This window comes from Tachysurus vachellii, chromosome 21 (assembly GCF_030014155.1).
Source record: "Tachysurus vachellii isolate PV-2020 chromosome 21, HZAU_Pvac_v1, whole genome shotgun sequence".
NCBI lineage: Eukaryota > Metazoa > Chordata > Actinopteri > Siluriformes > Bagridae > Tachysurus > Tachysurus vachellii.
In genome coordinates, this window is record NC_083480.1 from 6755015 (window position 1) to 6899193 (window position 144179).

General features: G+C 39.7%; 1 protein-coding gene across 6 annotated transcripts; it reads left to right on the plus strand.

Annotated features, from left to right (window-relative positions):
• Positions 1–13630: 13630 nt before the first annotated feature.
• On the plus strand, positions 13631–115852 carry trps1 (trichorhinophalangeal syndrome I). 6 transcript variants are annotated; one of them, XM_060897552.1, is made up of 8 exons: positions 13963–14248; positions 15392–15669; positions 18731–19043; positions 39590–40422; positions 43599–44662; positions 56520–57120; positions 107369–107491; positions 112638–115852. In XM_060897552.1, exons 3-8 carry the CDS (start codon positions 19031–19033, stop codon positions 113688–113690), a joined length of 3687 nt encoding a protein of 1228 aa, XP_060753535.1. In that variant the 5' UTR covers positions 13963–14248; positions 15392–15669; positions 18731–19030; the 3' UTR covers positions 113691–115852. The 6 variants fall into 6 exon arrangements, with proteins under 6 accessions (XP_060753534.1, XP_060753535.1, XP_060753533.1 ...); XM_060897551.1 differs by lacking the exons at positions 13963–14248; positions 15392–15669 and adding an exon at positions 13631–13927; XM_060897550.1 differs by lacking the exon at positions 15392–15669 and having other exon boundaries at positions 18727–19043.
• The last annotated feature ends 28327 nt before the right edge of the window (positions 115853–144179 follow it).

The following is a 144179-nucleotide window of genomic DNA, read 5'->3' on the forward strand; positions in this document are numbered from 1 at the left end:
ACAGGTATAAATATCTCTCCTGTTTACTCTTCTAGAGCCCATTCTCACAGAAATGAAAGGCTGGAAATATAATCAGTGAAAGATAATGACAAGAAAGAAATGATAGAGTTCCTCAAGGTAAATGTAATCTGTGTGCATGTTGACAATCCTGGAACCTTTTCAGTTGTCAGGTTAAACACTTTAATGGCTCATACTTTTGTCAATGTTGCATTGGAGAGAGCTCATACATAGTCAGGGTCATAAAATAAGTTGAAACACATGACTATAGTTAGGATGTGGATGCAGTATTGGTTCAAACAGACCATGGACTTTATTCTAGAGCAGACAAAACTCATTCTTCTCTCTTTGCATGCTGTATTAACTTTTTTACCAGAGGCCAAAAAACTGAATTTGCACTTGTTTTGTTGTGTCCATGTTCCACAGTGGTGGTTAATATGAAGCTCATATGAAAGTAGACACTTGGGGCTTTAAAAATTTGTAGCTATTTCTAAGTATTTCTGTTTATGCCTAGCCAAGTGGAGGTTTTTTTTTCTTCCACACAAATGTTTATATTTTAAAGAATTTTAAAGAAATGCCATTTCTGCTCCATCAGATGCCCCAAGCACTTGTTAATAAAGATCTAAAATCTGCGTCATCTTCAACCACTAAAATTCTGTGTAAGGTTATCCAACAGAGGGAAAAACACACGTCTCACACTGAAAGATATAAATGAATTTGTTTGTACTAATTGAAAAAGTCAGATAAGTCGATTTTTATTCCAGCTACACAATGAACACCAGCGTACTGATAAATAAGGTTAAGCACCCTCAGACATTTTGTGTTATTTGAGAGGATTCTGATTTAATTGGCACAAGCTGAATTGAGCAGTTTCGCAACAAATGAAATGTCAAAGTAACATATAAACAAGTTATTATATCAAATTCACCAAAATATTAAGAGGAAGAAAGCTGGTGTTTGTTACAGGTGGAGCTTTTATGAATGGAAACAAGAAACTTGAAGATAATAAAATATGGCAGCTGTTGATGATTCTGAAAAGTATTGTTCTGCTTGTTATGGCTGCAGGATGTACAGATGTGGCCATACAGTATGTTACTATAACCACATTGTTGGATTATGTGACAAATTCACACATACTGAATATATTTTAAAATGACCTTTAAGTACCGGATTATAGCAGCCATTGATTTAACTTTTGTGTGATGCTTTATGTTGTAGAAAGGCTTTATGTGAGTCTCTCTCTCTCTCTCTCTCTCTCTCTCTCTCTCTCTCTCTCTCTCTCTCTATTTCTTTCTGTCGCTCTCTCTCTCTTTCTGTCTCTCTCTGTCTCTCTCTCTATTTCTTTCTGTCGCTCTCTCTCTTTCTGTCTCTGTCTCTCTCGCTCTCTCTCTCTATTTCTTTCTCTCTCTCTCTCTCTCTCTCTCTCTCTCTCTCTCTCTCTCCCTCTCTCTGTTTCACGGTTGTTATGTGTCAGTTCAGCAATGGCAGACCATTTATGTGTGATAATAGCACATTCGAAATCTGACCCCTCCATCTGGTATCTTTAACACTCTCGAAGAGCTTCAGTCAACAACCATGAAAAAAAAAACCTTTATCTTATTGTACAAAGATTTTGAAAATGTATTTTTCATCTTAAATATTTTCCAAGTGGATTCTGTAGATACCCTTAATGCAATTGCTGTTGTTGAATCTGACTTAAAATTTGTTATATTAAAATGTAATCAATCTGTTACTTCAGGATCAGCTAATAAAAACTCCACCGCCTCAGATCTCAAGACCCAGTGGTGCCTCTGCAGTTGTTATCTGCAGCCAGCTCACTTCAAAACACTAAAATTCTCTAATGATGTGAAAACGACTCTTCAAGCAGCAAAGAATATGCTTATGTAACACACTCCAGAGAGGTGAGTGTGAAATCAGGTATTATGCAGTCTTTCACAGACGCAATCTTCAATTATCCACTCCCACAAGTCACAAAATAGTGCATGCTCCATGTCTCATAGAGCCCAGATCCTTCTCAGAAATGTGGGCTGCCAACAAAGCATCAAATATATGATGCAGAAATACAGCAAAATAAAAAGAAAGTCATAAAGTATCCTTCCATGGGAATGACGTACACACCTTTAAAGGTAAGTATTCAGGAGAGAGAAAGAGAGAAATACATGCAAAGAGTATTGAGTAACCGCTGAAGGCTGAGTTAAATCTCTGTACCGGTCCAGTAGCAGAAAATCAAACGCCTGGCAAAGCAAATTGTTACATTTATTATTCATTATCGTCTACAGTAACCACTTTTTCTTGGCTAGTATTTCATTATTAAAGTGTTATTAGTCATGATCACAACCAATCACAATGTAGTTCCAGTCTGTCAGATAACTTCTGCTGGACTGATACATGGACGATGATCAGAGACATTTTTCACTTCATATAGTACATTGTTCAACACACAGACACACACACACACACACACACACACACACACACACACACAGACCTGAACCAGTCAAATGAATGAAAGACATTCGAGTGATTTAGCCTGAAGTTTACCTTGATACCTGATATCAGTATGTACACACAATAAACTAATATTTTGTCTTCTGTGAATCCCGTATATATTTTATGTGCTTCTAAAGTGCAGGAATTAATAATGAAAACAATTCTAATTTACTGTCACACACAGTATGACATGCAGTGAAATGCTTTTTTTCCCTGACTGTCCATATCATGAAAATATGATGAAATAGAATAACAATAGGATTACAATAAAAATAGAATTGAACAATATATTGAAAATATATGAATATAGTCTATGGATTCAGATGTCAGTATATGTGTATGACTGATATGATATGAATATGATGATTTACATTTACAACCACCATCCCATTCAAAAGTTTATACGTTAATGTTTGCACCTTTTGTAATGGTGTAATAGTGCATTAGTTCCTCACATGGCCTCGGGGTGAAAAGATGCATTGCAAGAATGTGCAGGACCTAGAAAAGGGTTTTTCTAAAGAACAGTGGGCAGTTTAAGTGCTCAGGGCAAACAATGAACTCAGGAACAACTTAACATAAAAATAGTTGTTGATCATCCAACACTCAGTAACAACACTCAGTATTAAGAATTATTCCTGTATAAACTTTTGAACCGGTTCATTTGTAGCAATTCAGTTATTATTGTGTTTTGTGGACTATATGTATACATCTGTTATGTAAAATACATTATTCAGGGCAAAGCGAAATAAAAACAAACTGCAATTTTCAGCATCTCAAAGCATCATTAACATTTTTCAGATTCTTTATGTGAACATATGACCTCAGCTGTACAAAACATATCCACTGAGCATCAGTTCTACAGGCTGAACTACCGTGTCAATGAGAGCAATCACACAATTACTCTGCACAGCTGTGGTGAGCAAGAAGACATCTCAGAACATAACCTGAATAACCTTGATGTGGTTGGACAACGACAACCTTCAATGTGCAATATCCAGATTTGGTAAAGCTGTACCTATCAGGGTAAATCGAACAGTTCAGTGTTATTTAGCTAGTTATTTCAATCACTGCCTAATTACTAAGAAATATCATAATTGCATTTTTAACTCTAAATAAATTTAATATAAATCGTTCTTTCTTCTTTTACTGGTTAATTCCGGTCGTGATGTCAGTGTTTTTGTATTCTATCTTGTAGCTACAAAATGTTCCAATAAAGTCCAATTAATCCTAAGTCTAATATATCTAAACTTTATCATTTATGTGTTTAGATTAATATTTTATACTTTTATACGTTTATGATTTTTTTTCATCGAGAAATATAATCATTACAATACTTATGTATTACTTATGTAATAATCGTACTTTTGCATTCTTGTGAATCCGTTTAACACTTAAAAATTTAGTGCACTACAACCTTCACATGTGTAAAACACATGGAACATTCCATAATTCAACAGGAAGTTACATCATCTGATTTTCCTGTGGGTCATTCAAAAAAGAAATTTCTTTCAAATCTTTCCTTTCCTTTTTTTTTTTTGTCACAGGGTCTTTAAAAGTACTACCGTTTAAAAGTTACCCAGATTATAGGCTGAACGTATTTTGTTTTAATGTCCTCGTGCCATTTAGCAGGAACGCTTGTTAAGCACATTTTATAAATGTACACTAAATAAACTCCTGTTCATTTCAATCCTCATACACAGAGCAATATGCCAAGCAAAGAAACCTGAAAACAGAGATATTGTTATGGATTAACACACTTTTGAATGGTTAAAGGCCTGTATTTTATATTCAATGTTGAAAATTGATTTAAAACATTTTTATCTGTAAGACGTCACAGAAATTGTAGAATAGCCCTTTTGATCTAAGGGAACGTTCTCTCTCCCTCTTCCTCTTTTTCTCTTTCTCTCTGCCTGTGATGTAGAGCATTCAGTACGAGAAGACGCCCATAACGGATAGAACTATCAGGGGGCATATCAGTTGTCCTGGAACCCCTCCATAATTCTGTTACTGTCTGCTTTGCCTGGAGAGTTGGCCTGGCAGTTACTTAAGCTTCTCCCTGTCCCTGCTGTGCTGCAGGCAGCTCTGAGCATATTTTCTGCATTAGCACGAACGTGTGCCTCCGCCACCGGTTAGATTCTCCTGCCTGATGCACTATAATGACCTACACCAGAAAGTATTCAGCGCACATGGGATGTTGATACTAATGGCAATGGCCTTTTTTGAGCATGTGAGAGACTCTCCATTGAATTCTCTTCTGATGTGGCGGTACTTAAGAACACACTCCGTTTCTCTGTCTGTCTCTCCGTATGTCCACCTGACCTGTTTTCCATTCTCTGGTTTCTATTTGTGTCACAATCAATCACAGACACACCAACACAAGTGGAAAAAAGTCTAGAATAATAGATTGAAGTATGTGAGTCAGACCTTAAGTCGATTGTTAAAAATCAGGATTCAGGAATGCACTGTAATGCCAACATGCTAGATGCTGTTATGTTGTTTGCTTTTGTAATAACGCATAATAACATAATGTATTCTGGCTGTTTTTTCCATGTGACAATCATGACTATGATCAGATTTCAGACGTGATACCAATTCGCCTTCGCATTTGGTGCCTGCTTACGCCTGATAACATTTAGTCTCAGTGATTGAAAATGGATGCATAGAAAGAAATATATGTGTATTCCACATGTCAAAAATTTTAATAGGATGCTATTTATTGTGGTGCTTTGCCCCATATGTTAGAGCTGCAGTCAAGCGTAGTGATTTAATAGTGCAACAAATACAACTGTGCTGCTTTATTGTACTTGGGAACTAGCCAAATGCTAAGCAACCATGACTGTCCTTGACTGAACCACTCTGTATAGTACCTCGGCTCTCATGATCAATGCTCTTTCTTTCTTTCTTTCTTTCTTTCTTTCTTTCTTTCTTTCTGGTTGATTTCAAAAGTACAATATAGTGCTATATAAAGAAACAGAAACAAACAGATCCCTTGACTAAACCATCTGCCATTATATCACCATAGCAATATTTCATAATATATTGTGCACTTCTTGCATAAATATAATAAACATAGGTGTGGGGTGTGAGATTCATGAACGTGAGTTTCTGTGTGTGTCCATATTTTATCTCAGCATGCCTCCATCATTGCCATGTTAAAAGATAAAAGATTCGTTGATCTGCTTTCATTTTTAAGCACACAAAATAACGTCGCATGATATTTATAATCCTAACCGTATGGCAGCTTCTCACTGGAGGAATATCAAGACATACTGGACACATAAACTTATACTTCACCTTCATTTCTTCTGAAGTATTCGCTACAATGTGTATAAATGGACTCTATATAATAAACATATACAATATAAGTCGAAATTTGAGTAATCTGGAGTGGGGTGTTGGGGATGATGTGAATAATGTGGTCTGTGAAAAAAAATACAGCATATCATAGTGATGAAACCTCAGGTCTGATATTCCCTGTCTGATCGATATCTGAAAGCAAGTAAAGAGCAGAAAGCGGCGATGTAAATCTGTGTGGGAATCACACCTCTGGCAGCTCTTATGAGATATTTTAGATACATACTGTATGGTACTTCACTGGTTGTGCATCAATCACATGTCATAGCTCAGGAGTATGTAGAATTGTGCAGTTTATATCTCCTATTCATTGTGGTCTGTTTATCTGAGCATCCAGAATATTTCTGGTAAAGGAATAGTGTATATATAGGGATTACTTGAAGAAATACTACATAAATAGATAAAATATATGCATTTTAAGTCACATAATGAGATAACGTGTGCAGGTTTTAATAATTAAACACACCTGCTAGTCACAGAAGCACGCTAGGCTGATTGATTACATTTATTACTTTGCTCTTCATCAACATAAACCCCTCCAAAAACAGCACTAAACCGTTCTGAAGATTTAGCTTAATGCTATTCTTATTTCCTGACCTACAAGACTAGCAAAAGCACTTCTGCAAGTGGCTCTGGATAAAAAAAAAGTTTGCTAAAGGCTGTAAATGAAACAAAAATCCAGTCATGCATATGATAACACGAGGATAACAGCCTCGAATTGGATCGATCTGGGAAAAAAATTCAGTTGGTGTTTGCTTTATTTTGCTACATGTTGGATGGACCTTCTTCTTCAAGGAGCGTTATACTGTATGCAAATCAAGATCTGCTTTGATATTGTGCACATCCCATGTGTCGGCGGTGATTTCTGATTTTGCTGATGAATTTCCACCACAGTAGGCAATAAGAGATGGTCATAGCAAGGTTTCAGGTTTTAACATCAGCTTGGGGGAAGACGATCGAATAGTAAAAAATATATGAATATTTTATTACCAGACTGTACTCTGCAAAATGTGTGTGTGTGTGTGTGTGTGTGTGTGTGTGTGTGTGTGTGTGTGTGTTGTATAGTACTATATTCTACATCAAATCAATCTCCGCCCATAAACAGGACGACTAAATACCAGCACTGAATATGTATTTGACATATTTTTGGAAGTCTTCAGGAACATATTCTATATCAAGTGCGTTTAGTAGTAGAGAGAAAAATAAAGGTAGAGTTTCTTCACACAAAATGTCTGACTTAAAACTTTTTATTGCACCACCGGTAAAAAAAAAAATTAACTATCAGAAAGGATAAGATGAGATGATTCTCTGTAATGGGCATCGCACAAGAGCACAAGTAGACATAGAGACTAGACCCGAGTGCTCCCAGAATTGGGACCAGGTCTTTGTGGAATGTGATACCACAGGATTCTGGCAGGACTGGGGAATTTCTAAAGACAGAGATGGGCAAAAAAAAGGGCAGATGGTGAGACACAAGAATTTGATTTTTTTTAAATGTATCCAGGCAGAAATATCCAAAGCAGATGCTTTGTACTGGTGATATTCTAAACTTTTGTTGTTGCTTGCCCAAATTTAGACACTTGTTAAAGTCATACCATCTCACGCTTCTGGCTTTAAAAGCATCTTCAGGATAGGAAACCTAGCTTTATCATTCAAATATGGAAAGAGATGTCCTTTGGTTCTGTCTGGCTCTCTTCGCGAGCTGTTCCAAAGATGTCTGGTTAAATGATATAATGTATATGGAATTTCTTGACCCTTTGCATGGTGTCTGTGTATATTTCAGAGAGACAGAATGAAGGAAAGAGCAACACATCCAAGAGTTCCTTCATGCTATGATTAAGTGCTGTGGAGAGCTTTTTAAGTGCCCATCCCTCAGTTACAGTCACCTGGTGTTATATGAGGACAACATTTAGAGAAGGCGGACTAGCAGAATAATACAAAATACACCAAGTGAGTAGAGCTGTTTTAGATTTAGATCCACAATCTCATTAAGAAAATAATAAAGAGAACGTACAGAAGTACATGCAGAAATCATATGCACAAATCATCATTTGTAGATGTCTCTTATTTCTGATTTTAACTGATGTTTTTTTTGTTTTGCTTTTTCAAACAAGGAGATAAATGCTTTAGGGTGTTGACAAGACCGTGGAGTCTTGGCAGTACCTAATGTTCAGCACCCTACAGTGTAAATTGCTCTTGGATCAATTTGAATAATTCAAAGTGTGTTTTTGACCTTTTCCAGAGGTTTCTGTCCTTTTCAGTAGGCCTGCTGAAATCATATTAGAATGTTCTGGATTTCTGTCCTTGAATGCACAAGACATTAAATCAGTTGGTTAAAATTCCACACAGGTTGATCATTACTACAAACACCTTAAATTGTTTGACTTGCAGTCCTGTACAACTGACCAGGATCTAAAAATGTATTGAAAAAAAAATCCTAATCTTTTACTTTTTGTTTATCTTTGAAAAGTAAACAAATGAGAAGTTAATGGAACTCCAAGTCTCAAAAATCTCTCTATTCCGCATTTCGTTCTCCTTTACTCGTTTACTTCATGCTGATTATTGCCTACTTTTTTCTGTGCCTCTGTTTTTTTGTCCTCGAAAGCATTATCTATAGCACAGTTTAAGAAGGAAAAAGCTGACGTGTTGTCCTGAAAAAAAAACATGAGTTTCCACTTGACCCATAGAGCAGTGAAGCCCAATCATTTATGTAATATCATTTGTTTATTTTCCAATTTAAAAACTAATTTACCTTGTCTAGAAGAAATGTACCTGAATAACATGATATACAAATGACTAGCATTGCCTTTGTATACTAATTCACTTACCTTGCTTCACAGAGTTTCATAGTTGTTCCATTCTTTTTTTTTTTCTGTAAATTCCATTTAAACCACATGGATGAATGGTTGATGCAGACATTAAAAGCTGCTCATTTATGGATTTATGAATCAATTTGTTCTGAATATCCAATTTCACAAAATGGCGATATATTAATCCAAGAGAGAAAGTGTTTTTTTTACATAACTCTCTCTCTCTCTCTCTCTCTCTCTCTCTCTCTCTCTCTCTCTCTCTCTCTCTCTCTCTCTCTTACCTGTAGGCTATTTCTCTCTGTTTCTGCTTGTCAGAATTAGGTTTGCTTTTGTTTAGACATACTTAAGGAAATTTATAAAAGATCCCAGATTTCCTCGTTATGATCACTGGTTAAGCATCAGGCTGGGAGCCTTTTATCAAGCTTCTCTAAATTCCAAGCTCAAATGAAGACTCTTCACGGACCCGAGTTCAATTTGTACAGGGCTTTAATCAAATTCTTTTTTTTTTTTTGCACAGTTCATCATTTTCTCTACTCTATTTTCCACTGATTTTATCAATGTTGAAATGACTAGCCTAAAGCTTTTTTTTTTTTTTAAAAAAAAAGACCACTTCAGTCCTTTATTTCTCCATAAAAACAGCACTCATTATGCAGCCAAGCAGGAAAGATGGGGTGCGTGGTCTGGTGGGTAACAGATTTAGAGGTCTGGCTGATGCCCAAATCTTAAAGAAAAAAAAACAGGACTGCTGAATTTCACATTCAATACTACTACTAAGGCCTGTTCTGCAGTTTCTTTGATTTCACTTGCACATGAAGAGCAAGTGCATGTATACTGTATATATATTATATTATATTATATTATATTATATTATATTATATTATATTATATTATATTATATTATATTATATTATATCAATCCTTCCTTCAAAGGTTCTTTATATGGAAATATGTGGCATTTCAATGTAAAAGCCTTCAGGAACGCTTTTCCTTTTATTTCACTGTAGTGTTTTGTACTGTAGAGAATAATTAATTAATGATTTAATAATAAATAAACCAAAATCTATCTATCTATCTATCTATCTATCTATCTATCTATCTATCTATCTATCTATCTATCTATCTATCCAGCTATCTATCTATCTATCTATCTATCTATCTATCTATCTATCTATCTATCTATCTAGTTTGTTTAAAATAAAATGGTACTACAAAAAATATCATGATAGTGTTTGAATTCAGATGTATGCTATTACTTATTAAGTGTTTAATTAATACTTGATCTAGGAGCTATGATGGCTTTATGTCTGATTAGAGTAAGTGTTCAGTGTGAAGGAATGAAAAGCTCAATCGAGAGCAGTCACCTTCCCAGAGGGAGTTCTAAATATGACCACATGATGTGTCTGGCCGTTAACACAGATAGACGAAAGGCAATACTGAAACAGTACCGAGCTCAGATAGGTGACGGTGGTAAAACCAGCACTCACAGCTTGCTATGTGTCTTGCAGGGTATTGCTACCCAAACTAAAAATATTTCAGTGACGGCCACCCTATGGCATGATATCTCTAAGCGAGATAAACAGCTTTGATTTCACTCCTAGGGTTTCTGTCTAGCCTGCCTCATAGTACTTAGAGATTATCTGGGGAAAAAGCAGAAGCTTTAAAAAAACTTCAGGAATATATATATATATATACACGTATCTCCAGTGTTCCTTCAAAATTTATTCATGAAAACTTTCTCTGCAAAATAGTCAAACAGGTGCTGTTTTTCAGTGGGGTTCAAAATGCCAGTCAGTAGGTAGAAATATCTGGGTGAAATATCAGGGTCTGTACAAACATTCTGTGCGCTTAAACATCATTAGGAAATCAGCCGACAGGGGAATGGATTCTCTTTACTGACCAGAAAGAACAAACACATGCTATATATATATATATATATATATATATATATATATATATATATATATATATATATATATATATATATATATATATGTATACACACACACGTGCCTAATATATATATATATATATATGTATACACACACACAGCAGAAGCCTAAAAGCACGATTTCTCATTAAAAACAATACAATCAGCAACAACGTGAATGAAATATAGAATCTATTTTTACTATTTATATGAAGTTTAGAATTTCTTAGTATATTCTATGTTTCCTTCTTTTGCTTTAATGACTTGAGAGCTGACAGAGACTCAACAGTTTTGTACAAAATCTGATGCTCCATGTTTTATCAGAGTATCTTCTGAACACGTGTGTCATTAGATGGATAAGTCTCCAAGAAAATCAGACTTTTTGGACAACAGACATGACATGATTAATATCACAAATTAGATTAAATTGAAAGTGATAATTAAATACAAATAGCTAGTAAACTAACAATATTTCAGTGACCGAAACCCTATGGCATTATATCTCTAAGTGAGGTAAACAGCTTTGATGTCACTCTTAAGGTTTCTCTCTAACTTGCCTCATAGTACTTGAATATTTTTGGGAGAAAAGCATAATGTTTAAAAAAATAATAATAATAAAACACCACCACCACCACCACCACCACCAACAACAACAACAACAACAACAACAATAATAATAATAATAATAATAATAATAATAATATATATATATATATATATATATATATATATATATATATATATATATATATATCCATTGTATATTTTATGTGCAACATCAATTACAAGAGGCTGCACCTTTCATTTTAAAAAAGGTTTGCACATTTCTAAAACTTTTTTATTTCTAGGCTAAAATTAATAAATAAAAAAACAGATTTTCAGTGAAGTCTCAGACTTCTGGATACCGTAAAAAAGTGTATATTCTCACTGGAACAGTTGAAAAAAAACATTCTCAATACGCACCATTTATTATCTTTTTTCCAATCACAGAGAATTATTTTGAAGTACCCAAGTACACAGAATGAGTCATTTGTGGAGAGTGAAAAAGCAGATGTATTTTCAGAATTTTCAGAAGTGTTACATCTCAGTGTGGGTATTTATTCAAAGAAAATATAGAAAGGGCCTTATGTCTTCATATGTATTATTAAAACCCACTGTTATTCTGATCCCAAATCTGATAATACTGTAGGTTTCATGCCATAATAAATTATTTCTATATATTATTTTGCTTCTGCATGTTCGTTGTGGGAAGTTTTGTGTGTAGAAAATACATTATGAGAAAAAGTAAATAGGATTCATGTTGTACTATTTAGCCATCTTAATGTTTACAGTTTTTAGATTTTACAATTTTAAACATTTGTATGTTAATTCAGTCTGTATTAATGGTTGTTTTGGTAAAGATCTTTTTCATGTACTAATAAAAGAGCAGAATATGTCGTGTGTATGTCCACTGTAAAAATATGGTACGAAGTCCGGTAGGTATTACTGAGGTCCGGTCCTGTCTAAAAACTGCATCTGTGGTTGTGGGTTTTCATTCCAACCCAGCAGGAGCTGCACCTGATCCCAATTGTGTAATGAATTGCTGTCTGTCCACAAATAGCTAATGAGTTGTATCAGGTGTTCTTGTGCATAGTTGGAATGATTTTAGTTGGATTGATGTTGGGGTCTGGTCAACAATTTAAAGTACGTATTAATAGTAGACTTGCATGAACTTTTAACTAGCAAATTTTAATGTAAAGTTTCTGACAGCATTTTATATTTGGGCAATGTTTATAATTGATAATTGGATTTATAGATTACATTGGTTTAATCTATCTTTTTTAAACGGTTTAATTATGTTGTATAATTATGATTTAGCAGCAGTCTGATGCAGAGAGCACATTATAGAGAGTAAATGTGAAGGAGTGGGGGTCAGATTTTACTAAAATCACACCTAAATAGGTTTTGCTCTGGTATGTATGATTTTTACATCAAGCTGGATGCGTATGTAATTAGTTAAATTTGAAGCAATGTTGCACTATGAGAAATTGTACCACATGTTGCAAGAGTGTTTACAACTTGAAATGTCGTCCTAGAATGTCTAGGGAATTGTAATAATAAACTGTAAATAAATAATAAATAATAATAAACTGTGAATATACACACACACACACACACACACTCTCTCTCTCTTTATGTCTGTCTCTCTCTCTCTCTCTCTCTCTCTCTCTCTCTATCTATCTCTCTTTCTTCCCCTCTCTCTGTATCTCTCTCTCTCTTTCTCTCTCTCTGTCTTTCTCGCTCTCTCTTTCTGTCTTTCTCCCTCTCTCTGTCTTTCTCCCTTTCTCTCTCTCTCTCTCTCTCTCTCTCTCTCTCTCTCTCTCTCTCTCTCTCTCTCTCTCTCTCTCTCTCTAAAGATGGGGTTGTCAAACTTTCTTCCCCCACAAGAAATAAATAAGAAAAAAGTTATCTAAAAACTTGAAATAAATAAATAAATAAATAAAATAAAATAACAAAAATCATAAGGATTCCCTTTGGTTACTGAGGTTATGGTAATCCATTGCATTATTTCATAAATCAATAGAAGACCAACGTTTCTCTCTCTCTCTCTCTCTCTCTCTCTCTCTCTCTCTCTCTCTCTCTCTCTCTCTCTCTCTCTGTGTGTGTGTGTGTGTGTGTTAATAATTGTTGATTGTGGTTTAAACCCAGAGACAGGACCCTACTATCTACTAGATCAACAAAATAACAAAGCAAGTCTGCTGGAGCTGCTATCTTCCTTTCATATTCACATGCTATATCAAAAACATCAAAATAATTCATAATTCATAGATTAAGTAGATTTAATCACATAAAAAAAGGAAAGTTACGCATTTAGATGTTTAACTGTATATATAGATTTTTTTTTGCTTGTACTCATCATGAATGAAGCACTGCACAGTGCTGGAGGTGAAACGGTGTGTCTGGCCCTTTAAGAGCGCGCGCTCTGGGGTGGCGCTTCCCTTCGCCACTGCTTCTTGATATTAATAGTGTTTGGTGTCTTGAAAGTGACGTAATGCTCGGAGTCTGAGGTCCTGACATGCGATAACGTTTCTGATAAAGAACCGAGATCACTGCAATCAGACCAGCGTTATTTTTTTTAAAAGCCAGACGTTTTAAAGACTAATAATATTAATAATAAACACATTCACACTGATTTTCAGTTGCACAGGATCAAGTCTTTATCTTTATATCCCTACAAACAGAAAAAAAACAAAGACATATTCCCCGAGATCAACAAACAAACACAAAAGGGCGGTTCACGGTTTACGCCAGAAAGGGCCACCGTCTTTTCAGAGCACAAAAAAAGGCAAATGCATTTTTAAATCAACAGGTAAGGATGATGTTTATAAGAGAATCAATGAGCGTCTCGCGCACAGCACCGAAGCCGCGGCACGCGCGCTCGCAGTCGCTCCTTTTCATCGCGAATGTTATGTAATGGTCAGAAGGAGGACTAATGGGATTTCGGTGGCGTGTTACTTTGCAGCGACACGCAGGAAAGAGGCAGATTCGGGTTGTTTTCTGGGGGGCTGTTGTTTTATCGGGTCTAAACGCGTGAGATATTGCAGCACGAGCGGCTCCGGCAGCAGCAGCAGCAGCACGAGCAGCAGCAGGGTCACGTTCAGGCACGAGGACGAAAACAGCACGAGCTCCAGTAGGTTTGACTCCTTCTTTCCTTCTCGTTATTTTTCTTTACGCACCAAAATGAGTCCGTTTGACGTCTTTCCGGCGTTTGTTTAACACGTAACACGAGGGTTAACAACACGCGGAGGTATTTAATCGGTGTCGCGTTGCTTTGTTATAAGTATTTTGTGCTTTATTTGTGAACATTTCCCTGAGTGTGATGTGCTAGTTTGTGCACCGCAGCATGGACGCCTCTGGGCTGCTTATTGTGTCGAAGGGAAACGGACAGGATACTTGTAAGATGCTTATTAAGTCGGTAAAGTCGGCTTTGGGGATGTTTTTGGTGTGTAAACGATGCGTTTAACGCTCTTTAACGCTTAGCGCCCAACTTGAGAAACTTTCCGTAACTGATGTAAGATAAGAAAGCGCGTAGGCATGGCAACGTGCGCGAGCTTCGAGGCTCGAGACCATTTACCCTGCTGTGAAGAGACAGCTTTGTTTTTTTGTTTTGTTTATTACTAAACTACTTTTAAAATGAAATACTTTTAAACTTTATTAGTATTATTATTTTACTGAGGTTTTTCTGTTTTTTTTGTTTGGGTTACCGTTAGTGACTAAAGTTTTCTTGTAATTCACTGTTGTAGGATTCTTTCAGCTTGAGATGGAGAAGTTTCTAGAAGTTTGAAAATAAAACTGTACAAATGTCACACTTGTAAATACACGATTTGAGTTTTATGTCGGTTGTGGTTTTTTTTTTTTATAAAGCTTCCCTTATACTTTGGGGCACTGTTGTGCTGTTCACAAACTGGGACCATCAGGATTTGATCCTAAAGTAACTTCAAGTGTTTTAGAAAAGAGAGAGCTTCAGAGCTAAAAGCTAATTTGTTGACACCTTCAGGATTTTTCACATCTACTATATTTTCACCTAATTTATAGTAACTACATATGTAACTACACACAGGAGACAAAGTTACATTTGCTTTTGCTGTAACTTTTCTTGAAGTGGTCTTTCATTGTTTTCTTTTTTTTTTTTTTTTTACTGCCTTTAAATACACACCATCATTATTGGTAAAGTGTGTAAGGGAAATCTAGTGTTTTACTTTAAACTGGAATAAAAAATCACACGCCTTTTTTTTTTTTTTTTTTTTTTTTTTTTATTTTTACTTTAAATCAGAACCCACATCTGATTGTCATGACACAAAATTCCCAGGCTGCTTCCAGTAGACGTCTCGGGCTGTTTCCTGTAAGCCGAGACAGCAGCCACTCTGAGGCGGTCTGGAAATGATGCGCCTTCGGCCTGCTGCGAGGCTGCTTTCTTGTCAGTGAAAGTTTCTTAATGACAAAGGCCTGTGAAAAGCAACGACGCTCATCATTCAGAGAGGAGCAGAGAGACTCACAACTGTAAACAAAAGTTTCAGATAGCGTCAGAGAGGATCCTCTGCTGTGTCATCGGTATTGTTCTGTAGTCACAGCTGTGCCAGCTTCACATAACCTGTGTGTGTGTTGTGAATCTTACACTAATTCTTTTTCTTTTATACTTTTTTGCTAGTTCAGCTGGTGAAGTGTTATTGCCCTGAGACTACTTTTCATTCTCTTAGTTCTATTGTTTATTTATTTATATATGTGTGTATATATATATATATATATATATATATATATATATATATATATATATATATATATATATATATATATAATGTGTATATATATATATATATATATATATATATATATATATATATATATATATATATATATATATATATATATTCCTCTTAAAGTTTGTCTTTTCGAATAACCTATTGTTGATATTTTGTCCTTAATGATTGGCTGCCTGCGCTGAGATCTGTTCATCGTGCTGACTTGCCTTTTGAAAGAAGAGAAGAAAAAGATTTGTGTGAGTTGTCTGATAAGAAGTGTTTGAAGTGATTGAAACGGTCGAGGTAGATTTCAAATGTAAATGGGTGCGCATCTGTGAGCCCTTTGGGCGGGATGCAATAGATCAGCGCTGTATAGCGAGAACTTTACGGCTGACAGATGAATTTGGGCCTCGGCGTTTGGAGAAAGCACCAGCGGGGGGGCTTGCATTTGTTCTACACGGCTTTTGAGTTTGCACAACTTCTTTTTTGGACTGGATTCTTATCACAGCAAGATGAGCCTCACACTCTTGTCTGTTCCCTGCAGATTCATGTGTGTGTGCTGCTGAATGAGAAGCCTGTTGAGAGAAAGAAGCGTTCAAGGTTTTTTTTTTTTTTTTTTTTTTTTTTGAGAAATAGGTACAATTGGCCTATTAAGTTTTGGTCTTGACAGTGATAGAGAAAACACAGATTAATCTCATTAATCCAGTGTTTTCTTGTCTCTGCATGAATGGATTTGTAAGTGGTTGTTATGTATTATGCCTTTTAATAATTAACATAATTTTCGTTTGTGTATTTGTGTTTCTAATCTGCAATTAAAAAGATTTACACACAAAGAAACTACAGATGCTGATAAAGTACTAAACAAGCACCAATATTTCAACTTGCATGATTAAAATGCGGTCTTGATAGGAAATAAATATATATTTCTCAATCCTTCCTAAATATTGTGTGTAAATATACTTCAGGGTTTTAAATGCACTGTTTCTCAGCGGTCGGCAAACAGAAACAACTACAATAAGTTATTTCTAAAAATTAGTGGTGTAACTTCCGAATGAATCATTGATGCTTTTTTTTAGCACATCTTTTTTTCTCTCTCTCTCTGTGATTGTTTAAACCCCTGTGTGCTGTGGTTAGGATACTCAGATAGCAGATAACGGAAACTTGATTTTCGGTAAATGTCTTTTACACTGAGGTTTACGGAGAAATACCAGAGCTCTGTGGTTAAAACTTTTAAAAATGACACAATTGAGTCATCTCTTTTGGTTCTTTAACAGCATGAGTCATAGTTTAAGCTAGTTTTATTTTTCATTAATCTTGATTTTCTGTTTCTTAATAGCATTTGATGTTTTTGCGACACGTTGTCGCCTGCGTTCGCTGCCGTAACAGTTTGTTGTGTAGTGAGATTTTGCTGAAGGGAAATGCGGCTTAAATTCAAAGATCTCGTTTTTTGACCTGAGCTGACGTTGAGAGCAGCTTTGGGGGATCTTCATATTCATCTCTGGAGGTAATTCAGAAGGTGACTCTGATACAGAATCTGATTGATTTAGAGCAGTTTGAACTTCTTTAATAAATTTATTTGCTCCATTTTTTTTTTGTCACTCAGTTGCTGATTTGGACCTTTTTCTTGGTGCTGTATTATTTTCACTGCTCCATTACGTTTGTGTGTGTTTTTAATGCGTTTTCAGTCTCCAGTGGCTTGATTTCCTAGAGTGTACATTTCTGTGTAAATATATAGATGTGTTTAGGCTTTACTTTCGGGGAGCTAAGTGTCTCGCCTTGTAAACAACGCCTTCAACAGCTTTATTGTTATTTGTTATAAAGACTAGAGTCCCTACATATTCACTACATATGAAAAAAAGTAGTGAGTATAGTGATGAGTTTTTATTTTTTTTTTGGTCAGAATTTTGCACTGTAGAAAACCCAGCATGAAGGTTGTGCATGTATTTAATGGACGAAAGTCTTAAATCGGACAGCAGCAGTGTTGTGAGTACAATGGGTCTGTATGTTGGGTAGATTTTAATGGACTCGTTTTCAATACCATTTTTCTTTGAGAGCCGATTTGAGAGGCGCCCCGCATTAATCGCCTCCGCACTGCGCTCTCGCCGAGCGTTTGGGAAACTTTAGTAAACTTCTGGAAGTACCTGCTCCTATCTGTTTGACCTCGCTGTAGCAAAATCCGTGCCATCACGTCGCACGGCCTCGACTCCTCCGGAACAGTGATGAGTCAGTTTAGCCTTCTCCGCTCAGCGATGGTGTGTGTTCTCTTACCGCACATTTTCAGTTTTCCTTTTCTCTCTCTTTCTCTTACACCCCCCTCCCCTCCTCTTGTCTTTGTGGTCGAGTGTTCCTTTTCCATCTGTGTGGTCTGGAGGCTTGTGTTGTGGCTATAGCATAGGCTTCTACATTGTTCAAGACAGGTCGGACAGAATGAGTCGGAGCGAAGGAGGAGTTGGAGGGAGGACTGGAGGAGTTTTCCTTGAGAATGTTTGTTTTCCTGTTTCCAATTTGGTCGGCCAGAGGGCCTGTTCTGTCAGAGCTCCCATTCACGGAACCTGCTGCGAGGATGCCTGACTACGCCATACACAACCGCCTGCGCTCTCTGGATGTTTATTGCGGTCTCTGTGTTGCATTTATCACAGTGATGCTCTTTGAGATTATCCAAAGTTGTTGTTCTCCGTTTGCCCGTCATATGGTAATCCTTACGGTAGGCCGCACAGATTTCCTTTCCGTGGTGTGTGTGTAGGAGTATGTGTGAGCAGGCATGTGTGCACGTATTGTATATTGTGCACTTAAATCAGTGTATTTTGTGTGATTGTGTGTGTTATGTAGTTTATCATCTAATTTGTGTTTTGTGTCTGTGTGTTTGGAGTCAGGCTTTGCAGTAATTGAGAAGAGATAGCAGTGTGATGTGGCCCCAGACTCTCACCCAGGATCATCTGTGAGAACTTCTAAAGAGGACACTAGAGAAGGACACCGGGTTTTGTGAGAATCGAATGTGGAGACAGGACGCCAGAAGTGAACTCTGCTCACATTAACGGAAACAATGGAATAAATCGGAAAGCAGCATGGACGTGGAATAAGGGATATCTCAGAGGCAGGGCAAGGGCTTTGGATGTTCTGCCAACTCTGAAATCTGCCTCCTGTGGACGTGGTGCTGATAATGCTCTAACCCAATGCTCAGCAGAGGTATGTACATGCATCATTACATGCTAGGAAATTAGAGGAATGTTACTCGGCATGTCTCGTTCTGTAAAAAGACCAGCGACTGCTGGCTTTCTCTCGCGTGCACGCGACTTACGGCAAGAACCAACCCACCAACCAAAAAAAAAAATCTTTTATTTCACTATACGTGATTATCATGGCAGGCTGAACTGTCTTCGAGTAACACGAGCCTCTCCTGGCTGTGCGAAATTTCTCACGCTCACTTCTATCCAGCCATCATGTTTATAACTCCACCACCTTTCATCCTAAATAGATTATTTTCACTTTCCGTCATGTTTTGCTTTTAAGTCAGATGTAATAAGATGTAATTATATAGGTCACCTTATATAGCTTTAGTATTTTCCAGTCTAAACTGCGAACACGTTATTTCCATAAGTGGAAAAAACATAGCATGGTATTTAACATGACCCGTGCATTTAGCATGACAAATATACGTGACATCTTGATTACACGAGTTTGTCTGTGTTGTGAACCGTTTCCCAACACGAACTGGCGTCTCGCTGTCATTACGTTTGGTGATATGATGCATATTTAACACCTGACTTTTTTTCCCCTCTTCATTTGGAAGTCTATTGTGCTTGCATGCCATTTTTTTTAATCTATTTTATTAAAAATGAAATGTCATAAATCTTAAGCACAGTTGCGAACCTTTTCCTTCATACGTGTAAAAGTCATTCAGAGATTTGGACATTCTGTCAATTTCAAGTTTTGCAGTTTAACCTGTTGGCTTTTGTATGCATGTGTTTCTGTGCAAATGCAACCAGTGTAGAAACCCAGTCATCTTATATTAGCTTCTGCAAACCTACTATACAGTCTCGAATTTTCACCCGGAGCCGATTCTAAATAAAGCAATATGAAAAAAGTTCACAGTCGACTGCTTTCCTCCGGTGCGGACGTGCATATTAAACGTCCCGTAATGAGCTGCAATTACCAGATCCTCACTTTGTTAACGCTGCAGAAATAGAGGCTTCACTCATGTGCCATGCGATTTCAGCAGATTAGTCTAATGTTAAACATATGCCTTTTTTTTTTTTCAGACCGGCGTTCAAATTTTTTGACATTTTTTTTTAACGCTCGGAATTACTTCTCATGGTCCTGACTGAGAAACAGGCTTTAGCAGATGCTTTTGTTAAGCCTTGTGAGTTGTGCAGGGATACTGAGAAGGAATATCAAGATTAACCCTCCACAGAGTTCTCGCTCACGCAGCCTCACGCAGCCCCACAAAGGCTCAAAGGTCAAAGGTGACCTGACATCTTTAACTACTAAGATGAAGGCTTAGAGGCCCCCGGTATCTCCTGTTGAATGGCATTGTGCTTTTTTTTCAATTGTCAAGCAGTAAATCTTTGATATTTTTCCTGTCAATCACTGTCTTGTTTTTGTTCCGACGCGAACACTCTTTCACAAGCTGCGAGAAGTAATTCAGCTTTAAGGCGGCATGAAATTTCCATTTTCCTCCGAGACTTAGCTTTCAGTTTTACTTTTTTGAAGGTGAGAGAGATTTTACTTCGTCAAAATTAATGTCGGCTTACGTAACAAACTTATTCTAGAGTTTTTTTTTATGGTAGAAAGTAAAAAAGTATTGTACTGAATGTACTGAAGTGAAAAGAGCAGGCACTTTTGATAAGCCTTTGTTTTCTTACATGCTTGTGAAAGTCTTAAACTTTACAAAAATAAAGCAACCAAGCAAAAAGATTTGGGCAGCTGTTTAGCCTGCTATGTTTCTGTCGGGGTCTAGACTCACTTCTAGGTCTGAGATTGTGAGTCATTTTTATAATTTCTAGCCATGATTCGAGTACTTGACTGAGGATTTGTTTTGTATGCTTAAGACTGCACTGGATTTGTGCCTTCTTTATCCTTTGCTGTGTATTTCGTGGCCAGATGTGTTTTGTTCTTTTCTCTATAAAAATTTTGCTCCTCTGTGAGTCAGTATGTGTGACATATTGTCTGTAACCTTGAGCTGTAAAAAGTGCTCCACATGCCTTGCTGTGACAGAATTGAGGGTCAGCGCGAAGTTCCGTAAAATTCACTTTTACCATCTGAAAAATTCATTTACAAATCTTTACAAATCTTCGTTTGGCTTGTCGATGAGGTTTTCAGCTATTTCCGGGTGAGATTTCTGGACAATCTGTTTGTGTGTGTGTGTGTGTGTGCGTGTGTGTGTTGCAATGCCATGGTAGTAGGCGAATGGCAGAATATAATAATGTAGTGAGCTGTCAAGTCTTCACTTCATTGTAGTTTGGATATGAAAGTCTGTTTCATCCGTATTTCAGGTTGGAACACCGGGCTTTTAGTTAACCAGTTAAGCCGTCAGGACGCAGAGTCGTCACTCGTCAGCGCGAATCTTAATGAGCCGGCGACTATTCTGTAGTTTACCTCTTCTGCTAACAACCCGGGACTGGAGGAAGTGAAATAAACATGAAGTTTATGACAGTAGTGAGGGCTGGTTGGCTATGTAGATATTGTGAACAGAGTGAACCTGCTGAAGAGGAAAGAGGAGAAAGCTGCATCTGCCAGCCAATTATGCCCACGTTCTCCCTCCTCGCAAGCCACCTTCTCCCCCTAATCCCAAACCCAGCGTCCAAATAACATAATTAGATAGAGAAAATAAAAATGATCTCGGGCCGCTGATAGAACGCGAGATAAAGGAGCAATTCATTGCGTCGCAATGGTTGACTGCAGCCCTGTTGTTTTTAGTGGATTGTTTCCGTGAGGCCTGTAGCATATGGTGGTGGAAAAAGGGCCATGAAAAGGGGCTATAGAAGAGGGGGCTGGACGCAGCGGAGCTGCAAAAACAAAACGCTGTGAATCGACCCTGGCTAAATGGAGGGGTAATGGCGAACACCACATACTCAGGAGTTGTTTATTTAAAAAGCCAAGCTGCATTAATCAACGTCTTCATCACTGGCTCTGGCAGAGTGAATAATGTGCTTTTTTTTTTTCCACACCCTGGCTTTTTTTTGTTTTATTTTATTTTCTAATGCAAAATGTAATATTAACACTACTCAAAACCACATTTTTTCACACTTTGACTGATGGCTGTGCAGCGTCTACCATGGAGCCCACACTGTGCCGCTGCACTGCAGAACTGTTAATTTGGTGTAAACTTTCTGGTTTTCAAAAAAAAAAGATGCAGCTTGATTTGCCTGTCGCAAAGGCGTCCGTTTCAGCGCTGTCGTGACTGAGCAATCAACTGGCTTGCACAGGATGATCACTGGTTGGGATATTTGCCTTCCCTCTTTTCTACCCTGCTTAGTAACCTGTTGTTGAAAGCCCTGGTGTGTGAACTTACGTTCTTTTTGAATGGTAAACTGAGGAGAGTGTCATGTATCCTGGCCGTGGCTTTGGCAAACGGAAACAAGGACCTTTAAAGATCTCCCCATTTGTTTAGCTGAATCCCCAGAGACTTCCAATCCCCGACCCCCTTCTCCTGAGGCTATCAGATGTTTCCCTTCTACAAGGAGGGCAATTCACAAATCTAGGTGTTGTTACAACATGGACGAGGCAACAGGCATCGTGTCAGACAACGGTGCGGCTTGCTGTAAAGACCGCATTGCTCGGCTGATTAAGGGGATCAGATAAAGGTTTAACAGGAGAGGAGCCCTTCTTTCTAACATAACAGGCCACTGTTCCTTTTATAAATGTGACTGTGGTTACAAGCAGCTTGAAGTGTTCTTTGATTGGACCTCAACCAGAATGAGGAGTTTCTGTTTGTTTCAGTGCAAAGGTACAAAAGTACCTTTCTGAAAAAAATGATTGGACTTATTCTTCTTAAGCTCTCGCAGACCTCCAGCTAGCCAACTATGGTCTTCCTTCCATCTTCTCATAGCCATCAGATAGGCATCAGCCTGGAGGAGAAGAAGGTTATGGATACTCTACTTTGTAAAACACAACAGCAGAGTGTCAAACCGGCCTATCCCCGTCTCCTGGTCTGAACCCTGCAGGCTGCACTTTGTCTCTGTCAGGGTGGGGGGGAGACGGAGAACGAGGAGCTCGGCAGACCTCCCTCCTCTCCTCTCGCAGCTGAAGAGTTATAGGCCACGGAGCAGAGCCCAGAGCCAGTCCCCCGGCCATGGCGCTCGCCACAATCAGCACCTATTATGGTCAACGGGCCCAGGGGCCTGTCAGGTCCCGCTGCCTTTTTGATTCACCGCTCGCCTCAGATTCCGCCCGCAGTCCCCGGCCTTTTCTTCACTGTGTCCTCAACTTCCAGATAGCAGATAAAATATCCATAAACAGCACTTGAAAGAGAATGTAAATGTTTATAGGCTTCCTGCAAGACTTATCTGATATTGTTCTTATTTATACGTCAGGGCTTGTACATTTCGAGGCGGACGGGACCGGCCCGAATCGGAGCCAAATGACTTTAAGTGCTGCCTCGGTGCAGCTATTGCCAGCGGGGGAGGTTTTTAAGTGGACAGTTGGACGATGGAGGAGCTAGCCGGTGACACCAGGATGGAAAGAATGCATAGACAATACAACACTGATTCCTTTCAGCTCCCCGTCACAGCTGCCAAGCGATCGGCAACATTTCACCTTGCGAGGCACGCTAACTGCAGCTTAGTGTGTGTGCACGAGTTTTCCCCAGTCACACAAGCAGAAAAGTCATTTTCTGGCCTTTTTTATTTCAGTCTAGTTATTATACATGTTGGTCACATCAGGCTAAAATGTATGCTACTTCAAGCTCAAGCTCAAATCCACACCAATTTCTCAGAGAGTTGAGCCGTGCAGTAAATCAGCGCCGCGTACCCGGAGTGCTCCTGCTAACTGCAGCATGCAGATTGCCTGGGTGGGAGACAGTGCTGTCGAGAGCAGGGTGTTGACGTAGGCGGAAGGATCACACTATAATGTTGCCATTAATCTCAGATCGATGAGTCGGTACATGTCCTGAGCCTGGAGAGCTCCACTCACACTAAGAGGCACGGTACAAACCCAAATGGATTTCTCTCACACACACACACACACACACACACACACACACACACACACACACACACACACATTTGCAAACACACACATACGCAAACACGTTTCTCATTACTTCCGGAATAATTTAATTTGAACCAGGGCTTCCTCTCATGCATAGTTGATGGCATGTATTTACTTGTAAACAGTAATTATAGTGTCTGAGATATGAATCATCAATACAAGACAAATATAACAAAGAAACACCCTAAAAAAACACGAAATGTGCTGGTTACATAACATTGCATATCCCTGTGTGTGTGTGTGTTCATGCCTATATATATATGTGTGTGTGTGTGTGTGTGTGTGTGTGTGTGTGTGTGTGTGATTGTCTATACATGTTTGAGTGAATGTGTGAGTGAATGTTTTGTACATACATGCGTGTGTGTGTTTGTTTATAGATGCGTGTGTGTGTTTGTCTATAGATGCGTGTGTGTGTTTGTCTATAGATGCATGTGTGTGTTTGTCTATAGATGCGTGTGTGTGTTTGTCTATAGATGCGTGTGTGTGTATGTCTATAGATGCGTGTGTGTGTATGTCTATAGATGCGTGTGTGTGTATGTCTATAGATGCGTGTGTGTTTGTCTATAGATGCGTGTGTGTTAGTCTATAGATGCGTGTGTATGTATGGATGTTTGTGCGGTGTGTGTTTATGTCTATAGATGTGTGTGTGTGTTTATGTCTATAGATGTGTGTGTGTGTGTTTATGTCTATAGATGCGTGTGTGTGTGTTTGTCTATAGGTGTGTGTGTTTAGGTCTATAGGTGTGTGTTTAGGTCTATAGATATGTGTGTGTGTTTAGGTCTATAGATATGTGTGTGTGTTTAGGTCTATAGGTGTGTGTTTAGGTCTATAGATATGTGTGTGTGTTTAGGTCTATAGATGTGTGTGTGTTTATGTCTATAGATGTGTGTGTGTGTTTATGTCTATAGATGTGTGTGTGTGTTTATGTCTATAGATGTGTGTGTGTGTTTATGTCTATAGATGCGTGTGTGTGTTTGTCTATAGATGCGTGTGTGTTTGTCTATAGATGCGTGTGTGTGTTTGTCTATAGATGCGTGTGTGTGTTTGTCTATAGATGCGTGTGTGTTAGTCTATAGATGCGTGTGTGTATGGATGTTTGTGCGGTGTGTGTTTATGTCTATAGATGTGTGTGTGTTTATGTCTATAGATGTGTGTGTGTTTATGTCTATAGATGTGTGTGTGTTTATGTCTATAGATGTGTGTGTGTTTATGTCTATAGATGTGTGTGTGTGTTTATGTCTATAGATGTGTGTGTGTGTTTATGTCTATAGATGTGTGTGTGTTTATGTCTATAGATGTGTGTGTGTTTATGTCTATAGATGCGTGTGTGTGTGTTTGTCTATAGGTGTGTGTGTTTGTCTATAGGTGTGTGTGTTTAGGTCTATAGGTGTGTGTGTTTAGGTCTATAGATGTGTGTGTGTGTTTAGGTCTATAGATGTGTGTGTGTGTTTATGTCTATAGATGTGTGTGTGTGTTTATGTCTATAGATGTGTGTGTGTGTGTTTATGTCTATAGATGTGTGTGTGTGTTTATGTCTATAGATGCGTGTGTGTGTTTATGTCTATAGATGTGTGTGTGGGTGTGTGTTTGTCTATAGGTGTGTGTGTTTTAGGTCTATAGGTGTGTGTGTTTTAGGTCTATAGATGTGTGTGTTTAGGTCTATAGATATGTGTGTGTGTTTAGGTCTATAGATATGTGTGTGTGTTTAGGTCTATAGATGTGTGTGTTTAGGTCTATAGATATGTGTGTGTGTTTAGGTCTATAGATGTGTGTGTGTTTAGGTCTATAGATGTGTGTGTGTTTAGGTCTATAGATGTGTGTGTGTGTGTTTAGGTCTATAGATGTGTGTGTGTTTAGGTCTATAGATGTGTGTGTGTGTGTTTAGGTCTATAGATGTGTGTGTGTGTTTAGGTCTATAGATGTGTGTGTGTGTGTGTTTAGGTCTATAGATGTGTGTGTGTGTGTGTGTGTGTTTAGGTCTATAGATGTGTGTGTGTGTGTTTAGGTCTTTAGATGTGTGTGTGTGTTTAGGTCTATAGATGTGTGTGTGTGTGTGTTTAGGTCTATAGATGTGTGTGTGTGTGTGTTTAGGTCTATAGAAGTGTGTGTGTGTTTAGGTCTATAGATATGTGTGTGTGTGTTTAGGTCTATAGAAGTGTGTGTGTGTTTAGGTCTATAGAAGTGTGTGTGTGTTTAGGTCTATAGAAGTGTGTGTGTGTTTAGGTCTTTAGAAGTGTGTGTGTGTTTAGGTCTATAGATGTGTGTGTGTGTTTAGGTCTATAGATGCGTGTGTGTGTGTTTAGGTCTATAGATGTGTGTGTGTGTTTAGGTCTATAGATGTGTGTGTGTGTTTAGGTCTATAGGTGTGTGTGTGTGTGTTTAGGTCTATAGATGTGTGTGTGTGTGTTTAGGTCTATAGATGTGTGTGTGTGTGTGTGTTTAGGTCTATAGATGTGTGTGTGTGTGTGTTTAGGTCTATAGATGTGTGTGTGTGTGTGTGTTTAGGTCTATAGATGTGTGTGTGTGTGTGTGTGTTTAGGTCTATAGATGTGTGTGTGTGTGTGTGTGTTTAGGTCTATAGATGTGTGTGTGTGTGTTTAGGTCTATAGATGTGTGTGTGTGTGTTTAGGTCTATAGATGTGTGTGTGTGTGTGTTTAGGTCTATAGATGTGTGTGTGTGTGTGTTTAGGTCTATAGATGTGTGTGTGTGTGTTTAGGTCTATAGATGTGTGTGTGTGTGTGTGTTTAGGTCTATAGATGTGTGTGTGTGTGTGTGTTTAGGTCTATAGATATGTGTGTGTGTGTTTAGGTCTATAGATATGTGTGTGTGTGTTTAGGTCTATAGATATGTGTGTGTGTGTGTGTGTGTGTGTGTTTAGGTCTATAGATGTGTGTGACTGGAGGGTGGGGAATGAGAAATCTGTTGTTGGAAGGCCTTTATGTCTGTGTCCATCTGCTAGACAGATATTGTGGTGATGTTAGCTGTGACCCAGTGTGTTTTTTCTGTTCCTCATTAACTATAAAATTCTAAAGGCGTAATTAAGAGTCTTTATTTGTGTGAATGCTAAAAGGAAGCTGTTTAATTTCTCTCTGTCCCAGTCTGCAAGTAGAACATTTCAGCATCACACTCTGGCGCCTTTGCAGTTAAGAACGGAGGAAAGTCAGGATATGGCAAAAAGAAATGTGCTGAAAAACAGAACCAGCATGCGAGTGAGCCGTCGAGCTTAAGCGAGATGGGCGTATGACTCAGGACGTTCCCATGATAAGCAAGACACTCATGCGTGCTTTGTTGTTTCAGCTATTATAGGTGGTATAGCTCAGGGTGTGGTCGCTTTATCAAACATGCTAGGATGACTAATCAGTCCTAGGGCTACATGGCATATGAAAGGAGAATCTTTGTACAAAGCAAATAGTGGAATCTTGTAAAACCAGTGGGAAGCCCTTTTTACGCTGCGAAAACGCAAAACAGTTTCTTCCAATTGCTCGACTTTAATTCTTGACTTTAATGGTGCATTTGGCATTTGCTTTTTTTTTTTTCCCCTGATGAAAACGTGTTTGAGGGGCAGCGGTGTTCATGTGGTGTAAAGGTGTTAGAGAGGTGCAGAGGGGAGAAAAAAGCAAGCTCTTACACACAGAAGAAGAGATAGTGGCCGGGTGGACTGGATGCTTATCACCCCATATCCGATAACAAGGCAAGTGTCTTCTCTTTAGAGTATTTCTCTTGACTTCTCTGTCTCGAAAAATCTGCCAGTGGATCTGTGCAGAGCGTTCGCTAAAAAGCAAAGTGTTTGAAGTAAGTCGAGTAAACTTGACACGTGTGTGTGTGTGTGTGTGTATTTGTGTGGGCTGGGGGTGGGGGGTATTGGTGGTGGTGGTGGTTGTTGGGGGGAATCAGGTGAACCTGACATCAATCTATATAGTAAGTCTTGAGTGGAAATTTGAAACGTTAAAAAAAAAATCTGTAAATTTATTTTGCAAATTCAGCAAGAAAACTCCAAGGCATGTCGAGATGCAGGTGTAACATCCAAACATCCAGCTCTAGGATACTATGCAAATATTTTGCCTAAGGTGCCGTTTGGGAAGTCGACTAATTCTCCTGACTACCATGCCGCTGCATCTAAGATCTTATCACAGCGGAGAAAGCTTGAGAACACAGAGCAAATTAGTGCACACTGACACCAGTCCTTATCACTGCTCACTCACTCTCTCTCTCTCACACATACACACACACACACACACACAGCACATTCAGCTGTGTCTCTTGTGAATTCTGCTGCTCTTAAATGGAGTTAAATGGTGAAGAACCTAGCTTTTAAAACACATTACTACTTCTGCTGAGGCTCAGAAGCTCGCGCGTCCGTGTTTTTCTTCTTCTTTTTTTTCTGCACTGCGAGCTATCAGATTTCTTGTACGTAAACCACCAAGGGCTGCTAGAAATAGTTGCACTATTTGAATAGTACTTGACAAGAACAAATGATCTTGGAGCAATGCTTAGCTGGCTGTATACACAACATCAGAAGAAATGGTGTCATATCGGTGTGTGTATATATAAAAATGTCTAAAAATAATTTAGAATAGAATCATTTGAAAATGATCTGATATTTGTATGTTTCATTTTTAATGGAGATTGTTAGATTTATGCTCTTTCAGCAGGATTAGTGTCACATTGTCGCATTAGGAATGTAGTACAGATTCAAGGACAGCGTTATGTGGTGCTCTCTGTAGCAGGAACATGCAGCTAGTAGAAGAGAATGTCACACGATTAACAGTTTACAGTTTAGCTACATAATAAAGAGACATTTCAGTGAGCGAATGGCATCATTTAAGGTGCACCAACGCACAGCGTAGAGGCCGATATCGCCCCGGATTCGCTTCTAAGCCGATCCATCGGCATATTTGCTTTTATTCAAACGACACGACGTTGATCTCGGACACGAACACAGGATACGACTTGTCTTAAATCACTCCGCAATTAAGCCCTTGACACGGTGAATTTCTTGGCAACAGAAGCTCGTAGAGAATCGGCTCGGCTACAAAGAGGGATGTTTGTATCACATCAGGATCAGTGCTTTGATTCCGGTACGTATTGAAAACTAGGAACGGAAATCCGAATAAGGAATCAGTGTTTATGAAAGAAAGTTTTTCATGTAGTCTTGATACGAACTCACAGTGCAGCACTGCTGCTCATTTATCTACATGTGCATGTGAATAGTGAGGATTGGTGATAGTTGAGTTTTGAGGAGGTATTTTATCTGGCATGAATATTTAAAATAAGATTTAGAGAAGTGCAGCCTTCTGCGAGTTTATCACAAAAGTCTTCTAGCTTTTACTGACATGAACTCAATACTGTGATTAACCGAATACGTGTTTGTTTGTGTGTGTAAGCGTACTAAAGAACTCGTCTCCAGACGTCAGGATCGCTCTCCTTTTCCGTAAACAGCTTCTGCCCTTTTGTCTGCTTATTGTCTTTGTTTTGTTGAAAACTCCTGAGAGCGAGGTGACAGAGTCTCCTTCAGAGAAACTCTAGCTGTGTCGCAACACTGTGTGACTTTTACTCATAGGGGAAATGCAGCAGAGTCTGTGGTTAGCTGTCGGTTTCACACTGTAGCTGCAGCGCTTCGCTATGAATTGTAGGAAAATCTTTGCACCACTGGCAGGAGAGCGAATGTGATTTCGAGCTTTTGTTTTTAATAACCGTCACAATTCGAGCGCTCAAATGTTTCACGTTTCCCCTCGTCATCTCGGAAAGCTGAAAATCTCAGCACGCCGGCATGTTAGCTGGTTCTTCCTGGCCATGAACGGGAAAAGAAAAAAGGTGACGAAAAGGAAAATAAAAGCCTTGTAACTGTTTCAAGGAGGAACTTAAATCTGTTGGTCATCTTAAGTGCATAAAGATCCTTCACAGAACAGTTCACAGCCCTCATCCCCGAATCTCCAGCCAGGATCAGAGGCTAAGTGAGAGAATGGAAGTGTCCAAGCAGAAGTGCTTGAACAGTAACAGCACAGGGCAGCATATTGAGCAAGCTGCCTTCACATCAGGCTTTTTCCTGTTGCTAAATGCTGGTATTTTTAGGTAGGGAGAGCAGCTCTGTTTTCAAGATGGTTTCACATATGTAATGGAATTACCCCCTGAGTAATGGAATTTATTTATACAAAAATTGGTGAGGGGGAAAAAAAACAACTTAAATAATCTTTCTACTGACACAAGCTCTTTTGAAGGTTCTATTTTTATTTTTTTTTTATTTTTTTTTTTTTAAAGAAATTATATTTTATGCCTGAGGTTTAACCTGGTGTCAGTTTGTGTGTTTGAATCTGGACAAAACATTTGATGTCATTACTCTCTCTCTCTCTCTCTTACTCTCTCTCTCTCTCTCTCTCTCTCTCTCTCTCTCTCTCTCACTTATACACACACACACACACACACACTGGATAGTGTGCTTTAAACTGAGAAACTGAGGCTAATATTAGCGCCCTCCTGTTGAGCTCGTGTACACAGAAACTCATTGGAATGGAGACAATCTAGAGGTGTTTTTCAATTGCAAACCCAGGTTTATGAAAACATCAAATTCTGAAAAGTATTGCTATTAACTTGCTTGTTCTAGACAGCGATGCGACTAGTAGTGTTGGGTTAAGTGTACATCATATTTATTATTATGTAATAAAGTTTTATTAAATCTGTGCTATAGCTGAAATCAAGTTGTCTCTTTGAAACCCCCCCCCCCCCCTTTTTTTTTTTTTTTTTTAAAAACCACTTTATTTCTCCCCTTTTCTTACACCCTCCACGGCATTGGCGGAAGTCTGTTATCTGCTGCTCTCTCTGCTACGCGTGATCCCTGGCCCTGGCTGGCAGCTCCAGTCCTGTGATCACAGGAAGTGTAAGGGAAGCAGTTGTTCTGTGTTGTCTCCGGTTGCAGGGTGCGCTGATTGAGTGCACAGAGGCCAGGTCATTGAGACGAGGCCCCTCAAAGCAACCCCTCCCTTCCCCCCCTTTCCTCCAACTCCACTAACCTCGCTGTTCCCCAACCGGAGGGCAGTTAGTAGGCTAGCGGGACAGGGGGAAGGACACATGGCAGGGGGGTGGTTAGAATAGAAGCCTGTAGAAAACTGTCTTTAATTACCGCTATGCTTTGAACTCCGAGAATTAGGCAGGTAGTTGTGAAGGAGAGCGAGAACGAGGTGACTAGTCCAGCTGACGTCACGTGGCAAATGAAAGGACGGCATTGTCGGTGGTGGGTGCAAACTGCCGAGGAAACTTTCTCCCTTGAATGCAAAGCGATTTCGACGCAGGGATTTTGCGAGGCTTTTTAGACTCGCCTGTGAATCCAGACAATAGCTAAAGAAGGAAATCACACCGATATGCTGAAACTGTGCACGTAGCTGTTTTTTTTTTTTAACAACATACAGTGTTGTGGTAATCACATTCACATGCGGGACTTGCCAAGCTTGTTGCAATAATCATTTCTGCTCCAAGCCGTGACATGTGGCCTGAGACCTCACACATCTGAGAGAAAGATCTATGTGATCATGTGATTGTAGAGATAAACGAGTGATTTCACCCCATATTTCAAACCATCCTTCTAAACCAAATCATGCTCGTTTCATTGATTGGATCGATTTTAATTGATTCTCTTTCTCTCGCTGTATAACAAGATCATCAGTAATCTATAGAACAAAGTGATAGTTTGTTAGAAAGTGAGTGCCGCTGTATACATGCCCGTGTTTTTTCACGCCCGCGTTCACAGCATCTTTTGACACGTTTTATCCGTTAAATTCGCACGTCAGCTCGGTGAATACATTTTTATGAAAATGGTGTGAGGGAATCTGGCTGCTTTCTTTTCTGAGTTTGTATCAAGGTGAAGTGTCACTTTAAGTGAAACACTAAATATCATGTTTTATCAGGGCACTGAGCTTTGTCGAGCTCATTCCACTTTGGCAACGTTCTTAGCATTGACTCTTTGATCTGAATGTGTGCTCATGAATAAACATGACTTGCCTTGCTTGTGTGATGTGTGTGTGTGTGTGTGTGTGTGAGAGAGGGAGAGAGGGAGAGGGAGAGAGAGGGAGATGTTTTTTGCATCGGGCTTGATGGCATGCCGCATAAAAAGACACAGAAAGGCAGTTTGTCACAGCCTGTTCTTATTGAGCCTGGCATCTTTTCACACTCATGCAAGGATAAAGGGAAAAACAGTGGTATGTAGAATTATGGGAAAAGCTCTTTTATTTTTTGACATGCCGTTCCCTCCTCCCTCCCTGATCCGTAAGCTCTCACTCTCTTAATCTCTCCCTCACTCGCTTTCCCCCCCCTCCTCTGTTCTCTCCCCCTCCTTGTGCATGCTCTCGTCTCAGCGCATACAGTTGAATTCGACGGGGCTCGTATCGTCACTGACTTGATTTTTAAACAGCGTGGGCTTATCATCCACTTCTACACGACCTCATTGCATTAGTGTGTGCGCATGTGTGAGAGAGACAGACATTCAATGCCGGACCTTTCCAGTATACACACACACACACACACAAAACCAACAGAAATGAAATCCCAATCATGCCCTGCAGGCCTTTCGCTCTCTCAACTTCAAAGGCTGTGTGAGGTTTAAAAAAAGGAAAAAAAAAGACGACAGGGAAGGAAGGAGCATGTAGGCAGGTAGTCAATGTGTCAAAGCTAACAGATATTGCCTCGTGCAGACTTTATTGAAAGTTTGACCCGAGCCATCAGACTTTTATTTCACGCCTCAGTCAGGGCCGTGTGAAGTACACATCACCTCTGGCTTGCTTATTCCCCATGGCACGTGTTCAAGCTCTTCTGCATGTATAGCTTCACTTCTGGTTTGTGGCTCTATGATGATAAATCCAATCTATACTGGATGCACGCGTTCAGCAACAAACTTAGCATTGTCTTTTCTCGACGTCCTCGTCAGTGTGTATTTTTCCTTCTTGGAGGGATTTCTGAATGCGTGGAACATTGGGTGTTGTGCAGATTGGTGAGTCAGAACGCCTGTGCGGAGACAGATTTTGGCAGTCCGAGCCTCCTTCAAAGGCCTCAGTGTTGCACTGGCAGGGTTGGATTTATTCTTCCATGCTCTCTGCATGAATGGGGAGGGGATTTGCATAGCCTCTCTGACACGTCCAGGGCTCTCGGCGTCGATCCTTGCCTGTCTTTCACTCCGTCTCCCCACAGGCCTGTCAAGTAGAAGTCCTGGGATTATTTAGGTCTCCAAAGAGGCTGTAAAGTGAAAATGTATCTTCTCAGCGCTTGTTTACATTATACACATAGTTCTCCTTTGCTTATTAGATTTCCAGATCTCTAGTGCAGATTGCAGAAGCTGCCACGGTGCTGAAACACGGGCTGTTGTATAAGCAGCGTGAGAGAGAGAGAGAGAGAGAGCGAGAGAGACACACAGACAGAGACAGAGACACAGACAGAGACAGAGAAAGGTACTGCTGAGAATGAAATGTGCATGTGGAAATTCACATGTTAAATAAGGCTGCTGTGTTAAACTTCATAAGCTACCTGGATTTTCATTGTTGTTGTACTTGGCATAATACCTGTCATAACAAACGCTTTTGTTCGAAGCTCTTTCACGTTCTCATTCACTCATACACGTTTATATTCACTGCTCCCTGATGCTGACATTCACTCGATTTGCTTGCTTTGGTGATTGTGTGTAGATGCAGGACAGCCCACTTGTATATACATCCAGAGATTTCTAAGTATAGCACACTTTAATGCAAGTTCTTATTGTGGCTGTTAATAACTGTAACACGCTAGACTAGTGGTTCACTGGGGCTGGAATCACGCTGCCCCGCGCTCACTGTAAGAACAGTGGAGGAGGAGTAGCAGCAGACAGGAAGTGAACAACAGGGTTGGTGATGTCGCAACTTTTACCCCAAGATCTTGTTTTGTCAAATAATCAGATATAAATATCTTCAAATTTCAAGTTCAAATGTAATCACCACACACACCACCATACGCAGTATGACCTGAAGCCAAACGCTTTTTGACTGTCCGTAAATAGAAAGTAATAAACCACATGGTTGGAGGTTACAATAATGGAAATCATAAAGAAATATGTTTGAAGAAGTCTTGAAGGTGGCTGATGTGTGATGTGAGGCTAGGCGTCAGATTACCCCAGGATCCGCAGTGTAACTAGGAGAATCTGCCCTTTTTCCCTATGTGCACGGTTTGTATGTTTGTTTGAAGTCATGTGTAAATTGCATGTCAGTGTTCTGTACGTATTTGTGTGGATCCGTGTTTTTTTTTTTTTTTGCTTTTAAAATCTAACCTAGCCACTTCATCAGCATGATTAATAAAGTGTGTAAGTGGAGAGGAAAAAGGTCTTACGGGACTGAGCAATCATCTGTAATGCTCGAAGACAAAGCGAGCGCTTGCGGTGTACAGACGCAGTGTTAAGGCATAGTGATTATCCTGTTTTATGCGTAGGGAGGGGGAGACTGAGTCATCGCCAGATCCGTCCTCTTGACATTTGGCTTAATGATAATGAATTGCAGCCCGTTTATCTAGGATTGGGCCTATGTGTTTTCCATAGACCCTACACATGCTCGTAGCATTACTACCGAGACACTAATGTGATTTATTCCTAATGTTCCAAATGAGATTAAACACCAGAGGGAGACAGATTGGGGGCGCTCGGGTCCCGTCCTACCGCAGACTCGCTCCGTGGCAGTGACATCATGAAAGATGGGTGGAATAACAAGAGAGATGGTTCAAGGTAGCGTTTGGGGAAGGTTTTTACGACGGCGCGCTCTTAGACGTGACCGCACTCACATGGTATGCTAGACTAACTAGCGAGGGGGACCCTGGCCGCGTGTGCCGTGCAGCGCGCCGTAGTTTTAAGGGAGAAAGCAGGTCTGTGAAGGTCACAGCGAAACTTCTGAATATCGGGTCATGTAACACTCAGGTTCACTGAATAACACAGCGAGCTAACATCTTTGAGTCATCAGTTTTAACTCCTCTGTTTCCCTCAACTGGAGCTCAGGACCGTTCCGTACTTACAGCATGGGCCACGCGGAAAGGGTGAGGAAAGTGCACTTTATGACCTCAAATATGAGACTATGATTAAGCAAACTGATTTTAGTTGCGTTTTAGCTTTCAAGGCTGCTTCTGTTAGCTGTGAGACTTATTTATAAAGCAGTCAGGTGCAGAAGGCAAACATGGGTTTGTCTTTTAGCACTTAGTACAAAGTGAGTCTTATCATCTGACACATCTGGGAGCTTAATTCTCTGCCTGACTGATCATGACAGCAAAGTGTGTGTGTACGTGTGTGTGTACGTGTGTGTGTACGTGGGGGGGTGTGTGTGTGGAGGTGTGGGGGTGTACGTGTGTGTACGTGTGTGTGTACGTGGGGGTGTGCGTGTGTGTGTACGTGTGTGGAGGTGTGGGGGTGTACGTGTGTGTGTGTGGGGGGTGTACGTGTGTGTACGTGTGTGTGTACGTGGGGGTGTGCGTGTGTACGTGTGCGTGTGTACGTGTACGTACATGGGCCTGTTTTTATATTTTGATCGATCCAGTCCCCACATAGATAGAAATATCTGTCAGGTCTGACCTTATGGGGACATTTCTTTAAGAATAAATAAATAAAAATCCAAAATGTTTGCTTTTGGTCACTGAAGTTAATGTTAATTAGCTGAATAATAATAATAATAATTATTATTATTATTATAGTGAGGTGATTGTGTGTGAATGTGTCTGTGTGTGTTGTTAAAGAGAACTTTATTGCTGTCCCGTCCCTCCTGTTCATTCAAAGACTTAAGTAACCAGGATGAATTATGAGGACATGCTTGTGTTAATACATTTTTTGAACGAATCTGCTTGAGAGATTCTGCTTGAGACTTTCCCGTGTCTCCAGGTCAGTATTGGTTCAGTATTCACAAAGACAACAAAATGAACAAATAACCGAGATATTGTTATTAGAATGAAATCTGGCTCCTGCAGATCTTACACACTAGTATGACACGTTTTATCATGAATGTACCAGTGTTAAAGACTCTCTGATTAAAACATATACATGCCGCCTATTTATAGCCCTGTTATTTTAATCATCAGAGCAGTAAAAATGCTCGATCGTGGAAGAATGCCGGAACGTTGCGAGTGTTTATGTACACAGGCGTTCATGCACGTCGTTGTGTTTACAACCAAGTCGCCTCGCGGTGCTTCTACAGGCTCGCACGTACGGGCTCACAGAAAGAACGCAGATGATTTCAGCCGGGTCTGGATGATTTTAACAAGATTTATTGCCAGCGTGTCAGGATTCTGGCCGTGGCACTCGGGGAAGATGTCAGCTCCTGTGAGATGTCAGTGTAGAGTAGAGCATGTACATGTGAGTTATAGTCCAGAATCTGTGCAGCCGTCGCTAAGACACGTACATTTACTCTCATATGTTGTTCATTTGTGTCTGAATTCAAAAGTAATCGACAGAGCAGGACCGTGGCGGAGTCTGCTATACTTCTGTAGAGTAACACACACGGACGTCTATAGTGGATACTGTACATAATTAAAAGACAAAGCTCTCCTTGTTGATATAGTGAAGCTTCCTGTAACTAGATTTATCATCAGTTATAGAAGGAGACTCCAGCGTCGGTGCTTTTAAAGTTTTAAGGAGGGACTTGCGGGAAGTGACGAGGAAGTGAAGATCTCGCTGCTAAAAAGTGAATAATAACAGGAAGTCGTCACGCCAGATATTTAACAACATTAAAAGTAACCATAAATGGAAAAAAAAGTATGATGCGTGGTTATTTAACAAATAAGGAATTGTAACTTTTGTCAGTTTGCCGTGGTGTAAGAGAAATAAAGCACCTTGGAATTTGCTATCGCGGGTAAATAATCAAGGAATGAGCCACTTGGATGACACTTTATGGGTGATTATTTTTCAAGAACAGCAAGTCCCAAAGTGTTTTAGTACTAATTGTTGCTTACTCGCTTTTTACGTTCCAAAAGAAATTTGTTTTTGGTTGCTTAGTAAGGCAAAATACCCACAACGGAACATCCTGTTTTATTCTTTATGCAGGAACCCTCAGGAAATTTTAGCTAGTTCCATACAAATATAGCATGGCATACATATGTTTTAACATCATCTTAAAGCTTCTTTCTAAATAACCGAGCCATTTCACTAAGAAAAAGAGAGAACGCTTTGTGATATTAAAGGGAAAATATCGCACGTCTGGTTGTCTTTTGTTCGTCTGACACAAGCACCAAAATATAGATCAGAGTTAGAAAAACTCTGAGCTTGTTGATCTTGACTTCCGAGCTTTTGACAGCGTATGAGCATCGACTCGTTTCATTGTGAGCTCAGATGGGTGGACACGCCTTTTGTACGCAAAAGTAATCCAGAAAGAGCCTCTCTCTTCACCCTGTCACTATAGCTCTGATGAAAAGCCTGTCACTGGGCGGGTCTCACTCCTGGTAAAGAGGTGTCGTCTAACAGCACACAGGTTAGCATGCCGATGTCCTCTTTCAGCTTATCCACCTTTCTGCTTTGCCCGCGCTTCATCTCGCACTTGCTTTTTGCCTCTCAGGCCTTCGATTGAGTCGTGACCCGTCACCCGACCGAGTCAGCCGACTTCTAAATAAACTCGCTGCTGATTCACTCCCTCTTTTTTAATTAAGAAAATTGACTGATCCTTTTGTCATTAGGCAAATTAATAAAAAAATAACAAAAGGAATAGTCACAGATAACAGAGGAGCAGAATAATGTAAGAAGGAGTGACTCGAAAGCGAGTCAGTGATCCTGTATTTTGATGGGGGGATTGGAACGGCATTGTCTTAGATTCCCCCCTGGAGTTTTAATGGAATTACTTCGTGCATATCAAAAATGACTACATTTTTTAAAACGTTATTCTTTTTTTATTATTATTATTATTTTCAAGTGAAGACATTTTTATGCTAAATCACCTGCTCTGGTGAGCCCATGCACTGCCTATAATTTATTTGTAAAATGAATAAAATTGTGTGTGTGTGTGTGTGTGTGTGTGTGTGAGTGAGAGCGGGTAATGAGAAAGAAAGCACTTTTGATTCAGGTAATAAACAACGGTTTAAACGAGAGCTCAGTCTTATATTTGATTAAAGTCAGCGTATAAATTTTGCATGGGGTTACACACTGATCAAGAGTTTATTGAAATATAAAAACAAAAAAAAAAATGCGGAGGCATGCATTTGTAGGCTGAGCCGGAACGAAGGTTGTGTTTATACACGACGCTTCTCAGCACTGCCGCTCACTTTAGATCAGTCATCGTGTCACTAATGTGGGTTTATCTTGCCCCGCAGACACTCTAATATGATGCTTTGTGCCATGCCACTAATAATGTGCAGTTTGGAAGCTTTAGGAATGCAATCTTGTAACTACAGAAAAACAGCAAGAAGAAGAGAAAGCTTCAAACTTCAGCCTGATTTCTCTCATAAATCAGTTTTAATAAAAGCACCACTGATATCAAATACTTTGAACTCAGAAAGCTGGAGCGTAGAGAGGTCCAAGCAGTGTGTGTGTATGTGTGTGTATGTGTGTGTATGTGTGTGTATGTGTGTATGTGTGTGTATGTGTGTGTGTGTGTGTGTGTGTGTGTGTATGTGTGTGTATGTGTGTGTGTGTGTGTGTGTGTGTGTGTGTGTGTGTGTGTGTGTTTCGACTTTATCATATCCCATGTGAATGGATTGTGAAAGAATTGGCGATGGAATGATAGATGCGGGTGTGGTGAAATTTATGAGCTGTTGGTTCAGATTAGATTTTCCCGAGGCTTTTCTGAACACAGCCCTGGTTAAGGCGTCGTCCCTCCAGCAAACACAAATTGCTTTATTTAATGCCCATTTGCCTAAATAAGGAAATTGCTCTGTATCGTTTTCTGAAGAAATGAGCATGGCCCCAAATCAGTTAAATCATGAGAACGATCACGAGAACGAGCGAAACTAGGCAACACACTCAAACACTCGTATATAACAAGAGCTAAATGCTACATGGTGTTCATTTGCATCCATAGTAAATCTGTTTGACAACGTGTTACAGTGTAGTTTATGTCAAAGGAAAGTCTTTTTAATGAGAATTCCGAGTTTAACCTTCATGGTCTTCTGCGAGCAAACATGCCTCGATGACCTCAGTGAATGCTGATGGTAATTACCTTTCACAAGTTAGGTTATAAATTCTACTTTGTTTTTTCTACATCTCATCTGGGTGACTTGGTACACTGGGTAAAACGGGTGCCCTCGTGCCAAACGTATGACACAAAGGAACAGTGTTATATTATCAATAACAAAGCCTGGCTAAAGTCTGATATTAGGTGTTTATGTTATGGGTTGAGACGGAAGACGTATTAGAACGCTCGTTGTGAGCAGATCACTTCTTTGAAGAATTTAGTTTGGGGTGAATGAAAGAACAATGAAAATTGATATTTATATCGAGAACGGTGAACGTGGACAATGGTCGGTGTATGGTATATCGTATCGATACCTTACGATATACGACTTACGACTTGCCTTAAAAGTCACTAAACATTGCCGCTTGTCTCTCGCTGCCTTTCAGATATGGTGCGGAAAAAGAATCCTCCTTTGAGAAGCTTCGGTGGAGAAGAAGACGAAGGCGAAGCGGCGACGATAGCGGAGGCTGCGGGTCCGGAGAGTGGCGAGGCGGCTGGCAGCGAGGCCTCGGTTCCCGAGGAGCGGTCCGAGCCAGGCTCCCCCGGCTCCGTGAAACCAGACACTCCTGGCGTTCATTACCAGCAGACAGAAAACGATGATGCCTCGCCGACACGATCAGACCGCGGCCAAAGTCCCGACGGAGAGGGTGAAGCCGTTAAGGGTGGAGTGGAGACTCGGAGACATTCGTCACTGCGCAGGGGGCCAGAAGCACGCGTCATTGTACAGACCTGTGCCAGCAACGGCGAGGAAAGGGAGTCTACCCACAGTCCTCTAGTGCCGCCCGGTACTGAAAGCCTTCACATAGAGGGCGAGGACGGATCCGAGCTCCCTCGGCTCTCCCTCCACCCACTTCAGCCACACAGGCCTAGCGACGAGGCGTCTAGCCCTCCGAGAGCCGAGAGCGGGGCTCCCCCTCCGTCTTCTTCCTCCTCATCCTCATCCTCTCCCAAGCTACAGGATTTTAAGTGCAACATTTGTGGGTACGGCTACTACGGCAACGACCCGGCCGACCTCATCAAGCACTTCCGCAAGTACCACCTGGGCTTGCACAACCGCACACGGCACGACGCCGAGCTCGACAGCAGGATCCTCGCTTTGCACAACATGCCGCAGTTTCAAAGTCAAAGCCACGGCAAAGACGGCAGCAGGAACCCAGGTGTCACCGCTGACCCAGGCTCGCCCAGAGCCTCGCTCCTCAACGGCACCTATGATGTTCAGGTAATCACTGCTTAACACACCATATTCACTTAAAGCATCACACACACACACACACACACACATACACACACATACACACATACACACACACACACGTGCTGATCATGTTACAGCACCCTTTTTTTTTACCTACAGCAAAATCCTTTTCAGCAGAATCCATCAAAAAACAACAGCAAAATAAAATCTCCACCATTTAACAATAAACAGTTCAAGAACAGCTCACTGCTGTTGAACATTTTTGCGTGATTTATTTTATGAGAGGATGGTAATTATGGCCGTATCTGAGCGAGGCTAGTTAAAATTACAAGCAGAAGCTGTCAAAGCTAATTTCATTTTCATAAATACTCCCAAAAAGCAGAAAAGTCCTGCTTTATTCCTCAAATGCCTCTGTCTTCTTTTTTTTTTTTTAATTTAACTTCCAGGTTCACAAATTGTCATTATACTGTGTAAACCTTTAAAAAGGGAATAATAAATCTTTATTCAGTATTCATTCCGAGTGGAATTTTCCATGCTGTAATACGAACGACTGCGATTTCTCATTTAGCCAATGAAAAGGGGGGAAAAAGAGCGTAGGGAAGTCGGGCGAGGCGAGCCAGTAAAAACAGGAGAGTCAATTTATTTTAAACGATGGGTAATGAACAGATGTCATAGCTATTTATCTGCCCAGCTTTCACTGCGGTTTTGCTCTCCACTTCACCAATGTCGTGTTTACAGTTTGACTGGCATATTTAACTCCACTGTTCCTACAGAATGAGCTGAAGGATGGCGCTTGGCCTTCGCCACGCTTCGCCACGCCGGGTCCCGTCTGGCAGCGGCTACGGACCGACAGGCCGTAATGACTTTAATGTAGCTCCGCTTCTGAAGCAGGCCAAACTTTCCCCCCCACATTTCTTTCTTTTCTTTTTGATTACCAGAAATGATCTAAAAGTTTAAACATCCCTTTTTTTTGTTTTTTTTTTTAAAACCGTAGATTTGAGGAAATAAAAGCCTCTTTTTCCTTCAGTTTTTTTTTTGTATAAATTGAGATTTTGAGCTGTCTGGGAATTTTAGTACTCTGGAAGGAATCTCTACATTTTTACTTTTTACTGTAAGTAAAAGTAGGGGCAGAAAGATTCAGCATCAGTACGGCTTCAGTTGAAACTTGCATAAATAGTATTTGTAATAAAAAGCATTCAAAAATCTCTATATCTATTAAAACAGATTAATACCTGTTGATTTACCATGGCTGTTGGCATCATATTATGTGCCTGCTGGGAGCGGCGTGAATTTTCCGTGGAATATTAGGTCATGACCTGTTCGATAAATACCTCCCTGAAACATACAGTATGAATGCTTCTGGGACACATTGTGCTTTTCTTAATGCATCTCTTTTCACGTGCGGCTTTCCGTCCACAAAACCCGCTGCTTGTCCTCTCTCAGCCTGTTTGCAGTATGTTCTGTATATGATTCGTGCTGCAATTTCCTTCCATTTTACTGGGAAGGTCTCGTCCTTTTGCAGTCAGGCAGAGTCAAGGCTAATACATGCTGAAGCGAGCCGTTGCTAACAGGTGCATGCCTGGAGGAGAGTGCTAACTCTTTCATTCTGATTGGGCGAACACACGTCCTGGATTAACTAGTGGTACAGTAGCGATCAGGGAGAGAACATCCTGCAGGGCTGAGTGTGCTCTTTGTCTTTCTCAGGAACCTCCATTCAAGTCACTCTTTGTATTGTATTGTTTCCATTGTTACCATTTCTATTTTTGGTATTTGCTGCGATCACCCTAACTTTGAGCGAACAAGACAAAAAGCAAACAATCGCAGTGTAAAGCCTTTGCACGCACCTGAGGAGAGCTGCCTTTTTTTCCTCTGCTTGAACAAACTCATTTTCACACCATAGAGGGCCACACATCACCTGCTTTAAAATGAATCCATTAATAATGCAGTGGATGTGCTCGTGGCCTGAATCCAGACATCAGATGGAGTCTGTAGCTCTCACACGGCTGTGATTTATGTGGATGTTTGGAGCACGAGTCTGTTGGGAAGTACAGGTGCAGTGATTTGTTTAATCATCTCCTAAACACCAGCTCGAACATCGGCTGCTAGTAAGAACAAGACTTCACAGCGATATGCCAGGATTATTTAGTCTTCATCCTGAAGGTGAGTGATTACAGGGCATGTGAGGATATAGGTCCATCATCATCAGGTCTCTGAAAGCTGACAAACATGCTAGAGTTGTTGTTTATTATTATTATTATTATTGTTATCATTGTTATCATTGTTTTTATTTTTAATATAATTTATTCATTGTCTATTTAATTTTTATATATCTAACATAATATCTAATTATTCGAAAGTAACTTTTATTAATGTTGACTTTTTTGCCAAGCATCCATATCATTCGTTATTTTATTTAGTTATTATTTATTCTTCTTCTTGTTATTATTATATTATTTATTTATTCTTGACTGTCCCGCTGAATTGAATTATGTAAGAGTATTAATATTATTTATTATTATTATTATTATTATTAAGAGGAGGAGGAGTTATATACACTTCATGCTTGTTGGGCTTTAGATATGCATTTGTTTTATTTTTTGTCATTTGTTTAGATTGAAGGTTTAAGGTTGTTATAAACCCCATAATACATAATACATGTTAGATGTGTGTTTCTTCTAACATTTCTTAAAATAACTGGTGTACTGTTTTTTAAAATCTATTTTTTATGCTTTCTATCACATTACCAAATGAGCTCTTTTTAATTGTTCCCTCATGTAAAAGCATCTCATCAGTGATTTCATGCCTCTCTTTATTCATTTCAGTAGCGGTGTGTGGTAAAACTTAACACTACCATTTTGCATTTTCATGCACTGTTGCTTCATGCCTAAGAAAGTGTCACAAGCTTCAAATTGTTCCATCTTGCAGACTGAATGGTTATCAAATTCCCACTGAAAAGTGATAAAAACCCTTAAACCGGCATGATTTTGCATTTGCGCACAGAAAACTGCTGCTTCTTCTGTCAGATTGGAAACATTACTGAAAACGATCCATCTGTTGTCTGAAGCATAATGTGCCAGTATAATTCTGAAACTGTGGATCTGTAATTTTTTTAATTTTTTTTCCCTCTGTCTCATATTCTCTCTTACTCTCTCCCTTCATCCCCCCCCCTCTCCTTCTCCACCTCTTTCTCCTGCTACTAGGTGACATTAGCGGGCACCTTCATAGGCATTGGAAGGAAGACACCAGACTGTCAGGGTAACACCAAGTATTTTCGCTGCAAATTCTGCAACTTCACGTACATGGGTAGTTCGTCAGTGGAGCTTGAGCAGCACTTCCTGGCTGCCCACCCGAACAAGATGAAGAACCCTCCGCTGGGTATCAATAGCCCTGAAGATAAGGCCATGGAGGCAAAGGGAAACTGCACTCCATGGTCAGGATTGGAGGAGCCAGGCACGTGGGCGGAGCGGGTGGCGGTTCGAGCGGAGGACGACTCGGTGGCTGGGTACTCGGTGCCGATCCGGCCTTCCGGTACTGATGTACCTGCGGCATATTACTGGTGCAAGTACTGCAGCTTCAGCTGTGAGGCGTCCAGCTCCTCAAGACTGCTGGAACACTATGACAAGCGCCACTGCCAGGCTGCAGGGCTAGACAGCAGTCCAGGGGAGAAAGAGAGAAAAGCCAAAGAGGGAGATCTAAATGCGAAGAGGAAGGAAAACCAGAGTGGCAAGGCAGCGGCAGGCGCTGACTCAGAGACAGTGGTGACCAGCTACAACTGCCAGTTCTGTGACTTCCGCTACTCCATGAACCACGGGCCTGAGGTGATTGTGGTGGCTCCGCTGCTGCGCCACTACCAGAGGGTGCACAGCATCCATAAGTGCGCAATCAAGCATTGCCCGCTGTGCCCACGTGGCCTTTGCAGCCCCGACAAGCACCTGGGCGATGTCTCGTACCCGTTTGCTTGTCGCAGGAGCTCGTGCCCTCACTGCGCCATGCTCCTGCTGCAGCTCACACCCATTGGTGGTACCACACCACCTCCCCGGGCCACAGTCACCCACCTGTGTGATCAGTGCACCTTCTCTTCCACTGACGTGGACCTGCTGCTGCTGCACTACGACAGCGCCCACGCTCCCCGCTCCTTGCTGGATGCCAAGCCTGAAGACGAGGTGACAGGTGAGGCAGGAGGCCGGGGTCAGCACGGAGAGTACGCCTGCACCAGATGCAACTTCTACACCGAGGTGGAGGAGGAAATTTTCCGTCACTACAGGTAATAGCACACTGTCAACAGTCAGCAGGTTAAAAGGAGTTGTCTTTATCTTAATAAGCAGAATTCAGTCGACTTTTAAGAGATTTAACATTTTTTGTTTCTTTTTTTTTTATTTTGAAAGCTGCTGTGAATTAAGACAATGATCTCTCAGTACCACAATGAGAGCACATTCACCTCCTGGCTCAGTTTTCTTCTCTTTAGGCCCCAGCAGTCTTCACTCAGAGGCTGGGATGCTGAAGCCATCGTTAAGATTACAGATAATCAAATCACGCATGATGTGATTAGACTATCTGTTGTTGTGATGCACCAATATTGCTTTTTTTACTAATAAGCAACAGATTTCCCCTCACTGTTGCTCCATGCCTTAAGTTAAAGCAAGGCTCGCAGAATAAATCCGCAACGTTAAACATCAGGTAATTCGATCTGCTTTTAAAACCGTTCCCTTCATTGGTTTTCATTTAACTTGCCTTTGAGCCAAATATCTGTGTGTGAGAAGGAGAATTTTCTGTATGAAATCCCTTAAGCCATTATAGAGAAATGCTTTCCCTTATAATAGCTTTATGGGGAATGTTTTGCTCAAGGACGGGCATCGTAGAGCTCTACCTCAACATAAGATCTCAATTATTTGGGTATTTTCTGCCATACTTTACAGGCATGTCGTGGTTTGATTTATAGATAAAACGACTTCACGTGCACCGCAATTTATATTTAACTGTTTGACTCCAGAAATTCACGTTGTTAATTCCACGCTGTGTGTGCGCAGCTTAATCCCCGTGTTTGACATTAGAACACCATTCTTACACAGTGTTTGTCATTTTGTGTTTATATCCAATATGTTATTACATTAGCTCCCTATGATCCATTTACGTTTTCTTTACTTTACAACTTTAGGAGATTTTAATAAACTTTTTTCAGTTCACAAACACTTACCTGACTATCCAGAGATGTGGAGATTGAAATTTACCCAGACATTTTTAATAATTTGTGCTTTTCCATGTTCCATATCTAATTTCTATTTGTATTGTTTTTTTAACCAACTAGCAGCACACTGACGTAAAGGAGCGCTTTGGTCTTAACGGTTTAAATAAGTGCAGCGTTTTAGAGACTAGCAGATTGTTAAAGGCTGCTGCTGTTTTTCCCTTCCTCGGTGTAGGTTATGTTGTGTTACAGCAGTAATCACGGTAGTGGTTTAAAGCCTTTGGCCGTGGTGTGTGAACTGCTTTATGTTCAGCCACCACATGCTAAAACAGAGGGAAATGAGGGAAGAAGGCTGTGGCTATGGGTTCAGATCCTCACACAGCTGCTTAGGAAAAAGGTGCATCCTTGTTTTTGTTTTTTTTTTTTTTTTGACAATGTGTAAAGTTCACCAAATTAGACTGTGGTGTAACGTCTCTTTTTTGTTCTCTGGTATGTTACATTGATGCTTAAATGACTGGACAAAACATGTCTGTGTGTGACAAGGTTGTAAATGGCTTCTTTCTAAAAATTGCTGCTTCTTCTTTTTTCATGAATATTACATTACAAGTATAATACTATTTAAATACCTTATATTTTAAATGATTATATTATCATTATTATTTTTCATAATTATATAATTTTTTTTAATGACGATTTCTTGCGTCTATATTTATTTATTTTTTTTTCCCCAGATTTTTTCCAAATCTTTTTCATTGGCCTAAATTTTGAAATCGTCATAGCGATCATGGTTATATTATGCAAGACCCATTCTGCCAATGTTGCACCACTTTAAATAGCATTTTAAAAAATGTTAATTTGCCCATTTATGATGAAACAATAATTAGCGCTGCTGCCTCTACCATGGAAACACCACTCATGGAACAATGATTTATCGCTGTAATTCGTTTTTCAGGCAATTCCTGTAGGACTGTGTGCCATGAGCGACGTTCGAGTTCTTGTGCATAATTAAATACAGGGTCTGCCACTTTCAACTTGCCTGAAAAATTCTCTACTGTTGTATATAGCAGATGGATTCACTTTGGAGTTTGGAGCGTGTTTCCTTAAAGACCCTTTAGATGCACTTGTTATTTGCTCACTCGGATGTGACGGATCTCGCCCGTTCCTCCCATCCTTCATCCACACGTGCACACACACACACACACTTGCACACAGACCCAAACACGCGTCTCGGAGCATGTGTATGACCCGCCACGGTGTGTGTAGCCCAGGGCCGGTTGTTTCAGCTGGCTGCAGAGTAATGCTGGTCTAAGTAAAGTGGCTGTTTGTCGGCGGTGTGTGGAGACATGCTGAATAAGGTCTTGTTTGTATTCCAAGCTTCTTGCGAGGACGGAGAAATGAGACCTGTGCAGCTTCCCTGGAGATTCCTAACTCCTCACCTCACACCCTGCACCGTGTGAGCGTAGTCTTCATGTTCATGTTGCTCTGCCCATGCTGATGAGTCTTAGTGCTTTATAACTGTTCAGGATGTGATCTGTTTGTTAGGTCTTTGTACAGTCTGGGAGTGTATGGGTGAGACCTTCTTGAGTGTCGTGCTCTGTAGAATTTCATACACGAGCGCCCCGGTCGGCGTCCGTCACCCATCGCAACTATGGGGCCGATAGTGATGTAGCCTTCCACTATCAACTCGCACACGTGATATATTTCACACGAGACTCAGGAGAGAGACGAACACCAGGATGAATGCTAATGCTTAATGCACATGATGTATTGTACAGCACAGGGCTGGCGAATGCTCGATTCTGGTTGGTCAGGAGATGTCGAGTAAATAATGAATAACACACGACATTGCGGTGATGTGAAAATAATCCACTCGGGGCGGTGTGGGTGTACACGTGCATGTGTATGTGTGTGATACAGATTAACACAGACGGACCACCCTTACCGCTCCGAAGTGCATTATTCTCTAACCACATGGTCTGGAGTGTGTTACTCCGCTTACACCACGGCGATTTGCAAGTGTTTCCGATGACAAATTTATTAATGAATAATACGTCACACATTTTTACATATTTATTGCTCAGGAATGTCAGATAGACGAGTTAGTTTCTCTTCTCATCATAGCTGTAGTCATGATAAATGTTATTCCATCACCAGCTCCAACTTACTTATTTACTTACTCATCCCTCTTTCTCTGTCTGTCTGTCTGTCTCTCTCTCTCTCTCTCTCTCTCTCTCTCTCTCTCTCTCTATAAACATCACCACGTATTACTTTATTAAACAGCAGCACATTTTTAAAAATTCCGTTTATTATTAATCTCAGATTATGCGTCTGTCTGCCAGCCGAGTCCCAGTGACTGAGCTGTTACTATAGAAACGATAACATATTAGAGCAGGCGTGTGAATCATCATTTATCGTTCATGTTACAGACGGAACTACTTTCCGTGACGTGCTGTAAGACCTTCTCTTTGTGTCACACGATCTCTTGAATCAGAAGCTTCATCTACCGTCTCTGACTGTAATTCATCCAGCAACATCGCCGACGTGTTTCTCATCACAGCTCATTCACGTGGACTCGTATGAAGGACGATTTAATCTAATGATTGTTGAAGTTATTTAACAAAGAAAGTTGTTTACTTGCTGTTAAGATGTTTAGGTATTGTTTATGGAAGAAGTTTTGAGTCCTGAGTCTTCAGGACAGAGAAGAAGTGCTTTCCGGGTTGTATGAACAAGACGAGTTGCTTTTTTTTCCTCATCTTTGAAAGGAAAAAAAATGAGGTTGGTGAAGGAACATCTATTTATAGCTGCGATAACATGAGCGATAACCGGAACTGACTTGTTTTGTGGAAGTTCTTAAGATTACTAGTGAAATAGCATGAAGGCTTTGTTTATTAGGACGTTAAATCCTGCATAAATCCTTTGGCAAATTGTCTTGGTGTGGTGTGAGAGGAATAAAGCACCTCAGGACCTGCTGTTATCCGACAGAAGTTTGCAGGTTTCTACGTATTAATGAACTCCTTCTCATATGCTATCATTTCTGTGTGGAACTCAATCCTCAAAGCTGATTCTTTTCCAATTACTGCATGATTTATTCCTCTTGTTCCGCAGCACTTTGCCAACGAGTACAGTTTTGCTCAGTTTCCACCTTGAGATTCTGACACTAGTTGAGCAGTTCCACAGCTTTCTTTTTCCGCTAATGCTTTTCCAAACACATTGAAAACGTCGCCTTTGTTCAAAGACGGCACAACTTTAAAGAAGCCACCTGTCACCTTTTCTAGTTCTCTCTCTGTCCTTTCCTTTAAGGAGGACAGGCAGGCGGGCGACTCGTGCTGTGCCCAACTTTCCATTTCCTGTGTGATGTCATGTGGATAGGGCAAGTCACACTGGTGTGATTCAGCGGGCTGTACACTGCCCACTCCACCCCTGTCCCGTAAAATGCCAGTATTCAATGAGTGCACTAGAGCGTAGCTAAAGGGGTTTTCATTTTCAAAAGCTCTAATTACTGCCACTCAGTACCAGTATTGGCGTGGATATTGCTTTAGAGACTTTTCTGTTTTTTTTTTTTCCTGCCAATTAGATCAGAGTTTTGATTCAGCACTTGTTTTTTTTCTCTGTTCATGGAGTGCCTTCGATCACATGCACCGAGAAATGATAGTGTTGAGAACTAGTGCACAACCACCCACACTGTGTTTGGAAACAGCTGGCTGCAGCTGTTGCCCAGGTGCTTCAGGCGGTTAGGGTGCAGAGCGTTTGGCTGGGTTTGTGCAGTCACACTGTTTGTGCCTCAGCTCGTGCCCTCAGAAACATTAAGGTCTGACGGAAACACTGAAGAGCCAAGATGAAGAAGGATGGCTGGCAGAGTGTGAGGAGAAAGTGTGACTGACATTAAAGGACATTAAGAATAGCTGACATTAAAAAAAAAGAGCCAAAAGGTTAGAGGAACAGCATGGCATTCATTAGCTGCATTAAGGATTGTAGCAGTGGAAGGATAGTAAAACAAATGCGAATGTGTGTGTTTGTGTGTCTGCATGTGCATGTGTGTGTGCTCGTGTGCATGTGTGTGTGTGCGCTCGTGTATGCATGTGTGTGCTCGTGTGTGTGTGTGTGTGTGTGTGTGCATGTGTCTCACATCCACTGTTGCTGATTATATGAATTATTGCTTTTTTCTTTACCTTTACCACAAAAAAACACCAAGCAAACCAAAAAACACGTGTTACACTGTATGGATGAGAACGAAGACACACACACACACACACACACACACAGAGTTTTCAATGCATAATAATAAAATATGTACAATTTTGTAACTTGGAGCCGTATTCAATTAGTTCTAAAATTGAATCAAAGAAACATCGGCTTATTAAAGAAACATTTTGAAATCTGAATAATCAGCAACACATTTCTGTATGTCTTGTTTTGTATTTATTATTTATTTTCTTCTGTTTATATAATCTGTCACTGGATCCTGAGGTATTAAATATACCTTTAGTCCCAAGTGTCTAAACATTTGCTCTCTGGGAGCGTACATGCTTTTACTCTCGTTTGTTTTGTCAAGTCGTTTTTATCTCATTTGGTTTATGAAGTTAGGAATTACACCGCACATAAACTCCAGTTGGAGTCGAGGATTACCGAGCATCTGAGCTAATTAAATTGTAGCCTAAATTGCAATTTTCATGCTGGAAAAACTCTGTTAAACAAGCAGTGCAAATAAACAGAAGAAACAAGATGAAGCAAATGTACATTAGACAAACTAATTACATATAATATGAGTCATGTTCTGAATTCATTTCTTGTTTCCTTTTTTTTGTTTTTTTTTCTTTAATTCCGTGAACGTCTGTGTGCCTGGTGTTTCAGAGCAGAAAGGCAGATTCTGTATTTGTCTGCACCAACTAAAGCGTCTTTAATGTCTTTAATCAGTATGGACTGAAACAGGACTCCATGGCAGCTAGCTGTCCTGTCAGCTAACAGGCAGACACACACACACACACACACACACACACACACACGCGCACACACACTCGCACATGCGCACGCGCACATGCACATACACACACATGCACATACACACACTCGCACATACACACACTCGCACACGCACATACAGACACATGCACATACACACACATACACACACTCGCACACATGCACATACACACACAGACACATGCACACATGCACATACACACACATGCACATACACACACTCGCACACATGCACATACACACAGACACATGCACATACACACACATGCACATACACACACTCGCACACATGCACAGACACATGCACACACGCACATACACACACATGCACACACACACACTCGCACACATGCACATACACACAGACACATGCACACACGCACATACACACACATGCACATACACACACTCGCACACATACACACACACACACAGGCACATACACACACATGCACACATTCGCACATGCACACACATGCACATACATACACTCACACATGCATGCACATGCACACACTCGCACACATGCACATACACATACACACACTCTCTCTTGCTCTCTCTCTCTCTTCAGCCCAGTAAGTGATCAATTCTGAGTTTTGGGGTCAGGAAAAATATTTGTGTTTCTTGTCATTGGGGTTACAGTAAGTGAGGAGGCTGAGTTATGTTGGAAGCAGGCTGGGCTTTGTGCAAAAACACACATTTTTACAGAATAATGAAAAGGGCGTGCATGTAAAACCAGCAGCACACTCTGTCCTAGGATCTACATTCAGAGCTTAATGCAGTAAATGTCCTCGGGTGAGTGTTTGTTCTGATGGCAACTAGGTAGGAAAAAAAACATGAATATGAACAATGAGTAACTTTTACTTAAATGGTGTCACTTAAAGACAAGTGATGTGCTGATTTACAACATGTACATATAAACATCTGTCTGTTGTCTTTCATTTATTCGCATGTAAACGTGGTGTTATGTGTTTTGTGCATGATGTCTGTTTTACATTGTGAACAGTGTGCTGGAGAATTACAGCCTGTGTGTGTGTGTGTACACCTTGCTGTTGAACCTTGAAAGCTGTGAGCTGAAGCGTTTGATGTGCCACCATCACTGAGTGTCTTAGCAGAAGCAATTTTCTCGGTGCATGCTGGGAAGGGTGGGCAGCAGCACTGATGAAAAGCAGTTTTCCTACCGGCCCCTCAATTAGTACCGAGCTGAGATGACGTACCGGGGCTGTTCCGCTCCCTCTCTTCCCTCCCAGACCTTCTTACTCTCTCTGTGACACATATTCAAATTCTAATTTATTTGTATAACGCTTTTAACAATGGACAATGTCTCAAAGCAGCTTTAGAGAACATAACATATCAGTTGTCCAGTTAAGCTCAATCACATCACTCGTGTCTGCATTATAAGGAACACGCTCTCTCTCTCTCTTTCTCTCTTTCTCTGTCACCCTGAATGAGGCAGCTTTCAGGCCTGATGCTGACATGCCAGCACTAGAAGTCTAGACTTGGACTGCTTCTCTCTATATTGACTACCCAAGGAGCTTTTAGCTGGATTGCTATACTCACCATCTCTTTATCTGTCTTTTTTGCTCTCTCGTAGCAGACAGGTTTTCAGTTCTGCTTTCCAAAGAGCCTTTGTGTTTCTGTCTGTGCTGCATCCTTTTAGCCAGATGAAATCAACAATAAGTGCATACAGTATTTAATACTAATACTAATCTCTACATTTTCTTTGCTATCTGTTTTTTTTTTTTTTTTTTTTTTTTTTGGAAAAGTTTGAGTATTGAACTAGATTTGTAAAGTTCGTCGAGACAAACTTTGATGTTGGCTTTGACGGTGCAAGTATTCGCAAAGGCCGGTGCTTTTTGGAGGCGAGTGGACATAAGGGTTAGTGTTACTTTTGGAGGCAAGTGGACAGAAAGATTGTGAAAGCTACTGGACCGCTAGGGTGCCAATACTTTTGGAGGCGAGCAGACATGAGCATGTGACATGATCCGAATACCCATGAGGCAGTTCCCCTCATTGTGCTGAGTGTTTTGATATGTCACATGTCCATGTTGTGCAAATTTTTTATTTTCACGTGATGACACGTGACGACACGTGACGTGACGTGACCATAACACACGTGAGGCACTTCCCCTCATTGGGCTGAGTGTTTTGATATGTCACATGTCCGTGTTGTGCAAATTTTTTATTTTCACGTGATGACACGTGACGACACGTGACGTGATGTGACCATAACACACGTGAGGCACTTCCCTTCATTGGGCTGAGTGTTTTGATATATGACATGTCCATGTTGTGCTAATTTTTGATTTCGCTTATTTTGGGGGCGGGGCTACACGTGACGTCACGTGACGTGACCAAAATACACGTGGGGCAGTTCCCCTCATTGTGCTGAGTGTTTTGATATGTCACATGTCCATGTTGTGCAAATTTTTGATTTCGCTTATTTTGGGGGCGGGGCTACACGTGACGTGACGTGACCATAACACACGTGAGGCACTTCCCCTCATTGGGCTGAGTGTTTTGATATGTCACATGTCCATGTTGTGCAAATTTTTGATTTCGCTTATTTTGGGGGCGGGGCTATACACGTGACATCACGTGACGTGACCAAAATACACGTGGGGCAGTTCCCCTCATTGGGCTGAGTGTTTTGATATATGACATGTCCATATTGTGCTCATTTTTGATTTCGCTTATTCTGGGGCGGGGCTACACGTGACGTCACCAGTATACCCGGTGGGGTGCCAATACTTTTGGCAAAAAGTGGCTACTGAGGGTTTGGACATTTCATGTCAATACTGCAGTCATTATGGGATTCTACTTATTATTATACTGCATAGAACACAGGAGAGAAGCCGTGCCTGAGCTCTGCGCACGCTGCGTGTGTGAAAGCTTAGAGGAATTTTAGGAATTCCCCATTCAAGTCTATGGGACGTTCCATCGTCGACTACGGGAAAACCGAAAGTTCCGTCGGAACGCCGAGTCCGGAACTTTGTCCGGAGTAACGTCCTAAAGCCGAGTTATAAACCTCCAAAATTTATAATGGAAGTGGATACGAAAAAAGGCCACTTTGAGCTTCCGTACCGGGAATGCCGGAATTCCGATCGCTTAGAAAAGTAGTAGCAACAAACTTCAGACCAGGGTCTACGACATATCCGAATTTGGTGCATGTGGCTCGAAAGCCCTAGGACGAGTTACTCTTGATAAATTTGTGGCTAAGAAGAATAATAATAACTAGATTTGTAAAGTTCGTCGCGACAAACTTTGATGTTGGCTTTGACGGATGGTGCTTTTTGGAGGCAAGTGGACATAAGGGTTAGTGTTGCTTTTGGAGGCAAGTGGACATAAGGGTTAGTGTTGCTTTTGGAGGCAAGTGGACATAAGGGTTAGTGTTGCTTTTGGAGGCAAGTGGACATAAGGGTTAGTGTTGCTTTTGGAGGCAAGTGGACATAAGGGTTAGTGTTGCTTTTGGAGGCAAGTGGACATAAGGGTTAGTGTTGCTTTTGGAGGCAAGTGGACATAAGGGTTAGTGTTGCTTTTGGAGGCAAGTGGACATAAGGGTTAGTGTTGCTTTTGGAGGCAAGTGGACATAAGGGTTAGTGTTGCTTTTGGAGGCAAGTGGACATAAGGGTTAGTGTTGCTTTTGGAGGCAAGTGGACAGAAAGCTAGGTTGCCAAAACATTTGGAGGTAAGCAGAGACAAGCATGTGACATCATCCAAATACTCCTGAGGAAGTTCCCCACATTGGGCTGATTGTTTTGATATGTCACTTATCCATGTTTTGCTAATTTTTGATTTTCATATGACATCATGTGACGTCACGTGACGTCATCAGAATACACGAGAGGAAGTTCCCCTTATTGTTCTGAGTGTTTTGATACGTCACATGTCCATGTTGTAAAAAGATTTTTGATTTTGCATATTTTGGGGGCGGGGCTGCGGCACAACCGGAAGGCCAGTCGGTACACCTATTTAAACCTTTGTTCAGAGTATCACCCTAAAGGAGCTGGCTGAGTTTGGTGTAGATAGTTCGAAAGCTTGCTTGGTTATAAACCTCCAAATTTATAATGGGAGTCTATGGGAAAAAAGGCCATTTTGAGACCCGGTACCGGAAGTACCGGTACTCAGATCGCTTAGAAAAGTAATAGCAACAAACTTCAGACCAGCATCTACAACATAGCCGAATCTGGTGCATGTGGCTCGAAAGGTCTAGGCCGCATTAAATTTTATACATTTTTGTCTAAGCTTAAATAGGAAAACAGAATGTTGGCTTCTACAAAGCCAACATAATAATAATAATAATAATAATAATAATAATAATAATAATAATAATAATAATAATAATAATAATAAGCAACTTATAACGGAAATCAGAATGTTGGCTTCTACACAGCCAACATAATAATAATAATAATAATAATAATAATAATAATAATAATAATAATAATAATAATAATAATAATAATAAGCTTATAAAGGAAATCAGAATGTTGGCTTCTACAAAGCCAACATAATTATGTATTGAAATGTGGCGTCTTAATAAACAGGAAACTTTAAGCAAAACTAAGCTGGGACACGTTTGCTGAAGGAAAGTTTCCGAGCCCTAGTGCCTGGGGGGGAAAACATCCCTTTGTAATAATCGATAATAATAATAATTTTGAAATGGGTTAATATCACAGCGCATGATGCTTATCTCCAAATTCTATATAGTTATATTTAAGGTGACTAAATAATCTCACTCCAAATATACATCATTGCTCAGTAACCCACTCAAGATCCAGTGGACTTTGGTAAACCTTTTTAAATCAATAGAGACGTCGAACACGTCTAACGGGAACCACTAAGCAAGTCTCTATTAGGAAATGAAACCTAATATTTCAAAGGTTTGTTTTAGGATGAAAGGAAATGCATTGAGGATGACTTAAAAAAAGGATGTCTTAAAAAACAGACAAACAACAAAAAAAAAATCACTCTAGGCTGTTGTTTTTACTTTAAACTTTTAATAGAACTCATACCAGCCTCTTCTGCTGTGCTTTTACATTCAGAACATATCATACAAGATATTGATCAGTGGCTAAATTCCAACCATAGCAATGAACGATTGTAAAATAAACAGAAGTTTTCAAAGTCAGGTTTGATTTTCATCTTAATGTGTTTGCTGAATTTAGACGGGAATTCGGTTGCATTGGCTCGTAATGGATGGCAGGACATGGGACGGCCGAGCACAAAGGAAATCGTTTTGAAATCCAGGAGTAATATCACATAGTCATTTAGTTAAAGTTCAGACTATTTATTTGCCACACGTTTGCAAATAGCTTGGAACTCTTTCACCGTCCTATTGCTTTGTATTTATTAAAAGGGAAAAAGCAGACCACTAATACAGCATTAAAGTAATCCAGACCTCAGGCAGAGAGGCAGGAGTCAAAGCACCAGATATATGAGTGATGTTTACGTACATGCCCATTGTGTAGTATGTGGGAAATAGTCAAGAGTGTACATTTAGTATATTAGGGACATTTGCACATTCAAGGCAGTTATCCAGTCAGCCAATAATGCAGAAACAGCCCATGAGTGACAGTTAACACTCACAACAGCCTACACAAAATGTTGCTAAAATCAAACAAACAAATAAAGCAGTAACCCGGCTGCTCTTCTGCGAAAAAAAAAAAGGTTGTTAATGAGAGAGGTCTGAAGAGAGTGGTTCAAATGGACATCAGGGCTAAGGAAACATTGATAACCACTTTTTACATCTGTAGTAAGCAGAAAAGCATCACAAAATATACAGCATCAACATGCGAAGGAAGGTTTTACTATTGATCGAAAACCTGTGCACACTATAACCTCTTTTTCTCAGGTGTTTTGTATTAGGGTCTGTTTTTGTGTTAAACATACCTCTGCTTATGTCTCTCACGACCTTTCTCTTTATTTTTTTCTCTTTTGTTCTCTCCATGTCCAGGAGGGTTCACGGCTGCTGCCGATGCCGCCACTGCAGCTTCACGGCGGCCGACACCACCTCCCTGCTTGATCACTTCAACTCGGTCCATTGCCAAGACACCGGTGAGCCAGGCTCCGCCCCTGCCAATGGCTGCTCCGCCCCCTCCACTCTCCGCATTAAAGAGGAGAGTAAAAGCGACCTAAAGCTCTATAGCTTGGTGCCCCCAGAGGCCAGACCGGCCGAGGCCGTCAAAACCGAAGCCCTTGACGAGAAAGAGAAGGAGAGGTCCTGGCCTGAGACCCGAGGAGGGACAGAGCAGCAAATCCAGGGAATGCTCTGGGTGCCCAAGGAGCGAGTGGGAGAGGTGCTGCGGGGAAGTCCTGCACCGTTCCCTCACGTTACACTAGGGTTGCTAAACTCCACCTCGGTCCCACAGGAGCAGCAACAGAAAGGTGCGGCTGTACTCAGAGACTCGCCGGGCTTGGTGTTCAGTCTCAGTGCAGATGCCAAGGGCTACCTGCAGGGTACGCCATCAGGCACAGCAGCTGAGAAGTCAGGGCAGCAGTACCCCAGTTCGACAGAGGGCAAGAGTGCCAAGGAAGAGTCACAATCACTCCTGCGGGTAAGGTCCTCGACACTCTCCATCTGTCCAGCTCCTCCATTTGATCCAAATTCTTTCCCTAAATAACTGTAGAATTATCCATCTTCTCTAAACATTTGATTGCTTTATCCCCGCTGACAGTGTGTGCATGGTATTGTGTACACAATGCCTGACTGTTCTGGTACAATGAAGGGACACAGTCCAGAACAACAGCAATCAGTTAATTCTTTCCAGCACTCACCTGAAGCTGGGTATTTTATTTATCCCAAGCCTAGATGTTTTATTTTTTCTCTTTCATTCGCTTTTTCTTACTCTCTGTGTGTGTGTGTGTGTGTGTGTGTGTGTGTGTGTGTGTCACTGTGTGAACATATATGTGAATGTTGGTTCTTGTTTGTATTTTTAGTGAGGTCAGTTGTTTGTGCAGGCTCTTGACTGCTCTCTGATGCCTTAACATAGGGTCCATCTATTTGAGAGAGCTCTCCACAGCACAGAGCTATAAACATGCTGATAAAGACTCAGCACAGCACACAAGGAGAGGATAACATGAAATACATCCTTCATTTGGCCTTTACCAAAGAACACATGACAAACAAAAAAGCAGTCTACATAGCACATGATGCACTCAGTTTATGTCTCAACCACAGGGAAGAGCTCATGTTTTGATTGTCTGCTTCCTGTAGCTATCTGTATGCTGCTGTTCTTCTTGAATTTCTGTACTCTCACCATTAAGTAAACAGTTTCATCATAAGTTGTCACCTCAAGTCTCATACAGAAATTGCTATACCAGGATTTCATTTCCAGATATCACACGACCAACCATATACACACATGCAACGGAACACATTCTGACTTAATTAAACAGGATACCAAGAACACACATTGCCAAAGAAAACAAAACATTGCAACAGCTCAGCTTCCCAATTAGCAAATAGATCACACAGTGACGTTAGCTAGAAGTCTAGCAGAACTACCGTACGTCTGAATCAAACCAGATCTAGCTGTAAAGTAATATATGTGTACGTCTGCCTTCGTCATCCTTCAATCCAACATGTTTTACACGTGTAGTTACGCAAATCATACTGAATGAATGATGCTATTGTTCTGTCATAGTGGCTTGGTTAGTTTAGCAAATACTTCTGGTGCATTGTGTTTTAGATAAATAGTATCAGAGCTAGATGATGTTGAAGATGATCCCTGAGGTTGACGGCAGACACAAACTTAAGGTAATGGTTAGTGAAGTCGAGTTTCAAAAATCCTTCAACGCAAATGACCCATGGTCTACTTTTCAACTGAAAAACACATAGCGTGTATGACTAATTGCATGAGCTACATGTTCCTCACAATTTGCCTTGGTCAAGGAGTTTGCATCACTTCCCCTGTCCAGTCCCAGAGCTTAGCCATGTTTTAGTCAGTCTCTCTAACACCGAGCCTTTAGTAATGGCTTCCCACTTTCTCCACTTTAGAATCCATTGTCCGCTGACAAAATGGCTTGGCTCAAAACGAAGGGCAATTTGTTAAGAAACGGCAGGCAACCAGGCAGAATAGGATGATCAATCACTTTTTAATGCACTTCTTGAGTAACCTTTTTAGTGTACCGTCTGTCTAAAAGGCAATTGAATCTAGTAGTATAAAAATATTTTTCCGGTGCTAAAATTCTTTTTTTTTTTTTATAAGACAAAATTCTTGATTTTGCACCTGTAACCACAATTTTTGTGTCATTAAACATGTTGTAAAGACGTGTGGCCAAGTCATAAGCTAGGATATACAGTATCTATTGCTTAATTAAACCCTTAAATCCCACTGACATTTCTCACTCTTGTAACTGCATAGCTTTCCATTGTAGATACTAAATCACTTAATAATATACTTTACAACAAATAATTTCTAGAGAGTAAGCTGAGGGTTTAATTGCTTCAGATGGATACTAAGAATGCCTGGTTGCAATTATGTATAAAAATGGCTTGCCTAATTAAGTGGTACATTTCATGGGCTAGTTCTGGTGAATATCATTGTGTACACACATTGTGGTGGTGCACGCGAACAATTCGAGCAAACTTCCGTTTGCAGACTTGTCTGTGGTTAAACTGTGCTGTACCTGTGTACAAATAGGTAAACACTTTAAACAGTGAAATGAAAGAAGAAAACAACAAAAAAACTAACCACAATTAGTCAATTCTGTGACTCTGAATTACCCTACTGCTGCATGTCTGCCCAGATGGCTCCGGAAGAGCAAGGCTCGGGTGTGGTGCTTTCTGTGGTTCAGTCATTAGCTGAGGCGTGTCGCTGACTGTATGAAGCATTTGAGCGCGGGTGGAGGCTGTGCTCCAGTTTTCAGGAAACGTTGAATCACATTTTTTAAATTCCTTTTTTTTGTGCCAGTATGGGTTTAATGGGACTCAGAAGAGCTTTAAGGTCCATCACAATATTTTTTAAGTTACCATGACTTGTCGTGTGAGTCACCATCACACTTTATAAAACCAGGCTAATAAGGGAGGGGCACAGCACAGAAGAACCGGAAGAACCCGGTCTTTAGCCAGAACTCGGAGAAGCTTAACAGGCGTGAGCTGAGAATGTCTGTGTTGAACACATCAACGGATTAAAATGAAACGAGCAGACAGATAAGAGATACCATGATGAGCCTTGGCTCTGTTTGCATTCAGGGAAAATAGTGACGTTTTTTGAAAAAGATTTGGAAACACTTCTGGAACTTTTGGATAAAAAAAAAAAATGGTGTCATTCAGAAATAAGATAATGTGAAGACATCTGGTGGGCCGTTTGCATTTTTCCATGCAGACACCCTCAAGATCTAAGTTTCCACATTAAACAGTTTTTCTGTATTTATTCATGGGCTTTTTGAAACTAATTTCTCCCAAACTCACAAGTTCATCCTGGATAGCAGCCCAGTCTAGGGCACAATGATTAACCGAAACCACCATGCAGCTTCTGGTTTAGAGGACCAAACACAAGACAGAGGGACTAATTTATTTATTCATCCCTGAAGGACTCTTCATTAGAAAACAGCCTGTTGGCTTTTAATTATATTTTGTAATGCCAGTGTTCGTGCTCATTACTGTTTTCTTGTTCAGCTTCTTGCTCTTGATCTCAGTAGTCATGCAGGCTCTAATCAAACGATTCATTTGTTTCTGCATGATAAAAAAAAAAGTTATTGTTTCCATATTACACATCATTGTTACTCCTCCCTTCTCTCTTGTTTTTTCCCCGAATTTCTCTGCGGAAAGTGATGTAAAGTGATGGTTAATATTCTACTCTAGCTCTTTTGCTTTCATATAGGACATATATGCACTTATGATTGCTTCAACACCATCTCAAAACACCCAATAAGTTTCATATTCCTTAATTCACTGCCTTTTCATATTGCAAAAGAGGTTTATGAAAACACTTCTCACATTACGGGGCATCACCATGTGGCAATATCGGAACTTCCCCTAGAAAGTACTGCAATCACGTATTTCGATTCCTAGGTAGGTGTTTCCTTCAAATGATGATTCAGTGAGGAGGTTGTCATGGCAACCGTGGCAGCCTGCCTAACTACTTGTGCACTCTAAGCTGCTGGTGACTTCGGAATTGATCATTTCCACAACTGCAGTGTACATGATGGAATACTTCATCAACGCCTGATGTTCATAGACCCATTTTTCCTCCACAACAGCAACCCACCAAAACAGCATAGTTCCAAATTCCACAGGATGTCCACAGCCCGCTCTCGGTAACCCAGTTGTTTTACTCTAGTTCACTGCACAGCGTCTCGTTGTGTCTTGTGCAGATCGCACATTTGGACGGATAGCTGCGTGTCGCCAGGTTCATTGTTCACTAAAACAAAGAAAAATATTCACCATAAAGTGCTTTTCTGCCCTTAGCAACCTGCATAAAAAAATATTCACTTTTCGGCTTTACCTGTAGACCGTCAGAGAGAAGATCTGATCCTTTATGATTTTATTTTTATTTGGAGGGGATTTGACACCCCGGCTCTGTGTATGTGACCATCCAGTGTTCACATTTCTCCTTCTTTTATTTGACTAAAGTTCCGCTTTGTCCTCCAAAAACTGTTTGAATAAAGGTTCATGTAACCAGTACTTTCTTTGTCCTGTCAATAGTGTGAAAAAGGCAAAAGAAAAAGCCCTAAAGGCAGCACTGTACTGAGGAAATGCTTAAGTTTAGTTTTTGAATTACAAAACCTTTTCCCCTCAAAAACACTACTGTAAGTCAGTCAGATACAGGGGTTACATATGCTGCAGTTAATGTGATTTCCCATCAGCAACAATTTACATCAAACTATCAAATGACAAAAGATTTTCTGTCTCATAGACCTTTCAGTTAAAAAAAAAAAAAGTCATGAATTTTCCATTCTCTGGATCCTGGGCTGAAAGAGTTCCCCAGTGAGGCGTCAGAAGCTGGCCTTCGGCCTTAAAGACTTCAGCACGGCCCGATTACAATCTGTTTGAGTCATATTGACCAAAAGTGAGTGTGCAGACGTGTATGAGGTGTAGAGCTGGCTGAGAGCTGACTCTGGGGTCCATCCCCGCTCTCATATTAAGATGACTCGTCTTCATGTGTGGTGACCTCCAACTGTGCTTTTCTGCTCTGCATTTCTCTGCTCGGCCTCCAGGTCAGGCCTGCCCACATGACTGAGACTGATTAGTCCAGATATCCCGATGAATACAATAAGTCACTTGTGCAGTGTTGGATTCCACAATTCTTCTCCCCTTTTCTCTTACTTTTCCTATCTGCATTTCACAGGTTGTTCAGGTGACTTTAGCCCAGGTTTTAGTTCATGCTTAGTATGCTGCTGAGATAGACAGGAGGAGCAAGAAGGAGGGATGGTGGGAGTGAGACGAACCCTGACGTGCAGCCTAATGAAGAAGTGGCTTGCTTATTAGTGTAGAGAATAGGAGAGTGACAAGTGGCGGGGCCTGAGGATTTGTGCGACCGCACAAACAAACGCATGAGAGAGGGAAGAGCCGAGTGCCTCCTCCGGCTGAAAGAGCTTTCTGAGTGCTGTAATGAAAGCCACTGTTTGGGGAGGCAGGGATTCAGCGGTGAAAGCGGAGGGTGTAAGGCGTCAAGCTTATTCTCTGGTGTCGGCGAGGAGGAAGAGGAGGGGCAGAGGCCTCTAAACAAACACAAAAACAGCAGCAGCTGTTGCTAGCAGCAGGCGAAAGCTTGATTACCTAGCGGACTGCAGCTCAAACAGCACTGCACCGAGCTCTTGGGACATAAACAGTAGGTATTCAAGACACTCCAGCTGCACCAGGGCTGGTCTCGCTCACCCACTTTGGTAATCGGTCGACTTTGGATTCTACAGGGTGACAAACTCTCTGATTGGCTACTGTTGTGCTGGGCCTGTGTGCTGAGCTATCAGAACCCATAAGGACCTCCAGACTAGTGTGTAGGTGATCTCAGGTGGTTGAGTGAATGACATAGATGCTTCATAGTGCTCTGTGAGTAAAGTGGCCCAGGTCGGAGTTTCCAGCTATGCTGTAGACAGATGGTGGTTTCCTGGAGGGTCTGTGCCCTGGCAACCCATCACTTCCCACCTCTTTCACCTTATTCTTTTGTTTTGCAAACTCAGGATTTGATGCTGCTGCCAGCTCCCATGCCCTGCCAGGAGGAAGGTGGGATGTTCTGCCCACTGCAGGCCTCAGGCACAAAACATATCACCCCAGACTTGAGAGCCTGTGCTCCTGCTCCTCTGCAGGTGAGAGGGAATTACTTGCCTGGTGTCATCTTCTACTACTGATCCCCACAACACCAATTAATCTCCCTCTGTCTGTACTCCAGCACCTGTGCTTCTTCCTAGAGACGAGCAGCAACTATAAACTTTTGCACAGGAAATCAGCAGTTTTGACAGTTTTAAAAAGGGCCATAGGCATTGGCATCGTAAAAACGCAAGAAATAAGGATGACTAGCAGGAACAACACGCTGCTAAATGTGGGATGTGGTAGCCTAGTGGTTATAGTGTTGGACTCATGATCGGAAGGTCGTGAGTTTGAATTCCAGGTCCACCAAGGTTCCACTGCTGGGCCCCTGAGCAAGGCCCTTAACCCTCAATTGCTCATTTGTACAAATTGAAATAAAAAATTAAGACACTCTGGATAAGGGCGTCTACAGAAATGTAAATGTAAAAATGGTAATAATAACTGTGACATTTGAGTGAATATTTGTTCGAATGCTTGTTTGGGTTTATAGATGTAAGTTTAGAGCTGTAGGTGACATTATTGCAATGTGCAGACTCACAGCTCCATTGTGCTCATATCGAGTCAGGGCTGCTTGTTCTCTCAGTATTTGGAGGGTTTTTTTTCCATGTTCCCTGGTTTCCTCCCAGGCTTCAAAAAACATGGCGGTAGTTTGATTGGTTACATTTAAATTTTCTCTAGTTGTGTGTGAATGTGTGTTCATGGTTCCCTCCGAACTGGTGTTCTATCCAAGGTACATTCCCGTGTTGTATCTAGAGTTTAAAACGAGTTTTTATGTGAGCCAGCAATAACAATTTGTAGATGGCCTGCTCACACTGTCTCTGTTCTATTCCCTATTTTTCTTTACATTACAACTCTGTATGCTTAGGTGATCTGAACAATTTTCTACAGACCTCAAAGAGCTGTATTATATTTACCTATTATACTCCTAATGTATTTAAGCTCTCTAACTGCGAGACTCATTGCATTCAGAAAGATTCTGATCTCAAAGGTGAATATAAAAAGCAGTAATCGAGGGGAAATTCTCTCTAGCCTGGCCTCAAATCAAATCCATTATCTTTGCCATCGTTGTTTTGTCCAGGCGCTGCATCAAATTATATTTTGTGACAACTGCTTTGATAGAGTACAATGCATGTTTTTGTAGCTGTAATGTATTCAGTTATCTGTACAATATTTTATTTCTCTATGAATGAGTTATTCTCTTTAGAGAAGTCTTCTGTGCTTGTCTGCACCTCTGCCCTCTCTCTCTCTCTCTCTCTCTCTCTTTTTCTCACTACCCCTGTTTTTGCCTGAGGAGGAATTTGGTGCAAATGGATTTCCACCCTATTAAAGACAGGGGCCATTTGTGCCAAGTTTAAATATAGCATTTTGCTGATCGTCGTTTTGTCTGTTCACAAACGCTTTGGAACTTTGGATCCATCTGTTCAGTTTAGAGCATTTTACCTGCCTCTCTTACACATTTTCCTGATTGGCTCATGAACAGTCCAACTCCAGAGCAGGAAGTCAGAGCAGATGTTTGCAAGCTTTGTTCAAGGTCTGTCCATTTAAAGCACAAGCCACAGGATACAGGGTGGATCTCTTGGCCTGACTTGGCACACAGCGTTTTGTAACACTAGTGTTTTATAATACTTTATTGTGGTCCACTGACCAGGGAGACATGAAATAGAAGGTTTTGATGAATTGAATTGCCTCAGCGGTTATACTGTTTTGTTGCACTTGGCACGTATGTTGGTCAGCTGGCCTTTGATTGAGTGTACTACACTGATGGAAAAAAAAACTTGGATAACAATTTTAGGTGAAAACAATTGAGGGCTTCTATAAATGAGTTAGCAGTAATTGCCTATCTTAACATGGAACTCATTACTTTGACTTATTTGTAGCTGGATCAGCAGCGAGGGGGCACTTAGGTGCTGATGTGCTCTGTGGTCTTAACCAGGGACTTTGAGATTGGAGAGTTCAAAGCAAGGAGTCTGAGAGCACCTTTTAGTCTAGAACATCAGATCCTCCAGGGCCCTAAGTCCCTCTCTTTGTTCTTCTTCTTCAGCTCACAGGTATTCAATCATGTTTAGGCCACAGAACAGGGATGACCACATTATACGTTCGATTCTTTTAGTCACTAAAGCATTTCTGTATGGATTTAGATACATGGCTCATCGTCCTGTTGGAAGAGCCGACCCTGATCAAGTTTTCCTCTGGTGCTTCCTTGAGTTCTTGGTGCCATGTGTCCTAACAAAGATCCCATGGGATTTAAAGAAAAAAAAAAAAAACTGGAAAAACTAAACTGTATAACCTTTCTTCTTTTCATGACAAACCCACCTTAAGTGTTTGTTCCCAAAAGCTCTATTTCTGTCTCATCTGACCAACAAACCTTGTCCAGTCAAAGTTTCAGCGGTGTTCAGCGAACTCTTAGTGCTTACATTTGTGGTTAAATGAAAGTAAAGGCTTTCTTCTGGCACACCTTCCAAATAGATCGTTGGCACGGAAGTGACGTCTAATTGTAGATACGGAGGCACATACAATTTGCTGCAACTTTCCGTCCCCGGTGAAATTTTTGCCACACTTGCACCTTCTTCCAGGCAGGTTTGCTACAGAACCAATTGTTTTTAAACGTTTTAATTGCCCCCATAGTGTATACAGGCATTTTGAAGTCATTTTTATGACCTCCTTTATAAAGACCAACACATTTTTCATCTCAGTTCATTTGTCTATTACCTGTTACTCCTAATTGTGATGATGAAATGTATATAAACAGAGACATGCTTTACTTATAGTTTGTTCATAAAAAAATACTGGGGTGCCAGTAATTCTATATATAAAGTAAAGGCTGGATTTCTCTAGAAGCTAAGACATTCATGAGACATTTCTCTGAGTAATCCTGGAGCTGACTGTAGCTGTTTTTTTTTTTAAATATCCAAATCAGTATCGAAACAGTTTACAGTACACACTAGTTGAGACAGACAGCAGCGCTACTCATTTAGAAGTACTCAGTTCTGAACAAATATACCAGTGTTCCCCTCGATTTCCAGGCAACAGTATGGTTTGAATGTTGTGGACCACCAACCTAGAACAAGCCCTGCCATTTTCTGGACCAGAAATCACACACAATATTTTCTTCTAGTGTGTGAATTTATTATAAGACCAGAGCTGACAGCTTGCAATGAGTCAGATGTTCTTCTGTCATACAGCATCCATGCTAACAATCAAATGTACTTCATTTGCACTATATCTAGATGATTGTTGGAATCGCAACCGGTCTGCTGTCAACGTTCTGATGTAACTCAATTACACTGGCTATGTGATGGCCCTGATGAAGCACAGATGAAGCCATAATACACTCCTTCTAACACATAGAAGCTTTATCATTCTACTGATATTCCACTGTACTGCACTGTACACATCAATCTGCCACATCATCTAACAGCATGCCACGCTAGCTCTCTGTGGGTGTGTGCTCCTGTGTTTTGTTAGCACCCTTAACTGTCAGTGTAAACAGTCTTTAACCTTTGGCAGTATTATTTTATTTTTCCCCAGGCCTAGAACACATGCTCAGTGCTTTATTATTTTTTTATCCGCATGTGTCTGTTTGCTTTTTCTCTCTCTCTTTTTTTTTTGCACTGTGTGTTTACGTTTCCGCCAACCATGTATCCCAGTTCGTTTGTGTACTCAAGCTCACTCGGTAGTGCATTTGCTCCTTATTCAGTCAGGAAGTGGCAAAGCTTCCAGCGTCACTCGCAGCCAAATTCTGGAACACAGTGTCACATTTAACAGACAGAGAAAAAAGGAGAAAGGGGAGCAAAAGTAAGGGAGAGAGAAGAAAGAGAGCGATTCGAGTACCTGCCTCAGATTGTGGGCCAAGAGGTAGGGCTGTGGATGACCTCACCGTCTGAGGGGGTGAATTACAGTGAGCCGTTTCAACCACCTTCCAGGACGCCCTTGTTTATTTTTGTCTATGGGATGATGGGAAATTTGACTGCTGCAGAAACAAACTGACACCCGGGTGCAGCCTGCCTGCCAGGCCAGACCAGCTTGGGCGGGGGTGAGTGGGGTGTGTGTGTGTGTGTGTGTGTCAGAGAGAGCGAGAGAGAGAGGCTGTGTGTATGTTCAGTTTCTGGGGTTTGGCTGTTCTGTGCTGGAAGTATAATGGAAAAGATGGTGAGGCCATGTGCAAAGTTTGTTGTTCCATGGGCCATAATGGTCAAACTGTGTTTAAAGTTAAAGCAGAGTAATTGGAGGTAATTTGACTGTTTGTGCGTGTGTGTGTGGGCGTGCGTGGGCATGCGTGTGTGTGTCTGACATAGGCTCTCTTCTAACACCCCTTTCCAGCGTTTGTGTAGAATTAGCAGTTTATCAGAGCAGCTTTTCCTTACACTTTTTGAACTTTCACAGCTGCTGATTATTTAATTGCACACTTAATTTTAATTCGTGAAATAAAGCGCTGCGTCATTTTCCATCTCATTATGATTCTCATCAGGAACAGCTCAAGTGGCAGGAAGGAACAATATGTTCAGTTTGTTCCTTATATTAAATCTACGGTTGTTATTATTAACTCTTACAAGCAAACTGCAAGCGCATGCCAAAAATGCGACAAGGATCCCACTTAACCTCCTGCTCTGATAGCAAATCAGTGTAAACAGCTCACAAATCAACTTTCTTTGCATTGCTCTTTAAGTATGCCACTCTGTAAAAGATGCATGTGCGGACTGGCATACAAACATTATTACCTTATAGTATACCACCCACGACTGCTTTAGTATAGAATAACAAAAAATGTAATAAAAAAAACTTATTATTATTTGTAATTATTATACAGCAGTAATAACAATAATTCATGACTATCAAGGCCCACTTGCTGATTTGTACAAATTTGAGTGTCAAGCTGAATATTACATGTACTGTAACTGAATAATAGGCTTGGCTGATATACTGGAAGTACTGAATGCTAGGGTGGTAACAGTATATTACTGTCTGCACTGACAAAAGCTGGCTGAATTCACTTCACTGAAATGATTACATGCTTCAATTGAGTAAAATTGCCACATTTTACTTTTTGTGCATCAAGGATACATCAAGCATCAAACAAAGCAGTGTTTTTGTGAAGGTCACAGTCTACCGTACATGTTTTAGTCACCTAAATATAATACTGTAGTTATTGTTAGTTAGTGTTTTCCATCAGCTCCAACGTCCTCATGAGATTTCACAACATAACTGGTTTGTCAAAACTACATAAAATGCTCTCAATCACTCCACATCAGTCAGTTTTATTTAAAGTTTATTGTAAGTCATGTTTTGCTGAGAAGCATACCTTCTTTAAACTATACTTTTTTTTTGTTAAAGAGAAGAAAATAAGACTCCAATTGAACTCTAGTTCAAAATCTACACACACCTTAGTATAGAATAGAATAAACCAATTCGGTCAGAATTTCCATTCAAACAAATCAAGTAGTTGATCTATAAACTAATCTGTATAAATGAAATAAAAAATCATAGTATCAAAGAATCATTTGTACAAAGAATCATTTGCATGTTCTTATCAAAACACACTGATCCTGTTGGCTGGACAATAAAGCCAGGCATTTATTTTACATGTTGTATAATTTTTTTTTTACAGACGATTTAAAATCAAAAGTGAGACACTTTTCACTGTTATTGTAAGATTTGGCTCATCATATTCCATCTACTGTTATAATGTTAATTTTTAACCCAATGGCCAGTCGCCAGTTTAGGATATGCATAAACATTTCCTTTGGAACCAGCAACTGGAATCATCTTGTTTGGATTGATAAATCTTTGCCTGGTGAAACCTATCCTAGTAAAATCTATCCTAGTAGGTAATTGTTGGCGTATACCTGATACATCTAACCTCCAACCTCAGCTTGTCTTACTGTAGCTCATTCAAATGCACACAACGTGTCTGAAGTAGCTTGCATTCGAAATCACGTTGCACAATGTGTGTGTATGTTAGTGAAGTAATCTAGCAGTTTAAGTGCAGTATCACATTACTTCTGATAATTGCATCCAGTTGATCCCATCCCACACATTCTCTCTCAATCAGTCTCTGTGCTCAGGAAAGACGGAGAAGAAATTTGAAGTTTTTCCAGATTTACAGTATTCAACAGTGTTACTACTTTTCCCTCGATAATAACCGTAAAACCTGGGCATTTTTTATTAGCTCTTTAGTGTGTTATATACAAATGCACAATAAAACAGCCCCAATGCATGTCTACCAATGAAATTTCTCCATGCTAAGTGTGAGTGAGTAACTAAATTCAAGAGTTTGTTTAGTTGGTGATGACCAGTAAGATCACTGTAGCTCAGTAAGATCAACTGAACAACACCGAGGTGTATTGTTCTCGCGCACACACAAGGCTTCAGCTTGAAGAGTGTTTTATCATACATTACCTTCACAATGGTTCTGTTTAGCTTAGGGTCAAACTGATCTAAGGAAATCTTTATTTAGAATTACACAGAGAGAGTCAGGACTATATTTGGACTGACAGAACGTCATTAAAGACCATGCCTTAGGGTAATGAGAAAACCATTGCCTATGCAGTCTGTCACTCAGAATGGAGTCCCACCTCTCTGGTCTTGCCGGAATCATCCAGGTGGCCCTAATAATCCAAGCAAGGTCTGAAACCAAAACCCGAACCAAGTTATTTATGTCCTGGAAACCTTAAAAAATGGGAAAGGACTCTACTTAAGAAGCAACTATAATTGGAAAGTTTACATGAATTACAAATTTGATTTGGTGTGCCTTTGTTTGAAGTGCCTTGGCTTGCTTGCTTGCTTGAAGAGACCGAGTGGTGTCTATAAATGTCACCGACATTTCATCTTCCTCTCTTATCTTTTTCTTCCTCACGCATACAGAATTTTTAGGTCCGTCGTGTCAGACAGTGTCTCCAAAATCGAAGGAGAATGCCTTTGCGTGTAGATGAATCGTTGCGCTCTGTGCCCGGCTGCAAATGAACATCTGGCTGGCATATTGGTTCCATGTGTGAAAATGAGATCAGCTCAAATAATGACCAGGCTCTAGAGAAAGGCAAATGCACACTGGCTCTGATTTGTTCGACAGCCTAAGTTGGCGGCACCTTGCATAATTAGGGAGCAATTGGCTGAGATTAGACGGGCTTCAGACCCTGACCAATCATTAATATGAAGCCCCGTCTCTAGGCTCCTCCCTCTTTCTTATACCCTGACGGACCCCCTCCAGTGTTTGCTAAAGCGCTATCAGCTGGTAGCTATTTGTCAGAACTCTACCTCTTACCAACTCACCCACCTACCTCTGGATGGGCCTTAATTGTTTTAGACAAACAAGCAAGCTTGTAGCTTAGTTTTTTTTTTTTTACCTAGGAAGACTTGACTACTTTGATCCACACAACATTTCTTTGCAGGGCCTCAAAACTATTTACTAAAGACATTTAATCACAGCCAGTGCAGAGACTCAAAATGGACACTTACACTGGGGTGAAGGAAAACACGGTAAGCTTTAGCGGTGGAATGATGGTTAACAGTGAGTGAGGCATCACAAGGCTCTCATTGATATTCATTGTGTGTGTTTCTGTTTTGTTTACATTAAAAGTATTTTGGAAAAGCCTATTTTAGACACTGTCCTTTTTCATATTCAGCTCTGTCTGTGTTTTGAGTTGTGCGTGGCATAATATCAAAACGAACGCTGACGCCAGCTGCTATGCTTCATTAGGTGTCATAACTGCCCCTTTTAGCGAAGGGGGAAAATTTTACCTTCCCACTATTAAGAAGCAGAATCCAAGTAGTGATCTGAAGCGACAATGATGGCAGTTTGCCTGGTTCACTATCTGGCAGCATACCCTGATGTATAAGCAGTCAAGACGTGGGGATTATGGTTGATGGGAACAAGGCAATTTTCAGGAAGTGATAAAGTGGAATACATCTGATTGTTTGCAGCACTCGGTTTGGAAAAGCGATGGTGTGAATTAACAGGCAAGAATAGATTACATTTCGCTTCTGCTCACCACATGGAGCCCGAGCTCAACCGAGATAAAGTGGGGAAGTCCGTGTGTGTGATTGTACATGTGTGTAAACAGCTTGCAGGCAGTCACCGTTGCAATTACCGACATGAGTACGAGTGTAATCACAACAAGATGGACCCACAGCAGACAGTCTCTGACGACGCAGAGGTCCAGGTTACCACCTCTCACAGCATGTCAGCACATGTGGGAGCTCAATCAGTGATGCTAATTTGTATTCGATGAATCTTGACATTCATGAAGCGCAGAGGTTAAGAATGCTCAAGGAGTTCACGGTGTAAAACACACAACCTGGTGCGTGTTTGTGTGTGTATACGTACATTGCAATACCGTATCCTCCTTCACCAGTCTGTCTGCTTCTCTCTGCCTTCTCTCACTAATCATTTAATCCTGCATAGCCTCTGGGCCAGAGGGCCACACCTTTAACTGTGCTTTTGTGATCAGAGTAATATTTAGGTAATAGCATGCTCATACATGCTTCTTTATGCTGTTTTCTCTGGTTTTCCATGTGCTTCTTCTTTTGTCTCTTCAAAACAACAGGAAAAGCCCTTAATCAAAGTTTTGTCCCATGGTGTCCATTCCCTATTGTCTCTCAGTCCCTCCTATCGTTCTCCTCGGCTTTGTTTACAGAAGGGCACAGTTTAAAGAAGTCTCATGAAGACTGGTCGAGAGAGAGGGTGGAAAAAAGACAGGGAGCACTCTGAGGAAAGGGTGTATTAGCTGTAGATCGTTTCCTATAAGCAGCATATCTCCCAAAGGGCCTGGCTTAGGTGACAGAGGGGTAAGAGAGGAACTTGTAGAGACCTCTTGCAGAACTTCAGAAAATTCACCAATGCACCCATAGACACATTGATATCAGTAATGCTGCCAGCATGAATTCTGACGTAGCACTGATTTTGTCGTACAAAGCAGTGTGAAAAGGAAAGAAATGGGCTGTTGTCTTGGTTTTCATCTTCACCAACTCTCTACTTTACTTCTTTTTTTTCTAGCTGTTATATATTTTGTTCCATTCTTGTTTATTATGCTTTAATCAATTGAAATAAATTACATGAGGCATTCCATAGGCCTTTCCTGTGTGGCAGTCTAATCTCTTTGGCTTGTTCAACTGCCATTTGGATAAATGGTTTCGTTTCTTTTATGGACCTGGAAAAGCCAGAATGAATCAACACAGCGAGATGAAATCACTCTTATGCACCTGTGGCACACCCTGTAAGTAGCCTCATTGAGACACAAGGTGAACCGTAAACAGAAAAAGAAATGCAGTGCCAATTTCAAGAGTAAATGACAGTCTATTTGGGATTACTGAAATCATACAACAGCCTCTCTGTTTTAAATGAAATTACATCCCAGAAAGATGCTCATGGATTTTCTAGTAAACTAGTGTGTGGCATTCATAACATGATCAATGCATGTTTTCACATGGTTCTGTCTCGTACATTTAGGGCATTTGGCAGACACCCTTAGCCAGAGCGACTTATATTTATCTCCTTATATTTAGCTGAGCAGTTGAGGTTTAAGGGCCTTGCTCATGGTCACCTTTCTGGTCTTGGGATTCAAACTCATGACCTTCCGATCAGTAGTCCGACACCTTAACCACTGAGCTACCACTTCCCCCACTTCCTGTCTCTGCCCAGTTCTCCTGCCCAGTTCTCCCAATGCAAGGCATGAAATTTGGTGCTTTAACTTTGGGATTTGTCTTGAAAATGGTTTCCTAGTGCCGAGATTATATATATCTCCTGGCCTCTTTATTACACAAACACCTTCCTACTGAGCTATGTAGAACTAAATCTCCAGATGTTCAGGAATGATATTTTTGGTATGAAATCCAGCTTTTTGGGCCAGTGGCAGTTTTTTGAATGTTATGGCAGGCACAAAGGTAGCAGGTTTAAACTTTTGTCTTTTCACCAGAATTTAAGGTTTAGCTTTTTTTTTCACCTTTATCCACTGAGCTGAACAAAAAAGGAGATCCTAGGGTTGTAGGTTATTCTGATCGATCTCTGACCCCAACCCTGACTGATGGGTAGAAAGTAAAATTTTTGATTTCCAAATGAAAGGGAATATTATAAGCAAGATCTAGAAAATGGTTACAACAGAGACGAAATAGCTTTTCGTAGGAAATGCTTTTCGTTTTTTCTCTCTGCTGCTATATTAGCAGGTCTGGAGAGCCAGACTAAACTCTTTCAGCAAGCCAGACTTCTGACCGTCCAACAGAAGTTTTTGAGAAACTTGTAAAATTCATTTGAGAACAAATGTGCCTACAATACTTTGGCATTCCTTCCTGCTCGAGCATGTCAGCTTTAGAACGAACAAAGGTCTGAAAACATGGTGTTCATTTTCACTTTTATAGGGGGCCTCATTAGGGACTTGTGTGTTTTTACAAACAGGTTGTTCATGGCTACAGATGTTGAGCTTCCTCCATGTTAACTAAGCTTGGCCCATGGGCTTGGACTACCACAGACTGTAGCCACATTTTCACTAGGCATCATTTCCTGCCTGCCTAACAAATCACTGTTGCAGGTTTTTTCCCTAGTATTTGTGTGCGTAGAGTGTAAGAATACATATTCTGAAGAGACTTTGTTTGATCTGAAACCGTTGAAAGTCTCCTTGTAGTACTGTATTCTTCAGATGACTGTTCCGTTTGGGTGTAGTCTACTGCTGTAGCGCTAAAGGATTCTAGACACAGCTGTGTGTGTCGTGAGGTCGAGATGAACTCTGAATTCGTATTAATGGGAACCCTGGAAATTCTAACAGGAAAAAATAGCTTCAGCTGCTCAACGCCTTTCTTGAACTGTAACTCTTATTTTTAACCTCATTGTTGTGGAGCGAGGGACGAGTCCTGGCTGCCATCCTGTGAGCCACACTTCAATGCAAAAATCTTTCAGGGGAAAGAGACCTCCACCAGTACAGCGAAGCATGACCTTTCCTTATGTATTTAGCAGATCTTGCCGCTCTTTGAAACCCCCGAAAGCTTTTGAGGTGATCGGACGTGACTAATTTGATCCTCTTCACTTGTCTTCATTTCAGTTTTGAAGTCATTTTCTCAAAGTAAGCTGCTCACACGATGAAGGCACTTGGCTTGCTTTAGATTTTCTCCTCAAGGCAAACTCATCACAGATGTCCCGCTTGTGTCTTGGTTATGACTGTGAAAATGAGCATAATTAATTCTGGCAAAACACTCTACTGTGCAGGGACATCTTTATTCTCATCTTTTTTTTGTTGTTGAGCTGAACTCAGGTCACATCAACTCTTACTGCAGTTGAGGTCAGGTAAGTTTTAGAAACATAATATTTTAATTTGTTGTTGTTGTTTTTTTTTTTAAAGATCACTTGCATTACTGTAGGTACACTAGAATGCCTCACCTGACAATCTTATTCAAGTCTTCCAGACTGTGAAAATGAGCACTGTTAGCACTGGCAGGACATGATTACACAGCTAGTAGGAGCACTGATTGATTCTAATCTCTCATCTCCAATTTATCCAAGTGCCTGGGTCTATTCTCTCAGGTGACTGAAGCCCTATATGAATATGGATGTCCATGTGTCCTTTCCCAGCTGACAGCAGGCTACTCATTTCTCACATTTCCAAAAATGGCAGACTCCTCCACCTTGGCCTGTTCTCCAAGAGCCACTAATGGTCTCCTCTTTTCTGAGCTGTGTGCTGAGATAGCTGTCTGGCTGAGACTGAGCAGGGTTTGTAGCTCCAGGCCAGCTCAGGCTCAGTGAAGCAAAAGGGGAGAGAGAGAGAGAGAGAGAGAGAGAGAGAGAGAGAGCGCGGGGGCAAGGAGGTGGAGAAAGAGAGGGGTCTGGATTAAGCTCAATTGAAAGGATGAAAGCCTCCTGGATTTCTAATGAGGTGTTTGCCAGGAATCTCAGAGTCACCGAGTCATTTTGTGCGAGTGTGGCCATGCAGGTTTGAGAAGCCAACCAACATGGTTGTTTTCCGGGACCGAATATGACGAGTCACCTTTGGTGTTGCGGGAAAGGCCTTGCCTGGTCCGTGTCAGGCCCTCTTCCCTGTCTTCAAGCGCCACATTGTGGATGTGCGTGTGTATCCTTTTGAAAGCTATAACAAGTCCAAACCTGTGAATGAGTTAATCTGGTCTAACAGATGCTCTTAAAAAGCCTGACACTTTCCTACACAGATTCATCCCTTATTCGCTCCTGCTCCTGCTCCTGCTCCTGCTCCTGCTCCTGCTCCTGCTCGTGCTGTGTTCCTCCGTCCCTGTGACCAGAGACATTTACGGGTAGCACAAAATTCACTTACAGTCAGGTCCTCAAACAATGTCACCTAGTGTCACAGACGGACTGACTTTTTCCTCATGCTGTTCTCCATCTCTAGAGTTTGAACTCATTATAATAAGCATGTATATGTGTGCTAGAAAGTAAATTCTTCACACAACACTTAAGGCCAGCGGCATGGCAACAGGGCAGCTTACCAGGCTGGCATTTTGGAATAGAAAATCTTGGTCACAGAAATTCTCTCTCTCTCTCTCTCTCTCTCTCTCTCTCTCTCTCTCTCTCTCTCTCTCTCGCTTTCTCAATATTTTCTTATACTGTGCTATGGAGCATACTCAATACCCTACACTACCTGCATCCAATTATCTTTTTGTTTAGGTTATACTTTTATCCACTATTTTTTCCTTCCTTCCAATTTTCCCCCATTTCGTCGTCTCTCTTTCTCTCTGTCTGGTTCTCTTTCTTATATTTTCTGTTTATTTTTTTTCTTCCTCTTTTCAAACTCTAACCATGACTGTCACACATACCATTAACTCGCAGCCATATTTTATCAGTACAGGAAAAAAAAACGCCCTGTGGTAGTGAAACTAAAGCTGATTCATACCAGACAAGTCCTGCTGTTGAAAGCAGTGTTTACATTCTCCTAAAAATCAAATGAGAGGCTGATTTCTCCCAGCACTGTGGCCTGGTGGGCTCCAAGGATGCTTGAGAAGTTGGCATCTGCAGTCTTTAGAAAATTCATACAAGTTTGTATTTGATTTCTAAGAGCTACTTTTCTTTTTCTCAGATCTCAGTCGATTGTGTGTTGCTCTGTGTGTGCGTGTGTGTATGTGTGTGTGTGTATATGTATGTGTATATATATATATATATATATACATATATATATATATATATATACATGTATGTATGTATGTATGTGTGTGTGTATATATATATATATATATATATATATATATATATATGTATGTATGTATGTATGTATGTATGTATGTATGTATGTATGTATGTATGTATGTATGTATATATATATATATATATATATATATATATATATATATATATATATATATATATATATATATATATAATATGTCATGATGTATCGATATATTTTATTTGCTATTTTATTCCTGTGTCATTAGCCGATTTTCCTCACACTTTGCATGCAGAAAAAGACATTATGGCAACTTTATCAACAGATTATTTACACCGTGCTTCATGCAGAAACAGATTTAAATAAATGGAGGCTTTTAACTTTCTGCTTATCTAGTAGCAATTATATACTTTTACTGAATCAAGGCATTGCTTAATATTACTTACTGCCCCCTGATTTATACCCTTTGATAGCTTTGAGTGTATTTATGCTTAAAATGAGGTGGAACTCTTAAGATCTGTGCTTTAGGAACACACAGCCTTCATGATTACTGTAAATGACCCATGAGTCTGCACTGCTGCTCTGGTCTCAGGCTCGAATGTTTCAAAGTTTACATTGGACCGTCACCTTGGCTAAACTTAGTAAGTTCGATTTAATTTCATTCAGGGCCCACCTATTTACAGAAATGGGTAGGCCCAAGGTAATCAAACAGCCTATTCAAAATGTGCTCATTTTCCATCTGGTCCAGTCAGCAACAATGAGCTAGCTTCTAACTTCCCTTAAATTATAACCAGGCCTGGAGTATCAGTGTCTGTCACGGTTAGCTGACTAATTATGATCAGTTCTGTTAATTAGACCACATCACAGCTGAAGTGCATAGTTACAGTATACACGGACCCAAGCATGTTTAAAGATAGACCGGACGAACGATCGGTGAAAGCAGAAATGACTGCTCTTTTCTCTAGCGCTTGCTTTAAGATGCTCAGCTGCTCTAGAACGCAGTCCGTATGCAACGGTGCGGCATAAAGTATGCCAAATCTTTATCAAGGGCTTTATTGACCGTGACGAGTAAGAAGCAGGGACGTATACAGCAGAATAACTTCAAGCAGTACAGCCGTTTCTAACTTTATTATCATCTGCCTTGTAGCTAGTATATTATAATTGTTATATCTACAGTAAGCATTTCAGTACTCACAGAGCGTCTCGGCGACATTTATCACACAGCCGTGCAGATGGTATTATCAAATAAAACTTAAATAATTGTTATGAAAAGCGCTCATGACAACAGCTGCACATGTGTTTACCATCTGTGCATGTTATAGTTACTCAGGTGTTTCCTTACACTGTACACATATAAATGCAAGGAGCTGAATCATTTCTAGTGGTCACATTGCACTGCTTTCTTCATTGTGCAGCTAATTTTTTCTTTCGTTTTTTTTTTTGGTTCAGTTACAGAAACGTTTTCTGCCAAAAACTAAAGAAAATCTTATTTGAAATAAAACATTCTGTTTGTGAAATCTGGCCCAGATATACACCGATCCAAGGTTAAATGCTATGCACGATCCTGTTTGGTGTACACATGAATAGTGCATACTGTACCAATTTGACCAATTTATTAGGAATACCAGTGCACTTGCACTTTAATGCAAATATCCAGTCAGTATCCAGTCTAATCAAACAGATCATGCAGATTAGGATCCGAGCTTCAGTTCACATTTCAGCATTTCACAGGATCTAGTCAGAGGCAGTTTCTGTCTACTGCTGGCAAATCCAGGTCGAGAATTTCCAGACTGGCTCGAGCTGATATTTCAGTCAAATAATCACTCTTTATGTCCATGATGGACAGAAAAGCATCGCAGATTGCACAACACATCAAAGGATGAGGTGGATGGGATGCAGCAGTACAAGACCGTATCGGGTTCTGCTCATGTCAGCCAAGAAAAGCTGAGGCTACATTGGGCACAAGCTCACCAGTCTGGAGAGGTGAAGAGTGGAGAAAGACCAGGTGACATTTTCCAGGAGGAAAAAACTATCCATGAAAAAAAAATCTGCTTCAGTCCTTCAGAAACCTTTTGATTACATAGCTGATAAGGGCATCTCTCCATCTCTCTCTCTCTCTCTCTATCTCTATCTGTCTGTCTGTCTGTCTGTCTTTATGCTCACAGTAAAGAACTCTGCGCGCGCACACACACGCGTGCGCACACTCACACTCTCTCACACACACAGGCGCACACACTCACTCACACACACACATGCGCACGCACACACGCGCACACACTCACACTCTCTCACACTCTCTCTCACTCATTCTCTCTCTCTCACACACACACACACACACAAAGCCTCTGCCATGCTGGAAATGAATCAGCTAGTGTCTCTAGATTGATGGAGCGATAAAGCAGCATTTTTTTTTTTAAGTGAGAGTGAACATGTGTTTTAAATAAAAGCTTCAAGGCAAACCCCCAAAAACCAGTTTTACATTACAAGAAGGAGAAGATTAAAACACGGAGGGGAAAAAAAAACACGCTTCGACTTTTTTTTTTTAATTTTTATTGTTTCTTATCACGTTCCAGCTGGAGGTCTGCTACATTTAAACTCTTCGCTGTGAACTCATCCTTCTTCTTTAATCAGCACAGAAATGATACGTGTGTACGCACTCCGACTCGAACTCCACCAAGCTCTGGCTGAATGGAAAGACTATACACTCAATCCTCCTTTTTCTGCCTCCCTTCATAGCTTTTAAGCTCCTGTGTGTGGTTACTGGGTCTGTAGATGGGGAGGAAACTAATAGGTTTATCCATGACATTATTATTTTTTGTCCTCTCCTTTTTCTTTATTTCCCTTTTTTTCCCCTTTTGTTCCTTTGTCAAAATAGAGGTTGGGAGGTACACTATCCCTTTTCACAGCGGAGATGCTACAAGGAAGCGTTCAAAACAATGCTTATTCTCTTTGTGAAGGGACGAAAGCAGACTCTTTTCAGTCACTCTTATGTAACTCACTCACTGACTCACAGTCCTTTTGATTTTTCATCCATTCACATGGTCACATAAAATTTGTTTAATTTATTCCTTCCGTACTTTTCATAATGGTGCAGTCTGTGTCGAGCGTGCTTTGTGCTGGCGAGTAACATCTCGCAGGGTCACACGGGTCTTTCTACGTGGGGATGGGGAACGTTTAGATTCAGGTTTGGATGTTGTTTCTCTAATCCTTACTACTTTTAGTCTAGCCATCAAAAAGGCCAGGTAGAATTACATAACATCACATAGCGCCGTAGCTTATATTGTGGGGTAAATCTACTACATACTATGTGTGTGAGGTAAATATCCTGTGTTGCGTGTATATGGTTTGAGTTTTCTAGAGTAGATTTTCTCATCATCATTTCTCAGAATAGAACCCGAGGGCCTATAGGGGTCAGTGATGTACAGCCAAAGTTTTTTTTTTTTTTTTTTTTTTGTGACATTATTTATGCTTTTAAGGCATAATTATTACTCTAGTATCATTGCATTTTTATCCTTTTGCTATTATTAAGGATATCAAACCACACCATTATTTTTTTCCTTCAAATACAATACTGATACCAGAGGACTGGGTGTTGGTTGCTACTTGATACTGATCTGATCCTGACATCGTGACGTTAACGAGGCCAGCTCTCTGCAAGCTCCTCGCTGCCAAGTTCTACAAAACACCGTGATAGCAGCGTGCTTACATACTGTTTGCATTCCCAGTCCAAAATATGCGTCGTGTCATTCAGCATAACACTTCCTCAAATATGTTAGTTTTACTAATATGCTACTCACATGAAAGTTCTTTTAGGAGGTTGTTTATTTCCTAATGAAAGGCAAAATAACACACATACACACAGTAGCTCATGATGTTGAAATTGGAAGGTAGAGTCGGGTGCATAAATATACACCCTCATTTCTGTGTAGCACCTTCATTAATTCTGGTATGTTTCAAACCAGTTGCTATCAGAATTAGTTGACTAGAGTTCATCTCAGTGGAGTTGACGGGTTAAGGGAAATGCCAGCATCATGAACAGAAGCATTCTGGGACAGAAAAAGTCCATTATCAATTAAGGTTTAATTAGTAAAACATATTCCAACATTTTAACATCCTTTATTTAAGACAATCTCTTTACATTGGTTTAGTAATAAAGGAATTAGTCACTGAAGCAGTTTGAGTAGTTGGATGATTCTCAGCTTTGATCATATGGATTTCATAGTTTTTTTTGCACCTTACTTTAAACGTTCGAGAACTGCTGAAAGGTGAAGATTAGCGTTATATTTAGTTATCTTTAGCGTCCCAGTTACTCGCTCTGATGGTGGATCATTTTAGCAAGCCACGCATGAGATTGACAGCGCCGCATCAGATGATTACAGAGTCTTATGAATCTGATCCGCCTCTGTTAAGCAGTGTATTCCCCAGCAATTCACAGCAAATCAGCGTGACTCATCTCTCAGCTCTTGTCCGCATCAAAATGACACTTTCATTTGTCCTGCTTCTGCTGTACAGAAAATGGAGCTGACTGTAAGCAGAGTGCAGTTTGAAGTGGATTTTATTTATGTTTTAGGCAGTGGTGTATGGCAGTGGTGTCTGCTCTCTCTCTCTCTCTCTCTCTCTCTCTCTCTCTCTCTCTGCATTTCTGCTGTTTTGGACTCCTGTATAGAACTTCATTGACCCCACTTTAGGTTTTGGCTGAGTCTCCTCTCACTAACTCAGGAAGGCTGTCTGCATTGTGTTGTCTCTTAATAAAACACTTGTTCTCTGTGTGCAACAAACTGCATCCAACCGCTGCATTGCCAGTGGCAGCCATCTTTGAACATGACTTATGCTTAACTTATTAACTGACATTTGTTGCTACATGGCTAGAAGCCTTTTTGCTTTTGTGGAAGTGGATGAGGGCGAACCTCTGTCGAGCAGCTGTTACCTTCGTCAGCTCACTCACTTTACTCTCACTCGTGTCACATGGCTGGAAGCACGAGGTCGGTATTCCCTGGGATCCCTTTCTCGTTTGTATCCTAAACACGTCCCTACAGCGACTGAACTACACGTTAGTGACGGAGGAGTGAGCACACCCCTGTCATTAGCCTCTTGTCAGCCTAATCCACCCTTGTTGACGTTTCAAGCGGAGGAGGCCTGATCTATATTACACTGGTAGCACAGTAATATCTCACTAGCATGAAACCAGTGCATGGAGATTGTACATGGCTAGATTTCCTCCTTCATTTTGTTCTCACCTGGGAATTTATAGCACTATTTATTTCTAAACTAATGAATCGCATTCTACATATGTCTACATAGACAGATTTGACTCTAATCCCCAATATATGCTAGCGTCGGCTTTATTTAATGATTAAAAAATAAAAGCAAAGGAGGAGAATAACGGCAGGGGTGAGTTTGTTGCGATTAGACTGGAACTCAAAGCAAACCTAATGCAGCATGGGACGCTCCATAGCGCTTTTCAGAAAACGGGTTCCTTAAACAGCCTCAGCATGTCAGCCATGATTAGACATGCTTTGCTAATAAAAGCTCATTATCACAGCGCTACAACGAGCAAGAGGCTTTTTATTTATTTATTTATTTTTTTTCTTCTTTTAGTTTGTTTTGCTTTCTTTCGTCCAGAAACGCACTGCAAAAATCCCAGCTGGAAACATACCTCCATGCCTCGCAGTCCATTTAGTATAATTAACTTTCTGTTTCCAAAAAGGTGCAGAAAGTTGGAGGGCTGCATCGTTCAGATGAGATGTAAATAAACTGTCAGCCAGAACGTAACACCTGCAAAAGCTCACTTCTATCCCACACGTGTTTTATTGTATTGTAGTGAGGCAGGGATTAAAGAGGAGGTTATAATGCGCCTGAAGTATCACTGCAACCCCAGAATCCATTTGGAGTTTAACCAAACGGTCAAATGAAAGAGCACAGATGTGCACAGCAGGAAGTGTGTAGCGCTACACAACCAAATAGTTCCCACGACAGTAAATTCAAATATTCACCCGCTGTTATAGCCTTTTATTTTATAATTGATATATGTTAGCCAACATCCTACAACGTCATTCATAGATGTTCTGTAATTGTTTTTTTTTTTTTTATTCTGTTTTGTTCTCATTTGGTACTTTGGCAATCATCTAAACTCATCTGCTATTTGAAGCTCTGACTTAGTGGGAATTTGAACAGGATTCAGATGAGTTCTCTCACAGGATTCCCAAAGCTGATTGGTGGAAATGTACTAAACGGTTCACAGGGACTTGCATGGTGGAAACAAAATCTAATGTTGATTATAAATGCTTTCTGTAAGCCTACATTTATTAAGACTTAAATATTTTTTTCCTGGAACATGGAAAGTTGCTGTTTTTTTTTTTCTTTGTTTGTTTTAAATATATATATAGCTTATATATATCATTAGCTTACAAAATAAGTGATAAACAGGAAATAACTTGTATCACAGACAATCCATAACAATAAATGCAACTATTTTAAAATGTGCGTCATCTATTACTATAAAAAAGATTTAATTGTTAAATTGTTATTTATAATGATTATTTAATCATTCTGACAAATGAATTACATAAGTGTTATCTAAATTATTAAATCATTATTTAAACATATTATTAGCATTTTTTTTTTTAAATAATTAAGTTAAAAATTGCTAAGGAATGAAATACTTCTCAACACAGAATTTTTTTTATTTTTTTTTATTAAGCATCTGATACCTTTAGATTTTGCAGTCAGATCGATTTAGTAAGTTTTAAGTTTTCACGCAACTCAGAATTTCTCCTCTCATTGACACAAACAACCCAGAACAGAGTAACACAGATAAGGCTGCAGTGTTTGTGTTTATGTTTTTGTGATTGTGTTTATGTAACTGTAGTTAAAAGATAGCTTTCCAGCTTAGACACATGATAAGTATTTACATTTCACAGAACTTCAAGACTGAATCAGCTTTATACAAACTTTTTTTTTTTTTTTTACACTGTATTCATTTCCAGCTCTATTTCAGTGGCTGCTATATTGCCCTGCAGACCATATCTCCATATCCATCCCGTTGCTAATTTCACAGGCGGTTGAGTGTCTCTCAGGCATGGTAGCACGTCACTGTGCTCTACATAGCCTTTGCTTGTTGCGCTGCAACCCCATAGCAGATTCATCTTCCAGCAAGGAAGTCCACCTCCCCTCAGGACCCCGGTGCAGATTACTTCACGCTAAATCAATTACGGCTACTATTATTCATTGTTGTGTCATTTCTCCCACTTTAGTCTCTTACGTTTCGGGGAGAAAATCACCTCCAATTTTTACTACTTGAAAAATGAACACGTTGCCTCCTGTTTATTTATGTTGCACAGTTTTTTTTTTTTTGGTTTTTTTTTTGGAGATGGGGTGGTGCAAAAACACCAAGAAAAAATGAACTATTGGCAAAGTGATAACATCTGTTTGGAGTCAGGAGTGAAAATGGTTTCCTTTCGTCTGGGCCAGCTAGTGTCTGATGATGTGCAGATGTGCAGTTGGGCCCCGACTGTAAAAGTTATAAGTATTGTCATAACATTGTTCGACTTCTCCAGTATTTCCTGTCTTCTCCTTAGCACGTTATTACTGATTCTGGACAGCCTCCAGCTCAGGAACGCTCTGAGAGGACAGGAGAGGAGAGGAGTGAGCGAGAGTGAAGTTTCAGACTGTGTTTTTTTTTCTCTCTCTCTCTCTCTCTCTCTCTCTAAGTTTAGCTGTGCTAGTGTTCAGACTTCTTTTCTTTTGATAACACACAACGTGTTGGCTAAACAGTGCTGAAGTGGTGCAGAGAAAAAGGAAGAGAGAAAATGAGGGAGAATGGAAGTTAAGAAATGGAGGAGGAGTTAATGGACAGGTCTGTAGAAAATTATCAGGTGAAGAGAAAGATAGGAATACCATTCTCTCTCTCTCTCTCTCCCTCTCTCTCTCTGTATATGTGTCTGTGTGTGGGAACAGAGAAGCAGAGAGCGGGCGTGATCTCCAGCTGATTCAGTCAGGGCTTTTGTTCATTTCCTGTGCAAGATGCTGTCTGCAGACAAGAAGAGAAAAGGGCTTTTCTTTCTCTCTAGACTCATACTGAACTCTTTTGCACTGTGTCCGTTCTCTCTCACTCTCTCTTTCTCTTTATCAGAACACACACACACACACACACAGAGCCTATCCTCTGTTTCACTTTAATATACATCCGCCATGTTGAACACTTGTCCACAATCTCAGACACACTACATGCATATTTCTCTCTTCCTGCAGAGGAAAAAAAAAGATTCCCTCTTCCTTTTCACTCCCTCCTGGACTTCATCCACTGATAAAGAAAAGATACTCTTTCACTAACATGCATGTCTACAATCCCTGGTCGTTACACATCCCGCCTCCAACACCGCCTGCAGCTTTATGGACAACATACAGGAGGGTTTTTCCCCCCCCTCTTGAGTCTTCCAGGTACCCAGATCAGCCTCATTCCTCAACATCTGTTCCAGATGCTCGGAGTGATGAGCCATGGTAATCCCCACGTTTCAGGTTCAAACTGTTGATCATTTCAGACATTTTTTTTTTTCCCACAGGCATAGTGGAGCTCTGCCTCTAAGGCTGTCAGTCAAAACCTCCTGCCAGCAAATATGATTCGTAACACTTTGAGATAGGAAGAGGATGTCAGCTTGGGCATGGCCTGGAACCAATCTCCATGAAAATCCAAACTCGAAGAAAACACGACTGTGTGTGTCAACTGCCTCAGCTGAGGAGATGATTCAATCAGTGATGAAAAGGGATTTAGTGATGGCTGAGATGACTTTTTGAGCAGATTTGTTTGTGTGCTGCACATATTCAGAAGTGATTAACGGCCATAAAAAGCAACCAGGTGCATTTTAGCAGCGTTCTTATAATCGGCGTGAGGCGGAGAGTAAAAGCGCTCAGATGTTCAGACGTATAGGCAAAATCCATTCGCTTGTGTTTCTATCAGATATAGTAACACATTTTTATTCACTAATGCGTGTAATTGCACCGACTACAAGTGGCTACGTAACAGTATCCTATTTAATATGTAAAAGGTTTGCAGTGTTCACCGACAAAATCAAGAGTGTTTGTTTATTATAGAAAATATCACACAACTTATTGAATTCAACACAGTTGTATTTGTATAGCCCTTTTATCAATATCATCACAAAGCAGCTTTACACGAGTGTTTAAAAATATAGCAGTTCACATTACTAATCGATCCCTTATGAGCAAGACAGAGGTGAAGTCACCAAGGGAAAACTCCCTGAGACGATATGAGGATAAAAACCTTGAGTTTGACTCCAAAGGGATCCATCCTCATCTTGGTGACACCAAAGAGTGTGTTTAGAAATCTTTTCATCAGCTGATTGTGTAATGTCTGGTCAAAAAGGTTCTCACCGGTTCTTATAGCAGTTTCTAAGTGTTGTCATCTGCAGCAGTCTCATGTATCTCCAGGCTGTGAGTTCATCCTCAACAGCAGCGAGTGCATTCACAGTGATGAGACTCCAACCAAATCGGGAAAGCTGAGGAGGTTTTAGCATGTAGCAGTAGTAACTTAAATCCTTTCACTTACTTTTCACCTAAACTGTTAGTAAGCAATCTTAAATCACAGCTCATGTAGCGCACCACAACTCGGAGATGAATAAATCCTCTATTGCAGTCAAAAAATAAAACTGTTGTTTATATAACTGCAATATTTCTTACATATCGTTATCCTAGCCGCTGCATGGAGGCAAAACCACCTCATTTGCTGGTAAATTAGCATGAAATACTGTTTCCACAGAGGTCGGGACAATAATGATATGTTTAATTTGTAAGTAAAGCAATGCACCGTTTAAATCTCAGTATATAATCTGTCAGCTTTTTTATTTATTTTATTTTATTTTTGAATAAACACCATAACTAGATTAGCCTTGTGCATGATGAAGCTTCCTGATTAGCAACTAAAAATATTACTACTTTGTAGCATAGCAAGTCACTTGTGGTAGAAATACTTCAATACTATGGTAAAATAAATGATTATTTGATATTAAACATTGAAGCAGTTTTTAATTTCTTTTTCTTTTTTCTTCATTGTTGTATAAGAGTAATAGAAAACTCCTGGTCATGTGACAACACAAGGGATGATGGTGACGTTTTTGCTAACACACTCCCTCTTGTGTTCTGTTGCATGTAGTAACATGTAGAGATGTGCAACATGGGCAGGTGTGTAGACTGTGTCCGCTGATCATGAACTGATGACTGTGTATGTGTGTGAGAGAGAGAGAGAGAGAGAGAGAGAGAGAGAGAGAGAGTGTGAATGTTTTGTGATTTCTGCTGCAGTATTTCCCCACTCCACTGCAGGACACTTGTAAAATGAACATTAATATTGGTGGAGCTTATTGTGTCTGACAATGCTAAGCTCCCCTCTGGCAGTGACGCAATACCTTCTAAATAATCTTCTAGATAACTTCCCACTTTAATCTTTCCCTCTTTTGTCTCTCGATCCTCATATAAGATCTCTTTCTCACATGATGAATGTATTTGCAGGGGATAAAATAATGAAATTGGCACTTAGCCAACAGAACTCCTCATCCAAACCACTCCCAGATCTTCTCTTAAGCCTCCTCTAACTCTATCTCCCTATAATTTGAAGTATCAGGTTCCTTTTGTGCCTTAGAGTCCTTGTTTTGCCGCGTATTCCTCTCCTGGCTCTCAAAGAACACGTCACTGTTACTGGCTTCTTTTTTTTTTTTACTTTTGCTCTATAAAATAGGCGCATCATTGACGCTTCCGTGCTAATAACCTCCTTGCCAGTCACAAAGAAATTAAACGTGTTCTTGTGTCTCATCCAGACCGTGGTGAGATCTTTCATGAAGAACGTCATCACAGCATCGTGACTGTGAACGAGAAATAAAATTAAATACAACATCCCTTAGCTAACACAGCTTTCAGGATGGAATGTTTTTATTTTTATTTTTTAATCATCTAATCACACATTTCTGCTTCCTGGTTTGGCCAAGCATTTCACATAAATAGATTCGTTTTTTTTTTTGTTTTTTTTTTTTTAAACAAATGTTCAGGCATCGTATTAGCAAATCCCACGTCCTCTCAGTGGGTGGTTACAGCTGCCTGATTAAAGTGTAAAGAGAAAAGGAGGCTATTAGAGCGGCTTAACATTTTTAATTTGGCTCCCAGTGTAATAGCCTTAATGAGGAGTGTTATAACTAGCATTTCAGTGTACAGCTATGGATTAGCCATCATCAAGGAGCAGCTGATCATATATGATCCTGGAGAAAGGGAAAGTTACCTGGGAAAGGGAAAAGTGTGACACTATTTGGGTTCCTCCTTCGGAGAAATACAGTTCGGAAGGTTTGGTGGATCTGGCTAGTAAGTTTAAGCGAAGTCGTTCCCTCTAGTCCGAGCTCTCTCTGTATATCTGCTACTTCCGAGATGCTGTTTCTTGTGATGCGTCTATATTTGCATTCATAAACCGATACACTAAATAAACATGCAAAATATCACTCTGATAATAATCTACTGCCTTCCCTTCCTGTCAAGACACTTCTAGTGCTGAAGAAGGATGCAATCATATGCCATTAGTGACATTTGCCGATTCGAGGCTGTTTACACTTGGCCGGTAATCAAATTAGTAGTATTAGTGCACATATTCCGTGTCTGTTCCAGCAAATGTATCACACAGCAATTACACGCAAGAACAGTTCACTCTGAAGTGGAAGTTTGCATTAGCACCACTTCAACTCAGTTTAACAACTCCGAGAGAAATGATTTCATACCCGTAAAACCCAGTGCTCATCAGTGACTTAGTTCATTAGTGACAGTTCAGAATAGTTCTCAAAATACATTTACATTTACATTTACAGCATTTGGCAGACGCCCTTATCCAGAGCGACGTACATAAGTGCTTAAATCTCTAACATTGAATACATTAATGCTGGATCACTAAGTTACATACTTAAGATACCATGAGTTTAAAACATTTGTTCAAAGTTACAATGAAAGTGTCAAAGGTGTGTTTTTTTTTTTTTTTTTTTTTTTTTTTTTTAAAATGCAAAAGATAATGAAAGAAGTGCTAGTTGAAGTGTTTCCTGAATAAGTAGGTCTTCAACCGCCGCTTGAAAATAGCCAGTGACTCAGCTGTCCGGACCTCTAGGGGAAGTTCGTTCCACCACCTTGGTGCCAGTACAGAGAAGAGTCTTGTAGTATACTTGCCTCTTACCCTGAGAGATGGTGGAACCAGTCTAGCAGTGCTGGTAGATCGGAGGGTGCGGGGTGCAGTGCGAGGAGTGATGAGGGCTTTGAGGTAAGAGGGAGCTGGTCCATTTTTGGCTTTGTAGGCCAGCATCAGTGTTTTGAATCTGATGCGTGCAGCTACCGGAAGCCAGTGGAGGGATCGCAGCAGCGGGGTGGTATGAGAGAACTTTGGCAGGTTGAAAACAAGCCGGGCAGCTGCATTTTGGATCATTTGCAGAGGACGGATTGCGTTCATAGGTAGACCTGCCAGCAGTGCATTGCAGTAATCCAGTCTAGAAATGACAAGAGACTGAACAAGTACCTGAGCAGCCTGTGTGGACAGAAATGGTCGAATCCTTCTAATGTTGTAGAGAAGAAACCGACATGAGCGAGTCACATTAGCAACATGAGAGGAAAAGGACAGTTGATTGTCCATGGTTACCCCAAGGTTGCGAGCTGTGGCTGAAGGGGAGATCAGATCGTTGTGCAAGGATATAGCAAGATCATGACCTGGGGATGAATCACCTGGGATGAAGAGCAGCTCAGTTTTGCTAGGATTAAGCTTTAACTGATGAGCAGTCATCCATGATGAAATTTCTGCCAGACATGCAGAGATCCGGTCAGAAGCTGTGGCATCTGCGGGTGGGAAAGAGAAGATAAGTTGTGTATCATCAGCATAGCAGTGGTAAGAGAACCCATGTGAGGAAATAACTTCACCAAGAGAGTGAGTATACAGGGAGAAAAGAAGAGGACCAAGTACTGAGCCTTGTGGGACGCCAGTGGAGAGTCTGCGTGGAGCAGATGTCACTCCCCTCCATGTTACCTGATATGAGCGTCCTTCCAGGTAGGAAGCGAACCATTCCCAAGCTGATCCGCATATCCCAAGACTCCTGAGGGTGGCTAAGAGAGTCTTATGGTTGACCGTATCAAACGCTGCTGAAAGGTCAAGGAGGATAAGGACAGATGAGAGATTGGCTGATCTAGCAGCATGTAGTTTCTCAGAGACATCTAAAAGGGCTGTCTCTGTGGAATGAGCTGCTTTAAAGCCAGACTGGTTGGGGTCTTGGAGGTTGTTCTGTGAGAGATAGACAGACAGTTGATTAAAGACAATGCGTTCAAGAATTTTTGAAAGAAACGAGAGAAGTGATACCGGTCTGTAGTTACTGATGTCTGATGGATCCAGAGCAGGTTTCTTCAGGATGGGAATAACCCTTGCTCTCTTGAAGGTAGTTGGTACCTGACCAGATGCTATGGATCTATTGGTGATAGTTGTAATGAAGGGCAGAAGGTCTTGCGAGATGGTCTGCAGCAAAGTGGAAGGGAGTGGATCCAATGGGCAGGTGGTAGGATTGCAAGACTGGATGAGTTTTAGAATCTCTTCTGCTGTTACAGTTGAGAAATGTGACAACAAAGGTGTAGGGGAGTCCATACTCTGAGATGTAAGTGCAGTCGGGGCTGAAGTGAAGGTCCGGCAGATTTCCTCAATCTTCTCCTGGTAGAAAGAAGCAAAGTCTTCTGCAGTCAGGGAGGATGAAGAAGGTGGAGCCGGGGGGTTGAGCAGAGAAGAGATGATGTTGTGGAATTTCCGAGGGTCATGTGAGGAAGCTTCAAGCTTTTCCTTGTAGAAGGAAGTCTTGGCAGAAGTCACATCTGAGGAGAACTTGGCCATGAGTGTTCGGTAAGAATCAAGATCTGCATCAAGTTGTGATTTCTTCCACTTTCTCTCTGATGATCTTAGCTCGCTTCGATTGTTGCGCAGCACATCTGAAAGCCAAGGAGCAGAACAAGAAGTTTTCTTGGGTTTAGTGGACATAGGGCAGAGGAAGTCCATAGTTGAGGAAAGAGATGAGAGGAAAGTATCTGTGGCCGAGTCCAAGGGCAGTGAGGAAAAAGACTCAGGATCAGGAAGGGAAGAAAGAGTGCCAGAAGCTACAGAAGAAGGGGAGACAGAGTAAAGGTTGCGGCGGGTTAGAGCGAGGGGGTGAGAGGTAGTTTTAGGTAGGGTAGGGAGAGTGATGGTAAAGGATACCAGGTGATGATCAGAGACGTGTAGTGGGGTAGCAGTCACGTCTGTAGCTGGAGAAGGACGGGTGAAAACCAGGTCCAGCACATTGCCTCCTTTGTGTGTGGGGATGTAGCTGTTGAGTGTGAGTGTGAATGAGTCAAGAAGAGACAGGAGGGAAGAAGAATGTAGCTTGTCAGAGGGGAGGTTGAAGTCACCAAGCACTGTCAGGGGGGAGCTATCAGAAGGGAAAGCACTAAGCAGTGTGTCCATTTCTTCCAAGAAGTCACCTAGGGGACCAGGAGGGCGGTAAACAACAATGATAACAAGGTTAATTGGAGAGGTAACTGAAATGGCATGGAATTCAAAAGAGGAGATGGTTAAATGAGACAAGAGGAGAGGTGTAAAGCACCATTTCTTTGACAGCAATAAACCTGTACCACCACCCCTGCCTGTTTCTCGTGGTGAGTGAGAGAAAGCATAGGCAGAGGATAAAGCAGCTGGTGTAGCAGTGTTCTGTGGGGATATCCAGGTCTCTGTTAGTGCAAGAAAATCAAAGGAGTAATGGGAAGTTAAAGCAGAGATAAAATCAGCTTTTTTCACAGCAGACTGGCAATTCCAGAGCCCACCTACCACCACTGTTTGAGACTTACACAACAGAGGAGGGTAGATGAGGTTACTGGGATTGTGACCTCTGCTCTGTGGACGAGAGTGTCTGCGAGTGTAGGAATTGAGTACAGAGATGGGTTTAAGGCACATATTTGCAGTCAAGAGTGAGAATTAAGGTATGGTAGAATATAGCAAAACAGTATTAGACACAAAGTTTACAATGAGAGAGAGAGAGAGAGAGAGAGAGAGATAGATATACTTGCAGACGCTAGCGTCTGTAGCGGAGAACCTTCAATTTAAATAGGTAAGCCCTGCCCCCAATTCACACCTTAAGGTAGACTGAAACTACTCCTGATTAATCAGCTGAGAGAACAACAAGGACCAACACTATAAAAATCAACAATGGTATAGAATATAACAATTCAAATCACACTACTCTAGAACAAAGTGAGTTAAGCAGATAGTATACAAAAGTCAGGAACCTACTTTACCAGAAGACAATATATTCAAATGAAGAGAGTTAAAGCAAAAATACACATCAGTGTTTTATTACATTACAACCATTTACAAACTCAGACAGGTAGCTAAATGAGTTAAAACATAAAAGCTCTGTTGAACTAAAACTATTTGGTTTTCATTCGTTTGTTAATTCGTTTGTTTGTTTGTTTGTTTATTCATCCAAGCTCTTTAGCATGGTCAGGATTGTGGTGGTCTGGAGTCTATTCCAGGAATATTGGCAGAGATCTGGGAGTCTGGAAGGGTCCCCAGTCCATCACTAGGCATCACACACTCAAGCGCACACACATTCACACCTAGAGGCAGTTTAGAGTCAACCTGTTCACCTAGGAAGGTGCGATCATGCAAAATTCCACATAATCAGCAAGAGGATCAATGTACCGCTTTTGTACAACATAAAGTGATATAAGTTCATCTAATCAGTTGTTGGGAATTTTAAAAATTCATATTTTCTGCATCATTTTTTTTGTATTCATATATTATAGTGGTGTTACTCATTATACAAAAAATAATATCTCTAGTATCTAGTAATGATATTGGCAAGAATTAATGAATTCTAGTAAAGGATTCTTGGCGGAATTCAGCATTATAAATTTATTCGTTCACAAAGTCGATCCTTATCGTTACAGATTATCGGTTCGTAGATCTCATGGCTTTATGTATCTCAGTGCTGCTGATGAAGCATGGCTGTGGCTCTTCCAACTTTAAATACGCATTCAGATTCCTTCTGCTCTCAGGCTTCTTAATGAAGTATTGAATCTTACTCACAGGAGCAATAGTGACCTTTTTCCTGCTTATTGATCCTGTTTGACATTTTGTCAGGCTTTCACTGCCAAAGGTGCTTCAGACCCCTCGGGCCCTGTGATGTCATTGAGTGCCTAAGTGACGCCGATGGCATCAACGTCCGAAAATTGACCCGTGCTAGACCCGTGCACACGTCGGGTTGCTGAATCGAATCATTTACACCGAGCATGGAGAACAAACAGCTTTACAAGATGCTGGTGCAGTGCCAGATAAAGGAAGCAATATTATTAGTAGTATGTGTACTGATTTCAGAGAGAGCACTCCTGTGCATTTACAATGTCTACTCCACTATATATATATACACACACACACACTTTTCAGCAGAAGGTTTCCTCCACACAAATGAGCTTCCACACAGAGCCGTGGACTCACAAACGATGAGGGAAGAGAACCGATGAGAGCTTTGTGAGTTTTATTCATCTTTCTTGAAATTCCTCTGCTGTCTTTCAGTAGAAGCAATCTATAGTCAGGGACCTCTGTGTTTAAAGCAATTTGGAGTGCATCCTTTAGAAAGGAACAAAGAAAAAAGGAAAAATAAAATAAAAAAGCTTTTGACTCAAAGTAGCTATGAAAAGTATCTCTTTTTATGGGAAGTTCTCAAGTTGCAACAAGATACATGAAGCAAGGTCAGAAATTGTGTATTGTCTGTGAAGCTGGTGCTTTAAAGGGGACACACACACACACACACACGCACCCATTGGCAATCACAACTCATTATTATTGTTCTCATTAATACAAGTTATTCTAACATCTATCCCATATCTTTCCCCTCCAAATGTCGCCCTGTGAGAAGTTGTACAATTTGTAAGATATGTGATGTTTTTTTCCTTGGAGAGATATTTTGTGTACAGTATGAACTTGCCTTGTTTTGTCTCACTCACCTCACCTCACCTCACCTCACCTCACCTCGTCTTGCCCTCTTAGTTTGATCTGACCTTTGCTATTTTCAACCATGACTTGCATCATGCCCATGTGTTTGTTTTGGATTTCGATTGTTCAAGTTACTGTTGTTTTGCTAACGAACTGGACTGCTTTGGCTTTGAGCATTGTCTCCTCTTTCATATGGATCCGTGCTGCGTCTCCGTGAGCCGTCCGTTACACTTATTATGTTTATTATTGAATTCTAGTTTTGGCAAAAGCAAATAGTCCTATAAGTAAATTCAACTTCGACATATTTTCTTCTGTCAGTGGATCTTTGGACCAAGGAGTATTGTGCAGATTTAAATAATGTATCTGATATTTGATGGGATTATGTTTTCAAATCTTGCTCAACTCCCTTTCTGCAAAAAGTTGCATGACTAATTGTTCTGAATACATGAAGTTCTGACCTTATGGTACGTGACTAGAAGTCGCTTGTGATTAGAAATTGTTGCGACCAGAGATTGTTTGTGCAAAATTTTAGAGGGTCAGAATGAGCTGGAGACAAGATGGCGTGACCCGAGGCTAAGAATCAGTTTAGGCGGACCGAGGTAAGGTTATTGTGATGTAGCCAATGATTGACAATGTTTTCTTTTCTTCTCTTTGGTGTTTAATCATGATTATAAATACTTAATATAACGGATGATCGGGGCCCTTCTTCTGTCGTGTTTCACAAGGAGTGTTGCAGCAGCATAAATAAATCGTGAACCTTTTTACTCTTCCTTTTGCCTACCAATGTGCTGTTTTCTCAAAACTTCCACAACACTGCAACAACAGCAGTATTTTGTGGTATGTAATTAATTTTAGAAACTCTTTACCTGCCATTGTTAGTTATGCTAGAATTACAAGCTTGATTATAAACTGTAAGGACCAGATATACGCCCATCTGAATAACCAGTATGTGGCAGTTTCAGATTTGACCTGCTTTAGGATTCGTATAATTAGGACACTGAACAAATCTTTTCTGATCCATCATGAATTCCGCTCACGTCTTTCGATCGAATCTTGTGCCGAACGCACATCAATGTCTTCCTCTTCCTGTCTGCCTAGAGCATTCAAGCCTGCTTTTGTCTTCGGGCCAAATAAGACCGTTTCTCAATTTTTCTCAATTTCTGTGCGACGAGCTCCATGGACCTGGACCATGAGGGAAAATAGCCGTGCATTTTTTCGTCATTTTGTGCAACTGCTTTTTGTTTCCTAGCTCTGAGAGCAGACTGCAGTTACAGTTTGCTCGTACAGCTCATATGAGCACACAGGGGCTCGTGACATGGGCTCGTGGCACACCATAGCGGTACTCTGTCTGCATAAATAAGAAATAAGAGCCCGAGGCAGAATTTATCTCCGTTGTAAGATTCACTGGCGCTCTTATTCTCTGCACTACTGAGACCACCTTGTCAAGACCTCACCATTAAAACTTGGTAACATCAGCAATTCACCTTTATCTTGAACTTAAACTTTTATGATGATCATTTATTTTTATTAGTTACAAGCTGAATGTGGTGTCTTTTTTTTATTTTTATATCTAGTGTCTGCTGTCCTGACAATCATACATGAATCTTTGTAGTTTTTCTGAACTGATCTCAATGCAGAGGATTTCATTTACATCTGCATTTATTCCCAGTTGTATGTTTTATTTATTTATTAAAAGTACAGTATTGGCAACCTTTAGGAAAACTAGCGAAGAATAATGACGTTAAATGAATAGACAGATTGTAGACAGGTTTTGTTCACTCTTCCATTTTAAACTCCTTTATAATCTATTGTTCGATTCGAATCTGAAGACTGAGACTTCTGTGTTGATCTGGAAGACTTTTTGGGTCATCATCTTGTCTATTCCTGGCCAAGTGTGAACCAGGTTTTAGGTTCAAATCTCTATACTGTATATGCTGGAACATTCACAATGCTATTCATAAGGTTTGATGTACAGTACAGACCACAAAACCTGTGAATCCGACCGCAACACACGATGCCAATTCCAGATTTTCCTGCTTCAGGCTTTGTATAATTATAACACTTCAGAGACCTTTTCCTTATTTATTTTTTTTTTTTCTGAATTTTAAGCACATTTTGATTGAGTGTCTTCCTCTTCCTGTGTACCTGAAGCTTTCATACATGCTTCTGTCTTCGGTCCAAAAAACCCATCTCTCCTTTTCTATGTGATGAGCGCACACTCTCCATAGACCTGAACTGTGAGAGAAAATAGAAAAATAAATTGTTTATTCTATTTTGTTGCAGCTTCTTGCATTATTTTTTTTTCCAGTTTGTGAGCAGACTGCGGCTACAGTTTCTCACACAGCACATATGGTGACACACCAAAGCAGTTCTCTGTCTGCATCCAAGATTCACTGGCTCTTTTAAGCTCTTGACTAGTGAAGCATATGTGGATTGTTAGATGGTTATTTTGGCATTTGTTCTTTCTTTCGTTCTTTCTTTCTTTCTTCATTTCTTTCTTTCTTTCGTTCTTTCTTTCTTTCCTCATTTCTTTCTTTCTTTCGTTCTTTCTTTCTTTCCTCATTTCTTTCGTTCGTTCTTTCTTTCTTTCCTCATTTCTTTCGTTCGTTCTTTCTTTCTTTCCTCATTTCTTTCGTTCTTTCTTTCTTTCCTCATTTCTTTCTTTCTTTCCTCATTTCTTTCATTCTTTCTTTCTTTCCTCATTTTGTTCTTTCTTCGTTATTTCTTTCTTTCTTTCTTTCCTCATTTCTTTCTTTCTTTCATTCTTTCTTTCTTTCCTCATTTCTTTCTTTCGTTCTTTCTTTCTTTCCTCATTTCTTTCTTTCTTTCGTTCTTTCTTTCTTTCCTCATTTCTTTCGTTCGTTCTTTCTTTCTTTCCTCATTTCTTTCGTTCTTTCTTTCCTCATTTCTTTCGTTCTTTCTTTCTTTCCTCATTTCTTTCTTTCTTTCTTTCTTTCCTCATTTCTTTCATTCTTTCTTTCTTTCCTCATTTTGTTCTTTCTTCGTTATTTCTTTCTTTCTTTCTTTCTTTCTTTCCTCATTTCTTTCTTTCTTTCATTCTTTCTTTCTTTCCTCATTTCTTTCTTTCTTTCTTTCTTTCTTTCTTTCTTTCTTTCTTTCCACATTTCTTTCTTTCCACATTTCTTTCTTTCCACATTTCTTTCTTTCTTTCTTTCTTTCTTTCCACATTTCTTTCTTTCTTTCGTTCTTTCTTTCTTTCCACATTTCTTTCTTTCTTTCGTTCTTTCTTTCTTTCCTCATTTCTTTCTTTCTTTCTTTCTTTCCTCATTTCTTTCTTTCTTTTTCTTTCTTTCTTTCTTTCTTTCGTTCTTTCTTTCTTCCCTCATTTCTTTCTTTCTTTTCCTATTTACTATAATAATTGGTTAAAAAAACATGGTCGCTTAATATCTAGTTTCCTACTTTAGTGGCCCGATATCCATCTTTTTTTTTTCACCAGCACCAATTATTTGAAAGGAAAATGCAAGTCACCAGACAGTACCTTAAACCTCACTTCCCTCTTTACTAGCTGCCCCTTCAGATGAGATTTACAAGAGCAGCCTTTACAAAACGACCTATGCTACCATATCTACAGGGCTATAGGTGTAATTACTATCGCCCTGTTCCTGTGCTAGCCAGTGTCAGGGGTCAGAAAAGACAAAGTGATTTGGGGTAGAATGGTATGGGAGGTAAAAAAAAAACAGTGAAAATGTTGTTCTGCCTTTAAAGGGGTCAAGACTGAAACTGCACTAAGCATGATGGAGAATGGATGTGTGAATCGTTAGAACCTGGAGTTAGTGAAAATTGGAAACAGGCTAGTCATTCAATTTGCTGGAGGGCAGAAGGTGGACCTGCAGTTCAGCACTCTACCAGATAGAAATAGCAATCAGCTTTAGCACTGTTTGGACACATTGATGCACTGTATGTTTGCTGCTGCCAACTAGCATACATACTACGTTTCTTATGGATGTGTAAGGAAAGCGAAGCGGTTAAATGAACTGAATAGTGCATTGGCTGCTTTATTTTATTTGTCCATCTGATGCATTTGGAATGTGGCAAAATGATGACTAAGTTGAGTCCAGTGTTTACCTGTCCAGTGTTACATCAGAATTATATCTGCTGACTGGTGGGTGTTTAAAGGTGGCATGGACCTCCATTCTCCTCTTACTTCTATGTGCTTTGCGTCATCCAGCAGTCTTTATTACAACATGATGGTTTTCCATGAAGCCTTTACTTTCCTGTGTGCTGAGATTCTCTAATAAAGTTGGCAGCCAGGACACAAACTTCTTCCAAGCCAGAACTATTCAGACTTAACATTCACCTACTAAATGAAGTCAGTGCACTTTATTAAAACTTATTAGGTTCATCACTCTACAGACTGATTGAGGTGTTTGCCCTCTTTGACAGAGATGTACGTTCCACTTTTCCATATTCCAGTGATTCAAGCCAGGAGTTAATACAGTAAAGTGCCTTCATTACTCCTCTTGCTGAAACCTCCCATAATTATCTGAATGAAGCAAAGCTCATGTTGATCAAGCCCTTGACTTCCTTAGTCATTAACGTGGAGGGTTTGTTTGTCCAAGGTTGTCGGACAGTTAGGAATTAAGCACCAGGTCTGATTGCTGGGCAGTTATATATACAGTAGAGCTATGCATAGACCATTTTAATATCTTGGATTTCCTGAGTTTCTAATATGTTGCGTCACTTATACTGTGCATTTTGTTAACCTGCATTGGATGGATGGTGTCTAATACACACACACACACACACACACACACACACACACAATTAAAGGGAATAGCCTCTTCGTAACATATGATATAACAAGACAAAACATGATGTAAATTGTCATCATCCTGCAAGTTAAACTTACAGGCTGCTCATTATCAACCTCTTTCTGTCAGCTTTGAGTCCATAGACAGTTGGATCTAGAATGTATTAGACACAAAAAACAAATTTTATATATATATATATATATATATATATATATATATATATATATATATATATATATATATATATACATACATATACATACAGTATATATACCCGGGTTTCCTGGTCAAAGCTGTGGTTTTGTGCACATAGTAGAGTATTGCAGATGATGACTTGTGGAGTGTTTCATGGAGTTGCGCATCATTATGTACAGAACAGCTCTGTACAGTTTTTTAGGTGTTAAAGTTTAATGCTGTATGTAGAGAGCATGTAATCTGTGCTGTGTTTGATGGTGGCTTGTCAGGCCAAATTAACCCCTGACCCCTGCAGCACCTTTTTAGCACAGGGATCTGCACATCCAGCACTACACTTCTGAACTGCTTGCTCAGAAGGTTTAATGGCATCTCAGCGCTGCTGCTTGGTTATCTGAGCCTTGGGCTCTGAGCTCCATGGAGGCATTATTAGTGGCAGCCGTTCATTTTCCATCTCCTTCTTTGCACCAACGAGGATTAAATGATTGTGGCCATCTCTTTAGACATGTAGAGGCCATCTCTCTAGCTGCTGGAATCACCAGTAGGAGTTGGAGCTTAAAAAGAGGAATGTGACGAGTCAGAATGTCTTTTTTTTTCCTCTGTTGACAGTCAAACCACAAAGAAGCAGAGTAGAGTTAAAATAGGTGGAAAGTGTGCAATGTTGTTTATCCATTTTCTACTTCATTGTTTTTTTGTTTCTTTTCTCTGTTTAAGTAGAATTATCAGTGGATTTTAATAAAAGAACTGAATTACTGAATATAAGAGGAAAAAAGTGTGGCTTATAAATATTTCGTCCTAAAAATTGTGATCAATTGCACAGGTACTAATTTGCTTAAGAGTAAGAATTCTTTTCCTACAGTCAGTTTTTTTGATGGTTAATACGTTTAATCAGGAGATTGGAACTGGATAGCTGGATGGGGAATAAAAAAGTGGTCCCACTGTACCCTCAGGTTCCTGTTCCTGGCTGACAGGAGAGGAACACAATGTTGACTTTGATGCTGTTCTGCTCTCCACAGTTGTAAGGAGTGGTCACTAGAGTTATCGTAGCCTTCCAGTAAGCTCGAACCGTTCCTTAAACCAAACCTTTCATCAGCAAAGTTTTTTCGATTTCTTGGATTCTGTATAAACTCTAGAGAAGAAGCAGCAGCCTTTATTTTGTCACATGAAATTCTTTCCCCATATACCAGCTTAGAAGGTTGGGATCAGAGCACAGGGTCAGGCATGATTCAGCCTTGCACAAGGACCCAACAGTGGCAGCTTGGCAGTTCTGGTACTTGAACCCCTGACCTTCTGAAACGCAGTTCAGGGCCTGAACTGTTGGTTAGGCTGTAGAAATTAAGTGATCATGAAATTTCTCAAATACTCAGTCCATCTGATACCAGTAACCGTCACTGGTAACACCGGTAACAGTCACAGAGATCACTTTTTTTATTCCTGCCAAAAGATGTGAACCATAACGGAACCTCTTCACTTGTATTTTTATGATTGTATGCATTGCATTGCTGCCACATGATTCCATGATTGAGCAAGTCAGGTGTTCATTATATTGTGGTCGGTTAGTGTATGCATTTTACGTGTGTATTATGTGAGTAGGAAAATCAAATCTGCCTTCTCAGCTTGATCAATCAGAATGCACAGTGTGTTTGGATGCATTTGCTCCAGCACTTGTAGCGCAACATCTGATCTTATTAATTAGGTTTGCTTCTTTGTTAAGTTGTTGTTGAGCTCATTAGTGGAGTCAGGCTTTGTGGTGCAGGGGAACTGGAGAAAAACCTGTAGCACATCATCACACAATGATGGTTCAGCAGAGTTCCAGTGCTCTCATGTAGCTAAACTGTACTTTATAGCTCAAGTAAACTGTAGAACGTACATGCTGATATGATATTATTTGTTACACAAAGCTGCATAAAATCTGTGTCTGTGTGGGCAATTAAAGGGCGTTGTCTGTCATAACCCTTTTTACACCGGTGTTCCATTCCTCTAGCAGAACGGAAATCGACTTATAGGACATTTTCGATCAGTATAAATCCGTATGAATTATTTTATGACCGAAAGTCTGATATAAAATGAGTCGTGACTCTGTTGGCTTGCAGTGTAAGAGAGCTTTGAGCTCTGTTGGTATAACTTTATACAGAATACCATCAGATTTGAGATGTTTATGAACAAGCTCTTGGGGCATCTCAGTGAGCAGAAATGGGTTTGATATCACCATTTACTTTGAAAATAAAAACATTTGTATGAAAATATATGAATAGTTTTTTTTTTTGGTTTTTTTTTGGGAACTTTTCTATGAATATATTGCCCAAAGTATAACTATGTAGTAAAAACAGAAATACTTCGGGGCCATTTACTACCTACTGTAGTGTGAGACATGTCAAAGAAATTCAGTGTAATTCATGGACACAACCAAAGCAGGCACAAAATTCTACTTTTTGGCTTCTGGTTAAGAGTTCATCTGTAAACAATAGCATTATAGATTTCATCACCATTACTTTTAAGACCTGTTTGATTGTTCAGTGTTTAGTTCCCTAGCCATGTGCTTGTGGGCTCTGATCTCTACACTTAAAAAGCGCCTGACCAGTTGTGTATTTGTATTATTTTTGTGCCTACTCGCAAGCCATGGTGTGGACTTTTGTGGCGTCACTGCAAGAGGAAGCCGTGTTCTTCGGGTCATTACTCTGTAATATCCCGTGCAGAGTTGAACCTTTTCTGCTTACAGCAGAGAGCACAATGTTTTTCTTTGTAAGGCTTTTTTTTTTCCTGAAAGACCACCTGAGAAGTTAATCTGAAGTCATTTCATATTAAATCCATTTTGTATTAAAACTGTTTACCAAAATAAAATAAGGTCAGTGTGAAAATCAGAATAATCATTGTTATTTTTAAAAACAGACATGTTTTTATTCATCGTTTATTTGCTGAGATATTTTTTCCCATATATGCAGTGGTTACGATATCCACAGAGTCCTGTGCCTACTTCAGCATTGTGTGGCTTATAGTAAAGTTTTGTGCTGAATACACAATGTTAATGCTTGTAGGATCTGCTGTTATGTTACTGAAATGCTGGGTACTGTACACTAATGTTACTCTGGTCCACACACACACACACACACACACACATACAATTTCATTGATATTTGTGTGCAGTGTCCTTTGTGTTTTCCCCTTCAGGGCATTGTCCTCTTTTCCACACTGTATTACAACATGGGCTATTAAAGCAAAGTGGGCCAGAATTCACCTCATGGCAGTTCACAGGCTGTAGATACATATATTATTTAGAAGTTTCTAGCAAAATGATATCTTTTTTAAGAAGCCATAAATCTCAACATAAAGGCATAAATATTGGACGTCATTATGCACATTTTCACTCATCCTGAGAACCAGTACACAGTCCTGTAGTGTTTAAGCAACACATAACAAATACACGTAACATGTTCATTCATTCATTCATGTGGGAATGAACACACACACATAAACACACACTTTATCTATAGACATTTTAGATTAGCCAGTACACCAGTGCTTTTTGGGAGGTGAGAGTAAATCAGAGTTCCCTGGAGGAAACCTACTGTAATTAAAGCTCATGGTCAAACCAAGGAACCAGGGAGCTATGAGTCTTCATGGAGCTTGTTTTGAGCACAGGGGCATTGTCATGCTGGAACAGGTTTCAGTTTCTTATTTCCAGTGTAGGGATATTGTAATCCTACAGCATTAAAAGACATTGTATATAATTGTGTGCTTCTATCTTTCTGCTAACAATATGGGAAAGAATCACAAAATTAGTTGTCCACAAACCTTTGGATATTATAATATACACTGCTGAATAACCATGCTGGCCAGTATTTACGTAAATGAGTTGCTTTCTAATCAATCAATCAATTTTGAAATCCACTATAGTTTTATATTGGGGATTTAGCTTGATAGTAGGAGTAAGTTGAGGGAGTTGAAAATCAACACAATCTGTGTGTAATGTTGCGCTCTCAGTCACCGGGCATCTCAGGCCTTCACACTGTGCCATATGACAGATGCACTGATCTTTATAGACAGTTTCTGCAGCCATTGTCTCAAGTCGCCTACTGCCACTTTCAGACATTCCCAGAGTGATGGTTAGCAAGGAATCTGATCACTCGTTTGCCGAGCGGTTGTTGTGTAAGCCGACAGGACGTGTCCTTGAGGCCACTAAATGTAAGATGATACTATATATCACAGGACACCTAGATAGGGGACACTGAAGTCATTGATACTGTCAGAAGTCATAATGCCTTGGGATGGATAAGGAGAGACTGGAGCATTGTCAGCGCTCTGTAATGGATTTTTCCGGAATACACAAAGCCTTTCTGTAATATTGGCAGACACCTTAGCTTTTTAATAAACAGGAATGGATAGGAATAGAAACTATTTTACAGTTCCTAAAGGGCTCAGCTAACACAATTGATACGATCTGTTGTTATTATAAAAAAGACTTTTCTTATCTTTCTTATTTTTTAAAATTTACTTTTTTTTTTTTTTTGGTTATTTTACCTTTTTTGTTTGTGTACAAAAAAGCCCCCTGAGCATCAATGCTATCAGATGGATCTTTGTCTCGAGTGAACAGAAACTTATCTAAATCTCTGATTGCACTGATATGCTTTGGAGAAAGTGTGAGAAAGGTGAAGGACGGCCTTGGAAAAGAGCTTTCTCTTCTCTGAGCTTTGCCAGTTAGGGTGATTGAACTGTGGCTGAGAGAGCAGGCCAGCTGTGGCAGGTCAAAGTAAAACATCTGTCCGTTTCTTTTCCTGACTTTTGTTCCCTTGAGCATGTCGGTTAGTGAAGCTCATTAACAGTGCTCACCTTAGGATGTGTGCCGCTGTAAGTGTTGATACAAGTACTCTGACAAAGCTCCTGAAGATTGACCCTGTTTTCTGTTCTTTGTAATAATGTGAGCTCATTACACCCTGAAATGTGTCAGAAGTTCATTCATATATTCACCGCTTTTTACCCGGAGATGTGACTTCCTAAGTTTTTGTATTATGATACAATAAATCTTTGCCATATAAATCAAAATAATATATTAAACTCCAGAGTCGAGAGCGCAGTTTAGCAGTAGACATCAGATTTGTGTAAACTAGGATAAGCTTCTTGCGAAGCAGGACTTGATGGTTCGAAATGTCTAAAATTGTAACCAGATGTTAGCCGTCAGCCTTGAGACGAAGTTGCTCGTTCCACAAACTGTTGATGCAGAATTCCCAAAATTGAGATTGTCGGTCGGGGTTTGACTAATTTCCCTGCAGCTGATTAAATAATTGTTTATTTAATGTAAGAGGGTCTGTGGATTGCCTAAGAAAATTAAAAATTTCATTCAATTTCAGTGGCTTTGTGTAGAAAACATTCCTTTTAAGCTCTTTATCCTCCGACTGAATGTTGAAATGATTGTAATGATAGATTTTCAATTGGTCTTTCTTGATTAGCATCAGTCCAAAGGTTTTCTTGCAGTGATGGATCCGCTCACTTTGTTAGCATTTTGCTTGGGCATGAATTCAGACATGTAATCATACAGTTGACCATGTGAAAAGCCTACTGAATCAGCGTCAATATGAAATCCGGAGTCGAATCAGTTGTGAAAAATACATCACTCACATCTGCAGTGTCAATTTATATATATATATACATATACTCTATATATATATATCTATACAGTATATCAGTGCTACTCTAATAGCACTCAATCTTTCCTAGTGTTGAATTGATTTGATTGATTTGATGGCAGCTGCCCACCTCTTTCACCTGGGAGCAGTAGAGGAATTTAGTCGAACATGAGAACATGTTCATTAAATAAATACATCTAATTAGGTCCAGGCTCTAATTACTTCTGGTTCTTTTTATGAGGGATAAAAATCAGCCTGGCTCCCCAGAGCACTCGAAGCAAGGCATTAATAATCAATCATGTCCAAACAGAAAGCACCGGGCTACACCCACAGAAAACACCCATGAGCAGCAGGGCTATTCATCACAGCCTGCACTGCAGACACAGGGAGCCATTTTGCTATTTGCCTGGATTAATGCTTCCTCGATCACCCACTCTAGAGCACCTTCTCGATCCAAGTGCTGCTCGCTGCATGTAAGAACGTTACCCCTGAAAATCTGCTATGTTGCCCGTATTTATCCCAAACACATTATGAATGTTTTCAAGCTTGGCAGCACCAGGATGCTTTATGAAAGGGACAATGAGTGGTGAAGCACAAGCCAAGGTTTCTTGTTGTTACAGTAAGCCATGTGTTTATGGATGGCAGGAGTCACATCAGCGGCAGTAGGGTGCAGCGTGTGGGATAATGCACGGCTCTGGGGGAAGCCCATGATGGATCCCACCCAGCAAGAGCAACGTGAGGAGCAGATGCAGCGCTGGACACAAGTAGAGCAGGGAGGGAATAGGGCCTTAGAGCTTGGCAGACACGCTCTCTGTGCATAAAAAAAGACAATACATTACCCCGCAGAGCGAGTGACGTGGCAGGCGAGAAAAATGGCCAGGCACTTAGGGGAAACAGAGACGATCAAGACTTTCTCTCCTTTCTCCTTGCCTTCGGAGCAGCTGCAGCCATGCAGGAGATTCTACTTTTTTATTATTATTATTTCATTTTAACTTGTCATATTCTATGAGATCAAATGGGTAGGGATTGAAACCTTGCAAAGCCTGGTACATGTTAGTTTTTACAGTTGACAGAGCACTCTAGATGATAATTGAATTGGAAGTTTGGAATTATAAGTCATTTGACAGAAGACAGCGTTTTCTTTCTTTTCAGCTGTAAGTGAGACTTGAAATTGTTGGTTTGATCCCTGTATATACAATAGCTTGCAATTCTTATTTCTCTTACACACACACATGCACACAGTGTATAAAGTGGATAGATAGTTGACTCTCAGCCAAATGTACATTTAAAAAATTCTATACTGTATATTGACATTTAGCAAGAGTTATATTAGTGCCTGCTTTTATTTGCTCTTTCTTTCCCATAATTCCCACCAAGCTCAATATTAGCTGAAAAATGTTGTAAAATAAATGTTAAAACCATGTGTAAATTAGCAGCATGCATGTTGATGATTAGAGCTAGGTAGACATTGTTGCCAGGTGCACAGTTTTCCCCCAGAACTGGAAACATTTATCAGATTTCCTCATGTCTGTTCATTTAATTCTACACTATTTTTTGTACAGCATGTTCTATACATCGTTCTCTCTTCATTAAGACCACTTAATAATCAAATAAAGCACGTTAGCTGCATTAATGCCCTCAACACTGTTTGTTCAGACTCAGGAGTCTTTATTTAAGAAGATATTCATTTAACACATTATCTGTGTTATGGAACTTGCAGTTCCTTGTCCCGAGTTCTTCCAGAACTTCACAAGCACCACTTTTAATCCAGTGAGTGATGAATCATGTTGCAGTTTTTGCCCCGGTATACGTGCATCTAACGCTGAGTCTGGGTTTGCGCTGGACATGTGGGTTTGTGTTCGATTTGGTTTGGCAGATTGATCAACAGCTAAACGTCACCTGTTTTTGGGATCTTTGACAAATGAACAGCAAAAACAGTGAGACAAATAGGAGAGGTGCGGGCGTAGTGTGCTGAGCCTGAACACATTAGGCACGTTCTCAGCAGCTGTGCTAATACTGTGAGGAGAGACTGGGCAGAGGCAACACGTGTGAGTGATTTGGCTCAGCAACCCAGAGGGCTAGAGACAGAACTCCACTGAGCTGATGACGGACACTCTGTTTGGCTTGTAACGCTAGAACAGGATAGGAAAGAATAAATCAATCAATCATGGCGCGCCTGTCAGACCTAGCATGTGGCCCTCTAAAAACCCCACTGAGATGGGAAAATATATATGTTCTCGCTTTAAGGTTACAAGAGAACATTGGATTGGGCGTAAATTACCCGTAATTTGATTTTTAACAAACCCGCTAGCCAGGTTTTTTTTGCGGATTTGACAGTATGCAGTGGACGTTTCATGCACAGGTGCATGCTGTAAAAATACATAATCAAGTCATTGCTGTAAAAATAGTTTTAAGTAAAATTATTTTTACATTATCAAGAAAAAGGTTTTGATTTGTTTCTCACACTTTATATTCAGCATGAAGTGTGTAGCGACTTCTAAAAAAAAAACTGCTGACAACTTGGTAATCCTGAGAACGTGTGTTTGTTTTATCTACTGAAATAAGGCCCTATGGACCAGATACGGGTTTTAAAATAGCCTCTGGCGTGAAACATGAACAGCCAGTCGGCGCGGGAATACGACTTGGATGAAAAGCACTATTGTCGCAGTGGCTTTGCATTTGTTGATAGCTCACGAGCAAAAAAAAAAAAAACTATTAAATTATTGCTGTCGTTTTGCGGCTTTATGGCCACACAGGCTACCATCCTTCATTCACTCTCATTTCTTTTCACTTTGCATGTATCTGTGATTAATGGCGGATGTCAACTCTTAGAGTGAGCAGGTATCAGCGAATGCAAGATCATAATTAGTTTAGCTGACGCGGGGCCCTCTGATAACGCTTGCATCTGGATGGAAAAATTGCCCTGTAGGGAACTGGCTGCTCCCCAAAACTTTTTTACTGATACATTTTGAAACACCCGATGAATCAAGTGCCCTTTGCCTGCCAAGAAAGCTCTCCAGCCTTTGCGCCAAAATTATGTCTGCAGAAAGCTTTCCATTCGAAATGTATTTGAGCACAATTAGGAGCATTGTATTTTTCTGGCAAAGGGAATATCATCCCTGCACAAGCCTTCTGAAGGTGAATAAATCACCCACATTCTATAAGAGCAAATGAGTTTTACAGGGCCATAAGCTGGATAATTCTCTCTTGATGTCCTGGCTGACTCACAAGCCGTTCACTCGAATCACGTAGAATTTGTGGTATAGATAAAAACAGGAGTAATCAAATGTGCGATGAGGAAATCTTTCTATGAATAACTTCTTTTCAACCAAAGCACATTGGTCCACATGGGTGGTAGATTAACTTTTAAAATTGGTCTAGAGTTGAAATTTTATTCGTTATTTATTAATCGTAAATGTTATTCAGAATCGGTTTTTCAAGCTGAGCTGGCACTGATTAACTGAGTGTTTTGGGTTCAGATGTACACCAGTCTAAAGCTGATTGTGTCAGGAGGTGGCTGGGGGAAGTCGGTGTTGTCACCACTCACACACTGATAAAAAAAAAATAAAAAAAGTACAGAAATCATTTTGAGATTAAGGATCACTTTTATCCATCACACTATATACTGATGTTCCTGATTGGACAGCATGTCTCTTCGTATCAGGCCATCACACTTTGCTGCTGAAAGCCGCATGATTACTCTCTCTCTCTGATTATCCATCACAGTGTCCCTCTTTAGCCTTTTTTCCCTTTTTTTTTTCTTCTTATCCTTTTATTCGTCTTTCTTTGTAGTCTCGCTCACTCTCTCTCGCTCTCTCTTCTATGATTTCAGAGACGGCGGGGATCAGGGGTCTTCTGTGCCAACTGCCTGACCACCAAGACCTCACTGTGGAGGAAAAATGCCAATGGGGGCTATGTGTGCAACGCGTGTGGCCTCTATCAGAAGCTCCACTCGGTAAGGGGGAACTAAGAAAACAACCAGCCAGAGGGTGGGGAGGGGAGAGAGGAAGGACTTTTCACCAGCCCACCTACAGACTACAGAAAAAAAGGAAAGTTCAGCTAAACTGAAAGGTGCCAGTACAGCCATTTCTCTTAGACTCCACTAGACCAGTCAGCACCCTTGTAACTTTCTCACCTCTTCAGTCAGATAATAGCCTCTGGAAGTAATCCTGTAGTCTCCCAGAGCCCTGCTTCCTGGTGGTTTCCCACACTAACTTATTTATGGCATTCTTTATCATGCCACAGTTATGATAGCCAAGTCAATAAGACAGAGAAAATGTGCTTTTGGCTTTATATTGAACAGATACTTATTTGTAGAGCAGTTTTTACCTCAGTTTAGTCATTGGTTATATGATTATTTGTGGAGAGAACAAGCTCCTTGTTGTAAACACAGCTTTTCTGTACTGAATCGTAAAGGCACTTTACAATTGCATTTAGTTCACAGCTCTACGGTTCTCTGCTCTGCTCTCCGACTTCAATTGGATCCAAATGCACAAATTTGTGTGTGTACATACAGTATGTGAACGTGCATTCGGCCATCTCTTTCCACACTCGAGCCCTGCCCTGGAACCTTGAAGTGTACTTGTGCTTTGATACAGTGTCTGGATAAACATAACGGGTAAATAAATTTGTCAACATGTGAGGAATTACACAGGCGAAACAGAGCAAGCGTTATGCTTGTGCCCAGAATGCATTAATGGAATTTGCTCTGCTTATACATTTAAGCTCTGAACCGCCGATGCAGCTGTACAGAGCCAAAAGATTTTCCCCCCTGTTAGTATGAGAGGCATTTGATTTGGGAGGCTATCAGGCCAAGAGCCTGGGTGGCAGAGGCCTCGCAACAGAGTGCTGTCTGAATCACTGTGGTCAAGTAGGACAAGGAGGATGCTCGAGCCATAAGGCGCTCTTTCAGAGGCCGTGCCACCAGGTGGTGGGAGTCGGCTCGCAGCCAACCATAAAGCCTCACATCTTACAACTACCTAGTAGACTTTTGACCAGATCTGTGAAATATGGTATACCAAATTTGCTGGACGATTTAGTTTGCCACATGTAATGATATGCACCTGCACATCTGTCTGTGGAATAACCAGGAACTGAATTCCAGAGAAGGATAAAATTGAGCTGTTTAATATCAGTGCATGATCAGTACAGTGAATTTGAGAAGTGCAAGTGGATTTGGATGGATTTTAACGCAATCTACCATTAAATAACCTGGCTTTATTAATACTATAACCATGGAGTGCCGTTATGACAGTTCCACTGAAAATAACACGCGAATAATGGAGGAAACTGACATTTTATCTTAGAATCCCAGATACAGTTCTTCTTCTCCTCTTGCAGTAAACCTCCAGTACTTCATCGACTGTCACCTCCAAATCCCTGAGCTCACAGTGTAGCTATCTGGCTTTCAAACAGAAACAGAAGAAAAAAAAATGCAGAATCTGGATTAATCCTGTTTCTAACCATAGCTGCTGTTGGCCTTTATAGCGTGAATAAACAGACCAAGGGATGCGTTCATTTGATGTCTGGGTTAAATATGGAATCGTAATGACGACTTTGTTTAGCTTTTCTGAACATCATTATAGCACAATTACTGCATGGAACATGTTATTTGACATAATTATCTCTGCTGTATGATTATGTTAAATGTTAAAAAATTGGAATTGTCAGAAAAGATTTCAGCAGTGGCTTCCAGCTCACAATCAAATAATCTGTCCCCTCTACCACTAGAGTATGGTAACTGACACAAAGGTTTCACATACAAACCAACAGATTCTAGAAATAATCCAGCAAACAATTTTTATATTTTCGTCAATAATTAAATTAGCTCTATCTATATTGACCTATTCACCTAAGATATGTATTAATATCTAAGCTACTAGATATAATCCAGTGTTGTATTTGTTTGTGAGTAATTGATTGCTTTTTAGCTCTCAAGTTGTTTTTCTTTTCGAACATGTTGGACCATCAGACTTTTACACATCCCACAGCACTGTACAATAAGCAGACTGGACAAAGCATTATCAGTTATCAGAGTCATGTTCAAGTTTGAGCTCAGACAGGAAGATGAAGTTTTTTGACATGTCTGATCACAAGGTTCTTGGATGTCTCATTAATCAACTTGGCTGTTTGCTGAACACTGTACAGCAGCAAATTCCTGTCCTCTGATACAGCTGTGGGATTCTAGCAGTATTTTTTTTCTTTTTTCTACATAAGTCATTTCATAATATCACCTCATAAACCCGTGCTGTCACGGGCTCTAAATGGAGGTCCTTGTGCCAGAACACATTGCTACAATAAATGTCTTTCAGATTTTATCTTCTAATAATAGGATTCAACATGTGCACTGGGTATGGCCTGTGTAACCGGCCAATATAAAACGCTGTGAGAAGCCTCTGTTTCATTTTTCATGCAAGACTCCATGACATGGCACTTTTATGACATGGGACAGACCTGAAGAGCAAATTATTGCATGAGAATTTCACGTAGCTTAACTCTGTGTCTGTCTGGAAAAGGGGGGGGAAGGAGGGGGGAAAACAGAAAGATTGTGAACCTGCAAGCTAGAAAGCAGGGTGAGGAAAAAACTTTTTTATTCCTGCAAATTTAAATCTAAGCTTGACCTCAGAGATGCTCTTTCAGGTTTATCCTCCACACTTCCCACAGAAAGCTTTGTGAGACAGCTTTAAACACGGAGGAGCCTGAGGAACAACGATAGGTTCTGAAATGCAGAAAGCAACCTCGTGCAGGAGGACAACTGAAAAGTACTGCGAAGAGAGGAGCTTGGGGGGTGCTCAAGGTTGCAGAGGCTTGGTTTTACCTTCTGTCAGCAGAGTTAAGTGCTGTCATCCATCGCCTCAAGGCAAACACAAAGTGGTTAGAGAATCTTAGATTTCTACTAACTTCTGCAGTGTCACGAGAATATGAGAAAATACACGATCAGTCCACAAGAAATCTGTCAACACCGTGAACACTAGACATGTCGTCCTCAAACACGTTGTTAATCAAATTTCTTTTTGCATTGCTTTTAAATTCTACGCTGAATTTACGTTCTTCTGTCCATGATTTTCTATTGTCTTCAAATTTCTTAACTTTTTTCCTTTGGCTTGAATGAAATTTAAAATATACAGTTTGGCATGGACTTGTTAGTGGTAAATGTCACTCATCAAATATAATATTTCAAATTCATTCAGGTTCTTCATCTCCTGCATTATGGAACTGTAATGGAGCACAAAGAAGTGCTCCTTCATTAACTCATTCATCCATTTTTTAATCATTCTTTCATTTGTAAGCATTTTATCTGGTTCAGGGTTGTGGTGGATCCTATCTGAGTAGCAAGAGAGAAGCACTCAATATTAATAGATTTTAATAAAGCTGCAGCTGGAATTTTTCATAATGCTATGAGCTAAACTTTAATTTTGTTATTGAAAATTCTTACAATGGGAATAACCAAAAACCCAGATGCAATTTAGTCTGGCTAGGGACAGAGAGCGATAGACGGTGAGAGCCGAAGAGAGGCACAGAGAGTGTACATGTGCACCGAGGGCCAGAACTGGTCTGGCAGTAGAGGGCACTCTTTCTTCTTGTCTGACATTGCATGAAGATCATTTCTTTAGACATACAGCTCGAGAATGTTCACTTTCACGCTGTCCAGCACATGTAACAAGTAAGCAAGAGAACTTAAGCAGGTCTGTACAATTTGCTAAACTCAAACCACAGCTCCGATCACATGCGTCTAATTATTGCTCCATTGAACACATTGAGAAATGTTTGCATAACTTTAAGTGGAATTGTGTTTCTGATTAAACTGCCGTTTCAGTGAGGAAGAGACGATACGCTCCCTTTGCATCATCCTCGCTCACTCCCTTTCATCATTCCTGATGCCGTCCTTCTTATTGTTGTGCCTTTCCTGAGAAAATATCGATGAACCATGGTGCAATAAAGGCAGCTCAGCTCCATGTTACTTTTAATATTCCCTGTAGTATTCACTCCTCACAGCAAGAGTACAACCTGGAGAGGAGAAATCAAAACACTTTTATTTGCGTTCCTGTGCCATATTCTCTCTTCTCTGGCCTGGAGGGGAAAAATGAAATGAAATGGCTTCACCTTCATCCTTTGCCTCTACCCTCCCAATTAGATGTGGCTCCCAGTGGCTTGTGAAGGATTTGTATAGAGGAAGAGACGACGTGGGAAAGTGGTGTCTAGCAGCGGAGTGGAACCCGAAATGAGATGTGACACCTGACTGAAGTTTGCTACCTACATGCTAGAGCCAAACGGCATGAGGCAATTTTAGGGCAGATGAATAGGTTGCAGCACAAGTTATGACACCGTGGACATGGTGATTAATGATCGCTTATCCAGTTGTTTTTCTTTCACTGGTAGATCTGCCGTACTAGCTCATTGCAACGGTATCCCCTTTATGCCATCCCATCTATTATGCTTTTTGAAGCTGTCCATTAATATGTTTCTAATGGGCCATCGTCAGTAAGTGATATACAGAGCGTGTGTTTTATACATGGATAATAAAGGGTTAGCATCTATATGAGCTGCATGTGAAGTGCTAACAGAATAATAAAGAAATAATTAATAGTCAGTTGATGACCAATTATTACACTAACCAAGCTAATTATAGGAGTGTGACCAATTGAATCATGTCGATTTAAATTCATTTACAACGTAAGGAAGACACCTGCAAGACAGACGTCTGCGCTCTCTACACCAGACTTCTGCGCTCTCTACACAGGGTTCTTACTTCTTCTTCTGAGCATGCACAGAACACTGATTAAATGGATCCTCACAGTAAAAGCACATTAAGAAACTGAAAGTAATACAGGCAGAAAGACTGTAATTTTATGGCAATTTTGTATCTAATTTTGACATTTGCCTAATATCATTCAAAAAGGGACTAGAATAGAAATGTGTTGAAGTTTGGCAATGACTTTTCTCCACCTTTCGTGCACCAGTGCTGTACACTGAGGTCCGCCATATGTTTTAAATTATGAACGTTATAAAATCAAGCTTTGTTCTTTTGCAAAGCTTATAATAACAATCATCTTTACTTCATAATCCTCAATAATATGCCCTTCTGTCTTTCTATCTTTTAGACTCCCAGGCCACTGAACATTATCAAGCAGAACAACGGCGAGCAGATCATCCGTCGGCGCACACGGAAACGGCTGAACCCTGACAGCATGGCATCAGACCAGGCAAGCTCCAAGCAGCAACGTGTCAGCACTGAGGATCGGCTCAACGGCAGCCCATTGGAGCGCAGGTCTGACGAGCCTGGAGCTGAGCCCCACGGCCAGTCAGGCAAGGGCCAGCCAAGCCCACGCTCCACCCACGCCTTCCTGCTTAGCCAGACGCTAGAGATAAACAAGCGCATAGCTCACAAGAGCCCTGGCGACAGCACAGGACCAGAGGGCAACGGACCAGGTATGGGCACACAGGTCGCTTCTGAAAGGGGCAGTCCCATAGAGAAATACCTACGCCCATCCAAGCAAGCAAGCTACTCACCTCCAGGCAGCCCCATTGAAAAGTACCAGTACCCTGTCCTCAGCCTACCAATTGTCCACAGTGAGCTCCAGAACGAGGCAGACTGGCTTCGTTTTTGGACCAAATACAAGATGGCCATGCCTGGAAACCCGGGCCATTACCTCGGCCTACCTAACCCATGCCAAAGCTTTGTGCCTTACCCCAACTTCAGTCTGCCCCCTCACTTCCCACCACCTCCACCTTCTGGACCTGACAGTGACACCCCTCTTGACCTGGCCATCAAGCATCATTCCAAACCCAGTTCCCTGCCCAATGGTGCCACCATGCCCAAGGAGAAGGTCCCGCTGGATAAACGGGCATCTCCACTGGCAAACAGAGACATTGAGGCCAAAGAGGAAGATGGTGCTGTCCTACAGCCCATCAAACCTGAAAGAATTGATCAGGGCACCCAGGATGAGCTGTGCAGTAAGTGTGCCCACTGTGGCATTGTGTTTCTAGATGAAGTTATGTACGCCCTGCATATGAGCTGCCACGGTGATGGTGGACCCTTCCAGTGCAGCATCTGCCTACATGCCTGCACTGATAAGTATGACTTCACCACCCACATCCAACGAGGGCTCCACCGCCCTGCCCCTGACCCAAACGCTAAGGTCACGGATGAATGAAGCACAGTTAAAGCATTATGGAAGGAAGCTAATAAGGGACTCAGCAGGAGAAAAACATTGTACGCATGAACGCGTAAGATTTTTTGTCTTTGATCAAAATGTGCCAAGATGTCTCCTGGCACTTCAGCAACCAATTTAAGGGCCATTGATAGACAGCATTTCTATTCAGACTCATGGCGACAGACTCTTGGCTGTTTTTTTTTTTTTTTTTAAGATATGCCTTTAAGGAAAATGGTACAAGTAGATTTAATTTAGAAGTAAAATGATTAGATATTTTTCTTTTTGTATTTCTTTTAACCCAGACTTTTCATTTGACAAAGCAGATCAGTAAGCTGGGTACATGTACTCCAAACTGAATTGTGTTTATTGTATCAGGGCTGTTCCCAGCCTACTGGAAAGTTCTCTCACCTGGTTTTGAACAAAGCGGGGATGTGGGACTCTGCGTGGCAAACAGTGTGCAAACATGCCAGTTCTTTGTCACTATGGCAACACCATAAGGGAGTTTCATCCTCAAAACAAACATCCTCAGGGAATGTATATGGCTGAAATAGATGACATATTAGTTTAGGCCTTTTCTGTCTCTGGTTAACATTATACTAAATATCTTACAGTTTAATGTTGCTTTTCATAATGTATATTTTCCCCTTCGAGAAGTAGTGTTGGATTACTGTTGTTACATGATTCCATCGAGACGCGTTAGCTGCTGCCTCGGTTGCTGAGATGGCAACCTGTCACTCTAGAAATTTGGGAAGGAATTTAAAAAAAAAAAAAAGGTATATTTTCTAAGTCGATAATAGGAATAATCATATTACCAGTGCCTGATAAAGTATTTTCTACCTGATATGTTGATATGCAACATTGAACTTGCATCTGAAATAAGGGCCTTGAGCTTGGCTCTGAAAAAGTTTACATTTGCAAATGTAGCAAACAAGGTAATGAAGCAAACACCTGCTAATGTTTTTTTATTTCTTTGACATAAAATGGAAAAATACGGTCATCCATACCATTTTGTTTTCATATTTTAACTTTTTAAAGGTGGACATTAAGCAAAAAGTTTATGTTTAACCACCAAAGGCACTATCCATTCCAAGCGTAGTCCTTTATGACTTTGTTCATCCATCTTTATTTGTGTTCTTTATGCTTTATAGTTAAATAGCTTGTTATAATGGACTTGCATTTCCTTGTATTTGTCTGTCGGCATTTAGCTGATCAAACTCAAGACTTTACGTGCTTATTTTGGTGTCGTAGAGTTTTGGGGGAAAAGCACCTCACCCCTTTACCCCCCCCACCACACGCTCTCTCTTGTCTTTCAACCAGCATGAATTTGAGTCTGTTTCTTTGTAGAGTTTTCTTTCGGAAAGTAGGAAACAGACATGAAATCTCATGTTAATATTTAGCAACCGCAGGTGTTTTTTGTGCCTTCTGATGAAACTTTTCTTAGAGAGGTATAACATTGATCTGCTGTTGTAAGCGACACTTTTTCATGGATTACACTCTCTTCACAGCTCTACAGTGCTCCTTCGATCATATTGAACAAATAACTGAGAACTGTGTCTTACTTATAGAACAAGTTGCCCTAAAATGGTTTGATTATGCATTTGGAAATGATACCGAGAACCAAAAACGCAATCCTGTTTTAAGCTCAACAATTTAAGTTATTAATTACGCATGCTTTTCACTTTTTCCACTTGTTTTTGAGATAACACTCTGTGCCTAGATTATCACAGTCCACATCAGCTAACGGTTTCGTGTGCTTTGTTTCACTCGACATTTCTCCTACCCACAGTCTCTCTCTCGCTCACCTCCCCTCTTATTTTTTTTTTTTAATCAGCCATGGACACAGTAAGCTGGGTCTAAGTCTGACTACACACAGACAATATTTATATGAAATGGGGCTGTGAAAACGAGAGGGAGAGAGAGATGCTCTGGAGGTCTCGAGGACGTCTCTACATTTCACAGATCCTCACGTATAGCCTTACAATGCTGCTTAACTGCAAAAGCCTTTCGGAGATAATTATAAAGTGTTGCTTTTTTGTTGGAGCATTTATACAGTTGGGTATTACAAAGACCTTTGTTTTCTGCAAACCTTTCAATTTGTAATTATGTTAATGCTTGCACTTCAGTTATTCATTTTTTTTTTTTTTTTTTTTTTTTTTGGTTTTGCCAAGGAAGAAATGTGTTTTATTAGCATGCTATTACTATGAAGAGGTACTGCATTGTAATAAGCGAACAAGATTGTGCCTTTTTTTTCTTTATTTCTTTCTTTCTTTTTTATTTTTTGAAAGCCTTCTTTAAGGCTTTTGCAACATTGAAACACAAAGGAGTATTTGTTTATGCCTGATTGCTGGTTTGGCCCTCGTCAAGGCAGAAGGCAAGACTATGTAAATGTTTTAACTATTATTTTTAGAACATTATTGTTTTTTCACCTTTGCTGCATTAAAGTGCATAGATGACGGTTTAGAATTTCTTTATTTTGATTTTCTTCAACTGCCACCTTAACATTTTTGTGTTGTAGGTTTTACATGCAAAAAGTTTCAAAAAAAAAGATGGCAAAGATGTCTGTTACATCTAAACTTGAATAATGATGCTGATAATAATAATAAAAATAATAATAAAAATAATAATGATAATAATAATAATAATAATTAATAAAGTAATAACGAAACATTTTGGCAAATTGTGCATTGTTTTGTTTGTTGTGTTACTTCAAATATCACTGTATGAAGATACTGATGCCGCATCAGGTTCAGTGAGCTCCAGGAGTCGCATGTGTGCACATGGATTTCTTTCAGAGAACTAGTTTATTCCCACAGCCCCTAAACATGCCAGTAGTCGATTCTCTACACAAAATGAGGTGCGTGTGTGTGTAGTCGTGTGTGTGTGTAGTCGTGTGTGTGTGTGTAGTCGTGTGTGTTCAGTAGTTTTAATCAATTCAATTGTAAATATAATTCTATATCCACATGAACATACTTTTACAGACTGAGAATTTAGTATAATTAATATAGGATGTGTAAATTCTGGTTTTAAAGGAATCAATCTAAATTAGTTTTTATATTTACATACATACATATTTCTTTTTATTTCTTTAGTAATTATTACATTAATTTAATAATGTTTTGCTAAAAGCCACAGATTGATTTTACACTGTGGTGGTTATTGTTAGCTTTGATTACAAGTTATCTGAGTCTTAATTCTGTGTCATTCAGAAGTTCAGACGAAAATGTCCTGGATAAAGCGTCCAGGAAGGATATAGTAGTTGGACAATTTGAAGATTAGAAATAAATCACCTGGTGTTTTTCCAGTCTTCAGCTGTCCAGTTTGGGTGAGTGTGTACTCATGATAGCCATAGATTCTTGTTCTGAGTTGACAGCAGTGGAACCTGATGTGCTCTTCTCCTCTTGTAGGTTTTATATATGTTTTTAATCTGAGATGATTTTCTGCTCACCATGGTTGTAAAGAAAGTTTATTTGAGTTACTCTAGACTTCCTGTCAGCTCAAACCTGTCTCAATTTACTCTGAACTTTCTCATAAACAATGTCTTTCAGCCTGCATTATTTCAGCTCACAGGATGTACAGTACTAGAGACTGCTGTGTGATAATCCCAATTTCTGAAACACTGAAACATCACGTGAAGTCCTCCGGCTGTGTCTGTATGAGTTACCGCATTGTTCTTCTGCCACATGACTGATAAATAGGATAACAATATAAATGAGTGCACAGGTGTTCCTATTAAAGTGGACAGTGAGTGTATAAATCAGATCACTTTGACCATGTAATCTGATTGGCTGAGCTGATGCCAAAGTTAAAACCTAGATACATGCACACAATAATTCTGTATTACTGCACTAGTTATTGAACTATTAAAACCTTTACACATTATTCTGGGCATCTAATGCCCTACTCATAGCTCATTGTGTTGCTTAGCAACCACAGATATTATTAACATATTAACATGCTGCAATGCTTGGAGCAAGAATTATTTATTACAAATCTTACTCATAATACATATTTTATTCTTTCCATCTACATATATGTGGATATCTGTTTATTTCTCTTTGTCTGATTATGCCCAAAAGGTAGAAGGGAGGATATTTAATTAATTCATATAAATTCCAGAAAGTTTTGCTGAGACACAACAATTCTCTGTATGTAATTTATTGATTTTAATTAGATTTAATATGTAATACGATTTCAGTGCAAATATAAACATGAAATCTTTAGCGATTTGATTTGTACGACACCTTTTTTCCTTAATTTATTATAAGCAGTGTACATAGTAATTCTTCTCAATATATTATTTGTAGTAGTAGTAGTCCTAGTAGTAGTATATTTACATTTCAAGCCATGTCTATACATTTGTAGCCTATTTGAGAGATTTTAATAAAAATAATTCTCATAAAATTCTCTCATTAGACTATAGTTTCCCCAGGATTGTAGTTTTCAAAACCTTGCTCTCTCTTTCTGTCTCTCTGTCTCTGTCTCTCTCTCGCTGTCTCTCTCGCTGTCTCTCTCTGTCTCTCTCTCTCTCTCTCTCTCTCTCTCTCTCTCGCTCTCTCTCTCTCACACACACACATATATATATACACCTATTTCTGCAAGGTCTACAAGTCCAAAATGATAAGAGAGGGCCTTCATATTATCTTTTGCTTTCATAACTTATCTGAGAAGTTTGTTTCCCCTAACACACATGGCCACAGGCAAAAAGGCCAGACTGGGATAAGCATTGACCCCTGTGTTGATTGGACGTTTCGGTACCAGTAGATTCAATTGCAAAAGCTTCTCAGATAAAATCCAAGACGGATACTTTCCAGACCTTGCATAACCTTTCTAAAAGGACTCAGTTATTCCGGTGGCAAAAATTTGAGGACTTAATGGTTGTCCTCCTTTTATTTTTTTTTCCACTTTCTCTGAGAAGTGTGCCGTCTACCAGTCTGGACAAGAATAAGCTTTCCTCACTTCATCAAGCGGAAGAGATATCGATAGGGATCAAGGAGCTCTCTCCAGAAAGTCTTTGAATGTTTTTCATGGAGTTTCTTTCATGCTAGGAGCTGGTCAGTGAAAAGCACCGGAGCTTCACAGCTCATACTGACTGATAAGATACTTTGGCAAGTCAGGCATCAGGAAACAGAAATGAAGTCCGCTGTGGTCCCATAGCTACAGGGGAGTCCTTACCACACAGAAACTGTATTCTTGTACTTCATAAGCAATGCCTATAGTGACATCTACATGTATATCTTGAATATCTTTAACTAGTAGATTGCCAAAATTTGTGAATATGGCATCAACTACAATATATAAAAGTATATTTAAGAAACGCATATGGTCTCCATCCATCCATTAAACTATTCTCTACACCACTTTTCCTAATGTGTCATGGGGAACCTGGAGCCTATCCCGTGAGACAAAAGACAGGATACACTTTGGACAGAATGCCAGTCTATCACAGGGCACACACACACACACACGTTCATAAACTACCAACATTTTAGGGATGCCAGTCAGCCTACAATTTCTGTCTTTGAACTGAGGGAGGAAACTGGAGTAACTAGGAAAACCCCTGAGACATGGGGAGAACATTCAAGCTCCACACACACATGGTGGAGGCCAGAGTTAAACCCCAACCCTGGAGAAATGAGGCAAACATGCTAACTAACCCACTGTGACTAATACTAATATATTAAATCTGTAATATAGATTGTCCCTCTCAGCCTGCACAGTTCTGAGCATGACAGTTATACTGAGTTAATAAGATTAAAAGTTGCTGCTTAAATGTTTTGTTTTGAATTTAATTAATGTGCCTTAATACATGTAATACATGTACATGTGTCTCCTCCCTTGTCCTGTCATTGTTGTATTTCCCAATGTTCTTTGTTTAGCCCTTGATTAGTTTGCCACTTTATACCTGGCTGCGTTTCAGTCACATTATGATGTTATACTGTATATTGTGTCTCAGTAATTTAGAGCTTGACAAGAGGCAATCATACACAGCCGAGTACCCCTGTTATACAGCCAGGATTGATGTTCCTGAGCCTGGAGCAAACTCTCCTGTGTTGGCCCAAAGCATGGAGTTGTGCTTTCAGGTCAAGTATATATTGAATTTCATTTCTGCTTTGTGAAGTTCCAATTTTCCTACACAACATCTAAGACTCCACAGTGCTTATTCCTGTGCGGTAATTCCCTGTGGAGGCTCACAGGACCTCTTGGACTGGGTTTTATCAGGGGTTCAAGCTGCTTATTCTGGTTTAAATCACGCATGAATTTACAAAGCATTTTTATAAGCATTTGATTAAAACAGTCCATCTGTTTGGCGATGGTAAGTCTTTGTACAAATCAGCTTAATCTCTAGCAATTCATGCACTTGGCAATGTGTGAGTGAGTGTGAAGCAGTGTCCTGTTCAGTCAGAACCTCTTTTGTAATGACAAAGAGGACAATTACTCTGAAGAGTTCCACAGCATGCTTGTGAAGAGAACTAGCTTCCAGGTATCACATCTATTGTATCATCTATTAGGACAAACACAAATTGATGTCATTGTGCACTTCATTCTTATGTCTAAAATGGTCCATATGAATTGTTTGAAATGGGAGATTGATTTCTAGAAGTAAGCACAATGGCAACGTTTGGGGTGAGATTCCACCAGGTGACGGAGAATTTCTGCATGAAAAAGCACTGACCTTGGGAATTTTTTCACCAGCACCTGGGCACTTTCTTCTTTGTATTTCTGCTAGAATTCTAACTAGAACAAAGTTAAGAGATCATATTACTCCCATTTTGGAGTCCTTGCACTGGCTCCCCATTAGGTTTAGGGTTGATTTTGATGTGCTTACCTATAAGGCCTTACATGGGTTGGCTCCTCAATATCTGACTGAGCTTTTAATTCCTTAAATTCCATCTCGCGACCTTTGTTCTTCTGAAACTGGTCTTTTAACTGTTCCCTTAACTCATGTATGATCGATGGGAGATACGGCTTTCTCTTCACTAGCTAAAGGACTTTCATTATAATTACTAGATTTGGCCTAATATAAAACATGCTTTTTACACTTGCCTGGCCTCTAACTACCAAACGAGACCAATCAGAAAGAGCTGTAACAATTTGTTTACAGATTTCCAGCTTTATATGAAGATATGAAGGATATCTACCTGATCAATCATGCAGGATGCAATCAGTGCTATGTTCCTGCAAATGTGCTAGATGAGCATCTCTGTCAGCACTCCAGTGAACAACATAATTCCCCTTCTGCCTCCCTATCCAACCAGCTAATTAATCAAAACAATATTCTCTTTACAATTTCAGAGTTTTCTAAGAGAACCACAGGACCCCTTCATCCTCGGCTGTTCCTCACCTCCTTCCACACAGTCTCATTGTTTTTGGTTGTTGCTCTCTAGAGTCTGTGCTCAGGGGACAAAACTATGTAGTGACATTGAAAGCCTGGGTTCTACAGCTGAGGTGGATTTTGGCTGCTGCTCTTAGTTGAGTTGTTGCAAAACTGATGAGCAGTTTGATTATTTATCATCCATATGGGTGCTGCTTTGCATATAAATAATATTGTCAAAGCCAGAGGAATCTTTGTGAATATCAAATATCCAGATCTTATGTTTGGTGGAATTATGGCTTGTGCTTTAATATACAGTTACTCATATTCTCAGAGGGAACTCCCAATACCTGGTTATGATGTCTTTATGTAAGTATCTACTTAGAATACTTCCATAAAAATAAGCTTATTTATGTTTCTCAAAAAAAAAATGTATATAATTTAAAAAATATATATAATTTCAGCATGAAATAAGTTTTTAAAGGTTTTTGTGTGTTTTATCATGTTACCTGTCAATTAGCAGCATGACAAGGACACTCTTCTTGTCACTGATAAGCAGGAATGACTTTTAAAGTCCTTACTTGATAATTTTTTTGTCAGCATATTAAAATATTCTTATCTTTGTCTTTTGTAATAATTAATGAGACATAATGAACATATTCAGAAAGTGGTCTTTATCATAACTGCTCTAAGAAATGTTTTATTTTTCTGTTATTATCTGAGCACGCTGTGGTTCCCTGATTGACTTTTGGTCACCACAATGTGGAAAGACACATCACTCCCTGATATATAAAGTGCATAGAACTGTATCACTGCTCTGTTTTCACCTTCCAGTCCAGTGTCATTAAATCATTTCATATTGACTTAACCTACATTCAAGTGCTTTTTGGGAATTTTATTCTGTAAATTGAAATTTATTTATTTATTTAAGGAGGGAAGAAATGTACACAGCTTTAGAAAACATGTTATATGTATACTCTGTTATTATATAATGCTGTTCTTCATATTGTTTGATAGCTTATCAAAGACTTCAGCTGAACAGAAGTTTGACCCCTTGGCCCTGTGGTTGTGTCTCCCACTGTAGCCACGCAAATCCTGCAGCCTCTTTTTTTTCAATTAGAATATTCTTAACAGTTGAAGTTAGCTGTGCTCAGGTCAAGTGTCTAGACCAGGGGTCGGCAACCTTAAACACCCAAAGAGCCATTTGGACCCGTTTCCCACAGAAAAAAAACACAGGGAGCCACAAAACCCTTTTGACATCTAAAATGAAGATAACACTGTATATATTGTTTTTTACCTTTATGGAAAGTATAGAAAAAACTGTAATGTGTTGCATTTATGAAATCAATGACCGAGTAAACGAAATTTTATTTCTGCAGGCAAACAAAAATATTTTGAACAGTTTGAACTAACCTTAACAAAAAAGACTCTTACTTTCAAATAAAATGTTCAATGTCTAATTGAGACCTCTTTGTATTCATGACATCAAAATTTTAACTTGCCGACTGGTGCAAACCAAAAATGCGTCCGCTTCTGTGTGTCGGATTTCGCAAGTCGACAATTATGTCGCATATTTTGAGCGAGAAAAAAAATTAAACACGGTTTATTTTAATACAGGGCTGTCAAGTGTCACGCATTGAGAGTGGCAGTCGCGCATTTCGGTCTTTTCTCACGCTCTCCCGCCACACATTGTATTTGTCACGCAGAAAATCTTTTTGACTATTTATCATATATTTAATAAGCCGTAGCACCCAAAATGTATCAGTCCACACCGCTGTCTCTATGGAACAGGGCAGGAATCAAGTGTGTCTCACCTGGAGTTCTTAGTCGAGCCTGACACTTTTCAGCCAATCAAAAAAAAAGAGGATACACATTAGCCAATCAGATGATAGCACTATCTGGGTAAGATTTAATGCAACAACCATTGAAAAAAAGCATATTCATTAGCGAGGGTATTTTCGCGCTTTGGAGATGTCACGCTTGTCTGTCTTCAAAACTTGAGAGCCCTGTTAATGTTACAAGAGCATCATAATCTTAGAATTACATTTTTTTAAAAACTAACTAACTAAAATAAAATAAATTTAAATTAAATATTTATTTTCCAAATCTACAGGGAGCCGCAACAGAGGGATGAAAGAGCCACTTGCGGCTCCGGAGCTGCGGGTTGCCGACCCCTGGTCTAGAGGCTCTGGAGCTAATGGCTCTCTGGAATTGAATAGAGAATGAGGTCCTGAGTTACAGACTCATACATGATCCCTGGAGGCTGGAGCGAGTCCTCATGGTAAACTAGTCACTGCATCCACGTTAATGATTTATGCATGACCCCCCCCCACTTGCCCTGGACCATTGCAGATCAGCAGATAGACTTGACAGTGATGCTTCTTATTAAATCCTCCTATTTTACATGCTTACATAATGCCTTAAACATATGTTTCTTCAAGAATGGTATAACCAGGTTATATCAGGTTGCAGTCCAAGTATTGTCAAGAACAGCACTGAATTCCGTATGGTGATGTAGTTATACTATAATAATACATTTTAGTGACCATTTTTAAAAGAATTATTAAACCAGTGAATTTAATCTAATTCTTAAGGTTTGTTAAAAAAATTGTCATCAGGGTTTGTTTTAATAAGTAATTGATTTTTTTTTCAAGTAATTGAAAAAAGTCTATCATCAAATCCACTCTTTTATTGGGATAACAGGCACTTTTCTTTTTCCACATTTCCAGACGTCCGCTACCTTACTCATCATTTGCAAGTCACACAGCTCAACACAGGCACATACAGTAGATCTTCTCTATCTCTGCAACACATCTTCAGAAGTAATCACAATGATACTGAAATCTAACTTTTACTGGCTCTTGTATTTATAGTCCCATCATGGTGGTAATAAGTTCTTTGACCTGGGAGATGAATAGGCAAGGTATAACGAGTTGATTCCCTGTTTGTCTTGAACTCCAGAGGCCGTGAGATTGCTAGTAAAAAATGACTCAGAAGCTTGACTGCTACTCCACAGTATATAGACTTGACATTTGTGAGAAGGGAGCTAATAAATCGCAATGCAGACATGTAGAAGTTCTGGATGTGAATGAAAGGGCTGGGAAATTCATCCACTGGTTTTGACCAGTGGTTTTGAACATGAGAAACTTCTTTAAATTAAATAAATATATAATTATTATATTATATTAATTATATTATACTATATTATATTATATTATATTATATTATATTATATTATATTATATTAATTATATTATATTATATTATATAATATTATATTATATTATATTATATCAAAGCAGTGTTCGCATAATTTTCTTGGGTACTTAATTTTAATTGAATTTAATTTTAATAAAATAAAATTTAATTATAGGCATAAAAGGTCGTTTTATTTTCCAGATTACCAGGTAATGTTTCAAATGTGTGTTTTTTTTTGTTTTTTTTTTGCAAAACAAATTAATAGAAAATGCACAGAGCATGGGGCTACATCAAGGGCACGCATAAACGAACACAACCACTTGATCGTATGAAACGATTCCTTATAGTCGGATTGAAAGGGAAAAAATTACTACAACATTTTAAGAAAGCTGCGAGAAAGCATAAAAAAAGTTACACACAGTTTTCACTCTCATGCGTATCAGTAAATTCTGGACATTTTTATTAGACAAGGCTTTCACTTCAGGATTTAACTTGACAGATAGATTAGAGTCTGACAGATAGAGACAGCAAATCTCATTTTAAATGAGCTAAACAGATACTCATCTCCCAAGAAAATAAACTGACATGGTGTAGAAAACCCTTCTGCTGTGGGTTTTGAATCTGCGCCTGCTGTAGTACGTGAAAACCATGTAGTAGAGCAAAACACGGGGCTTAGGCAACCAGTGCTCAATTATTCAGGCTCATCTGAGCTGCTGCTGCCTAGAGCGTGCACCACAACATCTGGCAGTGGTGTTTTCGCTCTGAGGGAACAATAGCAGAAGTGGCATTCTCCACTTGAGGAGTCATTTTCTGCCATATGGCTCACTGGCATGCATGCAAACGAGCTCCATTGTTAACAGGTATCACTGCACTGCTCTGGTGGAATGGGAGAGAAGCTGTACTCTTATCAGAGCCAATTAAAGAGCATGTTTTCTGTCATGCGTTCTTTTCTCCTTTTTTCTGGAGAACTGACATGACCATAGCAGCATTTTAGAGCAACAGGACAAGGTGTCAGGTCAAGGGCATAGTCTACTCAGAATTCTATTTACAAACAGTAAGAAGCCTGAATAGGTGCACATTATTAGTAGTAGCAGTAGGACTGGAAACTCATGAATATCTCAGGAAGGAGTAACAGATCAGTGTCAGTGTAGAGAATGTAATGAGTTAGTAAATTAGTCTTTATTTATTAAAAAAAAAAAAAAGAATAAATTAATCCAGAAAAAATTATAGACAAGAAATGGAGTAAAAAAATGGTGGATGGATGGATGGATGGATAGATAGACCTCAGTCGTGGTATTGCTGGCCCGAGACTCAAACCCACAACCTTAGGGTTAGGTATGATTAGTGAGGGTGTACTTGTGTGCAGGTTTTCCTGTTATGAAGAGAATAAAGCAGTTACTGAAGAGTTACAGTTACTCTCTCTCTCTCAATCTCTCTCTCTCTCTCTCTCTCTCTCTCTTTCTCTCTCTCTCTCTCTCTCTCTTTCTCTCTCTCTCTCTCTCTCTCTCTCTCTCTCTCTCTCTCTCTCTCTCTCTCTCTCTCTCTCTCTCTCTCTCTCTCTCTCTCTCTCTCTCTCTCTCTCTCTCTCTGTCTCTCTCTCTCTCTCTCTCTCTCTCTCTCTCTCTCTCTCTCTCTCTCTCTCTCTCTGTCTGTCTGTCTGTCTGTCTGTCTCTCTCTCTGTCTGTCTGTCTCTCTCTCTCGTTCTCTCTCTCTTTCTCTCAGTCTCTGATTTTCCTGTTCAAAGCCATGGTTTGAAATCTATTTGAATCTAGAATTGAATCTGAATCTGAAAGCATTCGGTGATGTTTTAGAGAACATTTACAACATTCACAACTATGTCCTAGTAAATCTTATAATATATAAACAGTTACTTATTAAATACAAACCTCCACTGAAGCCACATTAATCCACTTTAGTACTTGAGTCAATCCAAGAGGTTGTAATAGGATTTTTATTAACTTGCATTATTCCTCAAAAAAAGGATTAATAAGTTTTAAAGTAATATTGCACTCAATATTATAAGCAACACACACACACACACACACACACACACACACACACACACACACACACACACACACACACACGGTGTGCAAATACAATTACAAGGTTTATGCAGCAAAACAGGTCAATATTGCAGAAGATCAGACTGGAATTGAAGGTTCCAACAGTTTGGCAATATTGTCAATTTGTTACATATTAATGCAATGTACAGAATTACATTTGAAAATATAGAACTTTTCCACTGCTTTAACAGCCTCAACTAAAATAGGAAAGAGTCCTGGTTCATGTCAATATGAGAATTTAAATGAAAGAAGAAGAAAAAACAGCTCCTTATAAATACAGAAGGCACCAATCCTCATGTGTCATAAGACAAGTAAATATTATAATTAATAAATAATGGTAAGAATTGCTGTGTTACTTGAGCAAACACGCTCAGCAGAATTTAGGTCTGCCACAGTGAAGAACTCCTCCTGTAGCTATAGCACCTCTAGTGGCAGTGTTTTTTTCCAGCAGCTAGCACTAATTCCTGTTGGCTTATTTCAGCTCCAAAGCGATTCTGCACTTATTCATGTACTTACACTGAGCATGGTACTAGACTAACTTCACTCACGCTTCACATTTAATTCTTTATTCAGTCTGGATGAAAAGGCAGCAGTATAATTAGCATTTGTACTCTGAATGCCAGAATTAATTCTGCTGAGTATTAATGAGAGGTTATCATGAACAGAGTTGCAAAGATCCACGCCTCATTTATCTCCCTGGCATCTCTGAGCTCTGACTAATGCAGGATGTCACTGGACTGGCGCTTAATTAAACACTTAACGCAGGCTTTGCTGTTCTATATCTCCTGCTCGCTGGTCCAGTGATTTTTCCAACATTTGCTGAAATTGCCCTTTTATACAGACGTAAATCAGTTGTGAAGATTACACGCTACGTGCTATACCAACATGCCATGTCAACTGACCACAATGTTTTTCTACACTCTTACTGACTACTGACACGTGATGAAAGATTTTCAGATGTTAGAACATTTCGGTATATTTTTCATAAAGCTGTATCAATGTTATTTTATTTTTGATTACCGTGGTTTAAATTTGGACGATGTTCTCCAAAATCTTAAAAGATTATTCCCGGTTTTTGCATAATAGAGAAAAACATATAAACTGAGGCTTCTGCAAATGAAAGAAAACTGGACTGAATATCTACTTTTAAAGGCAATCCAACTGCCAGCTGCCAACAAAATTGAGCCTTCGACTTGGCTGCACTTACAGGCATCACTGAGGGTGAAATGGTGGAAGTGACTAGTGGGCCATCAAGAAGCCTGGACTGAAATGTTGTTCCACAGAGACCACATATTCCCAGGCTTTAATAATATCCCACTTTGGGCTTAATGAAACATAGAACTTTTTATTGAGAAATGATTGCGTTTTTGATCCCAGCTACTGATTTTGAATAGAAGATTACTCATGTTAGGGATCCACATTTTTCTTCTCATGATCTCATTTCTTGATTTAATTCTTTCCATATCAAAATCACATCATGTTAAACATTTATAAGAATGTGCTAATACAAGTTAAATCAAACTACAGAGATTTTCATCATGCATCAAAGCACCGAATATGTTCAACTGACTAAAATCTATCAATTCCTCTACAGGTATCTTGGGTCAGAGAAAGTGTGCTTTGCATTTGCTTTAAGTGACTTATAAAGAAGGCATCCAAGTATTTTTTTCCAGCCTGTCAGCCAGAATTGTATTCTGACTTACTTTTAAATCATTTTCCATAAAACTAATTTCCAAATAAAAACTATAATACAATTATAATGGAAATTAAGTGTGCAGACCTGAGGCTTTCCGGCCGTATTTAATTTGACCTGGATCATACTGGAACGACTCTCTTAGATTGAATGCGTGGATCCCACAGTTCTGCAACTTTTTTGATTTTTATTAAATATTAAGTAAAGTTGTAATTGAACAGGATGTAGATTTAAGAACATCATGGTGCTCATTCATGTGTTACCTCCCTTTCAAGAAATACATTCAGCTCATGTCCATGATGACGATTTACCTGCTTGAGTAACCAGACACATGTGCTCAATTTTTCTTTTTAAAAAAGATTGATGACTTTTCTTTTCTGATGAGGCAGAAGCAGATGCTAAAAAATAGGCATAATTTCTGATACTGGTGTTTAAAAGGGCTTTGGAAAGACCTGGTGTTTGTGAGATAGTGAGGTTGTGAGGTTGAGCACAGATTGTGAAGCTTAAAGGTGGGGTGCACAATGCTTGAAAGCCAATGTTGACATTTGAAATCACCTAAACAAAAACGCCCCTAACCCAAATGGGTGTCACCCCTGTTTTGATAGCTCTGCCTCACACATACATACGCAACCCAGGCAACTATTATGGCGGAACCTGTTGGGGCAGCTGGCAAAGGGGATATTTGTATCAATAAATGAACTCAATGAATAATACTATGGTAGTACAAATGTGTTCTTGTAGTACTGTGTGTTGTACCGTGAAAGGTTTAGCTCCGTTTCACGCGGAAGACGATGTTCAACACCTAGAACCCGAGGCAAAGGTAACGGCAGGTATCCGCCATGACAATGTTTCAATCGCTTTCGGCTAATGTCAGACATGCGCACTGAACACTCTCTCTGCCGCATATTGACAAGACACACCTCTTTCTGCTAATTGGCTACACGTTTGTTTTGTTAGTCGGCCCGACTGAAGCATTTTTCAAACATCGTGCCCGCCTTTAACACAGAGGAAAATTCCTCTATTCCTCCAACTGGCATCACTAAAATGTCCGGGTTTGAATCTCTCGCTGTACCATGATCCTCATACCTACAATATTAGCCTAGGAATATAACGCTGTTCAACACCACTGTATTAGATGAAAGGGCTTGGACTTGTGTCTACATGTTCAGTGAGCTGTTTCAGGAAATCATTTTAGTTTAATTTGCACTGGTGAATAAATATAAATAAGTGACGAATTAATGCTTAAAAGAAAAAAACACACCTTTCTACAGAGAAGAATTAAATTTAAATCCTACTAAGCTAGAGGTTTAGTGAGTGTATATATGATCCATCAGCATTAGACACTAACATTCATTTGCTTTATCTGTTCTCTTTGATTCTCTTATAATTATTAATAAATTATTGTCCTCTATTTTTTTCTATCAAGGTTTATTGTAGCGATCTTTCTACTAAAATAGGTTGTTGAAAACTCACCAAAAACACTACTACATTTACTGATGAGTTATTTATTGAATCAGTTCATTCATTAATCCAATAAAACATTGATAACAATATTTCCCAATGTCTTAATGAGATAAGTTGTTTTTAAATAGCAATTTTTAGTCATTTTTTAGCAATTATTAAGTTAATGTCTAATAATTTGACCGTACATGCTGCCAACTGTGGGATCAGAAATTGATGACCTCAAGCTGGGAGGACATACAGTGAGCTACATGCTGCCAATTCTGAGGCAGATAGAGACTGTACCAGCTCCAGTTGTTTTCTTCTTCATGAAGATTTCTGACATTTGAAGAGAAGTTCAACCCCATGAGGACTTCGAGCAGGACAACCTCTTATCAATAATCAATACACAGAATAACATTCTACATATGCTGTATTTCCATCATTGAGCATCCGAAGGCTTTGGCGCAGAGGAGTTGGTGTTGAATCTATAGTGAACTCGATGATGAGCTAATTTATTAGTTGCTCAGGAGCTCCTGGTTAAACAATTCCAATTGAATGTGTATATGACCGTATAAAGTACATTAATAATAATAACACTCTCCTGTGTTTATAAAAAATTTATAATCACACCATCCAGTGTCACCCAAATGAGGATCGGTTTCCTTCGGAGTCTGGTTCCTCTCAAAGTTTCTTTCTCATATCATCTAAGGGAATTTTGGTAAAAGGGATAAATGCAAATAAACTTACATAAAAAATTATGTTCTGTAAAGCTGCTTTAAGACAATGTCTATTGTTAAATGCACTATATAAATAAAAGTCTTTCACCTTTGTACACACACACACTGCTTTGGCCTTCATCCCTCTTTCTAATCTTCTCAGCATGCTGCCACAATTACTGTTGTACATCCTTGTTCTTTATTACATGTGCTCGATATCCGACCACAAATGTAAGCATCAGATCCGACATATGCTCTTTGTTTTGACATGTGTGAGCTACACAGACAGATGATTTCTCTCCTCTGTATGTGATCATTGTGAGAATCTGGGCCTGATGAGGAATGGAAAATGTGAATTATAGCTTGTATGCTTCATGGGAGACTCGAGCTGGGTGTAAACATGGCAGATCCTCAGACTTTAGAGCATTAATTAGATCGGCCTGAAGGTCCAGGGAGGAAAAAGAAATCGAGGGATAAATTAAAGTAATTCATCCATAAGCATTCCTCCTCACATGTGTCTCACAGATTGAAGCAGCCACTTTTTTCACCTTCACTGGTAGCTGCTTGATTGAACTGGGGAGTTGCTTCGGCACGCCTGGTGTATGGAGACTTGACAAGCTTTGACGGAAGACAAGGCCACGGGACAAGGGTCAAAGTGACTGCAGTGGTGCTGTGTAAAACCACTCATGTGTAGGTGATAAGGCCATGAACTATTTAAGGACATGTGCAGTGAATGTCCCTCCGCTGCCTTTGCCACTAGAGAGTGTTGATGAATAATTCATTTACAGAAAGCACAATGGCTCATCAGTGTAACTTTCTGACATTTGACATACACAAATGTTGTTTGCATTGGTTTTATAAAGTTTTTAATTGCCTGATACTTGGTTTTACATCTAAAATTCATCTTATTTTAGGAACTGGAGATTTGACTTTGCTTTAAGCTAAAATAAATGTATTTGGGTTTTGAATGCATTTTTTGAAGAGTAGGATTCTACCACGTGTAAAGTGTTGGCACAATACATTTAAAAATGTATTTTGCCAAAGGATATTCAGCAGTATTTTAGCACTAAAAGCAGGTTCGAAACCTGCAAATGACATTCCAAATGACACATAAATCACTACATCCGAATCACAGCCTATCCTAAATGTCTGTTTCAGCACTCAGGCTAATGTTCTGGATATATTTAATGACTACAAGCTTTAAATTAAATTGTGTCAGCTGAGGGATTAATTCAATGATTGTGGGGTTATTTTTACATTTTAAACAATACTGCTATACATCAGAGTTTAACAACTTTAGGCTATTTGGTCCCATGAAAATTTCACTTATGTATGCTACCAAAATGGGTCCATGAGTCAGTTGTATTATACATCAAACATGTGCCCTCTTTTAAGTGTATAAATAACACTATTAGGACAGTTCTTTGCCAGGCCACCAGAGGGAGTGCTGGCAGGTGTTTCATTATCGCCTGCTTTGCTATTATTGTTCCCACATGGGTTGTGTCACGCCCTTTCCTATTGTTCTGTTTTCCCGCCTTCTCATCTGTGTCTTGTTTACCTTGTAAACTTGTACTGCTTTATATAAGCCTGTCTTGTTGTCTCTCTTGTTGTTTTCGTGCTATAAAGTTGGACTTCTGTTGTGTTCATGGTTTAAGGTTGGACTTCTTTTGTGTTTAGTCTTCTATGTTACAGTCATGTTTTATTGTCACATTTGTTTGATGGAAATTTTTTGTCCTTTTTTTTTTTTTGCTAACAAAGCAGTGCTTCTACTTCATCCTGCATATGGGTCTGATCTTCTTCATGTGGGTGATCAGGACTACTACACAGACCTGGGTTCAATATCCACTTCCAGTGGCGTCCTAACATTAAGGTGGGCTGGGAAACGCACAGCATTTGGACCTTTCATTATGTCTGTTTTACCAAAAAAAATTCATATAGTTTTCCTTTCTCTAAAAAGGTAATTATGGTCCAATCATGAGCTTTACTATCAATTTATATACAGTACTGCATTTAACCCACAGCTGTGTTTGTATAGTATGTTACATGACTCAGTAAATGCACTATTTGTCCAAACACTATTTGTAGCTGCTTCCATTAAACTGAAAGAACACAATTGTATAAAATTCACATGTAGCATTAAAGATCAGGGACTAACAGGGCTGAACACTGCTTCAGCATGACAAAGCCCCAGTGCACAAAGCAAAGCGCTCCATGAAGACATAGTTTGAGAAGGTTGGAATGGAAGAACTTGAGTGTCCTGCACTGAGCCCTGACTCTGACTCAACCCCAATGAACACCTTTGTGATAAACTGGAACACTTACTGAACCCCAGACCTCATCACTCTTACATCATCAGACTAAGTAAATGCACTATTTGTCCAAAGTTTGTAGCTGCTTCCATTAAATTGGAAGAACACAATTGTATAAAATTCACATGTAGCATTAAAGATCAGGGACTAACAGGGCTGAACACTGTTTCAGCATGACAAAGTCATCCTCACTCTTACATCATCAGTGTCTGATCTCATTAATGCTCTTGTAGCTGAATGAACACAAATCCACGCACTCACTCCACAGCTATTTCTAGTAGAAAGGTTTCTCAGAATGGAGCTTGTTTTGACAGCAAAGATGGACAAAATCTTTAAAAGGATTTTCAACGTTTCCAAATATATATAACACATTTAGATGAATATTTCCTGTTATATCTGTAGCAATAATATCAACTGTTCTCTTTTCTGTGGAATTCCTTAGAAAAAGTTTCTCCACATTTTTTTATGAATAGCAAAAATGTAGTTTCATATAGGGGAACTCTTAACTGGAACTGGGTTTTCACTATCCAGACAGAACAGACTTGAGATTTTTATTTTTTTAGAAACAGATTGCAGGAGAATTTTCACAAAGAATTTAAATTTCCATTATTATTGTACGTACCTCTCAGTAAAGTTACTAGCCACAAAAGAGCCTCTCTATATACTTTTAAGGGAGTTCATAAACACTCAGCAGATGTGTCTGTCATTGTCAACTCTTTGTCTGGCTTGTTTGCTTTCATGCTAGCTCAACACGTTCTAGTTCACAGGTTCCATTTCACAGAAAAAGACCTGACATGTAGATAATCGCTTGAGCACAGAGCAACTGAAAGCAACAGGAGTTACATGCAACCTGTCTATTATCAAGCCTCAGCATATAATTAAGAGCCCATCTGCTGCTGAATACTGCCTCATTACTGTAGTGTACATTCATGTGTCTAAAAACACCTCCCAGTTTTCCAATTATTCCCATTTTTGGTCTTTGGGATGTCATTTATTCCATTGTGTGTTAAAAGACTGGCCTACATGGCATCGTAGCATGTTTATTGCTGGCCACACTGTACGAGAGGATGATGATGGCTGAAGATTTGTGGTGATATGGCATGATTTTATTATCCTTTAGGTTCACATTATCATCATAAGATTTTATTATTGTTGTTTTGCAATGCTATTTAATAAAAAATGGTGCTATGGGTAAGTTTTAAAGGCATGCTGTAGCAAAGATTATGTCAAAATTAGCGAAGATTATGTCAAAACAAGATTAAGACAAAATTTGTGCCAAAATTTTAGCCACTGACAAAAGTTGTTTCCTGGAGGTTTGGGCTCACAGATACTATATTGGACACCAGTGAGTAATCATACCAAGTTATCCACCAACTTTAACTCATGACCATCTCTAAACCATTCTTTCGCCATCCCTTTCACCAATTGTGATAGCAGAATAATTATACAGCAAAAAAGCAGACTTAATGCAAACATTTGCCAAATGTTTACCTGCAACCAAGGAACTCCATCTACACCAACAAATACTGAACGATTAAAGGTCGTTCGTATTTATTTAATTTGGTTACATGTCTTATATAAATATGTTCTCTTGGATTTTCAAAAAAAAACTCTACTTGGGTTTAGTTCCATTCTCTGTTCTTTCTTCATCTTACTAAACACTACAGTTGTGGAGCCAGTCAACCTTAATTAAGCACCATGTCCAGAAGTGAGCAAAACATTTGCCAGTAGTGTGTGTGTGTGTGTGTGTGTATGTGTATGTGTGTGTGTGTGTGTGTGTGTGTGTGTGTGTGTGTGTGTGTGTGTGTGAGAGATGGTCCACATTTATGAAATAGAAAAATACACTGGATTCAGACAAAGTAAATGCAAAGGAAAAGTAACTGTTAAATGGTCTGTAACTAATCATGTCATTATGATGTATGGAATGCATAATAGTGGCTCTGATCCAAAATATTGGTACCAATGCAGTAGCAAAAATGCCTTAATAGACTAATGTGAAAAATAGCCTCTTCCTGTCTTTTGCAATGTCCCTTTTTATCTTTTGTTTATTATAAAAGGACATATTTCATTTTTAGCATATTTACTAATAGTTCATGTAGTTGCATTGCAAGCAAATTGACTTTTCCACCAGGACACACATTTAGCTTTTCACTCAAAGTGCTGCAAAGGTTGTATAATTATATAATTCTGAAATAAGTAAAGGTAATAATTATAATAATGCATGGCTTGCTGCTCATGAAAGGTTATTCAACTGTGTTTGACTCGGTTCAGGGTGAAATTGACATGTAGTAATTGTAATAATACAATGATTCATCATTGCTCAGTAACACAGCACTTTATTTAACTTCTAAAGACAATCAAAGATCTATCACTGTCCTTTTAATGGCTTCCCTGCAAGCAACATTTTCTGACAAATCCTGGCTCCTGAATCATGATTATCCTAGTCTACTGCTGAACTGGACTTGGGCTGACTAGCAGTTTTTATTTGCAAGCTGTCTGTAGACTGAACAGTTGAGAAGCCAGACTGTGGAAAATGAAGGTGTATATTCAGCAAGATATTTGTTGGGGAAAAAAATTGACGCTTTTTTTCAGTGCTGTATTATCACAATAAGAAGATGTGTCACATCCGTTAGTCTAATGAAAATGATCAGATTGGAATGAGGAGTATTTATTTCTTTAAGTTTAATTTTGTTATGCATGTGCAATTCAGGCTTATATATTTTGTCTCAGAAGCTACAGAATTAGCTGCAAGACCTGCAAAACCTGCAAATACTCTGCATCTGGCCTTTTCTTGCTTTTTTACCCTGATCAGTAAAAGCTGATGAGCTGCCAGGTGACTTTCAGAGCAAACCATCTTTGTGTTAAAGGCCTTTGAGGACATTTTTTGTTTTTTGTTTTTTATACAACTATTATGGAAGGTGTCTTGCATATACTATATATCATTTGTTGACCATGGATCCTGGATGTGACCTCACTGAGATGAAGCGTGTACGTGTGGGTCATTTTAATACAGAGCTCTTTGATTGATGCAAGCACAAATGTGAACGTTCAAGTTAGAAAGCCTGGAGCAGAGCTAAATAAATAAATAAATCTTTTAACGAAGACATTCACTTAGAAACGATGAAACATTTTTTGGGCCTCAGAGTTATCCCTGAAGATGAACCACTTCTTGTGCTAACTTAGTGAACTATCTTTACTGAAGCTTTTGAATACCACCATAGTGTAAATCTCAGCAACACTTAACACCATAGCCACAAAGACCTTTTTATACAAATATTACTGCACGAGGACCTTCACTACTCTACTAACCACTATATTTATCAACACATGAATTAAATGCCAGTATGCACTTGTTCACTGCTGTTGAAGGGCAACTTTTTAATTAAAAAAGTAACAGAACATAACCTAAAATGTTATGTTTTTAAACCGTATTTTTTTTCCAAAAAGTTTATTTAACTTTGGCTTAATATGTCAAGTTTTGTTGCATGACCATGAGCTAAAATGTTTTCCCTTTTGCTATGGGAATGCTTCTTTGTGTAAGTTGTGTCTGACGCTCGGTGAAATTGGTGAAAATCACACCGATTTTTGATCATCATAGGTCATGTGACAAAGATGAGCGTGCCAGCAAGACCACAAAAGGGCATCTAGGTTACATTACTCCAGCTTCTTTGTCTTCAAGAATCGATCGGTGTATGTATGTTGTACGATTGTTTGTCTTGTCTATCTATTCATTCATTCATTCATTCATCTTCTACCGCTTATCCGATCTACCTCGGGTCACGGGGAGCCTGTGCCTATCTCAGGCGTCATTGGGCATCAAGGCAGGATACACCCTGGACAGAGTGCCAACCCATCGCAGGGCACACACACACACACACACTCTCATTCACTCACACAATCACACACTAGGGACAATTTTTCCAGAGATGCCAATCAACCTACCATGCATGTCTTTGGACCAGAGGAGGAAACCGGAGTACCCGAGGCACGTGGAGAACATGCAAACTCCACACACACAAGGTGGAGGCGGGAATCAAACCCCGACCCTAGAGGTGTGAGGCGAACGTGCTAACCACTAAGCCACCGTGCATTTCATTTCATTTCACTGTGTACTGCATCAGCTATATATGGTTAAAATGACAATAAAAGTTTCATGACTTGACTTGATTTGGCCTGCTATATCTGGAGTTCTGCAGCTTTCTGACAATAGGCCCAAGCTGGATACAAATTGAATTCTGTGTAAATTATTCATACAAAGAAAAAAAAAAAACAAATTAATTCAAAGACATTTTCAAGAAGAAAAGCTGCCATATAAAAGGAGAGTGGGCTAGTCTGTGCATATGGTAGCTACAAGTGGAGTCAGCGCTAATGACAAAATTGATATTACTGGAAGAGTTAGCACATGGAATGGATATTTAAAGACTGTTATTTTTTCCTTTAGAGGATGAAAGCTGGCTTATAAAACAGTTCTGTTTGCCACAGCATCTTCTTTAAATGCTGTACAGCATTAAAAGCCAGCACAAATTTGGCTGACAAAAAGATCCTGTGCAATCCCTATTCATGTCCAAGTCTTGCCCATGCTTGGATTTCTTGCTGCTGGCACATTTAAAAAAAAAGAGATAAGTGACCAATCTGGTACAGTATGTCTCAACCTACAATGATCCATAATCTCCCTAGTGTGCTGCGTGCAATAATCAGACATGTTCCCGAACATGAGTGTGGATTCACAATGGTACAGTACCTCATCATGTGCCTGTAACTAACAAATAACTAGGAGAAATTCATCTGTTAATTTTTATTTTTTTTTTACATTGCAAGCTTTAGCTCACTTTTTCACATTTGAGGTGATTTCGGATGTTTTTCTGACTCTTGACTCTTAAACTTAGACTCTTCCAAGACAGCACCAGTGAGGATTGTCTTTCTCTCAGATTTTGCCCTTTTCAGATGTGACTCTGTTGGTTACACTCTTTGACTCAGAGATCTGAGTCACACAGAGAGAAGAGCATAAAAAGTCTTCTAAATTGCCAACAAAGAAGTATTTTTCAGAGGCAGGAATGGAAGTACTTTTTTCACTCCTGCCTCTGAGAAATTCTTCTTTTTTGGTAATTTAGTAATATTTTTATGCTCTCCTCTCTGTGATCCTTGCCTTTTATAGAGTTTTATGGGCATCATTAAATGCAAATTAGCTGCGTTGTGCCCACACCTGGTAATTATCAGGTGATTGGCATTTATCATCATACGCATGAGCATTTCTGCATCTTTTGTAAATGCAGGAGAATTTATTTGTTTGGTTTTTACTCAGATTTCCTTTTGTTTTTATTATAATTCCCTTCAGAAATTTTCCAGTCTAGGCTTCTCGGATCTTTACAGTACCTAGAGTATGTGAGTAAATATAATGTACAAAAGAAAAGGGTAATTTAAAAAAAAAAAAAAATGAATGTAACACATGACACTTAACACTGTAACACTATAGTGGAAACACTGTGAAATTATAGGAGGTTAAGTTAGTAATTACATTACTTCATAGCGTCTCCACTTGTGCACCTTCATTGTGACACATTTTCAGAAACCTTCCCATGTGGTCTGCAAAGCCACTTCTCCACGGAGTTGACGGTGGAAGACCACATTCTGTGCTGTATCGTCTAGATTTCCCTGCACTATACAAGAAAGTTTATAATACAGCAGGTACTGTATGTTTACAATGAAACAGCTTGTCTGTGGTTAACTATTGTCCCTTCTGTAACTGTCAGCCACTGAGCCGGCTTTGAAGAACTTGTCACATATGCAGTAAATGGATTATCTCAAAGGTCGGTCACAGGAGAAATGTGTGCGATATTTGTTGTGAACCATTGTAGGGGATTTAATGACCTCTATCCATACAGCAAGAATAACAGTACTTTAAAAATGTTGACTGTAAGTTTTAACTTTTAATGTAATGTGCATTGGACTGGCAGTTGATTCTGTTTTACGATGTCCCCTTATCATTATATAAGTTACATTACTACTACATACGAGCAACTCAGGTTTATTAGCCCAGAATGATAATCAAGGTGTGTGAGTGACTATAGATGAAGGTTGTAGAATTATATTGAAACAATAGGCTATAATGAGGACATCATCATAAACAAGTTCATATATTGCCTCTTGGCACTTTATTAGATTTTTAACATAATTATATACAACCTGAATGAGTGAAACTAAAGGTTTCATACATTTTAAGGTTTGTTCTAAAGAGCTAACCCGTTAACTTAATAAAAAGTTTAGAATTTCAGATTAATTGTGTACTCAGTACTTACTTGAACAGCGATATCTCTGTCTTCGAACAGCAAGTAAATTCTCTCGACACACTCTCTCTGCAGAGACACATGCTTTCTGCATTTAAATCAATCATGCAATATATGCAGATCAGTCAGTTATCCAATCAGCATGTGGCACCAAGTGCAAATCCTCATAAACTGAATTTGTTGGGTAAGGGGTATTGCAGGAAATAGGTAGCGTGGTGGGATGAAGACGGACCTTATGAGGTCTGCTATGACAGATCTGGTCCAGGTTGAAGTGAGAGCAGCAGTAAACAGATGGGCTCAAAGCTTAGTTCAGCAGACGGGATTTTCATTCCTGCAAGGCTGAAGTGAGATGATTTGTCAGTGATGTAACCGGAATTGAATTTATTTGCTCACTGAAATGTTTCATGAAATGGTTTCACCTTTTTGTTATGACCTTCCATGGTGAGAATGGCGCACAAGTGCAGTTTGTCCTGTAGTGTTGTTGAAAAAAGGTACTCGTCCGCTAGAGGAATGTCATGTATTGTAAGGATTTGTTAAATAATTATTGACTTGTTTTGAGCTGTAACTAAATTTCAATGTCTTTTAACTGCCCCAGGCTGGATCTGGTCTTTAGGGATGGTGTAGGTAGAAGTAGAATAAAATTCTCAGCACACACACATGGCTGGCTTGGTTCAGGTCAGTTTCTGTAAAACTATGATCATAAACCACTGATCCCTGCTGAGATTCTGAATGTGTTCATCACTGAAAAGGAATGATAAAGTTCTCACCAAAGGCCATAAACTGGACATGGGACAGAAAACGTGACTTTTTAAAACAGATCACAATGATCTCTCTAATGATCTATTTATAGATGAGTTTCATTCAATCAGCCGTTGGAAAAAAAACGTTTTTTTTAGTTTTCTTTCCAACGGCTGATTGAATGAAACTCATCTATAAATAGGAGACAAGCGTCCATTTAATATCAGGGTTATTCTTCATTGGCTTGTCTGGAGCCAATGAGATCCCATACGAATTCCTCAATAAGCCTGATGAGTATCCTCTCCCATATTAGTCCAGCCTGGAGTCACTATGACTCCTAATCCTCAAATCCACAGTAGAGATATGTGACCTTTGGTCATCTCCAGTGTTTGTCCTTTTCCAAAAATTGGCTTGTTTAAACCCTGAACCAGAGGTTCTCTGAATTATGAATGGCAGCAGAGGGAGATACAAGTAGACTCTGCAGGGAGCACAGGCTTTTCTGTCCAGCTGTCACCATATACACACGCATGACCTGCTCAGACCTGGATAGATCTAAGCTCACTTGAGTGCTGAGAAGTTTACTGAAGCTACACATGAATATGTTCTATTGTAAAACTGAAGCCTTGTTGTCAGATACTAAGCTCAGAAAACAAATAGTGTGTGTTTTTTTTTATTTTAAGACAGTTTTGGGAAACTCCTAACCCATTATTACTAAAGCTTTATTTATTCTTAAGTTCTCAGACTTTTCAGGTAATCCTGAAAGTTAAAAAATGATGATTAAAAAAACAACCTCTAGCTCAAGCCAAAGCTTATCCCAAGTATTATTTTGCATGAATTTGAATAGTTGGATTAAGTTAATAAAGTACATCTGTATTGTGTTGTGTTCATGATATTTTTTTCCAGAACAATCTCCTGTACTAAGGAGTGAATATTAAATGTTTGGACATTTTAACTGTTTGCAGTTGTGCTCTTAGATTTAATAGTTAAAGTGAACATCTATGTGTTTGATCCTCTGGGCAAGCAGCATTTCATTTATCTCCCCGTCTTGAGAATATTGAACATATTTAAAAGTTAACATATTCACTTTTTAATTTGAACTCAAGAATGCGTTATTGGCTGTAATTGACCTAATTTATTATTGCAAGTGTACGTGGATGGGATATGTGTGTTGTTGGATCCTGTCTAGGCACGACTTCCAGTTAGAAAGCATGAAGCAATCCCCTCAACACCACATTGTCAGACAATTTATCATCTGATGTGTTCCTCGTTGCCATGGATACACCATTTTCCTTAGTAGCAGTGATGCAGTACAGATGAGGCATTGTCACGTCTCTATCTGATTAGATGAAAAAAGGAAGAGAGAGAGATATAGAAGGAAGACAGGCTGAGCAGATCAAAGACATATAGCTCCTCTTAATGCAGGCAAGCTCTCCTTAAAGGCTGAACGATATCTGTTATATCTACTACAACTTGTGACAAGGCCGGCATTTTTAGATACAGAAACACACACACATGTTTGTGAGCTCTTTCATATCGCCCACATTACTGTATTAATCGCTCACAGCATGTGGACTTCATCTTCAAGTTTATAGATGATAGATTATAGTCACACACATGTTTATAGCAATGATAATCAGAACAGAATTTAAATATTCGGTCTAGATTCTAAACAATATGTGAAATTCTGTTCTAATGAATTCTTCCAAAAGCTTTCTTTGATGTTTTAATTATTGAGATGAGTTTGGGTTGTAGACATCCCATGTCATTGAAAAAAAAAATCCCCAAAAGTCTGAAGAGCCATTCATGTGAACCATTCCTTCCTTGATCACAACAAATTCCAGTGTAAGAATAATTGTAGACATGCAAAAAGTTAAGGAAGGCTACAAAAGCATTTCTACATACCTTGAAGTCCATCAAAACACAATAAAATATACTAATCAAGAACGTTCAAAACTGTTACCTAGGAGAATAATATCCTGCAAGATCTAAACAATGTGTTGTGCTGAAAAAGGAGGTTGTGCTGAAAGGTAAAAGCAAAATGCACATAGAAATATCTAGTACTAAGAAGTGCACAAAAAAAAAACACTGAACGAGAATGATATTAATGGAAGAACACTATGGAAAAAATTACTGCTCACTGTTGAAACACTGCAGCACATTTTAAGACAGTGTGGTTGTTTCCCAGCCCTTCAGGGGTTTCAAAAATAAGTTTAAAATTGTGTAACAAAATTACACAAAAATACAAGGTTTGTGTCGATTGAAGCTTTAGAAAGAATTGTATGTTGGAATACTCAAGTACAGTGTAAACCTGACTGGCATGAGTACAGTTCATCTAAGAAATGTCATAAATATATTAAAAAAAATAAGTGGCCACAACTTATAACGTGTGTCATATAATCAGCGTCATAATGTGTGGCCATGACTTGATGAGGCATGGAAGTGAGATAGGTAAGTCATATGTCTGTGCACAAGCATAGCACAAGATTTGCTTGGATGAAATGGTACTTATGAGGAAAAAAGCTGATGGTCTTGTTAAGAAACTTGAATACTGTACATACATTTTTCTTATTTATAATTCTTAATATTTTATTTTCCTTTTCATATAATATGATGTTCAGTTAAGTTTGAGAACAATCTGTTTTTATTTTTACCATTTATTTTGTCTACTTCTTGAATTTTTTATTAGCTTCAGAACTGAAGGCTTTTTTACAGAGCATTTTTCTTTATTTTTATTAATAATCATGCTAAACTAGTGCAGATTTTAATACATCACCTATTTTATCTAGTTATTGTAAAATTTAAAGCCTAGATATTCATTTCTTTCTTGTATATAACAAGAACACTGAAAAGCACACTGTCGTTAGTATGTTCTTGAGTTTTGTATTCAAGCAGTATAAATATTTATTATTATTAATACTGTTTATTATTATTATTATTATTATTATTATTACTATTATTATTATTAATACTGTTTTTCTTCTTCTTCTTCTTCTTATTATTATTATTATTATTACTACTACTAATAATAATAATCATAATAATAATAATAATAATAATTAATAATAATTAATAATAATACTTGTATAGACATTATGCAATGGGTGTGTAAGATGGGTCAGTCAGTTACTCGTGATATTCAGCTACATAAAATGGCATCATCAGTAGCAGATCTGAGAAGGCATTTATTGTTTGATAAGATGAAATTAATGTTTTCATGGGGTCAAATAGCAGAGTTTTGCTTGTACATAGCACTTTGATCTCTAGCATTACTGCATTATTACTTGCTGTAACTCCACAATCATAAAAAATACTTTGGCAGGCAATATAACAGCATTTTTTGAAAGCTCTGTGTCATTAAATGTATCAGATACATTCACTAAACTGTATACAGAAACCATTTAGAGTTATTCTGCATAGTGAGTCATAGTGACTTACAGTAGAAGTCATCTGGAACACCCCAACATTTTTCTGTTTAGGACTTTAAATGTTTTAAGAAATATTCTTGCGCAATAAAATAAGGAGTAATATTATTAACACGGCGAAGGTAATGATAGTGTTCCACTGGAGCTCTCATGGCCTAAAAGGTAAGATTGTTATGGCAGTACTAACTATGCATGAGAGTTCGCCTGATACAATATTTAAAAGTCTGTTTAAGACCACTATGTGTATAATTCTCAAATTTTCAAAGCATTTTTCTACATAATTACTATGGTTATGGCCATGTTGACCTGCTGAGACTGCAGAGCATGAGTGTGAGGGCTTAAGAACAAAATACACTCATGGAACCATATATACTGTATAATGGTCTTAACCTCTGCAAGGAAGTCCCTTAGAGCTCCTCTGATGCTTCAAGCAGATTCAATATGAGATTAATCTTATGACAAGCTATCCAGTGTGTGTACTGGACATTTGAGAATGTCTGTTTTTGTGTTTCTTTAATTATTAAACAGCCATTCAGCATGCTGCTTATTAAAGTGAACAAACTCCATTCACTGAAATGTACGGCCACAACAGGAGCATGTTGCCTGCCACTGTTAAAGTGAATAGTGAATAAAGGGTGAAAGGTGTGGACTTTATATGGATATAAATGACCTCTGCTGACCATGTTTTTCGTAGTAACATTATTTTATCATCAAGAATCCTAGTCTAAATAGAGCTGGTATTCTTGTTTTTGACACAGAGTAATATTCCTTGAAATACATCATTCTATTTGAAAGTTTATGCACGAGACATAATTTTTGCTTTTATTAAAAGGGAATATTTCAGCTAATTCATCCAAAAACAGGTAGAGCTGGTCAAACAGATAGACCATCTTTACAAGCCGATAAGTTATTTGAAGAATTACAACTTACTTATTAACCAAAGTTCAACATTTTTGAGTTTTGGATGTAAAATCTGATCCATTAAACCATGTTCACAGTAATGCTAAAATCCTTGAAATACACACATCTTTAACTGTAGCACAATAACTGAAATCTATATATTAAAGTGGCACATTTTTAAATAAAACGTTACACTTAAGCCATTGTTCTGTCCATAGAATGCCCTAATCTTTCTCTTTTATCTTGGCAAGTGGGTTTTAGGCACTCCACTTTGCACTGTGACTAAGTACTGTATGCCCTTAACCATGACACACAAAAAAACACTAATACATGCACATTTTCTTTGTTATTGCTTTAATAGACAGCATCTCCACCCAGCATCATTGTCTACCAGTTTGAGCTTGGCCT

What these genes read in the sequence shown, in the direction of transcription:
- trps1 (XM_060897548.1), top strand. Translation starts at nt 29,108, where the DNA reads ATGTTTGTATCACATCAGGATCAGTGCTTTGATTCCG. An exon ending in GAAATTTTCCGTCACTACAG is followed by an intron (nt 44,663 to 56,519) that starts GTAATAGCACAC and finishes CTCCATGTCCAG; the next exon opens with GAGGGTTCACGGCTGCTGCC. An exon ending in TCTATCAGAAGCTCCACTCG is followed by an intron (nt 107,492 to 112,637) that starts GTAAGGGGGAAC and finishes TCTATCTTTTAG; the next exon opens with ACTCCCAGGCCACTGAACAT.